The sequence below is a fragment of the Microchirus variegatus genome (assembly GCF_963457635.1).
Source record: "Microchirus variegatus genome assembly, chromosome: 5".
NCBI classification, from domain to species: Eukaryota; Metazoa; Chordata; class Actinopteri; order Pleuronectiformes; family Soleidae; genus Microchirus; species Microchirus variegatus.
In genome coordinates, this window is record NC_139806.1 from 29,280,726 (window position 1) to 29,423,879 (window position 143,154).

At 41.2% G+C, this 143,154-nt stretch overlaps 11 protein-coding genes across 16 annotated transcripts; 6 read left to right on the forward strand and 5 right to left on the reverse strand.

The window, feature by feature from the left end:
• Positions 1-635: 635 nt before the first annotated feature.
• Positions 636-21,587, reverse strand: pof1b (POF1B actin binding protein). Its single transcript, XM_083889676.1, has 13 exons — positions 21,171-21,587; positions 16,979-17,050; positions 7,563-7,828; positions 6,856-6,889; positions 6,671-6,751; positions 6,487-6,579; positions 5,677-5,790; positions 5,045-5,197; positions 4,851-4,970; positions 4,605-4,763; positions 2,819-2,889; positions 2,506-2,632; positions 636-1,460 (listed from the first exon to the last, which is right to left on the reverse strand). Exons 1-12 carry the CDS (start codon positions 21,540-21,542, stop codon positions 2,506-2,508), a joined length of 1,662 nt encoding a protein of 553 aa, XP_083745802.1. The 5' UTR covers positions 21,543-21,587; the 3' UTR covers positions 636-1,460.
• A 1,008-nt stretch (positions 21,588-22,595) lies between these two features.
• On the forward strand, positions 22,596-24,260 carry LOC310926903 (tripartite motif-containing protein 16-like; the record flags this gene model as incomplete). Its single annotated transcript, XM_083889111.1, has 1 exon — positions 22,596-24,260. The coding sequence occupies exon 1, from the start codon at positions 22,599-22,601 to the stop codon at positions 24,258-24,260; it is 1,662 nt and encodes a 553-aa protein (XP_083745237.1). The 5' UTR covers positions 22,596-22,598.
• Positions 24,261-24,885: 625 nt separating this feature from the next.
• Positions 24,886-29,484, forward strand: kiaa1191 (KIAA1191 ortholog). 3 transcript variants are annotated; one of them, XM_083888815.1, is made up of 9 exons: positions 24,886-25,011; positions 26,160-26,277; positions 26,353-26,419; positions 26,539-26,714; positions 26,800-26,914; positions 27,555-27,682; positions 27,775-27,878; positions 27,975-28,168; positions 28,354-29,484. In XM_083888815.1, exons 3-9 carry the CDS (start codon positions 26,395-26,397, stop codon positions 28,563-28,565), a joined length of 954 nt encoding a protein of 317 aa, XP_083744941.1. In that variant the 5' UTR covers positions 24,886-25,011; positions 26,160-26,277; positions 26,353-26,394; the 3' UTR covers positions 28,566-29,484. The 3 variants fall into 3 exon arrangements, with proteins under 3 accessions (XP_083744941.1, XP_083744943.1, XP_083744942.1); XM_083888817.1 differs by having other exon boundaries at positions 27,978-28,168; XM_083888816.1 differs by lacking the exon at positions 24,886-25,011 and adding an exon at positions 25,729-25,833.
• Positions 29,485-31,120: 1,636 nt separating this feature from the next.
• On the reverse strand, positions 31,121-35,050 carry LOC310927382 (rho GTPase-activating protein 24-like; the record flags this gene model as incomplete). The annotated part of the gene is made up of 9 exons (XM_083889677.1): positions 34,995-35,050; positions 34,697-34,810; positions 34,332-34,539; positions 34,099-34,231; positions 33,942-34,015; positions 33,733-33,854; positions 33,383-33,620; positions 32,028-32,915; positions 31,121-31,352 (listed from the first exon to the last, which is right to left on the reverse strand). Exons 1-9 carry the CDS (start codon positions 35,044-35,046, stop codon positions 31,121-31,123), a joined length of 2,061 nt encoding a protein of 686 aa, XP_083745803.1. The 5' UTR covers positions 35,047-35,050.
• A 7,740-nt stretch (positions 35,051-42,790) lies between these two features.
• Positions 42,791-46,774, forward strand: LOC310927201 (dual specificity protein kinase CLK1-like). Of its 2 annotated transcripts, none has more exons than XM_083889494.1 (11): positions 42,791-42,895; positions 43,639-43,736; positions 43,820-43,976; positions 44,079-44,145; positions 44,229-44,342; positions 45,185-45,351; positions 45,431-45,640; positions 45,719-45,801; positions 45,887-45,966; positions 46,061-46,151; positions 46,229-46,774. In XM_083889494.1, the coding sequence occupies exons 1-11, from the start codon at positions 42,856-42,858 to the stop codon at positions 46,391-46,393; spliced, it is 1,272 nt and encodes a 423-aa protein (XP_083745620.1). In that variant the 5' UTR covers positions 42,791-42,855; the 3' UTR covers positions 46,394-46,774. The 2 variants fall into 2 exon arrangements, with proteins under 2 accessions (XP_083745620.1, XP_083745621.1); XM_083889495.1 differs by having other exon boundaries at positions 46,232-46,774.
• Positions 46,775-48,307: 1,533 nt separating this feature from the next.
• gpr119 (G protein-coupled receptor 119) lies at positions 48,308-50,467 on the reverse strand (the record flags this gene model as incomplete). The annotated part of the gene is made up of 2 exons (XM_083889678.1): positions 50,011-50,467; positions 48,308-48,990 (listed from the first exon to the last, which is right to left on the reverse strand). Exons 1-2 carry the CDS (start codon positions 50,456-50,458, stop codon positions 48,308-48,310), a joined length of 1,131 nt encoding a protein of 376 aa, XP_083745804.1. The 5' UTR covers positions 50,459-50,467.
• Positions 50,468-52,412: 1,945 nt separating this feature from the next.
• slc25a14 (solute carrier family 25 member 14) lies at positions 52,413-59,542 on the forward strand. Its single transcript, XM_083889214.1, has 8 exons — positions 52,413-53,280; positions 54,434-54,572; positions 54,660-54,754; positions 55,379-55,464; positions 56,006-56,101; positions 56,204-56,328; positions 56,427-56,640; positions 57,392-59,542. The coding sequence occupies exons 1-8, from the start codon at positions 53,097-53,099 to the stop codon at positions 57,431-57,433; spliced, it is 981 nt and encodes a 326-aa protein (XP_083745340.1). The 5' UTR covers positions 52,413-53,096; the 3' UTR covers positions 57,434-59,542.
• A 5,382-nt stretch (positions 59,543-64,924) lies between these two features.
• btg4 (B-cell translocation gene 4) lies at positions 64,925-67,229 on the forward strand (the record flags this gene model as incomplete). Its single annotated transcript, XM_083890420.1, has 4 exons — positions 64,925-65,100; positions 65,740-65,877; positions 65,944-66,220; positions 67,020-67,229. Exons 1-4 carry the CDS (start codon positions 64,928-64,930, stop codon positions 67,227-67,229), a joined length of 798 nt encoding a protein of 265 aa, XP_083746546.1. The 5' UTR covers positions 64,925-64,927.
• A 2,269-nt stretch (positions 67,230-69,498) lies between these two features.
• On the forward strand, positions 69,499-74,880 carry LOC310926984 (heterogeneous nuclear ribonucleoprotein A/B-like). 3 transcript variants are annotated; one of them, XM_083889216.1, is made up of 9 exons: positions 69,499-69,607; positions 70,920-71,110; positions 71,516-71,684; positions 71,771-71,926; positions 72,054-72,185; positions 72,288-72,402; positions 72,590-72,748; positions 73,390-73,516; positions 74,562-74,880. In XM_083889216.1, the coding sequence occupies exons 2-8, from the start codon at positions 70,944-70,946 to the stop codon at positions 73,467-73,469; spliced, it is 978 nt and encodes a 325-aa protein (XP_083745342.1). In that variant the 5' UTR covers positions 69,499-69,607; positions 70,920-70,943; the 3' UTR covers positions 73,470-73,516; positions 74,562-74,880. The 3 variants fall into 3 exon arrangements, with proteins under 3 accessions (XP_083745342.1, XP_083745341.1, XP_083745343.1); XM_083889215.1 differs by lacking the exon at positions 74,562-74,880 and having other exon boundaries at positions 73,390-74,030; XM_083889217.1 differs by lacking the exons at positions 69,499-69,607; positions 74,562-74,880 and adding an exon at positions 69,809-69,866 and having other exon boundaries at positions 73,390-74,030.
• A 2,113-nt stretch (positions 74,881-76,993) lies between these two features.
• LOC310926690 (uncharacterized protein) lies at positions 76,994-79,233 on the reverse strand. The gene is made up of 2 exons (XM_083888876.1): positions 79,178-79,233; positions 76,994-77,640 (listed from the first exon to the last, which is right to left on the reverse strand). Exon 2 carries the CDS (start codon positions 77,561-77,563, stop codon positions 77,099-77,101), a length of 465 nt encoding a protein of 154 aa, XP_083745002.1. The 5' UTR covers positions 77,564-77,640; positions 79,178-79,233; the 3' UTR covers positions 76,994-77,098.
• A 3,520-nt stretch (positions 79,234-82,753) lies between these two features.
• On the reverse strand, positions 82,754-84,313 carry LOC310927066 (E3 ubiquitin/ISG15 ligase TRIM25-like; the record flags this gene model as incomplete). Its single annotated transcript, XM_083889307.1, has 1 exon — positions 82,754-84,313. One exon carries the CDS (start codon positions 84,311-84,313, stop codon positions 82,754-82,756), a length of 1,560 nt encoding a protein of 519 aa, XP_083745433.1.
• Positions 84,314-143,154: the final 58,841 nt, after the last annotated feature.

Consider the following 143,154-nt stretch of genomic DNA (forward strand, 5'->3'; position numbering starts at 1 on the left):
CAGATTAGCGGGATTAGGAGATAAACGATAAACACCACAGCAGAGACTAACTATGTGTCACTTCCGTATAAATTGAAGCTGCATCAGAAAACGATAAATGCATCACACAGCGGTAACGTCACAAAATGCATTAATCTGCAATATCTGCAATAATGCATTAAGCATTAATCTCATATTTAATCTGGTGAACTGGACGTTTAGATTCTGCTTCGAGAAAACACAAGGTATATTCGCGTTGTATTAGCATGAAACTACAAAATAACTTTTCCCGAACAATTAAAACTCCGACCTGCAGCGACGTTGCGAAAGATTAAAACTCGTACCCAGTGCAGACGGAGCCAAATCTTAAAGAAGACTCACTATACAGCTGAAGGAATATTGTGCTTTAACTTCCACCATTAATAATCCAACATTAATCCAGTTCCGTAACTCCAAACACCCGCCTCTAATCCCCCCCCCACCTGAAAGAATATACCAGATCCCACTGTCGTACACAAACGACGTCGGATTGACACGTTAAAAAACAAAAAAAGAGTTTTGCAGCTAACAACAAAAGCAAAAAAAAAAAAAACTACCCGATCAAAATAGAAAATTATTTTCAGACGCTGCTAAAATATATAATTATACGTACTGTATGTAAATATTTACATGCGAAGGGATAACTCCATCGTTCCTCCGGGCTAAAGGAGGAGATCATTTCAGGGGATGAGCATGAGGATTTCATTATTCACTCGTTCATATATATATATATAAAAAAACTTTCTGTGCCTTTTTCTTAATATATTAAAATTAGCAAATATAAAAAGGTTCTACTCCAGTGACGAAGCTTCTCTGTGACGCATCAGCAGCGAGCAAGCGTTTGCAGAAGTGACGAGAGTTTACTCGAAGCTGCTGTCGATCTCGGCAGACATTTACCGGAGCCGTTGAATGCATCTCGTGTATTCTCAGTGTTCGATGAGCAACAACCATTAAACCCCTGTTTGCTGTGTTTCAGTGTATGTGTGAAGCATCGTTTCCAAGAGGTGTTTAGTAAACGTATCCACGTAAATCTTAACTAAAGATTCTGCAAATTTATCTGTGGGTCCCGACCCAGTCTATGGGAACCACTGGTTTTAAACTATAATTTGACTTTCTCAAGTTCCTTAGACACTTAAAACTTTTAGTTTAGAAAAAATCAGTGTGAAAAGGTTTGGTCTTATATGATTAATATCATTATTATTATTATTATTTTCATACTTTCCCCCCTTTTTTATATGAAAAAGCCCAAACAACAGCAAAAAATAAACAGTCACCCCTAAACAAGGCCAATTCGGTCAAAGCAAAAAAAATCGGAAACAAACCACCACCGTCTCTGGAAGGATAAGGAAGGAGGGAGGGAGGAAGGGGCAACAAGCATGCACAGGATTGTGGGAATGTGAGGAGGGAGGCGACGTCCGCGTCTTCTCGTCATCCAGTCGTTCCTGTCGGAGAGAAGCAGCATTGTAAGGATTTTGTGTTCAAACATGGAGTTTACACCCAAAAAACCCACGATGAAAGACGTCCTACGAGACGTTTAGACGTTGCACGTCTGGTTGAAGATGATTCTGGAGAAGCCTCCTGGATGAGAGGTGAAACATCTCCGACCAAACTCAAGCAAGTTCCTGTTGCCTAGCGCGACAGTGAAGGTTCTCAGTCGTCCTCATGAGTTTCGCTGGAGATGCCATAAAACTTGACTTCCTTGAGTTTATCCTGAAGATTCAGATGCATCTTCTTACCTGAAGATGTTTCAACATCTCCAGATTTACTCAAGAAAGTCCAGTTGCCTACAAGGTGTTCCTGAAGATAACTGAGAACCTTCACCGAAATTTTCCTCTCTGACCTTTTCAGGAGTTCCCTGTAGGCATCTGGATTTGTTTGAGTTTGGTTGAAGATGTTTCACCTCTCTTCTTCAGTTCCGGAGAAGCCTCCTGGATAAGAAGTGAAACATCTCCGAATTTACTCAAGAAAGTCCAGGTGCCTACAGGGAATTCCTGAAGATCATCTCCATCTGGACTTGCTTGAGCTTGGTTACCGATGTTGCAACTCTCTTCTTCAGTTCTGGAGAAGCCTCCTGGATTTGAGGTAAAACATCTCCTCCGACTCAAGCAAGTCCTGAAGATGACTGAGAACCTTCACTGGGATTTCCTCTCTGATCTTTTCAGGAGTTCCCTGTAGGCAACTGGACTTTCTTGAGTTTGGTTGAAGATGTTTCACCACCTGGATTTGAGGTGAACCATCTCCGAATTTACTCTAGAAAGTCCAGGTACCTACAGGGAATTCCTGAAGATCATCTCCATCTCTGACCTCTTAAGGAGTTCCCTGTAGGCATCTGGACTTGCTTGAGTTTGGTTGACGATGTTTCACGTCTCCTCCTCACTTCTGGAGAAGCCTCCTGGATGAGACTTGAAAAACATCTTCAACCAAACTCAAGAAAGTCCAGGGAAGATCATCCTCATCTCTGCGTCTCCTTCGCTCCTGTTGTCTTACCTATATTTTGCCATAGGTGGTTCCAGTTCTCTCGATGACGATGGTCTTGTCCTCCTCGCGGGGTGAGTTGACCTGGTACTGGTAGTCGTCACTGAGCAGACCCAGGATCGGGTACTGGTTCCTGTACCTACACACACACACACACAAACATTTGTATCACTCAAAGTTTTATCGTTGTAGTTTTGTCATTAGCAGAGCTTCTGATAACTGGAAAACAATTTAACACACAGATATTTGAATACATTTGCTGTGCAACAGCACCCCCTGCTGCCACAAGAGGGTGCTACTCTGACACTCAGCTGTGGTGTTTTACCTCTTGGTGATGATGGTCTTGGTGGAGCTGCTGCCGCTGTCGTTCCTTTCCTGCATCAGCTTCCTGATCTCCTGTTAGAGGGGTCAAAGGTCAGCAGAGTTTCCATACATTAAGGCTTGTATTTCATCGCACTTAAACCCAAAGGGGGAATTTTGTTTAAATACAACAACACAAAGTAAAAGCAATACATTTTGAACAATTTCATTGTCATTTGTAGTTTATTCTTTTAGGACGAGGCCATTTTGAGCTATTTCTTTACAATATTCTAGCCCAAAAGTATTGGGACGCCTGACAATGAAGTTTTCAAATACATACACAGGACTTTAATATGGACTTTTTTGCTTTTTAGCGGCTTCAACACAAAACAACAAAATAAACCAGTACAAATTGGCACTTTTTCCCCCGCTAATTTTGCGATTGGAAAATCGCCAAAAAAGCTGCCAAAATACCAAAATGGCTGACTTCCTGTTGAGTTTAGGCCATGGTTACGGTTGACTTTTTTTGTTCGCCTCGGTCTAAAACATCTTCCCACCGAGTTTTGGGAAATTCGTGCAACTCAGTTTGTATCCATGTGAACCGTGTTCTCTGTGTGTGTGTGTGTGTGTGTGTGTGTGTGTGTGTGTGTGTGTGTGTGTGTGTGTGTGTGTGTGTGTGTGTGTGTGTGTGTGTGTGTGTGTGTGTGTGTGTGTGTGTGTGACAACCTGCACCTGCAGTGACAAAAACATTCCTGAGGCTAAATTGGCTGACGACACACACACACAAACTCGGAATGCTGTCGGACCTGAAGAGTGACACACACACACAAACACACACACAAACACACACTCTTTGTGCATATGGAATTTAATTTATTCAAAAAGCCACCTGATCCTGGGAGTTGTTTTTAGGAAGTTTGCCATGTTGCTTAACTTCATAACGAAGCCTTTCTATAAACATTAATGGCATTTTTATTAGTAGTATTATTATTGTTATTTCTACTTTATGGTGTTATTGTTTTTCCATCGTAATCCTGCATAATCTGAGGGACATTTGATGCTGGATCATCAGTGCCTTCAAATATTTGCCTGACCACAAATTCATCCAGCCATTAATTACACGTGAATTTTGAGCTTTTCATTGAGGCTACAGTCAGTCCTCCTGTCACATCCATGTCAAAGACATCATCAGTGTGGCAGCATTTTTCAAAAATAGATAACGGTAAAAAAGTGGAACGCAAACTTTGCAAGCAACAGTTTGCTTTTCACGGCTCTACAAACATGACATATCATTTAAAAACGCTAAGCTATGGTTGCTCCGTCCGTTTTGAGTATGAATATATCAGAATTATTAGCATATCTCAATGTTTTAGTCTAATAATCGTTGATTGTGTCTCAGCCGTGAAGCTGCGCTCCTATGTTCAGTTCTGATATTACTAGTTGACATAGTACATTATTTTCGGATACCGCGGGTTATGGTATTGTGCAGATGAACGTAATGCAAAACTCCAATTGTGGCTGTGGGTCTTTTCAAATTAAAATAGCTGCACTCGCAAAGATTTTTAGTTGAAATTTTCTGGGCTTTAGTCGACCAAGAGTTTCTTTGGTTGATTACAGCTCTACTCTGATCCTTTCAGCGTTTGATGGTTGGGTTCAAAGATTTCACCTCGAGCCAAGAAAAGAACACGGTGACAAATTCCGTATCGTGACATTTTTAACATTCCGAGCGCCTCCAGAACAAAAAAAACATCAAAGTGTCTTTGTCGCAACATCAGCGCTGTTGTTAGCGAGTCGTGGGGTTGTTGCTTTACCTCCTCCTGTTTGGTGATGGTCGTCTGCCGCTTCTCCAACATGGCGAGCAGCTCTGAGATCTTCAGCTGGAGACTCTTCTCCGACGAGGAGGAGGAGGAGGACGACGTCGTCGACGACCTCTCCGTCCTCACCTCCGTCTGGATTCGCGTGATCTGCGTCTGCGCGGACGAGGAAAAAATGGTGGACGTGTATCGATCAGAAGAATTTTTTTTAAAAAATTGGTGTTTTTTCTTCTCGATTCTCACCCTCAGCCTCTGGAGCTCCTGGTCTTTCTCTTCTCGGAGGGATTTGAGCTGATCGTTGTACTGACGCGACAGCTCCTCCGTCTTCAGGTGCAGCGTGGTGCTGTTGCCTTGACCTGCAAGCTGGATTAAGAGAGAGGAAAAATCATCATCATCATCATCATCATCATCTCCTCCTTCATCGTCCGTTCTTCTACCTTCTGACGGAGAATCTCGTTCTCCTTCTCCAGCGCTCGCATTCTCCCCTCCTGCTCTTTGATCTTGAAGTCTCGGTTGGAGTCCGTGCTGCGGCTGCTCATCAGTTTGCTCTCGAGGGAACGCTGCGTGGAGCTGGTTTCCTTCAGAGACACCTGCACACACACACACACACAGATTATCAGAAACTTTGACGTGTTCAAAAAGTTCCCTTTTGGTTTGGTGTTCGGTTTGCTGAGATTAAAGTCAGATTTTCTGAAGAATTTTGTTCTTCAGTCTCAGAAGTTCTGACGTTTTTCTCCAAGTCAGAGTCAGAATTCTGATTTTAAAATCCCAGAATTCTCAGTTTAAAGTCTGGAATTTCCTAAATCTGAGTCAGAATTCTCACCATTAAATCCCAGACTCAGAATTCTCATTTTAAAGTCTGGACTTTCTCTTAATCTCTGAGTCAGAATTCTTCACTTTGGGAGGCCTTTTCAATACTGAAATACAGTTTCAGGTCGACCTAAACGCTGTTTCCTTGTGGACGGCCCCAAACTGAGTCACAGTTAGAATCAAAAGTCGTTCTTCAAACAAAGAGAACAAAGAAATCCTAAAGAAAGAAGACATTTCTGCTCTGTGGTGTCTCCTGTACCTGCAGCTGCCTGTTGTTGTCTCTCACGGCCTCCAGGAGGCTGTCGTACTGCCGGGCCTGGTCGGCCTTGAAAGCCAGATCTCTCTCCAGAGACTCCTTCTCACCCTCCAGACGCTGTGACAACACACACACACACACACACACACACACACAGTGAGAGAGTTTTCTTAAAGCCTTTGTGCAGAGACTCTTTATCACCTCGTCCCTGTGCCTGCACATTGTCTCACCTCACATCAACCTGGAGTATAATCTGAATGTTTTCTGAGTTGAAGCCGACGACACGTGACGATTTATCCACGATGATTTAAAACAAGTTCCTTAAATGTGAATAATTTGTTTAGTTTCTTTTCTCCATGCGACAAATAAATTTGTGAAACTCTATCATTTGGGTTTGGTGTCAGAATGCTGAGATTAAGTCAGACTTTTCTTAAGGATTTTGCCTTCAATCTCAGAAGTTCTGATGCTTTTCTCAGGATTTCAAGATTAGAGTCAGAATTCTGATTTAAAATCCCAGAATTCTCAGTTAAAATCTGGACTTTCTCTTGAGTCCGGTTTTCCAGTTTAAAGTTATCGCTTTCTTTTAATCCCTGAGCCGGAATTCTCAGTTTAAAGTCAGGACTTTCCCTTAATCCCTGAGTCCAAATTCTCACCTTAAAATCTGGTGGTGTTATTATAATTTTACTAAAGAACGTTTAGTTCTTTTAAGATTTTCAGGACATAAGTGTAAAGAGTTTGGTGAATCTGGTCTGTGATTGGACGCTAGTTTTTAAATGTTGTAGATATCACAAACAGAAGGTGTTAATCACTTACCCTCAGGTCCTCAGACATGTGCAGCAGCTCCTCCCTCAGGCTGCTGAAGGTGGACAGAAGCAGACGCATGCTCCTGTCTGCGATCAGACGAGTCTGAAACCAAAACATGTCATGTTAGCGTTAGCATTGCTGTTGTTGTTGTTGTTGTTGTTGTTGTTGAGTGTTTCTGACGTCACTGACTCACCTGCAGCAGGTATCGTATCTGTTGTTTGGTCAGTTCTGTGGTTCCTTTGGGAATCAAAGCCTCCACTTCCTCTTTCTCCATCTGAAGACACACACACACACACCACACACACACACACACACATGAATGGACAGACGGACGTAGCGTCACACATCACACGAAGATGACGATGGTTTGATTCCCACCTTGAATTCACTGCTTTGATCCAGCTGGTGTTTCCTGAAACACAGAGAGGAAGGACAAACAATGAAGACAGGAATGTGTGTGTGCGTGCGTGCGTGCGTGCGTGCGTGCGTGCGTGCGTGCGTGCGTGCGTGCGTGCGTGTGTGTGTGTTTGACTTGTATTCACGTCTCTGTGGGGAATTTGGAATTATAATTAGATTTTGGAACTTTAAGTAGCTTTTGAAAATATAAGTCGATTTTGGATTTATGAGTAGATTTTGGAACTATAAGAAAACTTTGAAACTATAAGTAGGTTTTGGAATCATATGTAGAATTCTAAGTCTTTTTAAGTGATCTCCAGTTGGACGTTGTTGGCTTTGATTCTCATGTCAGACGTCACGCTGATGACTCTTCATTGACGACACTCTCTGACCAATCAGTGGCCGTCAGTCTGTTGGTGTCACACTTCAGTATCAGCTCGGCTGAACCTCATCAGAGCAGGAACTAAAGAAAACCCCAGGTACTGTCACTGATGGAGAGGCTTCATAATCCTTACACACTGGCTCTATAAAGGGATAATGCATGGTGCACCAGATAAACCTGATTCTAAAGTTAAAATGCTGCATTCCAGTCAGCGCTGGGATCAGTCACAGATTTACAGTGTGTCATCGCGATTTAGTGTCGACGTTTTAAAACAGCGGCGCGTCAATCGTCTGCCAAAGACACTCACGGTCCGCGGATCTTGGTCACGTGCTCGGAGATGCAGGAGTGGATGTCGCAGTTCTTCCTGTAGACGTCGGCCAGCAGCTCGCCAAAGTAGCGCGTGTCCATCTTGGCCGGCTGAGGCGTCTCCCTCAGCTCGGACCTCAACTCTGTCCTCGTGATCCTGTCGATCGACGGCTTGTGCTGGATGACGTTGACGATCTCCACCTCCTCCACCTCCACTGCATCCTCGTCGTCCTCCTCCTCCTCCTCTTCTTCTTCCTCCTCTTCCTCCTGGTGCAGAAACAAAGGATGACGAGAGAGAGAGAGATATTGTTGTTACACATCAGGCCAGGATTAGGATAAAATAAGGGACCTGTGATGACTTTTCCTGGTTTTAAAGGTATTTGGTACAAGGGGAAGTAGATTTTGGAATTATGAATAGATTTTGGAACTATCAGTAGATTTTGGATCTTTAAGTAGATGTTGGAACTATATATTAGTGGCTATAAGAGGAGACTGGTGGTGTGTGGTTACACAGTGAGGGTAAACTGACTTAGCGTGAGTTTTGTTGAGTGACAGCCAGGTATCACTCAGTTTATTTACGACTGGAAACGCTCTTTTAGTTACGACGCCGCCACACTGGAAGCTCGAGATTGTCATCGCATGTCGTCCCCATGCGAAACACGTGATCCGAGCCCGACACGCCCCCCACCACCATCACCTGTTATCTGCATGTAGCAACACAGTCGAGTCAAACAATCATTACACCACACACACACACACACACACACACACACACACAAAACAAAAACCCTCAAACTGTTGCGTAACCTGTTACCTCAGGTCACAGCGAGCAGATCTGAGCTCACGCAGCATAAAAAAACACCTTCACTCTCTGCAAACACTCGTCTGTCAAACTCTCCACGCCAACGCCATCTGTCATGTCTTTGTAATCCCACTTCCCTCGTGCTTGTTTTAGCTCCGTGTGACTCACTTTGCCTCAAAGCTGCTTGTGTTTTTAACAAAAAAAAATCACTTTACAAATAATCCAATGGCAAGTTTCTGTTCCTGAAGTCCATGACGTCATTTGTCATTTATCATTTGTCATGTACGGCAGTGAGTTTCTTTTTTTTCTATGACAAGCTAATCTTTAACCGTGTCCTGATTTATTGCAGGGTGCAGCCTTCTAGCTATGCCTGCTAATTCATTCTGATTTCTGATCGTTTTAGCTTAAATGTGAAGATTTTCCTGGTTTAAGAAGACTTTGGAATTCTAAGTAGATTTTGAAAATATTAGTAGATCTTGGAAGTATAAGTACATTTTGGAACTTTAAGTAGATTCTGGAACTTTAAGTAGATTCTGGAACTATAGGAAGATATTGGAACATAAGTAGATTTTGGAATTATAAGTAGATTTTGGAATTATAAGTAGATTTTGGAATTATAAGTAGATTTTGAAACTATAACTAGATTTTGGAACTTTAAGTAGATTTTGGAACTTTAAGTATATTCTGGAACTTTAAGTAGATTTTGGAACTTTAAGTAGATTTTGGAACTATAGGAAGATATTGGAACATAAGTAGATTTTGGAACTTTAAGTAGATTCTGGAAGTATAAGTAGATTTTGGAACTTTAAGTAGATTTTAGAACTATAAGTAGATTTTTGAACTTTAAGTAGATTTTGGAACTAAAAGTAGATTTTTGAACTATAAGTAGATTTTTGAACTTTAAGTAGGTTTTGGAACTATAAGCTAAAAACGGTAACAAGTTTCTTCGTAGTTTGATTTCTGCTCTAAAAAAAACAAACATGTTTTTGCCCATATATTGAGACAATTTTCTCTCCATCTGGTAGAATATAAAAGGTAACAAACAATACAGAAAGAAGAGGTTTCTTTGTTATTTTCAATCAAAAATAATCCAAAAATATATCAAGTTTCTGGGAATAAAAATGCATGAAAATAAGAGAATACGGAAAAAAATAACTCAATGATGCAACATCATGGACGCAGGCTGCTGTTAAACAACACAAAAAAAGGAATTTCTAATCAAACGGCTGATAAATAAATAATAACCGGGGCCAGTCAGTGCCCTTTGGAGTAATCTGGCTTCCTGCATGAATTTTTCCTTAAATGTTATCTGTGCTTCATCGTAGTTGACCCGGAAATAAGAAATACATTGAGCTTGAGCTGATAACACACACATAATTGTAGTAACAATAAATGTGTTTGAGTCAAAGAATGAGTCACATTTTCATGACAAATTCAGGCAGAAAATCAGGAAATCCGTAGTTTTCGCCACCAAAAAAAAAGAGAGTATAAGACACAGAGACGAGTCAATAATGCTAAACGAGCCTTATCGTGATCACATGGAGAGGTGGGTGTGTCTCAGGGCTGTGGCTGCTACGAGAACATGCCTGTCATTCCAGTGGAGAGAGGGAACCTGAACGCCCACATGGAGAGAGAATACACACCGCAGCAGTGTTGTGCATGGAACAAAGTACAAATACTGTGTTCTTTGGTGTATTTCCGTGGCGTGTTTTGGGGTAAAACTTTAAGCACAAAAAGATAGTGAAGGGGAAAGTTCTGTGTTGGAAAAAGAGCCAAAACTGCGTCTGTTTGGATCGTGATCGCGTGTGGTCGTCTGCAGAGTCTCTGGACGATTCTCCGATCGCCACTTTAATAGGAAGCCAAGCTGCGGACGGATGCTAAATTCCCGGCTGCAGCGTCGTTGCGCTCGTATCACTGTGTAGAATGTGTGGGAGGAACACGGCAGCAGCCTCATGATGATGAGGAGGAGGAGGTCAGTGGGTGAAGAGTTAGGGATCTGCCTTTGCAGTGTGTTGTTCGTGAAGAGAAAATTGGTCAAAATGGCTCACCTATAATTGGTCTACTGATACCAAGGTCTTTATTTTTGGTTTCCACAAACTTGCCCATGGTAATCACAAAGACGCTAGCGGATCAGTTGGTGAAAATGATTATTGGAATAGATCTCGTCCACTAAGTCAGCAGTACGATCTCGGGTTAGCCGTTGTGATGCCCTAAAATACACCGGTTGCGTCCGCCTGCGTATCCGCAACGCTTCTATTTCTGACCAGCAGAATTCGGCACGAGTGGGAGAGGAAGTAGGAAAATAAAACATCGCACATCACTTAATTACATCGCAGAACGAATCCCTGCAAGCCCGGCATGCTCCTGTTTCGTCATTCGGTAGAAACACCGCTCTGCTTCGGGGGGGTTAGCAATACCAGCCGCCAGCGACGCTCAACAGCTTAGCAACATGTCCACATTTGAAAATGAGAGCCTTACAGTAAAGTGCAGTAACGTTCACCTTGTAAAAACAGAAGCTCAAAGAACCCTAACCCACAAAACATCCTGTTCAAAACACCAACAGCCAAATCAGCCAAAGGCCTTAGTGCAAACCTGACGCTAACTAACAATAACATGTGGTCACGAGTGGACACGTCCAAGTGCGTCAGCTCACACCTGGTCCTAGAATGCGTCTCGAGCGACTACTTGTGAACCGATGGCAGTTCCTCGCAACATTGCCGACGATGTGCCGGCGTTGTGATGATTAACCACTGTGACAGACGAGAGAGAAAATCTGCCAGATATTGTGGCCACCTATGGTAAACATTAGGATAAACTATATTTTGTTACTTCAGAAGGTGATTCTTGATTCTTGAGGTTAATGCAGAAGTCTTAACTCTGCATGCTAACCCCGTTGTTTACATGACCGCCAATCAGAGCCGATAGGAATTGGCATCTTTTGTTGTTGTTTTTTCGATGTGAAAGCTGATTCTTTCCTTCCCACTGCAGACAGAGGTTTACTGCTCTGCACAATGTGTCTCGCAGTAACCTAATACATCATCACATTGCCTCATCATTATGCCAGGCCCCGGTTTATTGTGTTGTGGTATTTGTTGCCTCTTGCTGACATAAACACCGACCTCGTCAGGAACAGCAGACCAAATGTTGGTTCTAATGACACATAATCTAATTCCTGAGACTAAGATTCCAAAGGAGAATACCTGCAAATATCTGTGTGTGTATGTGAGGTGATTTAGGTCAGTGAGCCAGGCTCGGGCTTTCAGGACTCGCGTTACACAAGAGGTTGCTTTTGAAGAGCGAGGCGAGTCGTCTTACCACACAGGCTCTCGGTGTGACCTCACAGTGCCAGACATCTAACCCTAACCCTATTTTCATCAACAAAGAAAATTGGGGCCAAATAAAAGAATCTGCGTCCGTTAACGGCCACCCGGATTTCTAAAAATCAACATAGAATAACTGTGGACCAGAGTTTGATTCAACTGCTTCATCAAACTCCTGTCAATCCAGGAGCCAGAACTACATAAACATCCCTTTCAAACTCAAATGGCCTGAAAATCACATCTGTCGGTTGCTCCATCAGTTTCCCTCATGGCAAACAACAATGTAAACAACACAGTAAACAAGCCCTGCCATCCAGAGCCACCACACAAGCGACGCCCTCCTTCCCCCTTCCCCCGTCCCTGTAATTAACTGTGAATACTTCACATTCCCTGCAGTGGTGAGAGAAGCCTCAGTGGAAGCAGATAACGCAGACGCTGCAGTTTTGAGAAAAACTCGACGAGGTTCGTCCGCGCGGGAGGAAAACATGTCCGTCAACAGCCGCGGCGACGCTTGAACCTTCGACCTGCTCCAGAAACGTCTTTCACTCGACGCGTCTGTCGGTGACTTTGACCTCGGCTGAACCGTCTGAGTGATAACACGGCGTGAAAGCACGCGGTGGCTTCTCCAGGAACGTTTGACGCACACAGAATCTGGTTTAGCGCCACAGTCGTGGTTAAAATACAAGGAATGTGCTTTGGGGCTTTTGGTGCAGAACAAATGCAGGCCTCCGCTAAGGTCCAAGATCATCGTAGCAGCCGAGTCTGCGGTGGTTTACGCGACGATGGGAAGAAAACGGAAACAATTATTGCGTTATCACATTAGACCCTCTGATATCTGTCTTTGTCTTTCGGCCACTCCCCCTCTCGGGGTTCTAGGATGATCCAAATGATTATCGATGACCAATGGGGGTTGGGTACCTTGCTCAGGGGTACACCCAGCCCGGCAAACCCTTCAGTCACAAGCCAAGTTGTCTTTCCACTTGGTCGTGGGCCGCCCCAGTCCCACGGATATTGTGCCATAATCAAATTTTGCAAAGTACAGTTTTCATGAAAATTGGAATTGGAGTTGACCTCCAGTCCAGAGAAGTCAGGAAAAAAAATATAGGTGTGAACAAAACGATTTGAAACATTGAATTTTTACGGTAATGTTAGCGCTTAAAACATTTTGACTTTTCGTAATTTTCTTTGGTAATCTAACGTCAACGGCAGAGAGAACGACATTTCAACATTTGCTCTGCGTAGGCCTGGCCTACGTACTAAACACAACTTTCAAATTCTCAAACTTTCATGGATTTCAAGGACCGTGGGGAACCCCTATGTATGGTTTCTTCAGGCGTCCACGAAGTAAAGACCAAACCTTCAAACCTTCAGACAAGATGTTACTGGACAACATTACCGCTAGCAATTATGACTTGACGTTTGCGCTGCGTAGGCCTAGTCTACGTACGTCAAGCAGTGCAGGGCATGAAACAGTAGGTGGCGTCTTAACAAACAATGGAGACATTTACCGAAAACATCAACTAAACTTTCAAAATCTCAAACTTTCAAGGATTTCAAGAACCAATGGGGGAGGGGGGGGGGGGACCCTGTGAACGGTTTCTGACGACGTAAAGAGGTTGCGGACACGGCACAAAGCTGACACGCTACCTTGCCCGTTTTCCGCTAGAATGGAGGTGATTTTTCTGCTCACTCTGCACATGAGTTTCTCTTTTCGACGGAGAAGCAGAAAGACGAGAGCGTGACGCGTCTGTGCAGACACACCCATCGTCAACAGTCAGGAACATGAGTGTGAAGGAACTCGGTATCAGCCTGTGTGTGTGTGTGCAGCTACGCCCTGCTTTAGTGTTACAACACTCTTTTTTTTAACTGTCACAGCGCTGACAGAGCCACTCTGGGTGTGTCCTGCCTACTTCCCACAGGCCTTTGCAGTGGGCGTGTGCATTCCTTTAGATCCTAACCTGCAGCTTCATGTATATGGCTGTTGTCAAAACAGGGGAGGATCTCACTTTCAAAGCTTTGATGCCGTTTGTCTTGGCACGAAATCCCTGATGTATTACCAGTGAAATCACAGTTCACCCTAAAGAGACAAACTCGGAAAAACTATTAGCTGGAGTCATTAATGGCCCCCATTTACACCAACAATAGCAGGAACTTAAAAGAATTCCCGCTAATCTGCGTGGTTGAGTTTTCACCAACATTAGCAGGAACTTTTACTACAAGGAACTCTAAAGAATTCCCGGTAATCTGTGTGGTTGAGTTTTCCCTGGCATCACAAGTAACGTGGTGACATCAAATATTAAGACAAAGTTGCAGCTCTTACATGGGCAACATAAGGCCCGGGGGCCAGATCTGGCCCTGCAAACCAGTTTTATCCGGCCCGTGACATTAGCATATTTGCACAGTTGTGATGACGGAATCATAGCAAAGATGAGGAAACCGCGGAATGTGAGGGTTTGTTTCACAAAATGTAACTTTCTGAACGCATCTTAAAACCCATGTTTACTCTTTGGCATGACGACTGCCCGGGAAAAGTGTGACATCATGTTTACGTGACTCCCGATTGTTAAAATGAGTCTCTAAAGTAACGCTAAACTTTAAAAACAGAGGCACAGGTACGCTAGTTATTTGTTAGCGCTGCTCTTTTCCTTTGATAAATGGAGCGCTCCAACTCGACTGTAGGCGCACTAACGGCGCTAAAAGGAGCTAATGCAGCTAACTTATTATTATTATTTCCGGTCAGTCGTCATGGAAACGTGTCATGCGTTAACACGCGTTAATGTGCGTTAACACGCGTTAATGTGCGTTAACTTGCGTTAACCTTTTGCACAGTACTAGTATTTTTATTGTTTTATTGTTTGCTCTTAGGTCTATTAGATCACACGTTTGTATGTTTTATAAAAACCAATACGCCTGCTTATGTGTCTGTTTCAGTGTCAATCCCCAAAAACCTGTAATCTGTAGTGTCATTGCTTAGATTAGAAGGTGATTTGGGGATAAATTGGTGCAAATGGAGCAGATAAAAATCACTGAACTGCTGATTCTTCTTCTTCTTCTGCTCCAACTCGCTTGGCGTGTGCACACATCACACAGGAAGTCTGGTGACTTATCTTTTGATTGTTTATCGTGTATTAAAGCATGGATTAAAACCCTTGTTGTTACGCTGACACAGCGACCGCGCCTGTCTAGACAAGCGGAATAAAAAAAGAGGAGTTTGTCCATCTATTCCTAGAGTGATTTATCATCATCATGTATTTTTTTTAAAGCATGAGGAGCTGCTCTGATCTGCTGTAAACGTGGCATTCCTGACATTTTCTTCTCTTCTTCTCACAAAATGAAAAACAGAAACGGGTGAAACCAAACCTCCGCTGCAGTCGAAGCTGAAGTCGAAGTGTTGTGACCCGTCTGGAGGAATCAGCTTTCACTTTCCCCGCAGGTGAAAAAACTGGGTGACGCTTTCCCCTGCCTCGTAAACGTCGCCTCATTCTCACCTTGAAGTAGGGTTGTATCGATTCACGTAACCACGCCCCCAATGCGATAATCACACACCTTGGTTGACATCAAATTTCAAGGAATTTCCAGGACAACATTTCCTCAAATGAAAGTGTGCCGACACAGCTTAAGATGGGAGTGTCCACAACACCGCTGGTGATTATGACTCTGCGTTTGTCCTGCGTAGGCCTAGTCTACGCACATTAGGGCAAAGAAATCGCAATCTCGACTCACAACTACACGTGATCTCATTTCTAAATGACAGCTGATTCTCCTGCGCTTGCGCTCTGATGAGTTCACTCATTTACGTACGATGCAAATCGCCAAAATGGACAGCAAAATTCATAATGGCTGACTTCCTGTTGAGCTGAGGCCGTGGTTTACGGTCGACTTTTTTGTTCGTTGTGGTCGATAACGTCTTCCCACCAAGTTTCGTGTAATTCTGTGAAACTCAATTTTGCCTATGTTTTCACCTTAGGGGGTCGCTATAGAGCCCCTGAGCAATGCAATGTCGCATTTTGGCCAGACCTGACCTCCATGGCAAGTTTCGGGAGTTTTTATGCACGTTAATCCCCTCAAAAATGACCAGAAAGACACGGATATAATAATAATCTGAAGGATTAACAATTGGTTCTGTTACGGCCCCTGCCATTCGTAGCTCGGGCCCTAAAAATAACAATTTTGTCCTTTCTTCCAGTTAAACGTCTTCTTTTGCTCGTCTTCCCTCCGCCTCGTTTCCTCTCATTAAATCATGAGGGTTGACTTCAGAGACGTTGGGAGTGGATCGCCTTTGACTTGCTGCGACACGTTTCAGACTCATTTGTGCGTGTGTGTGTGTGTGAGAAGAGTTTGAACAGTTTGGAAGCTTTGACGTTGTGTTTTTCTGCTTGTTTGTTTCAAAATAATAGGCGCAAATCCAGGTCAGGATGGCTTTGTTTGCACCTATTATTTTTATTATTATTTTAGATTTTTCCCCCCCCAAAAAAAGACAACGTAACATACGGTACACTCTTAGAAATAAAAGTGCTATGTAGAACCATATAAAGTTCTTCGGCTTGTCCTCATAGGGTTAGAACCACGAGGAACCCTTTTGGAGGGTTCCACCAAGAACCATTTTAAAACCCTTTATTCAGGAAAGGGGTTTTAAAGGGTTCTCTGGAACAAAATGGTTCTTACTGGAACCATTACTGTTACCAAGAACCCTTGAAAAACCCTTTCTTCAGGAAAGAGTTTTTCAGAAGCAAATGGTTCCAGGTAGAACCTCAGCCCATGTAGAAGGACCCTTTTGGAACCCTTTTTTCTAAGAGTGTACTTGCAGGATGCAGCCTTCGAGCCGTCTGCAAATTCAGGGTTTTCAGAGTGCAGAAGTCTCAGTGAACCACCAGCAAGGGCTGAAACAATCACTCGAATAATCGATTATTAATACGGTTTTAATCATTTTTCGCGATTAAAACCATATTTCTGCTCGTTTTAGCTTCTTAAATGTGAACTGGTTTCTCTTCTGGTTTCTGTTGCTCCAGATAAACAAAGAAATCACGCGATTCCTCGATTAAGCAAGTAAACACGCGACACGTGAATCGATTGTGAGCACGATCGTGAGCTGAAGCTCTAAACGCATGAAATACATCTCAAAGTAGCACCAGAGGAACAACACACTTTGAGAACTGTGTCTCCAGAGTGCCAACACATATTTGCACGTTTGCCAAGACGCCTGTATTCATTAGAATTCAGTGTGTGTGTGTGTGTGTGTTTGTGTGTGTGTGTGCGTGTGCGTGTGCGTGTGCGTGTGTGTGTGTGTGTCCTTGCCTCCTCCAGCTCTGGGCTCTTGATTGGACTGGACGACTGGCTGAACACAGACGAAGACTTCCTGCTGGAGCTCTGAAGACGACAAAACAAGACAAGAAGAAGAAGAAAAGGAGAGAGAAAAAAAAAAGAAGCCAGATCAGATTTAACAGACTATGATGAACTTCAGTCCGTTTCTTCTTCATCACAGAACGATCTGTGTTTCCATCGTGGTACAGCTAACGCTGTTAAACGTTTACTAAATGAATCGTCGACTATTTGAAGCTTTTTTTCACGATCAAAACGAGACTTCGGATTGTTTTAGCGTCTTAAATGTGACTATTTTCTTCATTTCTTTGCTCCAAATAAACCATGAAATCATTTAAAGCGGAATCATTTTTTGGTTCGTGGACAAAGACGTCATAATTTCACCGCTCAACATTTTTTAATGCTTTCCGACCAAACGATTATTCGATTAATTAACAGTCACAGTCGCGCTCCTGCGGCACCTGGAACTTTTGTATTTTTGATCCACTGGATCCAGGCGACTTAATGGATCTGTATGGCTATAACCGTCCTACATAAACGTCTTGTTTCGTGCGCACACCAGCATTAGTCAGTTTCAGTGATTTCATTGTTATCTGGAGCAAAGAAACCAGAAAATATTCACATTTAAGAAGCGGAACGTTTTTGTTTTATTTATTATATCTACTGCTGCTGGCATGAGATATTGTCAACGGCCAAACATCGGCCGGACAACGAAATGCACACCTGGAGGATCCAACCTTCAGGTTATTGGGACACAGCTAATATGTTAGGTTCTCAAACTGCGGTGCGGGTACCTCCTCTGGCGTTGGAAAACGATGGGAAAACGAGCACAAGGAAAAGAAGAAGCCTTCACTGCAGTGTGACCTCTGATCACTGATTCAGCAAAGACGATGATGATGATGATGCAGCAGCCAGGTGGAGGAACGTGTTTGTCTTCAAATGAAGGGCGTGTCAGACTGGGTGTGGAATCAAACACTCCGAGACCATTTATCTCTGACTGACTGAAACGGATGAGGAAGTGAAGCTCACACTTTTCCCCCAGTCAACAACAGACACCTTGTGTGTAAACCATGTAAAAGGGGGCAAAGGCCAAGGTATTCAGGAAGTGGTTATCAGTGCAGGAAAGAATTTGCCGGCGACGTTACAGCAGGTGTGGGACCACACTGGTGCCTTGTAAAGGCAGATAAAACAGGTCGGCTGTGTTCTGAACAACATGAGCGGCCTTTACGAGCTTTACGAGGCAATTCGCTTTTGATCGATCGCGGTAAACGCCAAGCGCTAACGTCTGCACGGTGATAACAATGGTCCTAATCAGCCGATGATGCAGCGAACGTTACGTATCTTCGCGCCTTGAACTTTTGTCCGTCTAATGTAAATATCCGCGAAGCCTCCAGTCAAAGACAGAAAAAGGGTCTTTGCCTAACCCTCACCCTGAATAGTAGATATTCCTGTACACTAATCCCTGTGTCCAATACACATACTATCCCAGATCTGCTGCCTTTTCTAACCAGAAACTCAAGTTTGTATTGCTTTTTCAAAACCGTGTCGATCCACCGCTGCCGCCACGTGTTATTTTGTAAATTCCGTGTATGAAATCCTTCATCCGGAGCTGAAATCACTGGTTTTCTCTATGGTTTCCAGTCAGAAAAAGTCTGTCCGAAAGAGAACGATATAAGCTGAAAACAGTCAATTAGTGTTCTCTTGTCTCCAAGCCAATGTTATCAATGAAAGCTAGCATACATGTCGGTGCACGGTCGGCAACAATTATGTGTTCCAACATGGAAAAAACAACAACTTTGAAACCTGTGCCAGCTGATTAGATCAGCATCAACTTTGATAGCGAAATAATAATTAAAACCCACCACAAACTGGTTTCTTCAACTTTCACACAATAATGAAAATCCATCTCCCAATTGTCTGCTTCAGCTATTAATTGTCTGATGATTATCTTTAATAAACTGTCAACGCGTCATACCGACAGTTGCTGCAAACAACACAACAGATTCACAAAGGATAACGGTTTAATGATCGCACATAATACCAAAACAATACAAAAATGCCAAGTTTCTTCAATCCACAAAAATTTGGTATCAAAAATGTACTTTTAGTGACACGGCAACATCTATCGAGTCTCTGTGTTTAATTTGTAATAAAATGCTGATTAATAAATACTATCATAATATAATAATTGGCCAATATTGATCAAAACATGGCCAATACTGGCGCAATTATTGGGACTACCGCCTGTCACAATCATAAAGAAAGCTCACTTCATGTCTTGCAGACATAATAATGTCAATGTCAACAGCTTCATCGAGGACAAAACCCTGTCAGCGACACAGAGTCCCAGCTGAACCTGATCTGTATTCAAACCTCGCCACGCGGTGACCAATAAAACCAGCTGCTAGGAACCCGCGAGGCAGGTTACAAGCATGTTCACACCGGGACAACCAACCTCCATGTGTTCGAATCGTCATAAAACTGCAGGGAGGATTTACACTTTGACTCGTTTGTCTGCAAATAAATGCACTTCTATCACTTAACTCGGGTGTTTTAAGTCGTATTACGCCACGGTTTCACTTGAGATAACATAGCAATCACATCGGGAAAGTGTTCATGTTGTCGCCGCAGGTAAGGAATTAAACTATCGATCACCAGGCGGAAGTGACTCGTATCCGCGTTTTGTTTTGGTTTGACGCGACAAAGCACATAAAGAAGTCATTCGTTAGGTAGGTGGTTAAGTCCGTGGGTCGGTCAATGGTAGAAAGGTAGCTAAGTAGCTTAGGGAAGTATGTAGAGAGGTAATGACAGATTAGTTAAATAAGTAAGCAGTTTGGTAGGTAAATAAATGGTAGATAGTTTAGTAATTACTGTACCTATAAGGGTAGGAAATTACCTGAGTATGTCGTTGAAAAAGTAGGTAGTTTGGTAAATAAGTAGGTGATATTAGATGGGTAAGTAAATAGACACAGAGTTATGTATGTCAATACATAGGTAGGTATGCAGCTAGGCATGTAGGTGTGTAGCTTGGTAAGAGAGTAGGTAAATAGTGAGGTTGGTGGTTGAGTATGCAGATAGGTTATTAGTTTGGTAGGTAAATGGTAGATCGGTAGGTAAGTGGGTAAACGGACACGCAGGTGGTGAGTTAGTTGATTGGTAGGTAATAAGTTATATAGGTAGGCAATTAAGCCAGTAGGCAGTTAGGTATGTAAATGAATATGTAGGTCGTTTGGTTAAATAGTTAGGAAGGTAGATATGTACGCAGATCGTAGGTAGGGAAATGGTAATAGGCAGGTAAGTAAGTTGATAATAAAGGTAAGGTAAGGTAAAGGTAGGTAAGTAAAAGGGTTAGTCTGCAGGTTAGTGGGCATTATCATAACTAATAACACTGATGGATAGGTAAATAGTAATAGGTAGGTAAGTAAGTTGATAAAGTATTTAGGGGGTGGGTTAGGGTTAGGGTTAGGGTTAGGTAATAAGATGGGTAGGTAAGTAAGTATGTTGATAATAAAGTAGTTAGGTAGGTGGTTAGGGTTAGGGTTGGTAGGTAAACAGTAGGTGAGTACATGTTTAGGGAGATAGTTGGAAAGGTAGGTTGGTAAAAGGTTTAGTGGGTAGGTTAGTAGGGCATTATCATAACTAATAACACTGATGGGTAGGTAAATTATAATAGGTAAGAAAGTATGTTGATAATAAAGTAGTTAGGGGGGTAATTAAGTGGTTAGGATTGGTAGTTGAACGGTAGGTGAGTAAATGTTTAGGGATATAGTTAGAAAGGTAGGTAAGTAAAAGGTTAAGTCTGCAGGTTAGTGGGCATTATCATAACTAATAACACTGATGGGTAGGTAAATAGTAATAGGTAGGTAAGTAAGTTGATAATAAAGTAGTTAGGGAGGTAATTAAGTGGTTAGGTAGGTAATAAGATGGGTAGGCAAGTAAGTAAGTTGATAATAAAGTAGTTAGGTAGGTAATAAGATGGGTAGGCAAGTAAGTAAGTTGATAATAAAGTAGTTAGGTAGGTGGTTATTGTTTGTAGTTAAACGGTAGTTGAGTAAATGTTTAGGGAGATAGTTGGAACAGTAGGTTGGTAAAAGGTTCAGTGGGTAGGTTAGTAGGGCATTATCATAACTAATAACACCGATCAGCAGCAGAGAGTTGGGTCACTCACCTCCGTGGTCGCCTGCTGCTGCTGCAGGTAGAGCAACTCGGAGTCGGACTGGCTGCTGACGCTCAGTCGGGGCATGGACTGCAGGTAAAGCGGGGAGACGCACTGCATCATCGGCTGCATCATTGGCTGCATCATCGGCTGCATCATCTGCTGAGGCATCAGCATGTAGGACTGCTGCTGCTGCACCGACTGCTGCACCGGCTGCTGCATCGGAACCAGGTACCGGACCGTCTCGTACGCGCCGTTCTGAGCGACGGGCATCGGCGACACCGACCTGCTGGAGATGACCGAGCCGGTCACCTGCTCCGGGGCGGCCGCGCTCACCGTCCGGTAGGAGGTGGTGGTGGTGGTCTTCTGTGACCGGAGAGACATGTTGATCAGCGGGACACTGAGCCCGGGACCGAGAGAGGAAACGCGACAAAAAGAAGAAGAAGAAGAAGAAGAAGAAGAAGAAGAAGGCGAGAAAAAGAAATACGGAAGTTTACGGAAGTTTGTAGAAGTTTGAGGCTCGGACCGCCCCGCTTCAACTTCCTCCTCTGCTGGGTAAACTGGAGAGGAAAGTCCGGTTAGAGGAGTCCCAGCACCTGGGAGGTACCAGCGGAGGAGGAGGAGGAAGGTTGGTCTGTAACAAGGGGAGGAGGCACTGAGGGAGGAGGAGGAGCAGGAGACACTGAGCGACTCCCACCGCTGACCAGGGCACCTACTTTTTATCACGTCAGCGCCCCTAAGTGGCCGGGCGGTGCAATTGCAGCAGATCACTCATGTTACACAATTCTGTGCTGCTGCATGGACATGATTCTTCCAAAATTCTTATTTTAAACAAATTAAAATTAATTCTAAAAAAACTAGTTTAAAATAAAAAATAAATAAAAAAACATAAAATACCAGGCCTGTAAGTGGTGCTGCAAGGCTGCTGCAGAAAAATATATTGAGCATGCACATAATAATAATAATATTTATTATTATTATTATCATTATTATTATGTGTATTGTTTTATTTTTATTATTATTGTATTATATTATAATATATACATTATTATTATTATTATTTATATATTATAATATAATATAATAATAAAAATAAAACAATAAACACAATAATAATAATAATAATAATAATAATAGATAATAAAATACTAAATCATAGTAAAAAAAAAATAACGTTCTGATTAACGTTTTTCCTTGTTTCCTTGTCCAGAGAGCTCTTACACATTGCAAAAAACATCCATGAAATAATCAAGAAATAGAAGTGAATGTGATCAGAGGAGTTCATTCAGTTGGGAGAGTCACAAAGAACAGAGTTCACTCCATGTCAGAGTGGGAGTGGTTCAGGCTGCTCCACACTGAACTCACATTTCCTGGTTCCCTCCCCCTCACATCACTTCACAAGAAGTGAAACTCAGACGGTCGTGGTGACAGAGAGGTAAAATGGCACAGGCAGGAGTTCAGCTGCACAGAGAAAGCTTTTCTTGTTCCATCTGTTTGGATCTTCTGAAGGATCCAGTGACTCTGAGCTGTGGACACAGCTTCTGTAAGAACTGTATTAAAGACCACTGGGACTCAGAGGACGTGAAGAGGATCTACAGTTGCCCTCAGTGTAGAAAGATCTTCACACCGAGGCCTGAACTGTTAAAAAGCACCATGTTAGCAGAGTTAGTGGAGGAGCTGAAGAAGACTGGACTCCATGATGCTCCTGCTCATCACTGCTATGCTGGAGCTGAAGATGTGGCCTGTGATTCCTGCACTGGCAGGAAACTGAAAGCTCTCAAGTCCTGTTTGGTTTGTTTGGCCTCTTTCTGTGAGGAACATCTCCAGCCTCATCATCAATCATCTGCGTTTAAGAAACACAAGCTGGTGGAGCCCTCCAAGAACCTCCAGGAGAACATCTGCCCTCTTCACGATGAGGTGAAGAAGATGTTCTGCCGCACTGATCATCAGTGTATCTGTTATCTCTGCTCTGTGGACCAACATAAAGACCACGACACAGTCTCAGCTGCAGCAGAGAGGAAGCAGAAGCAGAGAGAGCTGGATCTGAGTCGAGAAGAAGTCCAGCAGAGAGTCCAGGACATAGACAGAGACGTGAAGGTGCTTCAACAGCAGGAGGAGGCTCTGAATCTCTCTGCTGATAAAGCTGTGAAGGACACTGACAAGATCTTCACTCAGCTGAGCTCTGAGGTGAAGCAGCAGATCAGATCCAAGCAGCAAACTGAAGTGAGTCGAGTCAGAGACGTTGAGGAGAAGCTTCAGCAGGAGAAGACTGAGCTGAAGAAGAGAGAAGCTGAACTGAAGCAGCTCTCACTCACACACGATGACAACCAGTTTCTCCTCAACTACGGCTCACTGTCAGCACTCAGTCCATCTACACACTCGTCCACCATCAACGTCCGTCCTCTGAAATACTTTGAGGACGTGACAGCAGCTGTGGCAAAGCTCAAAGGTCAACTGAAGGACGTCCTGACAGAGACGTGGACAAACATCTCACTGGCTGTGGCTGAAGCAGATGTTTTACTGACAGAACCAGAACCAAAGACCAGAGCTGAGTTCCTCAGATATTCACAGGAAATCAAACTGGATCCAAACACAGCAAACAAGCGTCTGTTTTTATCTGAGGGAAACAGAAAAGTGACATTTATGAAGGAAGATCAGTCTTATCCTCGTCACACAGACAGATTCACTTATTATCGTCAGGTCCTGAGTGAAGAGAGTCTGAGTGGACGTTGTTACTGGGAGGTGGAGTGGACAGGAGGAGAAGGAGTTAAAGTAGCAGTGACGTACAAGAACATCAGCAGATCAGGGGGTTCATATGAAGGTTTATTTGGATTCAATGACAAATCTTGGTCTTTAGTTTGTAAACAAAGCCGTTGTCATTTTCGTCACAACAGAATCACCAGTGAAGTCTCAGGTGTTAGAGTCTCCAGAGTGGGAGTTTACCTGGACCACAGAGCAGGTCTTCTGTCCTTCTACAGAGTCTCTGACACCATGACTCTGATCCACAGAGTCCACATCACGTTTACTCAGCCTCTCTACGCTGGAGTTAGTTTTCGTTCTTCTTCACCTGGAGACACAGCAGAGTTCTGCAAACTCAAATAGACTCAAGATTATTGATGATTGTATTATATCATCGTGTTGCCATCGTTGTATTCCTTATATCTGTGGAGTTTGTTTTAATCCACCAGATTATTATTGTTCTGTTTTTCCATATTGAGATTGAGGTGAAACAAAGTGATTGTTTGCTCTTCTAAATGAAAAATATACATCAACATTTGTTTCAGTCCTGAATATCCTTATTATAATTATTATTATTATTATTATCAAGTTTAACTATAATTAACTAACGTGTAAGTCCAAGAAAATAATGACAACAATTCCAATGAATATTAACCATGTATAGGATTTTTTGGTCTCATTGCTAGGCTTTGTAGTTTGCCTTAAATTTAACTTAGAACTAACTTTCACTAACTTAATTACAATTATGATCATATTATTAACAATAACCGTGTTAAAAGTCGTTTTATAGCTTCCAGGCCACCGTATATTCCTTATATCCGCGGAGTGTGTTTCATTAAAGCAGATTATTTTTCTCTTGTTTGAGACTGAGGTGAAAATAAATTCCATTTATTGTCCATTTTGAACACTTCACTCAAAGCGCCCTGCGCGTCAAACTCAACTCTCGCGAGAACGTCAGCGAGATTTCCACCGCTGGATGAGGAAGCGTCTTTTATGTAGCGGACGCTAATAATGGCAGCTAACCGACGACGCCGTCCTTCTCTCCGCGGCCCAGTCGGTGTCGGAGGTTCCTCCACGGTCGAGCCTTCGTTGTGAAGCCGCCGTTTTCTTCCAGGTGAGGAGATAATAACGCAGGATACTCGTCGACGTTGACAGCGAGCTGCGTGGCCTCTTGTTTGTCCGTTATATCCACCACCAGCCGGGAGGCCACCAAACCCCATTCAGAAATTGCTGATTTAAACGTAGATGGGCTTCTCGACCCACGTATATGCGTGGTAACTCTCATATTTAGACCTTCTGTGATTGTCCACCCACCACCCTACAAATCGGGGTTATTTACATTCTATACTAAAGGCGTTTTTTCGCGAAACAAAACAAAAACACAATAACGAGCGCATGATTCTGTCGTCATCGAAGCGGACATTTAACAACCGGTCCGCGTAAAATGCACGTTCTTCACATATTATTCATTATACATCAACCGTATCATACGACAATGCACGTTTTTAGTGGTTTTACTAACCGTTAAAATATCTTAAATTGCTAGATATGTTAACGGGGTTTTGAATGGTGGTGTGGCCTTCGCAGTGTTGACAGGATAAGTGACATTCTGGGATGCAGGTAGAATAATAATGTAGAACATCAGTCAGTCTTCACGTATAGAAAAAGCCTATGATACACTTTTATTTAATATGAGATATATATATGTGCGTATTTTTATATATATGAGCAGATTGTTACTCGCAGTCCTTGTTATCCCCGTTATGCGGCCTTTTCGACGCAGGGATCGTTGTTCCGCACGGACTGTTTTAGCAGACGCACCGCGCACATCTGGATTTCAGCTGGCGCGATGGCGGAGAGAGTGATACAGCCCGTAAAAAGGCCGAAATTGTCCAAAGTGTGGGTCAATTTCAGGCTTAAACGGGAAGCCAACAAGGTGCAGTGTAACCACAACTCCTGATGCGATTTAACTAGATAGATGTTAAGCTTCGGATTGTTTAAATAGTGAACTTATTCATGGTAAATTGCAAGAGAGTATTATTGCTTGCACGCAAGAACACACACACTCGTCTCTCTCACTCACTCTCCCTTTTTTGTTATTATTAATATTATTTTATCCGATTAATTGAGGAATAATTGAGGAATAATTGGTAGAATACACAATTACATAAATATTTGATACCTGCAGCCCTAATGGAAACACAATCGAAATGGATGCCACTGTGTGCTGGCCCTGATGTTTGACTTCTTCTGTTTCCGTAGTTGCTTCCCGGGCCTTCCTGCTCACCCACAATGCACTGCCAGAGGGTTCTTCTGTGCGTGTCGGCGAGACCGATGTAGCCGCTGCCACCGCTTCCACCTTGAGCGCTTCTACCACAGCGTACGTAGCAGTGAGGTATGAGGAGCCTGTTGTTGTTGTTGTTATATCTATTTATTTATCTTTCATTTTTTCCAGATCCTGTCCCGGTTGTTCTCGTTCAGTTATCGTACGGCAATCATGTCCAGCTCAGGCGATTTACCAGGTGAGGATTTCCACAATACATTGTGAGCATGGCTGGGCTCGGCTCGACTCCACACAAACACACAAACTCGTGGCTCGTAAATCAGTTGTTTTGTGTGTGTTTTATTTTTGCGCCTCCAGCCATCGAGGGTTCAGGGATGGGGGGGATGAAGCTTCCCATCGGGATGACCCGACGAGCCATCAGCTATGACGACAACCTGGAGGCGCCCATGTCCACGCCCCCGCACGACATCAGCATCAACAACCTGTGGAGACGACCCGTCATCCCGGAGAGGAAGTTCACGCACCTGGCTGAGGTGAGGCGCGGCTTAAATGGAGCGTGAGCGCAGTTTTGTCCGAAGCATGGTCGATGAAGATGATCATGGTCGATGTTTCCAACAGGAGGACGAGAGCGGTGCAGTGAGTCAGTCTGCGGTGCAGGACAGCGCCCTCCTGAGGCCACAGGGCGTCGTGAAAACCAAAGCCTCGTCCATCATCATGAATTCACTCATCACCAGTAAGTGACTTTGTTTAGATGTATATATATATGTGTGTGTGTGTTTTGATATATATATATATATGTGTGTGTGTGTGTGTGTGTGTGTGTGTGTGTGTGTGTGTGTGTGTGTGTGTGTGTGTGTGTTTTTATATATATATATATATATATGTATGTGTGTGTGTGTATGTACATCAATTAATATACATACATACTGTATATCCTCTGTCGTGTCTATACGATGTTGTCATATTTATGTGTGTATGTATATATATATATATATATATATATATATATATGCGTATGTGTGTGTGTGTATATATATATGTGTGTATAGATACATGTATGTATATAGATAAATATACATACATACTGCATATCCTCTGTCGTTGTCTATATGTTGTTGTCATTTTCATGTGTGTATGTATATATTTTTACATATATACGTATATTTATACAAATGTGTGTGTATAGATATGTGTGTGTATAGATACATATATGTATATCGATAAATATATCCATACATACTGTATATCCTCTGTCGTTGTCTATACGATGTCATGTGTTTCTATGTGTGTGTATATACGTATGTGTGTGTGTATGTATATGTGTGTATATATATGTATATGTGTTTATATATATGTCGTGCTCTCTCTCTCAGAGCAGACTCAGGACAGTATGTACAAGTTTGAGCAGAGGGCGGGGCTAACTGACACCAGCTACACGCCCCACAAAGGCCTCACCGCCGAGGAGACGAGACATCACCACCGCGTGCCCGAGTCTCTCCAGGTGAAGATGCTTAGAGGTTCAGGAAAGTCGCCGCTCTGTGAAAGTTGAAAAAGGTCAGGAAAACAACTGTTATTTTTGCTGTTGCTCCGTAGAAACTGCAGATCCAGAGCATGGAGACCAGAGAAGAGCGGCCGAGCTCGTCCGCCCAGTCCACTCCGTCCAACACGCCACACAGCTCGCCCAAACCACAACGCAGGTACGCACGCACACACACACACATACACACACACACACCGAGCTCACCGCGCCATCCAGTTTCTCGCCTGAAATCCTGTTTTTTTGTTTTGTTTAGCAGGACCTGGTTCAGCAGCACGGGGTCGGACGTCAGCATGAGCTCCTCCAGCAGCAGCAGCCTGGACATGGGAGGAGCCGACGCTGTGGTGGGCGGAGCCGGAGCAGGCGCGATCGAGAAGTGGAGCGTGTTCAATCCTCGGCCGCTCGTCCACAAGTCGACCTCTGACCTGGGACCGGACTCAGCAAGTGCAGGTGAGAGAGTAGATTTTGGGATTATCAGTAGATTTTGGGATTATAAATAGAATTTTGAATTATCAGTCAATTTTGGGATTATAAGTAAATGTTGGGATTATAAATAGATTTGGGGATTATAAATAGATTTTGGAACTTTAAGTAGAATTTTTTTAGATGATGTCCCTCTTCTCTTCTCCCACCAGGCTTTGCACTGCAGGCGTACCGCGGCGCCCAGAAGCCGACCCCGATGGAGGTGATGAAGTCGCAGGCCGCGCGGCTGAACGACGGCGCCGACGCCCAGAGGATGGCTCCTCCCAGAATGGAGATCCCCACGGTGGAGGGCCGGCGTCAGGGAGCGCGGCCGCACAAGCTCAAACCCAGAGACATGAACGTCCTCACGCCGTCGGGTTTCTGAGCGACGGGACGAGTCGCGTATACTCGTACAGCGCGTCCGCCATTTAACTCGTGCACGTCGGTCTTAAGATACATTTCCCCCTTAACCCCCGACCAAGTCGCTGGGAAATTCAGCGTCGTGATTGGCGACATTATCCGAAGAGAATCCGTTGTCATATATATTTACATATATATGTATGTAATAACTACCGATTATTGTCGTAATCGATTGATCTGTCGATTATTTCCTTTTTCAAACGATGACGTTTTGATGATTTTCTTTGTCACGCGGGCAAACGCTGAAACTTGAACTGAAAATGAACCGTAAACACAGCCCTAATATATGTACATATTTATATTAAAGGCACTGCTTTGTTCCTCTGAAATCAACAGATTTAATACGAATCGGTCCGAGAAGTCGTCAAACGGTGAAGTTTTGAAGTCATTCCCTTATTTCAAATGCACTTTATCCTCTTGTGGTTCCCCACAGAGACGCTCCCCCGTGTTAGCGCTACCCCGTGGCTTGTAAGTATATAATATTAACGTCTTAAAAGTGTCTCTAGAAGCCTCTCGTTTTTTGTTCTTAAAGGTGCATTTCACTGATTCCTCACACGCAGGCTAACGTGAAATCGGGAAAATAATTCTATACGAATTAAAACAAAAGTTCTGTGTATTTATTATTTTTCGTCGACTGAAGCAAAGCACTCTTGAGTTTCTTTTTTGTTTGTTTTAATTGTGAATTCGGAATAGTCTCAGTGGCACTGCCACGTATTTGTCGGCGTATTAACGTGACCAAGTTTAAAGTTAGATGTCGTGTGTTTCTGATCTGTTATGTTTCTCTTACATTCGGTCCTGTAAAAGTGCGTTTTCCTACGCTTCTCTTGGCGCCGACGGACTGAATTTATGTTCGTTGTTCTCGTTTATGTCGTGGATTTTCCGCTGACGCCTCATTTCCATTTAGCTTCCCTTCAAAATAAATGTCAAAATTCTCATCACGAGCGAGCGTACAAGCGTTTCTGGTTATTCTGGTGTGATTTCTGATGTTCTGTGTCCACTGTGTTCTCCTTTTCAGTCAGTCAATGTCAATCATTTTAGACCTTAAAACCTTAAAATTAGACCTTAAAACCTTAAAAATGAGACCTAAAACCTTAAAATAAGACCTTTAAACCTTAAAATAAGACCTTTCAGACCTCAAGACCTTGAAATAATACCTTTAAACTTTAAAATAAGGTCTATAAACCTTAAAATAAGACCTTTCAGACCTTAAGACCTTGAAATTAGACCTTTAAACTTTAAAATAAGATCTATAAACCTTAATATTTGACCTTTAAACCTTAAAATTAGACATTTAAACCTTAAAATAAGACCTTTTAGACCTTAATATAAGATGTTTAAACCTTATAAGACCTTTTAGACCTTAACACAAGACCTTTAAACCTTAAAATAAGATGTTAAAACCTTAATATTTGACCTTAAAACCTTAAAAATAAGACCTTTAAACCTTATAATTAGACCTTAAAACCTTAAAATTAACAGCCTACACATGGGCTCTCAAGAACTTGTCATCTCCTTCAAAGTAAACCTACGAATAAAAGGAGTTCTTGAGATAGTCGATATTCTTGGGTAACGCTCGTAAAGTCGATTTACCAAAACACCGTTTTTCACAGACCAGATTAAGATATAAAAGGATTAAAAACTAAAATGAAGGGATAGCGGGCCATGTTTACTCTTCATACGTTTGGTAGAATTTAGGAGGTTGAACGTGGAACTACACACCGTCCCTTGCATTAACAGTGACGACCACCAGATGGTGCAAAACTCTGCTGAGAACATCATCATGGTGCAGAAACCATCGTTTTATTGAGCTGATCATGGAAAAATGTGGTCATGCAGAGTGAACAGGATTATCGTACAGGTTATTGCATCGAGTCAACATTTGATCATCGTTACACAAGTGGGAAAACGTCAGAAATCTGTGACGTATTTGACATATAAACACTCTTTTTCATCAGAACAAAAATGACGGGGCAAGCTTCCGCGTACACTAGTTTTTAGAGGTTTTTAAATGTGTCATAAAAGCATCCGCATTCATTGTTTTCCATGTGGAATTCAAAAGTTTTCCCACTTAGTTCTATCACCAACACATCTGGAAGACGCTTCCTGACTTTTGTTCTTGATACGTCACAGATATTTAGACGGTAGACCTCAAATGTTTGATTGTTTCGCAGCCCAAAAGTGGATGCTGCAACGCGACAAGGCTTCATAGAAGGCAAAGACCAGCATCACCATTATCTGTCCCGATGTACGGTCAACCCAAGGAAGTGATTGATGGAGTCTGTCTGGGGTGTCTTGGATCGTTAGGAACATCCTCAAAGTCTTAACTTTCCAGGAATCCACCTGAAACTTGTTGTTCAGTCCCTGAAAGAAAGTCTGGATCCATCAGTGTCTCCACCCAACTTGTCCAACCGTTTCCTTTAGTGGTCCACTTTGGATGTTCATCCAGCCATTTTTCGGTTAAGCTTGCTCCAGTCAACCCTCACTAGCTAACTAACCTCCGCTGACTCTTGCTCTCCATCCTCAGAGGCTCCCTCTTGCGCCCTCCCCACCTTTCCGTTTGATCTCCCCATACATCTGGAAGAACATCTCCATCTCCCGCTGCAGCGTGTTGTTGTGGTAGTCCGCGTCGGCCTTGGCTCGCTCCATGTTGCGGATCTTGAGCTCGGCGACGCTTTGGCTGCGCTTCTGCTGCTCCAGGCTGACGCGCAGCACCACCACCTGCCGCTTGAGGACGTCGTTGCAGCGTTCCAACCTGCAGCGGTACGTCATAGAACAATCAAACTCTAATCAAACACTGCATTTCCTTTATTTGTCACATCTGAACAAATAAATGTTGTGTTATCCCACAAAGATATTTGAGCGCCCTCCCTTGGACCACACCGTAATTACCTCAGACAATCTGAAGCCCTTCTGGGCTGTACATTTTGAACTGGACCAGGTTATTGATCCGACTACTATGGTTCTGTTTTACCGTCTTAGTGCAAAGTTTGCACATGTGGCCTCGCGGTAGTGGCATGGCTAGCATTGAAGGTCAGCGGGTTTGACTGAGAACCTCCGCTTCCTCCCACGATCCGAAAACATGCAGATTAGCTCGAGCGTGGCAGTGAACAGCTGATAGCCTGTTATGTCAGTTGGGTTGATATTTGTTAGATGAATTCAAGGTAATGGCTCCGTATAATCCTATCAAGCATCTCATCAAATCTTTGTTGGGTTAGGGTTGAGTACATCCTACACCCTAACACCCTAACCCATGGTTCCCCCATCATTGAGAGCAGATGATGGGGCAACTGGAAACCCTTGAGAAGGTGGACAAGGAAGAGCCAGGCGATTGAAATGTGGCAAAGCCAGGATTACTGCTGGGCAAGAGAGAGTTGCTAATCTGAAAGGACGGGTAATGTTGAAACGAGGATGCTCTCAAACCACTCACCTCTGTATCCTGGCCTGGTACTCGGACTTCTGTTGTGCCATCTGCTGCAGGAGCGAGTGAGCCTCCGCGGACTGTGGCAGAGGTTCCGGGCCATGGAGGTCTGCAGGACCACCGGAGGGGAGGAACACCTCTGAACTTCCCGTACTCAGGGGGCTGTCACAGATTACAGAGACTGGAGAATTAGGATGATGGATGCTGTCATCATCCTCATTACGAGTGCCATTATTTTCCTCTTCTGCTTCCCGACTTGCGGGTAACCTCTCAGGTTTTTGTGGCGACATGGCGGGGACAACTGGCTCCACAACATCAATGCACTCGTCCAGTGGTAGACCCTCACAGGAAGACCACGAAGAAGAGGAGTCTCTGGTCTTCCCGGCTCCCTCTAACTCCGCTTCCTCCTCACAACTTCCAACGTGGCCAACAGAATCATTGTCTTCATCATCTTCTTTATCAACGCCCGACATCCTCTGTCGTAAAGGCTCTCTATCCAGGTTGTCATAAGCAGAAGTGGCGCTGTCTTCCTGAGCAACGCTGCTGCCCCCACTGGCTGATTCTCGCTCTGCACCTTCTTCCTCTGCCGTAGCAGAACTCCAGAAACCAGTGTCTGTCTCTGCCGGCCACACCTTTGTCCAGCCTGTGAGCATCAGTCTGGGCATGGAGCCGTCTTGCAGCTGGAGGCTAGATGAAGAGGCTTGGACATGTGACGAAGACGATCCTTCACCAGCATGCTGATAATCTAGTCCGTCAGAGTGGTTCTGAGTGGTGGACAGATTTAAGGAAGGCACAGGGTAGAAGCAGTTCTCTGGGTGGGACGAGGTGTAGCGGTGGCCGAGGAGTCTCTTCTGGGCCCAGGACAAGTCGGAGTTGGCTGCAGAAGAGTAGGCGCAGCTATCGAAACAAGGAAGAAGGGGTTAGACTTTGAAGATGAGTGACTACGCCGGGATTTTCTCAATCCCAATCCTGGGGACCGACAACCCTGCATGTGTAAGATCTTTCCCCAGCATCTAAAACATGCAGGGCTGTGGGTCCTCAGGCCCCGGGATTGAGATATCCTGGACTACACCACAACAGAATGTGATTTGGGTGAAGGTTAGTATTTAACAGTGAGCATAAATCGATGAGAAAGGAGATGTTTGGTTGTTAGGCAGGTCTGGAACAGATGTATAGAAGGCCAGGATGGAGCAGAGTCAGTGCTAAGGGTTCATCGCTGGTGAAGAGTCGTCTGAGTCTACTCTGAGCCACAGACAACACCTGAGGAAGGCAGAGACGGGAACGGTATGACTAGTATTGAATGATAGAGGAGATGAATGGACAAACTGATGTATAGAGTTATGTTTGGTCATTGCCCCTCAAACCTGTTGGTCTGCCCATCAGAAGCAGAAGGCAGTCCTGGATCTCGGGAGCGCTCTGCAATGAGCGGCATGGACAGCTGGCGAAGGCAGGGCGACGAGTGAAGGTGAGGCTGTCGCAAAGCGCTTGGTGATGCGCGCCAGCCTCCGGGGGGGCGGCGGGAGACGGGTGGAGAGACTTTGGCAAACAGAGACTCGTGACCTCGAATCAACTCCAACATCAGCACGTGGACGAGCGCCGCGCCTAGGACAACGTTTAATGTGTTTAGATCAAGAGATGCATCTCAAGAAGCATGTTATGATCGTGAGTTTAGTGCCACCAATGGGTTTCTACGGTCATCAGGTTATTACTCTACCTCCCATGATGCTTTGCGGGTCCTCTGCTTTTGCTCGGAGGATGTTTGGCCCAAACACAGTGGCCAGGTTTTGGTCGCTCATTTTGTTGCTGCCAGAATAACTGTGCACTTCATTCAGAAACCTGTTCAGACACAACGATGACAATCGCATGCTCTATCTTTAAGAATATTCTTATTTTTAGTAAAAGAAGTTAAAAAAAAAACCTTACCGGCAAATGAAGTTGAGTAGGTTGAAGTTTGCGACTGGCAACTCGTGAAGGAGAATCCTCAACTCCTCCAAACCCTGAGTGAGGATACAAGAGTGGAACTTGTTATGCCGTTTTTCACCACTATTGATGGCAGTGAGCTAAGTTAAAAAGTTTTTACCTGTGCACGGTCACTCCTCAGCCTCCGTCCACACAGCAGGAAGTCCTGGTAGCGGCTGTAAGGCACCAGAGGCTCAGGCAGCTGTCTGAGGTAGAGCTTCAGCAGTGAAGCCACCGTGTGGATATCTGTGCTACTGCAGGGGGGGAAACGCACAGCAAGCTAACGTTTTCCACACAAAACATGTCACCTGAAAACAGTACAGAGGGTTAAAAGGTGAGCGGGGGGGTTTGCACCTGTCGAAGGACGGCCTCTCGCCTGAATCGAAAGCCTCCTGCAGCTCCTTCACCAGACTGGCCTGTCCCGGCTGACGAAACAAGCCCACTTCGTGCAGGCCACGCTCCCGGATGAAGCTCACGCACTGCTCCACCACCAGAGGGACCAAGCGCGTCCCATAACGCCGCTCATACAGCACCGTCTCCTCCAGGCTCTGGCCAAACACCCCTGTAAATTAGGAGGGTTTCAATGAGACCAAGGTCCACATCTTTCCCTGCGATGGATGAATCAATGGTTTCTTGCCACCAGAGTTGTTTTCCATGCATCTGCTGATCATAGAAGGTCATCATCCCCCAAATGCAGTCATTTTTGGACATGCATTTACCTGTAAAAGGAATCCAGACTCCCTTGTTGAGGCTCTTCAACCACTCGTCGCCCTGACCGGCACTGTTGGACAGGAAGAAATACGAGCCCGGACTGGCCAACACGTCTCTGTTTCCTGCAACACACAAACGTCAAGTTGTGTGCATCCACAGGTACAGACAACACGCATACAACTTCCCCTCTTTACTTAGACCCTGAGTCAGCATTTTGTGGGATGTAAGTCAAGGGCAACGCAGTAGTACAAGAGGGATTAACCAGTAATTTACTGATGGTTTCTGTGCGGAGTGCGCGTGACTCACCTTTGTGGCCTGTGCTGTCATTTTTCCAGGACTTGAAACAGCTGAGTCCCATGCTGCAGCGCTCCCTTACAGGTTGCTACGGTACTGGTCGTAGATGCTAACCTGCTTTGTTTTTTGCAAGTTACTGAAGGTTTAGAACAAAATCACTTTTCATGGTTGAGGAAGTCCAAGCCCCCGTCATCGCAAGTGGAAGATGGAACCTTTACTCCCCTGGATAAGATGGTCAATGAAGAACAGTTGTGTCCCCTGGGAAGGTTTAACCTGAAATCCCTGTTATTTTCTGGGAAAGAAGCCAGTAAAAAGAGAGGTTGTAGGCACAAGGTCGTTAAAAGGAGGGGAGTGGCGATTGTGGTTCGAGGAGAGGCTCCAGGTGTATTGTGGGGTGAATTAAACACCATGCAAAAGTAGGTATCAAACGGAAGGTTTCAGGAATTCCTGAAAGACAATTTAATCGTAAAACTGAGATACGTGGAGTTCCAGAAGCGTTATTGTCCGTTGTCATATCTTGGGTGTCCAAAAACACGAAAGTGGTCTGGAAAATCGACAGAATTGTATAAAAAGTCTCATGACTGAAATACTGGTTTCTTTGGCCTTTTTGAAATGAAAGGATTATTAAAAGGAGGCCCCCAGCCTTGACGGAATATCATTCCCTTTACTGAGTTCCTGCAAGGCAAAGTTTGGAAGAAGTCGGTGAAGAAGAGTAAAAACATCACAACGTCCTTTGTCCTTTTGACGCCTCACTGAGGCTGTGGGACAGAGCTTCTCCACTTTGCAAAAGCACAGTGAGCGGATCGTCCGATTGTGCTTGCTCTCGTTTCGCAACCGTCTGACATTCGGGATCAAGCCGCCCCGAAGAGACATTTCCCCCGTCCTGTTTCTTTCCTCCCGCCGGCCGGCGAGTCCAACCAGTCCATCGCGTCCTTCGCCGTCTCCTCCTCTATGTCCTTGGCCTCGCGAGCTCCTTAACGGGACGCCGCCGATCCACCTCCAGATCGCCGTCTGCACTCGCGAGCGTCGGCATCGTTGTCGTTCTCCGTCTGATTCCTTTTCTTTCTATTCGTCTCTCACACTGTCCATCTCTTTGTCCACATCTGTTCCCACTCTCTCTCTCTCTTCGTTTCCCAGCAGTATGTGGGCCCCCTTGTCACTGCCCCCCCCCCATTTACCTCATCAATAACCATGCTATCAGTGTGTGTGTGTGTGTGTGTCAGCTGTGCATTAGGAAAATTGGTTCTCTGCGACGCAGCACTGTTTTACCAAAGTAATCACAGCTGATGGTGAGAGAGAGAGGGAGGAGATGATCTGTGCCAAATACACACACACACACACACATATTCTTGTACTTGCTGCATACTGAGGACCGGGTTGCTGACAAAGTGAGAACCAGCATTTTCACTTTATAAATCAACACAATTACCATAAAATTACCATAAAATGTCTGCAGGTGGAGCCCCAGAGCAAAAAGTGTGGGAAACACCAGGGCTGGAAAACCGGTTTTTGAACCAGAGTTAGGACCTCTGTATAGCATGTTTACAACCTAAGGAAGTGATTTCAATGAAAACAAAGTGAGGACCGGCCAAAATGTCCTCACTTCATAAAAATGACCTCACTTTGTTGGTTAAAAACCCTCACTGGTCCTCAGTATACCGCAAGTACAAGAACACACACACACACGCCATGATTCAAGTGGACATAAAAGTGTGCGAGGCCGTTCAGTCAAGTCAACTTTTGAACTCAATTAATGTATGAACCTCTCTCCGCTTATAAAGCCATGTTATCTATACCCAGCGATCGTACATTAGCTTCAGGCTAAAAACCGCATAAATCAGCGGTCTCAAACCTGCGGCCCATGGGCCACATACGGCCCTCCAGTTGATTTCCTGTGGCCCACCACTTAACCCTCTCATGACCGTCAAGACAAAGGGATTTTTTTCAATTTTTATGGCTGTAGAATCGTCTTCTGCCCTTATTTCCATATCTGGCGGTGATTTATTCAACCGTTTCGGGATTACGGTACTGAGAAGCTGTGATTGGACGGTGGTTTCCGTTGAAAGTCCTGAGGTTCTACCGTAATGATACGTCCCCAGAAGTCTCTGGTTCTCCCGTTCCTTGGCATTGTCCATGACAGGAAATCCCATGTGCGAAAGCGTGGCTACTTCCTGTTACTGCTGTTGTTTATCAGTGACAGATGTGGTCGCCCCACCACCCGCTAAAGTTCTACTCTGTGTACTTTTGTACGTTTTGTTGCCGCGAAGTGTTTCGACAGGAAGTTCACGCCCACTGGGCAAACACTCGCTAACGTAAGCGTAACCGTCTTTAGTGGGGATGTGGGGGCGGACCTTTTCAACAACGACGACTTGAACAAAACCTTTGCAGATTCTCCGGCGGCCGTTTAACTCGCGATCAACTTGCGTTATTTACGATTGTGCCTTTGTGCGCACACGTCTAATGTTTTGTCGGGACACACTTGATTAACGCGGACGACAAATCACGAGGGGTGGAGGGAATCGACGGAACAATCAGATCGAGTTATCTGCCGGTTGTTTGACGGGAGTTCTGCGCGACAAACTCACGACCAGATTTTAGTGTGGTACAGTAAGTCCGACTGTTTGTGGCTGATTGACTGAACTCTAATCACAGCTGAGAGCTTTCACATCCGTCAATACCACTGGCACCAGTTACGCTTCATTACAAAGTGCTGTGTGTGTGTGTGTGTTTGTGTGTTGGTGTGTGTCCGCTCTCCGCTAAATTAAAGCTGTCCGCTCCGCGCTCCGCTCTGACTTCATGTCTTTGATAAATCACACGCATGGGAATGTTGATAACTAGCAGCAGTCAGCGTTCGTCTGTCTCTGTGGAGAAAAACCTGACCTCACCACGAGAGAAGGGCCAACGACGGCGCCTCCCAGTGGTCACTTACAGGAACTGCAATCTTGCGTTTGGTCCACACGATGACGCGCAGTATATCGATAAAAAATGAGGAATTAAATCATCATATAACCACACGTCAAAAAATGTCTATGTGACGTCAATGTACAGTCAAGTTAAAGGTCGCTTCCTGTTTCAGATGGCCAACTTCCTGTTGGGTTGAGTTCATAGCTCACAATTCACCAAAATTCAGATGGTTGCCGTGGCCACGCCCTTTCGAATCTCTGAGACCTTTGTTTACGAAACGTGCAAATCGCCAAGATGGATGCCAAATTCCAAAATGGCCGACTTGAGCCCATGGTCCCGCTAGTCTTTGGCTGTGACATGTTCCCGCCAAGTTTCATGAAATTCAGTGCAACTCAATTTTGACTTGCTTTTCACCTTAGGGGGCGCTATCAAAAATGACCGCAATTCAGCGGCGAACGGTCAAAAAACGATTCCCGATGTTTGTCGGCTCTTTTGAATCTGCGAGGCCTTTGGGCTAACATTTCGTCTCTGATGTGTCTCGTACAAATTGACGCATTTTTCTAGTCGGTACAATTAATTGAGTTGAGGCCGTTTCCATCAAGATACGTGAAATTTGGGCACATTTTGTATATTTACCACGAAACAGGAAGTGCCCTGTATCTTGCCCATGCGTGGACCGATCTGCTTGAGAGTTCACACATGAGACAAGACACCCGAACCGAGAACATCAGCACATTAAAACTGTGTAGTGGGTGTAGCGCTACCTACTGCGATATGTGGAATTACAAATCCCACTTTCACCAAAGTTTTTTGTTTTTGTTGATTTTGGTTGCGGAAAAAATAGGAACAATACTCCCAGGAAAGTAAAAGTAAACGGCTGGCGGGGAGGATTTGTCCCGTTGCAGAATTGGAACGATACGCTGGTTGTTAAACGTGACACTTCGTCGTCAAAGCCTTCAGTAAAAATAACGTCCTCGTGCCAAACCTGCCGCCGCCTCACGTGTGTCATTGAAGGAGTTAAAGACGTCATGTCCATGTTCATCTGATCTATGGCTGTAAATCCTCATATTTAATTGTGTTTTTGGATCCATTTTAAACTGAGACTGAATGTAAACACCGGCATGATGAGAGTAGATTTACAGAACATACTGTCAGAGTCAGGCGTTATCTGCTGCAGCTGCTGCTGCCAGGTCGACGTGACCTTTAACCTTTCCGCAGGTGGAAGATAATATTGTCTACAGCCGTGTCCTCTGCTCGCGTAGCTTCATGTGTCAAAAAAGAAAACATGTCCCAGCAACTCACTCTCCCACACCAAACCCCATAGGGAAAATCAGTGATTTTAGCTCGCGGGGGACACAGGAGCTGCTGGTCTACTGCTGCCTCGTGTGGTCACTTTGTGTCACTGAGGTCAATCTGAATGGAGGATTTCAAAAGCCGAATTGACAAAATAAGACATTTGAAGTTAGTGATGGAGGCAGCAGGGGATCAACAACTCGCTGACTACGACACGGGAATGTCCCCGTCTTGGTTTTCTGGGGGACATCATGTTTTATAGCAGCAGCAGCAGCAGGAGGAAGAGGCTGCCAGTGTTTGCCTTCCCCTGGTGGAAGGGAGGGAGGAAAGGGGGCGGGACGTCGTCGTTTAAACCCAGCAGCAGGAGCCTCAAAGTTCCAGAAAAGCATCAGAGCAGAGCAGCAGAGGACATCGCAACGACAAGGTAAGCACAAGAACTGGATTTATGTGACGATATTTGCTGTTATTTACTGTCTATGTGTCTTAAAAATACTGTAAACACTTCAAAAAGTGCCTGAAAAGTTCAAAATATTATCAAATTTTTGACACAAACTCTATTTGTACATGATCCAATCGTACATAAAAACATAATTTAGGTTTTTAAGATTCAACACAAGAAAAACACACAAAAAATTCATTGAATAGAAAGGATGACAATAAAATTATTGTAAAATAATCATGTGAAATCAAATTGAAAATCTTCTATTTTGACATATTTCACGAGTATTCAATTTACATTGAATATTTCTTTTTTTTGCACATTATGACCAGAACAAATCCCTTCTGTTGCGTAAACTTTACCCGGTAATAAATTGCAATCTTCTGAATCGGATAAAGTAAACTGAGTAAGTAAAATTAAAAATAACTTTTACGACCCTGAAAAGTCTTCCCCTAAACTTAAAGTAAGTATCCAGTATCATCGGCGTACAGGTTTACATATACAATCATTTATTTCTTTATACCGACTGGTGTTGCTAACAATTTTCTTCCGACGTCTTTGCTGTAAACGCGTCAAAAAATATCGTTTCGGTGATATATCGTCGTCTGTCTTATACAATAATCTATGCAGCGATGTTTTAAGTAACAAAATAAGGCGCTGATAAGAATTGTTGTATCGCGATTATTATGGGTATCGTGTATCGTGAGGTAACCTATGATTCGCACCCCCTAGTGGTGACCTCTGGATTTGAGTGCGATACAATGTTTTTATGAATGAATGAATGAGTGAATCCCAGCTTCATTTCCGTGCACGCCGCGGTGCATGAGCGCGATTCCAGTCTGACTGACGATCGGTTTACAGACTAATGCTAGATTTCAGATGAAGTGCTAAACCACAAGTGAGAGGCCGGCGATAATCCCCCCGTCACTTAGAGCCATCACTCATGTATTTCAGCCATCCGGATCGAATGAAACCGTATTAACCAGCTGTCAAAGGGTGAAATTATTAGCCGGGGTTTAAAGACAGGCGGGTTCAAGTTTATCGTCACATTTAGCCTCTTTTCCTTGAGGAGAAACCAATAAATATTCAGTAAAATGTTGATATGTGTAGATTTTCACTTCACCTCACAGTTTAAATAGATTTTTCCAACAGGAAACTGAAGTTTATAAACCGCTCACTCACCGTCACCAACACCCAATTGAGAAAATCGGTGATTTTAGCTCACAGGGACACAGGAGCTGCTGGTCTACTGCTGCCTCGTGTGGTCACTTTGTGTCACTGAGGTCAATATAAATGAGTAATTTCAAAACTGAACTTAGTGACGGAGGCAGAAGTGGATCAACAACTCCTGTGTGCTGTGATGTTAAATCGTTGATTTTCTATGGAGTTTGGTGCAGGGAGAGTGAGACTCGAAAAGACGGCAAAAACGATATCGATATCACTCGCTCGCGCTCACCCTGTTAGTACCTCGTTGTGCTCTTGATATGCAGAGAGAAACATCTTGACGCCGCTGGCACAGACCTGCGATCAGTGAGTGTTAGAGGATCTTAAGTGTGTGACAATCTTCAGTGACGATTTACGCTCAGCTGAGATACGCGTCTATTCCTGGACCTGCTCTGGAACGACGAGCACTCGCTCGTTCACACGCTCGGCTAAAAAAAGAACGAGTGTAAATACTTTAAATTTAGAAAGAAAAGAACCTGAGTGTTCTCTCCTTCCACGGTTCTCAAACTGTGGTGCGTGTACCATCAGTGGTCAATTAGAAATACTGTTCTACTGCAATACTGAGGAGTTCTGACTTTGAATTTTTCAATCACAAAATCTACTCATAGTTCCAAATCTACTTATATCCCAAAATCTACTTATATTTCCAAAATCTATGTAAAGCTCAAAAATATACTTTTAATTCCAAATTCTACTTATAATCCCAAAATCTACTTAAAGTTCAAAAATATACTTATAATTCCAAATTCTACTAATAATCCCTTAATCTATTTAAAGTTCCAAAATCTATTTATAATTCCAAAATATATGTAAAGTTAAAAAATATACTTATAATTCCAAATTCTATGTAAAGCTCAAAAATATACTTATAATTCCAAATTCCACTTATAATCCCAAAATCTACTTAAAGTTCCAAAATATACTTAAAGTTCCAAAATATACTTAAAGTTCCAAAATCTATGTAAAGCTCAAAAATAATTTAACTTATAATCCCAAAATCTCCTTAAAGTTCCAAAATATACTTATAATTCCAAAGTCTATGTAAATTTCAAATATATACTTATAATTCAAAATTTTACTGATAATCCCTTAATCTACGTAAAGTTCCAAAATCTATGTAAAGTTCAAAAATATACTTATAATTCCAAATTCTACTGATAATCCCTTAATCTACTTAAAATTCCAAAATCTACTTAAAGTTTCAAAATCTTAGTGTTTGTCTCTATAATCCTGGGTTATTTATAATCTGACATGTTCCCCTTCACCTCTACACCTCAGTTAAGTCTCAGTAAAGGATTATAATGACAGATTATCATTTAAAGTATGAACTTGTAAAGTCAGGAGTCGTCGTTCTCGTTTCAGCGGACGTGGAGCGACAGGAAGGTGATGAAAAGATAGAAAAATAACACGTGACACAGGACGGGCATGTCCACTATTTGTGGACGGGGGGGGGGGGGCAGAGACGGAGTGTCGAGCTGAGAGGACATGAAGACATGGCATGAAGACAAGGAGGTGTGGTGGCTGCCGTCCAGGGAATGCGTCCTTGCGCCTGTGAGCACAAACTGTGAAGTCGTGGACGAGCTGTCGTCGACGTCTTGGTGACGAGTGGAGAAAATCTCATTGGGCTCCGACGACCACCACAAAAAACAACAACAAAACCCCCTTGATAATCTCAACTCTGTCTTCTCCGCAGCACATTCCTTCACGGTCTACCCTCCCTGCAGTTATTTTCAGCTAATCCTATAGATTACCGGCCAGCTGACGCCCCAAAAATATGTCGGAATCTTAATTTATCCGAGTCATGGAAATACCCGTGACTATGAGTCGGCAACAAAAACATGATTTAATCTCACAAAGATGTAAATAATGCACAAAACTGAGTAAAATGTGTTGAATTTCTTAATTGGAATTGGAAAAGTACATGTACATACATATGTATGTATGTGTATATATGTATATATATGTACATCTACATATATTTCTGTCTTTGTTTCAGAAGAAGAAGACAGTTGCATGATGGGAATCGACGATAACGACCGTGGTTCCCGGAGAGGTAACGCAGTTTTTTTTTGTATTATTATTTTTAATGTTGAATTGATTTCGACGTGATGGTTTCATGTTCTTCACTCATTCTCGTGAACATAACATCTAAAAAACGCCATGAAGGATGAGAAACCTTTATTTAGTCTCAAAGATGAGCTGATTGGAGTTGTTCTCTCGTTGTAGAAATACTATTCTTCTGCAATACTGAGGAGTTCTGACTTTGAATTTTTGAATTCCGAAATCTACCTAAGGTTTCAAAATCTACTTAAAGTTTCAAAATCTACTTAAGCTTCCAAAATATACTTATAGTTCCAAATCAAAGATTCAAAATCGACTTGTAGTTCCAAAATCTACTTAGAATTCCAAAATGTATTTAGAGTTCCAAAATCTACATTTTGTTCCAAATTGATTTATAATTCCAAAATCTACTTATAGTTCCAAAATATACTTATCGTTCCAAAATATACTTATAATTACAAAATCTACTTAGAATTCTAAAATGTATTTATAGTTCCAAAATCTACATTTTGTTCCAAATTTACTTATAATTACAAAATCTACTGATAATTCCAAAAATCTATTTCAAGTTCCAAAATCTACTTAAATTTCCAAAATCTAATTATAATACGTAAAGTTAAAAAATCTACTTAAAATCTAATGTTAATACGTAAAGTTCCAAAATCTACTTAAAGTTCCAAAATCTACTTATAATACTTACAGACTGAATTGTCTGTTTCTGTCTCTCTCCGGCAGACGCCGACGACTCCAAACCTGACGTCTTCTGCACTGAAGACAGGACGGGAAGCTTCAATCTGAGCGAACCCTGCACCTCCTCAGAAACAGAAACCTCAGTACGACGCTCTTCTTCTTCTTCTTCTTCTTCTACTCACACTGTCGTGTTATCGTTCTGTCTAAACGTCTTGCCCTCTGTCAGGAGAACTCGCTCCGCCTTGAGTCGGCACCTCTTGGCAGCGACAGCGTCGTGGGTGTTGACGATGATGGAGGAGGGAGGAGCGACGAGGCAGCGGGCTGCGAGGACGACGAAGAGGGACACCTGGTCTACCACGCCGGCCTCGTGATGAAACACAGATGTACTCAACAGCTTTACCTTGATCTTTCTTACTTACTTACTTAAGTCCGGGTTCAGGCGCAGCTGCCGCTGCCTGACTGCGATGTTTGTCTCTTGTTTCCAGACGAGGTGGTTTCTTCACTGGGAGCCGGAGCTTTTGCGAAAGTGGTGAAGTGCATCGACAGAGAAACGTGAGTGAGTCGCTGTGTGAACAAGAGAGGGCGCACTTTTGTGTTGTTATAACCTTTTCTGAATGTGTGTGTGTGTGTGACAGAGGCGAGCGCGTCGCCGTGAAGATCGTGAGGAACATCGATTGTTTCCGTGAAGCGGCGAGGACCGAGATCGCAGTGTTGGAGGAGATCAACGCCCTGGATGACGACAACAGATTGTAAGTTTGGCTGTGGATGAGGAGTGTAACGCTGTGACCATGCATCACCAGTAGGAGGCGCCAAAGCACCTTGATAGTGCTTAAAGGCATCTGGTATACACTACTTCCGTGCACTTTTGGCACGCATGGCATGTGGCGGACTGGTTATAGTCGTCAGGGTCCTGTAGTATCCCACTTCACCATTGGGTGGCGGTACAAGTCTGGACGCAGGTAATGTACCAAAGAAGAAGAAGGGAACGATGCTGCAGCTTTAGCGGACACGTCTGGTTCGAGCGGCTCACAACTGAAAGGACCAGGTCGGGCAGGGGAGTCGGGGTGTTAGCCGGTTTGAGGGTCGCCCGGCTCTAGGCCCGGATGACGATCCTTGGCGACTACTTCTTTGGTCAAAATGATTTTTCTGCTTGCTTACACTCCACCTACTGGTTCCGAAGTTCAATTCGCGCATCGTGCTTTCAACGTGCACTCAACGTTCTCTTTGCCCACGGTTCCAAAATCGTTGGGTATCCCAGGGCCTTTAGGAGTCGACAATAGTCGGAATTCAGCGTACAGCAAATTTTTCTGTCCCGCCGGGCACACCTTTGTGAGTTTATTTTGGATTAGAACTGCTTACATACTGTGATACTTTCGCATGAGGAAACGCCTGTAGTTGTTGGTTTCACTCCGGTAAATCCTGGCCTGGCCTCAGTACGAGCTAGCAAGTCGTCAAGTTAGCTACTTGTCTTAATTAGTTTGGAAACAGCCAAAGTTTGCCAAGTCTGTAGCCTGTCAAGCGACAGCCGGATGTTTTATTCCGTTTCATTTACAGTTTGTGGTTCTCTTCCTGTCTCTTCCCCACCGGGCAGCGCTTGCGTGCGGATGCTGGACCGCTTCGACCACAAGGGTCACGTCTGCATCGTTTTCGAGCTGCTCGGCCTCACCACCTTCGAGATCCTGCGGCGGAACCGCTTCAGGCCGTACGCCGTGGAGCAGATCCGTCACATGGCCTTCCAGATCTTCAGAGCCGTCTGCTGTGAGTCACGCGACAACAACCCTGACCTCAGTCTAGCTTGATTTTAGTCGGGCTAACTTGACTATATTTCGTCTTACAGTCCTGCATCGTAACAAGCTAACACACACAGACTTAAAGCCAGAAAACATCCTGTTTGTGAGCACCGACCATGACTGCGGCGACATCGACCAAAAGGTACTGAGGAATCCGGATGTGAAGGTGGTGGATTTTGGCACGGCCACGTTTGACCACGAACATCACGAGTCTGTGGTGTCCACGCGACACTACCGAGCTCCGGAGGTCATACTGGGTACGGACGCACACACACACACACACACACACACACACACACACACGTTTTCATGTGTAACCGTGTGTTTATGCTCAGATCTCGGGTGGAACCAGTCATGCGACGTTTGGAGTCTGGGCTGCGTTCTCATGGAGTTTTACTTGGGACGCACGCTCTTCCCGGTAGGTGTTAGCACACGCACACGCACATACAGCAAGTGAGAAAGTGGGAAACAGATAGAGATGGATCTACTTCCTGTCCTTTCAGACCCACAACAGTAAAGAACATCTGGCCATGATGGAGAAAGTCCTCGGACCGATTCCATCGCACCTGCTGAAACAGACCAGGTAACCACACACAAATCAGCCTTTGGCTCCTCCCACCGCAGCACCCTGAACAAATGGATTCAGTCATGTAAGAATGTTTCTGTGTTGTGTTTAGAAAGCAGCATTACGTGCGCAACGAGCGCCTGAACTGGGACGAGAGGAGCGCGTCCGACGACTACATCGGCAAACACTGCACACCCCTGACGGTACGCTAGCAGACGCGACGCACACGCGCGCTGATGATGACAGCAGATTAACGGTTATGAATGTCCCCGTCTCTCAGCAGTGCATGGAGAGGAAGAGCGAGGAGGAGCGGCAGCTGTTGGACCTGGTCGCCTGCATGCTGGAGTACGACGTGTGCCGCCGCATCACCCTGGAGGAGGCGCTGTGGCACCCGTTCTTCATCGCCGTGCGAGCGCACAAGCAGAAGTTGCCGCATTTTCCTTGAACGAGGCCGATGGCCGCGTGTGTCCCCTCCGTCCTCAAACTTCAAATGCTGTGTTTCCATGATGGTTCGGACCGGTTTGGAACGGTAAAGTCCTGGGTCAGGCTTTCGTTTTTGACGTAGAACAGTGCGGGTTGCGGGCTGGGCCCGATGGCGGAGTAGTGTGACGTCGCACTGGGAACAACGAACGACGACGAGGAACGAAGACGCAGAAAGCAACACAAAGTTTTCTCTATGGAGTTTGGTGTAAAGGTCAGGGAACGTACGACGACGATATCGCAGACTTCTTCGGGAACCCACTTTCTTTTGTTGACACAGCTGGATCTACTTGTGTATATTTCGCATCTACCTCAAATCTTTGACGTGTATTATCGTGAATTGATAATTAATAAAAAAAAGTTGCATTTCGGGGGAATCCTCATTCTCGTTTGCAACCCCAGTTACAGATAATTTGATTATTACATTTGGCCATTATTTTTTTTTTACTAACTTTGCTTTCGTACACTGAAGCATAAATGACAAATGTGCTTATACTTTCAGTGTAAATTGGATGTAAAACACTCAAAGTAGGGGCCAGTGAGCATCTCAAGGGCAATGGGATCTTAAAAAACAAAACAAAAACGCAATATTCCATCATAATATCACAATAAAGATGATACATGATATTTAACTGAATTCCAAAGATCTGGAGTGATGTAAACTTTGTAATTAAAACGCCAAACAAGCTTGTGATTTAATGTTGAATGTGTTACAGTTAATAACAAAGAATAACATAAAAACGACAGAGCTGAGCTTTAATGTTACAAATCCACAGCCCTTTCTTAAAAAAAAACAAAAAAAAAACTTGAAAGACAAGAAAGTAAAAGATAAATTTCTGTATGAAAAGCACTAACCTCACATAACACACGAGAAAACAACCAAAGGTGGACGACCCCTTGCTCCCGCTCCGCTAATTGCGCTTAATCTCTCATGCTAAAGTAAATGTTAGCCGTTTAATTCCACCTGTACACGTCTTTGTTGATATAGACCGCTGACACGTGAAAGTGGCCGACATTTATCAAGATTCAAGCAGCCGAGGAAGTTTCCATGAGTGAATAAATGACGCGGCTGTAAAATATTACACGGGCAGATAAGGCGCGCCTCAGATAAGCGGCGGGCTCGCCTGCGTCCTGAAAAACATCAGCTCAGTTGCTGCTCAGTCACACGGACGCAATAAAGCAGGAGGAGGCAGAGTGAATCTGAGGGACGAATCACGCACGGGTCATGATATAATGTTGTTGGGGAAAAAGGTTGTTGGTTTTATTTTTGAAAAAGATGCATCAGCCGAGCCTCTGTGGACAGCAGAATCTGTATGACTCCATGCTAGGACTCAAGCTAGCTGGTCTAAAGCTACAACAAATGTACTCTGGTACGGTCTTGGTCCCTCTGCGTTTGCTAATTACGCAGAAAGTCTTTTTACCCAATCACAGACTTTTTTTTTTTTTAGACAGAAATAGTTTTCACGCGGCGTTTCAGTCCAGGTTTAAAAACGCTAAACAGCACAGAGTCTGCACTATATTCTTAGCCAGCGCTGATATCGTTAACTCGGCTATCCTTGAGCTGCTTTATTTGACCGCTGATTTCGGAGCCGCCCATCTGTCTGGGTCTGTTCTGTCCAGCAGAAGTACTGTTCCCATCCACAAGTGGGCAAGCAGCAAGTCATTACCCTAACTCAGAATTGAACACGGGGCCTTTGGTTATTCTGTCTTTGCTTTGCTGATATGAAAATGTAGGTCTAGGAATAGGATGATGGATGATGCTTCAGAACTCCCACCTCAATGTCTCCTCCCACTATCTGTGCGAATCAAGTTTGACGTAAAGATGGACAAAATCAGAAAGAAACAGCAGGAGAAAGGACAGCATGTGAAACTCTTTCTTTCATGATCTGGTCGTAGCAGACGCTGCCACAGTCTGAGTGTCGTGGCTGCAGGTAATTGGCTGCAACAATGCCGGGATAATGGCGTCTCCGCCACCAGCAGCGTCCTGATCCTGCGGTGGAGTCCGAGGGTCATACCGTCCTGAAACACCCGGCGGTATGGCCGCCGCCGACCTGTCTGAGCAGCAGCTAAACATGGCCGCTAACTGCAGCCGCACCTCCCTTTGCCAAAAGGCGTACACTAGGGGGTTGATGAGGGAGTTGGATAGTCCGAGCAGCCAGAGATAATTCTCCAACACGTGGGTGAGTTGGCAGCTTTTGCACAGCAGGTGCACGATGCACGTGAGAAAGAAGGGGCACCAGAGCACCAAGAAGCAGCCCACAAGCACCGCCACCATCTTCAGGGCCTTGACGTGACTCCAGTAACCACAGCGGAGCTGATGCTGCTGATCGCGTTGTTGGTCGCCACGGTGCGCCGCCGTCCTGGAACCCGCTTGCCGCGCCTGCCGGATTTGCCGCTGGTGGCCGCGGGCGATCTTCAGGATGTCCAAGTAGATGTAGACGAAAACGGAGAGCACGGGGAAGAAGCACACGCTGAACAAGACGATGACGCCCTCGCCGTGGATGACGGAGAAGAAGGCGCAGAAGCCGTCGTAGCCCTCGGACTGCAGCTGCCACACCATCACTATCAAGCAAGAGGACATTGGTTACCCTTCGAGGATTCAGTTTCAGACACTCTGATTTTAAAGGAAACAAGTGATTATTATGTGGTTGCTCTCACAAAAACACAACAACAGCAAGACATTTGTAAGGACAGGGGTCCACAACAATGGGACCATACCTATGTTCCCCGGGTCCTATGTTCCCCGATTTGTATATGACCGGTGAACATAGGACCCTTTCTCTAACCCTAACCCTAACCCTAACCTTTTTCAAAAAAAGGGTCCCATGTTCCCCTGTCACATACAAAGTGGGGAACATAGGACATTTTTTGGGAAAAACGGGGAACATAGGACCCGGGGAACATAGGTACAACCCCGCCACTCCAGTTGTAGCTAGCAAGTTAGCCAGTAGTGTTAGATATCATCAAGAACTGCACTGACGAGTTGGAAGACCTATTTGAAAACAGCTCCCTGTGGCCTCAGGTCACCTGACGCTATGTTCAATTTATGTCAGAACTCGGAAGTCAGAAGTCGGTAAAAGTCGCAGCGTTTGTTTATGGTTTTGGTTATTGTTGTGGGGGTCGTACCTATGTTCCCCGGGGGACCCTTTTTTTGAAAAAGGGTAGGGTTAGGGTTAGGGTTAGAGATGTTTCCCGGTCACATACAAATCGGGGAACATAGGACCCGGGGGGCATGCCCGAAATAAACGATTCATTCATTCATTCATAGGTACGGTCCCGGAGTGGCTGAAGCTGATGTGAAGTCTCCTGGTCTACAGGTTTGGCAAAGCTGGACTATAGCCTACTGAGTCCTAATCCTTCTTCATCGAGAGTTTGCGCCGTATTTGCTTGCCATTGATCATCTATGGGATTTTTAGTGATGGCTGTTGATAGAGATTAGCCAGAACATGCTAGGTGTGGTGAAAAACACCCAAATGTAGATGTCCATCAACAGTAGCACCATTTTTCTTGAAACCCTAACCCTAACCTTAACATCCGATAAGTGAAGCCAAAATCAATCATTTGTAAATGTTGAAGTCTCACCTGGCATGAATCCCACCGTGAAGGCGCTAATCCACAGCGTCAGTAGGGACCCAACCGCCGTCCCCTTCCCGGAGAGCAGCGAGTACCGCAGCGGCATCTTGATGGCGGCGTATCGGTCCAGTGAGATCAGGAACATGGACATGATGGACGCCGTGCACGGTGACATCACAAACGCCATCCGCACCAAACAGCGGGTCTTCCCGTGCGCAGGGGGCGTGGCATTTGTGGGCGGCTGGTGGCGCTGGCTCTGAGGGACGCCGTCGCTGTTGAAGTCCTCTGTCGCCAGGCCAGTGATGGCCACGCCCACCAGGGCGTCGGCCAGCGCCAGGTTGAGGACGAAGCACCAGCTCTGGCTGCTCTTCTTCAGGAGCAGCTTGAGTAGAGCGGCCGCCACCAGCAGGTTCGTGGAGACGATGAGGCACGCGGCGACGCTCAGGATCACGCCCATCACCCGAGGCCTCACGTCGTCTTGGGCCGCCGAGTCGTCGCCGTCCATGCAGTCGGGAGTCATCCTCGCCGAGGACTCGCCGCTCACTTGTCCAGTCACGAATGACATGGTTTTTTTAATCAAAAAAACAGAAGAACTTTTCACTTTGAGATTCACGACACGTTTTGGAAGTTGCGTTGAAAAGACGATACTCGCTTAAAAGTCGGTGTTTTATCCATGACAGCCACCGACTATCGTAAATCATTGATTTTAAAAACAAAGTTGGTTGACTGAACAAAAAACACGTGATGTTAATTCAGACGCTCGTTACTTTCAGAGGTTTTTGTTGTTGTTTGTTCCTGCTCTTCGTCTCATCGCGGTGTCCAGTTAAATCCCAGCTTTACAAATGCAGGAGGAAATAAATTCTCAGCATTATCAGCAGCTCTCGTTCATCCCCTCCCTCCCCTATCTCTCTCTCTCTCTCTCTCTCTCTCTCTCTCTCTCTGTCACACACACACACAGGTTTGCACAGCTGTTCTTCTGAGGACACTGCGTTGACCTCCATCCAGTCAAGCCCTGAACTTAACCAGTTCCTCAGAAATGAGGTCCTGCCTCGTTAGGAACCAGGTTCAGATCTCCATGAGGACTACTGGTCCCGACACATAGAACAAAACACCCACACACACACAGTCTGGTTTCCATCACTTCAGAGGACATTAAACATGCACAGTTTGAGGTCATAGTCCGACTAAGACAAGCAATCGGACAACTTGCCGAGTAGGCATGCGGAGGAGAACATCTATTTATTGGCAGCGTGATTCTGACCTCTGCCTTGGTAGGTGGCGCTGTAGGACGCTACCGCAGTTTATACGTCGCCTACTTCTGGAAATGTTGGCGCCAAGTCCGACTCCAGTCCGACTAAGCGTGTACATGCAGGAGTAATCGGATTATGAATCCCGTTACTCTGGTATGTTAGTCCGACTAAGACTAGCTCTATTTTAAAACTAACGTTTCAAACGAATGTTTTTACATGCCATTAAGAAAACTGAATTATTGTATTAGTCTGACTAAAATCAGACTTTTAACATGCATGTAAACGCACATAATCGAGGCTGATGTGTCCTATTCCTAATGAACTCTACCAAACCGAACCATTCCACTCAGTGTTAACTTAGCTAGAAGATACAAATTATATTCCTTTTCACGTAAAAGCTATTCCATTTTCTGCAGTGAGGAACTTGCAGCTCCAGATGCTGTTTGTGTGCCGCGCAGACGTGAGTGGGCTGAGTTAAACTCTAACTCGGCTGCCGGGCTGACGTTCCTGCTCAGACGACATCTGCCATTTTCCACCAGCATACACACACACACACACACACATACATCTGGCTAATGACGCTCTCTCACTACACACACACACTCGGAAAACATCATCTGGCGTCACAACAGCTTCTCAAACTCATGTAGTATCTGATGCCACCTTTGGAGGGCGCTGACTTTTAGTCATAATGTGTAAATGTGAGAAAGCTGGTAGACGTTCACCAACGTCACCTCTGGAATCGGATGAGCTGTAATCTGAAAAGTATAAATTTATTAATTTACTGAAGTCATTTAAAGGCAGAAACAAAGTTTTTAGTGAGACAAATACTGTGATTGGTTTTTAACTAACTGCTTTTTCAGTCAAAACACATTTCATCCGTTAAAAAGAAAATGTTGTAAGCTTATTTTCGAAGCCGCCTTTGTTTCTTGTGATTTTTTGATACTCCTTCTTGCTAAATATTTAACAAATTAAATTGATTATTTTCCAATTGTTTTATTCTCATTTTACATGTTATGTAGATGTAAATATTCATATATTTCTGCATCGATAGAAAAAAACATGAGATGATACCGGAATATTACTATTTCCTGCGTGCAACAAAGAATTTTATTCTGAAGGTCTCTCGGCGGAAATCCTGTTCGTGTTACGTGTGGCGCTCTTGACGTCACGTTAGCTGACATGGCAAGCTAACAACGGAGGCGAAAGAAGTTCACCGCTCGTACTTTTTAAAAGTCGAGCCGCGAACATCCTTGCGGTCATGCCGACCGGAGTGAAGTAGCAGCTCGCGACAACGACGCCGACAACCACGGACACGCCGCGTCTGCGCTGAATGTAACGGTAACTAAACCAACTGCTAACCGGTCACCGCCCGCTCTGGCGCGGGTACTTGTTACTCAACTCAAGTGTTAGCCTTGTAGCCGCTAGCCTAGCACGGTCGATCTACCCCATTTGCGTACTGTTTTTTTTGTCATGAAAATGATTTAACTTGACATCGCTTGTATGTTTAATGGCACCTGATGACGAGTAGAGTTATTTGAAGTGTATTTATTCTGTCACTTGTTTATTTATTAGTCTCTTTACGTCTTCGTGACGCTGTGTTGCTGTCACTGTCACTCACGCTCTGTGCCGCCCCGCCTCCTCCCAACACCTCAGCCTATCCAGTCGTTGAACACGTTTGATTGACAGCACCCGCAGCCAATAGCAGGCCAGCAGCGGCTCCGCTGGCTCTCTCTCTGCGGCACAGCGGGCGTCTCTTTCCGGCGCAGAGTGCTGGGGATGCTGCTGTTGCTGAGGGAGCATCAGCGCCACTGAACTGTAGCATCACCATCACTCAGAGCTCAGATGTTTGACAACATGTTGTGTAGAGTGCGCTTGCATCACTGGGTTGACCTGTGTGTGGGCGGACTGCTCTTGTTTCTAGCGGGGCTGCAGCAGGTGGAAGCCGCAGCCGCCGCCGCGGACATGACCACCCTCAACTGGAAGCCCTTCATCTACGGAGGCATGGCCTCGATTGTCGCAGAATTCGGTACGTGATGCACCACGGCAACGCAGACGCGGATCGTCGCGTGGGTTTATACCGCATGACATGGTTTTATGGGCTGATATAATATGAATATAAAAAAAAGACGGATGATTCGTCTGTTTGGGCGGCCGTGATTTGCGTTTTCACTCTGCCGCACCAAAGTCCATAGAGAAAATCAGCGATTTTAGCATCACAGCACGCAGCAGCTGTTGGTCCACTGCTGCCTCCGTCACTGAGTTCGAATGTGTTATTTTGTGACTTCGGTGTTTGAACGGCTTCGTTCAGATTCACCTCAGTGACACACAGTGACCACACGAGGCAGCAGTGGACCAGCAGCAGACCAGCAGCTCCTGTGTCCAGGTGAGCTAAAAATGCTAAATTTTTCTATGGACTTTGGTGTGGGAGATTTTTTATTTTTTTATTTATTTCCCCATGCATTGATCTAAAGTCAAGTTTCAGATCTATATAGCGTTAAAGATGATGCTATTGAAATATTAAAGGTCCAGTGCATAAAAATTATGTGGAATAGTTTTCGTCTGTCAGAAATTGACAAAACTTTGATTTAAAATGTATATATATATACACACACACATATATATATGTGTGTATATGTATGTATATAAATCAATGTTTTGTCAATTTCTGCCATATATGTTTATATATATATATATATATATATATATATATATGTGTGTGTGTGTGTGTGTGTGTGTATATATATGTGTGTGTATATATATATATATACATATATGGCAGAAATTGACAAAACATTGATTTATATACATACATATACACACATATATATATATGTGTGTGTGTGTGTATATATATATATTTTAGTGTACAAAGTAGGGATGCATGGATTTTGCATAATATAATGCATGTAATGCATTGCATGTATAATGTATAATTTATTAATTTAGTCCGTTCTGTCATGATATGAACATAGTATTTTTCCGACTCGTGTCGTAGCAGATGTAGATATGCATTTACTTTATTTAGGGCACCAGCATACAAGTCAAGGAAGTAGCAGTCGATTTAGCCCACTGTTGAAGTCATGCAAAATCAACTTTTTTAAGCTCCAGACCAAATGTTTTGGCCATTATCCAGATGTCATGTGTGACATGATGATTATTATTATTATTTAATCCCACAGGGACATTTCCCATCGACTTGACGAAGACCCGGCTCCAGGTGCAGGGTCAGTCCCAGTACACCGAGGTGCGCTACAAAGGCATGTTCCACGCCCTCTTCCGGATCGGCAAAGAGGAGGGAATCCGGGCGCTGTATTCAGGGTATGGAACCACCTTAGACGAACCATCTGGGCAGCATGTTTTATAACTACTTTTGACAACAAAATACTAATGTGTAAATCCTGTCAGGATTTCCCCCGCTCTGCTGAGGCAAGCTTCGTACGGCACGATCAAGATCGGAACCTACAACTCTCTGAAGAGGCTGTTTGTCAGTCATCCTGAAGGTTCTCTCTCTCTTTCTCTCTTATAAACTCATCACATTGTAATGGTCTAAATTTAGCGCATCAGCCTGCAGCGGAGGAGACTCGGGGCGTTTGATTTACAGGCTTCAGTTACTTGGCGTCATCCACAGTCACCTGAAACCTTGACGACGACATGCACAGGCAGTCGGTCGATTCGTTAAGATCCATATTTTTCATGATTTAACACCTTTACGTCTTCATTCGCTGGCTTCAAACCCGTGAAGGGCATGAACTGCGAGAGATCAGGGCTGCAGCAGTGAATTGATGACAAACAGATGACTTAATTGAGCGTCCTCTTCTGTCTCATTGGGTTTTGGACGGCTGGTGTTGTCTGTGCTTCTGTTTACAGTGCAGATACAGAGTTGCAGCAACAGCAATTTGCATGAATTTGACGTCACACGCTGTGTGTTTTGACCCGCGTGGAAGCAGAGTGACTCATTTGCAAAGCTTAATAAGAGGCAAAAGAGCTTCAGGAAAGGAAGGAAAGAGAGTCTGCTTACATTCTCACACACAGCTACACTACAGAATCATTCAGTTTTAATGATTTCTTTCATTCTTGACATTTTACCACCATTTTTCTTCTTGTTTCTTCTTCTCCTGCGACAGACGAGACCATGATCATCAACGTCTTCTGCGGTGTCGTGTCCGGAGTCCTGTCCTCCTCGCTGGCCAACCCCACTGACGTCCTCAAGGTGATGAAAACAAATATAATATTGCCACCAGGGGGCGACTTCACTGGTTGCAAAAAGAACAGAAGGAAAAGAGCTTCGACTTGATTTATAATGTCAGTAAACATTTTCCTGAAGAGTTAAAGGTCTTAATCACTCGTTTCAGCTTTTCTTCAATAGAACCTTGAGTTTGAATTGAATAAACACGGCTGGAGCTGCAACTAACGATGATTTTCGTAATCGATTATTCCATTAAATGTCAGGAAAAAAAAAAAAACGTTGATCAGTGTTTGTCAAACCTGGAAATGACGATGTTCTCGAATGTCTTGTTTTGTCCACAAACCAAAATGATTAAATTTTAATGATTTCTTTGTTATGTAGAGAAAATATTTACATTTTAAGAAGCTATGAAAAAAGCTTTGAACTGATTACTCGATTATCAAAATAGTTGATGATTCATTTAGTAATCGAGTAATAATCGATTAATCACCGTAAGACCATTTTTCAAATACAGATTCAGGGGTTGAAGTGTTATTTTATGAGTGTTTCTCCATGTGTGTTTCAGATCAGAATGCAGGCCCAGGGCAGTTTGCTCCAAGGCAGCATGATGTCCAACTTCTACAACATCTACCAGACAGAAGGCACCAGAGGGCTGTGGAGAGTGAGTTGCTAAAAAAAAAAGACCTGGTCATCTGGCGACACCTTGTGGTGTCAAGTTTCCTGCTCACTTGTTTTCAACCTCCTCCTCCATCCTCCTCTTTAGGGTGTCATTCCCACAGCACAGCGAGCCGCCATCGTGGTCGGGGTTGAACTCCCCGTCTACGACATCACCAAGAAGCACCTGCTTAGCTCGGGCGCCATGGGCGACACCATCTTGACTCATTTCATGTATGTTTTTTTTTTTTTTTTTTTGATTGATTGTGTTGTCAGTGGTGGTGACACCTTTTCAACTTTTCAATCTTTTCATCTGGTTTTTGATGTCGCAGTTCCAGTTTCACGTGCGGCCTGGCGGGGGCGCTGGCCTCCAACCCCGTCGACGTGGTGCGGACGCGGATGATGAACCAGCGCGTTCTGTCCGGAGGTCCCATGTACAAAGGAACGCTGGACGGCGTGATGCAGACGTGGAGGAACGAGGGCTTCTTCGCCCTCTACAAGGGCTTCTGGCCAAACTGGCTGCGACTGGGGCCCTGGAACATCATCGTATCCTTCAGAAACGACCGTCACAACAGAAAAGCTTTCATTTATTAACCCAATTCTTAGAATTTGAGTTATGTTCTATCTTTAAACCACAGTTTAACAACTAGGAAAGTCCATAAACGCGTTCAGGGATGTTCCCTTGTCTCAGATGTCAAGTTTCATGCAGATGGGACAATGTTAGGCTTTACTTCCTGTTTCAGGCTTTCGACTTCCTGTTGGGAGGTCATCTTTGACAGACGTGTTCAGGACGGGTCCCTGGTCTCGCGTATCGTGTTACGCGCAGATCGGTCAACGTTCGACAAAGTTAGTGGGCACTTCCTGTTTAAAATGGCCGACTTCCTGTTGCGGCAATGGCATGGTGACAAAAAACTGAATAATTTCCACATACACATACATGGGAAACCCAGCCCACTTTATAACCTCACAGTGTTTGGCATACCTTAACGTAGAGACCTCAAACTTCATATGTGAGACCAGAGACCTGTCCCGAACATGTCTGCAAAAGATGACCTCCCGACAGGAAGTGGAAGGCCCAAAACAGGAAGTTAAATGTAACTTACATAGCCATATGGTTACTCGAAACACTTGGAAAAGTCATAGCACACGATTTCCGATCAAACCACACGTTTTGATATGAGTATTTTATAAAATAATAACGCATTACCTAAACATTAATACATCAAAATATGTTTGTTTTCCAAATTTGAAATGACCTCAGAAGTTGTTTTTTTCCCTCAACGCTCCCCTCCCTCAGTTCTTCATCACCTTCGAGCAGCTGAAGAAACTCCCGTTTTAAAGCTTGAGCAGGACTGCGGCTCGACTGTGTCAGGGACGAGTGGAGCGGCGCCACCTGGAGTCTCCACACCAGTATTTTCATTCGCGAGAATCCACACAGCACAGTGTCAGTCGTTTTGCCCAAACCTTACACTTCATTTCTGCTTTTCTAAGGTTTTATTTATTGTCACCGGTCCCTCCCACATCCATCCCCACCCCCAGGCAGCTAAATGTTTGCTTCTTGCTGAGGACTCTGAGAGTTTGACAGACTTGGGGAAAAGTGATTATCTCCCGGGACAGAAGTCACGTCTGTGGATTCGGGTGAGTGGAGCCTACGGTTAGAGAAGATAGTGATTTGTTCTTATTCAAATCTGCATTTTAAAAAAGAACAAAAAAAACGTGGGAAATGTATTTGTTTTAGGCGCGACTGCAGAAAACTGAACCCCAAGTTTTCTGCATCTGCAGAAATCTGCAAGTAATATACTGAAATGTGACATCAACAGACGGGACATGAGAATCAAAGCGAACGATGCCAAACTGTAGATTGGTTAAAAAAGACGGTTAAAAATCACTGAAAACATGAAGTGTTAAATCTCCAATGTTTAGCAAAGAACGACAAGTCGACCTGAGAAGTGCTAGAAGAACCGTATTATGGAAAAGTGGTGGAGATAGAGGTCGGATTGGCGCTATTGCAGCAGCAGAACCAAAGCCTCCTTTTTTCCCCCGTCTTACTCATATTTATCTATTATTTATTGAACTTTTTAATCAGTAATAGTCGCAGGCGAACCCAAAACACAGCCTCTTTCAATTTTATCCTATTTATTTTTGCGTTTTTTGTATGTGATCAGAGTACATGACTGCATAAAAAAGCATTGCGTGCTCTACTTTGCATGATTTATTTATTTCTGTCCATTTCATTTACTTTTTTGTTTTTGCACAAAAACAAACAAACGTGTTACCAGCAAAATCATAATTCAAGTTTCGTCCCCCGTGTTTTAAGACGCGAGTAAAACGTCTTCAAATGTCTGTTACATTTGTTTATGTGAAAACATCAGGCCAGAACAGCAGGGGGCAGCGTTTCAACTAAAGTCCTGTTGTTTTACTCAGAGTGGACATTTCTGCTCTCGGAAAGACGTCGGTAAAGTTTTAGTTTCCCACGTAGCGCTGCCTCCTCTACAGATTGTCAATAAATCAATTTTATAAACCGCTGCTTTGCGACTTCCTGAGTCATAGATTTATTTATATTGATGTTAAAATGAGTAAATTTGTTTGTCGGAGCTTATAAAAAGACTCTCTTCTACTTTAAATTGATTATACACTTCCACAAAGGTATTTATGTTTATATTTCGCCAATAAAACGATCCTCAATGTTGCACCGGGGACCTTTTTTTAACGTCCTAAGTTACGTTACGAGTTCACACTGAATCCACTTAAGATTCTGATGCTGCTTTTTTTGTGTTTATTTGTTTGTTTTGTTCTCGACTCCCTTCGCTTTTCTTTCCGCGATCAAACCTAGCTTCCTACAGTGGGAATTTAACCGACTGAAGACTGAAGTCAAACCACGATAAAATTAAATGAAACTTCAAAAAAATAAAGTGACATTGCTGTGAATAAGCCCCCGTTATAAATAGCGGATAAGCTTCCTGAAGGTTTAACAGCATTGTATTGGGTTCTTTGTGCTGTGATTTGTGTTTATCAGAGAGACTGGTTGATGGAAATTAAGATATTCTCACGTGTGTGTGTGTGTTGCTATTATATAAGTGGTGATTATTTGGTGCTTTTCTACTGTTTTACCTCAGAATTAGTTGAAACTTTCACTTTTCTTATTTTTTGTGTCCCCGCTGATACGGAGGCTTCAGTTCAGCCAAAGTTTGATTTTTCTTGATTTAAAAAAATACTTTCTAAGGTGGATTACTGAAGGATTGGATGTTTTTTTCTTGTTATCTCCTCCATGAATGATTTGCATTTTGGTGTCTGCTCCAGCTTTACCACGACTGTCAATCACCTGTAACTTGTATTTCTAAGGTTGGAGGTTTTTGGTCACTTTTGTTTTCTCTGACAGAATGAAGTTTATAAAAAAAAAAAACAACGTAATGTTCCCTTAAATTAAAAAAAGAAAAAAATGCTGTGATTCTTTCTGCATCCTGTATTTCTTTTCTGGGCTTCGATCGGAGTTGTGTTGACTTTTAATTCCAGAAGATGGCAGTAGTGCAGCATTGTGAAGTAAGAATGTTCTGCCTGTTCAGATTTATGCTTTTAGAATATTTTCTGTACGTGTTCTGCAAGTACGCCGCGTTCCCAAATGCATTGTCTGCAGGAAATGCAAAAACCAGGGTTGCTGGTTCCAGTCTGGGCTCTATGTCAACTGGAATTACTAGTGACACACATATCTCAAAACCATGAAGATGAGTGAGTGATATTCACGACAAAATAACAAAAATAGAAACTGAATGAAATTTTATTTAGGTTCTGCGACCTGGTCTGGCTTTCAGCCGCATCATGGGGATGATGTGTGGTCAACAAATTATCATTTTAGTATCATGATAAAGCATTATGTATAATTTTAAGTCCTTTTTACTGCCATTTTCTTTTACAATTTGTGTCTTACCTGCCTCTGAGCTGTGGGCAACTTATCGTGGAATCTCGTCCGACTTTGATCGGCACGTCGCCGCGGATTGAAGGTAGCACCGCGGGATCTTCCGCACTGCAAAAGAAGTGGAGACGAAGAACCGAGTAAAAAGAAAAATTTAAATTCCAACTCTGATCGACGCCATAAAATAACAGCAAAACGGAAGACGCCTAATGTCATCAATTAAAGAACTTATTGGCTAATTAACGAGCAAATAAACACTGATAGTTAACAAGGCATCTTGCTAGCTAGCTAGCTAATAGAACTGAAGCTGATATATATACTTTTATATTTATGTATTCATGCACGCAAGGGAAAATAATTGTGGGGATGCCGACTGACATTCAACAAGACAACTAGCCAGCTAGCTACCTCACTAACAGAAACTGGGGAACAGTATTTATGAATGACTATTAGGAATACATCATACCTGATGTTAACTGCCTTTCACCAACAAGCTAACCAACTAACTAACATCAAGATTAAATAGTTGTGGAAGATTGAATTAATAGGATTGCAACATTGCTGTCAGTCAACAAGACCCAGCTAACTAACAAATAGCTGAAAGGATAATTGAATTTATAGGAATGCAACATTAGAGATGCCAACTGATATTTAATGCAAGTCAACTAACTAGCTAGCCAGCGAACAACAAAAAAAGGAGAAATATTTATGGACAAGTCCACGACATTAAGAATGCTAGCTGTCATTAAACAACTAATCTTACTAACAGAAGGGGATGTTAAGTAGTCATGGATGGTTGAATTCATTGGTATGCAATGATCAGCTAACAAGCTCGCTAACTCAATCTCAGTCAGCAGAAGGGAAGGATACACAGTCATGGATGATGACGACTTTTATCTATGACAGAAAGGACATTTGTTCCTTCAGTCGTTGGATTTTTAAACCAGCTAATTTGAAGATTGTATGCGGCGTGATGAAGGACTTTAAGTTCTCAGTGTTTTACTGTTGCTGACACTGAGGTACGTATGTACATGCATCCGTTTGTTTTATTTATTGTATTTATTTCATGGTGTTAATTGGTGAACGGAGTACCGTCGTTGGCAAGCCAAATTTCCTCCTGGGAAGCAATAAAGACTTTGGTTCCAGCAAGTTTGGATGTTTATTCGCCAGTATTTCTTTGGACCCTGAAATGCTTTTGGGAAAGTGGGCCCAAATCTTTTTGGGTTGAAGATTTGCCAAGAGGTTAGTCATATTTCTCATATTCCTTGACGTGTCTTGGTTGTCACCTTTTCTTGTGTCTTGACGAGGCCTTTCCACGTTGCATCGAAAAGCCACTGGACATTTTCACCAACATTCGGCATGCATGGATCCGTGTAGTTCTCGCTCACTTCTTTGCTTCACTGCGGGTCGAACAAGACTAGAGCTCTTGCCCGGAAGACCAGTACAACTCCAACACCAAGAATGGTATTGTTCTTCCAAGCAGTCTTGGAATGGCTACGGAAGATTGAGAAGTTACCCATCAGTAGAAGCAGCCAAGATTGAAGAGGGATTGTAATGACTTTGAAACATATCTGCTCACAGTTGAAATGAACATGGTGACGGTGTGTCTCTTCTTAATCTGCGCCGTCAGGTGCCTCTTCAAAGCAACGATGAAAATACTGTTACCATGCTGTAATTCCTTCAGAAGCACAGTTGCTGGGTCGAATATTTGAGAAAGCTCACTGAACAGAGCCTTGTAAACATTTTTCCCCTCCTTCATGCTCACAGTGATGTCCCTGAACTTCATCTGTTGCAGGACCTTATGCGACAAGTTGAGGACAATCCTGTTGAAATCCACCTGACACATTGATGCTTGGGCCTTCTTCATGGTGTGCATTAGGAGCCCGGCAACCACCCAGAGAACCAGCGTGTACTTTCTAACCTCATGTTCTGACATACTTGCAGACTCAAAACTACTCGAGTCGCAAGAATGAGTTGCGCCTTCACATCGATGTGGGGGTCGCAAAGGATGCTGAACATCTGTGTCTGGTTGTAGCTGATCCTCAGCAGGAGGAGGTTGCGCACTGCACTGAAAATCTGCTTCAGGGTATGGCTGAATCTCTTCAAAGTCTTCCATGTCATCACCGCATTCTACGTCTTCAACCTCGTCGTGAGCCAGTTCCAAATCTGCAACGTCATTGTCGTCCTCTTCAAAACCTTCATTTACATTGCCATCCTCCTCAAAATCCACAACGTCCTCATCGTCGTACTCTTCGAAATTTTCACCATCATCGTCGCCTTCTCTGAAACCTTCACCGCCCTGTTCGAAATCTTCCATGTCATTGTAACCCTCTTCATCGTCCTCGTCGAAATCTTCAATGTCATTTTCGCCCTCTTCGAAATCCTCACCGTCGTCGTCCTCTTCAAAATCGTCAATGTCATTGTAGCTGTCTTCGAAGTCTTCGCCGTCATCGTAACTGTCTTCAAAATCTTCAACGTCATTTTCGTCCTCTTCGAAATCCTCGACGTCGTCATCCTCTTCAAAGTCCTCGACGTCATCCTCATCGAAATCCTCGACATCGTCCTCTTCGAAATCCTCGACATCGTCCTCTTCGAAATCCTCAGCGTCATCCTCCTCGAAATCCTCGACGTCGTCCTCATTTTCATCGCCGTACTCTTCGTCGTCGTCGACATCGTCAACAATATCATCGCCTCTGTCACCGTTATCGCCGCCTTCTTCTAAATCTGCGCCGTCGTCTTCTTCAAAATCCTCAACTTCGTTGCCCTCGTCGATGTCATCGTCACCCGCTCCGAAGTCGCCGGCGCTGTTGCCCCCCACGTCTAAATCTTCACTGTCGTCGACGAAATTGTCAAGATCGTCGTCGCCCTCTTCAGTGTCCTCTTCAAAATCTTCCATGATGGCGTTGCGATTTAGGTTTACAACGTATATTTCACCCCTGGTCTCTGAGCAGCTGTCCATGTCTACGTAATCGTTGTTCTGGGAATAAATGCTCTCTGACAGGATTGCCATCAGTGCTGCTTCTGAAGTGCTATAAATGACCTCGATGCGACCCTTCCATATGACCCGGTACGGTGTTTTTCTTTTTCGGTAGTCCTGTAGTGGGGCAGTGCTGCTGGCTTCCACTGGTTGCGGCGCACACCGGCAGATAGTACATATGCATTCTGTTATTTTGCTCGCGAGCGCAATCATCGCAGTAAGATTTTCATATATAATGCAGTCACACTCGTACGATCTGCCGACCAAATGCCTCGTGTTGGAGTTCATTTGTTTGGCTATGTTGTAGTTCACTCTCGCCGCGATCTCTTTGGCAACCAACTGGTTCAACTGGTTGAAGCTCTCGCACTCGAACAATTCACTCTTTAACAACTGAAAGAAACACCACAAAAGGATGCGCTTCACGCTAAACAGGACGTAGCTCTCGTCGATGCCAAAGAAACACTGCTCGCCCTCGACGACAAAGTATATCCGCGGCAGTTTGACGACCCACTCTGCGACGACGGGATGCAGACATTCGGAGATGTACCTGGTGATGTGGCGGATGATGGTTGTGAACAAACACATCAGCATGTGTTTGTCGAACACCGCCCTCGTCGAGTGATTGCGGATCGATCTGTAGATGAACGGGGGGAACACGGCCATGGGATAGGGTGGCGGGAATTTCACTTGAGCCATCAATTTGAGCTCCGATGGGTCCATTTTCAGTTGTTTCTGGGTTGGTTTTCAGTGTCCAATCGAAAGGGATCTCGTTCTGGAGCCTCCGGAACCCTAGACGGATCCTAGAAGGACCTAAAGGCAGACCTTTGTCATCTGGATCAAAGTCAGGGGGTCATGATGTCATTGTGACATCATTTGTTTGTTCTTTAGAACCGGATTAGCTCAAATGCTATTTTTACATGCAACACAAAACATAACTTAAATCCAAAAATATGCACACCCTAAAAACTGCAATTTAACAAATGGATTTTTACGATTTAACATCAAACGTCTGGTTGTATGGGATGAATTTGGATGTTGTTGAACTCATTTTTAATATATCACATCCTTACCACAGCCTTAGGTCACTAATTGCTGAAACTTTTTTGCTTGATGATTTTATTTTTGTGTAGTTTTCACGTGAAGTGTCAAATCCTTTTCAAACCTGCTCATAAAGAGAAATTCATCAATTGTCAGTATTTTTGGCCATTTGTGATCCAACACCACCACCACCTGCTGGATCGCCAGGGAAATTACATCAATGCCAAACAGAGGGTAGGTGAAAATATGAGTTTAATGGGTTTCAGTCATGACCCTTTGTCTATGTCTATGTCTATGTCTATATAGGGCCGGCCTAAGCCTTTATGGGGCCCTTAACTGATCTTTCCACCATCTTGTGTCATGTACACCAAACCAATGTTTTTTAATATTGTTTAATTTTAACATTAAAGGGCAGTAAACATCACAAAAGTGGCCAAGTATAAAATAAAAGTGTTTTTTCTTTCCAAAAATGGTTCTTTAAAATAAAAAATATTCTAATGTGGACCTCGTTGTTTTTCCTTTAATCCGGACACTGAGGTGCATGATCGTGTGCGTAAGGGTCATCAAGTCAACCGGCCTCAGGTGTGTGAGCTCGTCACAGCTGAACCATGTGTTGTGATTAAACCTCACGAGCAGGAAGTGAGTGCTCCTCTAGTGTCTGATGTGTGTGACGTTGTGAGGCTGCAGAAGCATCACAAATCAAAGCGGAGTTCTCTCTAGAGCTCCAGCAGCAAATATGTTTGCTTGAGTTTGTCTCCGTTCCGTTTTATCCTTGGACTTTTGCTCTTCTTTATCAAGTAGGATCACCCTACGCGTGTTTTATTGCCTTTTTTAACGGTTCAGGATCCTTGAGTCTGGTTGGGTTTGTCAAATTTAGTCACTTGGGTTAGTTTTGCACGTGTGTGGCCATGAAGGAAGAAATCGCCGCCGCCGTGTTCTTTGTTGCTCGGCTGGTGAAACGATACGGTTGCCTAGATAAGCACGGCAGGGAGCGATTCGCAGCCTCCCTCACGTCTGTCCTGTTTGAGAGCTACAAGAACCACTGGCACCCGGGCGCACCCACCAAAGGACAGGCCTACAGGTCAGTCAACGCGAGATCTTTGTCCCCCGTATGTCCTTGACCTACGCAAATGGACAGCTAGTACAACAAATGCTAGCTAGAGTTGCTATAGTCAAAAGACATGAATAAGAACTGTTACTCTTGGTAGTTTCCCAGAAAGTAGTAAACTCATGCCGAAAAATCATAATTCCAAGATGGCTGCTGAATTGTTGTACTATTCAGTCTGTGGACATGCTTTTGTCTGTTAACCACTAAGATCTTATACTTCTGAAGTCAGACTTTAATTTCTCATGTTTTAGGTTTTAAGACAAAACATGTCTTCATGTGTGCTTGAATGAAGTGACAAAAGTACTAAAAAGGATTGATCTGATGCATCGCACCATTGAATCTTCAGACAAAATATCCAATTTCAGAGTTTGACGGTCAACGGCAGGTGCTTTTAAAGCACATGATGGTTTATCATCGAGAATCTGCGGTCTTGTTAATGCTGCTTTAGGTCTTTTGCACGTTCCTTGTCGAGATTCAGAATCCAAGTGGCTGTCGCTCGTATTTTTACAAGTCCAGACACCTTATAGAACGGACTCCAACTGACTAATTATCAGGGAACAAAACATGGGTGCACCCCTCTGAAAAAGGGTCCTTTGTTTTTTTTTTTTCCAGGTGCTTGCGTATGAACCGTGTGCAGGTGAAGGACCCAGTGCTGCAGCAGGCCTGCGAGCGCGGCGCCGTGCGGTACGAGGATCTAGGCCTTCCTCAGGAGGTGACGGTGTGGGTTGACCCCGGAGAGGTGTCCTGCAGGTGAGACCTTCATTCATGCAACTTTTTTTAATACAAGGTCACTTGCATCAAATGTGAAATCCACAGGTACGGCGAACGCAGCACTCCCTTCTGCATCTCCGTGGTGGACGGTTGCCGGCGAGACGGCGAGTTTTCCCGCCGCGTCCACGACGCAGTTGAGCGAGCGAGCCTCGACGTCCTCTCGGGAAGCTCCTCGGACGAGGAGGGAGGTGGAGACAACAGCATGAGCAGCAGCTGCAGCGGCGGTAGCAGTTTGTCAGCCCTCTGTCCTGCTGCAGTCGCCGCCACCAACCCTGAACCCAAGACCATCCCAACTGTAAGCAACCCCAACAGCGTCTACAGGGTAGGTCCTTTGATGCCTTCAAGTTCTGCCATGTTGTTTTGAAGAGAGAAGGAAGGGGTGAACTCAACTGAGAATTTACTTTTAGAGCTCTGGTAGATAACGTAACGGGGAAGAGCTTTTCAACGGATCCCCGCAGATCCAGAGAGGTGGTGATGAATCGCTGCCATGAAGAAGGCGGCGCAATGGGAGCGACCACAAGCTACAGATTTCGTGGTTAACCGACTAGATTTACCAAGAGTTCGTCTGCACAGCACGTTAAAAACCATTGCACTACCCGTTTACTTCTTCGGTGGTTGGCTGTGGGCGACTGGACTTGAGTTGGGATGTTTCAGACGCTCACACCTCGTCTCGGGTGAAAATGGAAGGGGTGAACGGTTATGACCTGGATGACTGAGAACCTTCACCGGCAGCATTTATGCTAACTCAACACTTGCCCTTCCAGTGACAACAATGCTACCGCTTGCTGGTTTAGACTCCACATTTTTAAATGCTAACTTTACCTTCTTAAAGTCCAACCTTCCTCTTAACGGCAACTGACAGAAAGTCAAGGAGCTGGCTTGTATTTTAATAGATGTAGCAAGTAACGCTTGGTGTGTGGTCACAATTGTCCTCATAACACCTGCGACCACGCAGCTATTGGATGTCGCACCATAGCCACTCCCTAAAACCTACCAATCTTGATGGTCTATTTGACCTTGAATGGGAATTTACAAAGGGGGGACCCTGAAACTAGCTATTTGGACGACTCATTGGGTTTTTTTTCACACCACTGATCTAACTCTTATCTACTCTTCCTTAGTTCAGCGAGTTTTCTCCCGGCGCTCCTCAGAGCTGGCTCCGGGAGAAGCGGAAGGCCTTTTCTGGGGATGTGTTCCCCCCTCCTCACCCTCCTCCGGCCACGGGGCCGACGTTCTGCGGCCAGAAAGGCTTCAAGTCCTACAGGGCCTCGTTCACCTTCTCCGGGCCGCGCGTCGACAAGTACCACTGGGTCAGCAAGTCCCGGTCCTAGAGCCGAGCGCCACAGAACCAGGACTGGGTTTCTGCTGCTGCTCAGGATGGACTCAAAGCACCATGAGAGGGGGAAAAAAAACAAAAAAACAAAGGTGTGAGGACAGTTTAAATGCTTATTATTCATACATGATTTAAAGTAATAATGGTTTAAAGTAATGCTGTTTAAGCAGGTTTTTAAACGTTGATGTTGTCCATGTGTTTTAACCAAACCCCTACCCCCACCCTTCTAAATGTGTTTTTAAAATTAAAGTAAGTGTGAATAAAGTAACATTGAAAACTGTCATTGAAAAGAAATAAAAGTGTCTGTGTCAGCTCTGCTGGTTATTCTAAAGACTTTAGCTCATTTCATGGTTTAACGGACGATGGAGAATATTTTTTAAGCCAGATTTTGAGACCATTTTAAAAACTCACCCATTGTTTGAACTATGTATTAAAAAGAATATTACAGATATAACACTGTCTTTTCTTTAATTTTATGAATACTGCATTCGCTGTCAGTCCACTCTCTCTGACTGTTTAAAGGTGAACAGAAGCAGGGGTTGATCCACAGTATGTTAAGTTCCTGAAAGTCGAGGTTTTTCTTACTTTTAGAACGATTTTACTTTTGACAAACCATAGCACATTACTGTAAATTCACAGCTGAAATGGTAGAAACACAAAGTACTGGATCCTTGTCTTGGTTGCGTCGCTTTCAGATGGAGTTGATGGTTTTTAAGTCCTGAGAAAGACAAGGGGATGCGGTCAAGACGCAGGACTATTTCCAGGAGGAGGTTCCTGATGCGTCTGGCATCTCGCACAAACTTTTCATGACCTAACGGGGTCTTCAGAATATAAACACCTCTGTTGGTTTGCGATACGTCTTGCCGGACTCATTCAACAAGCAGTCGTATCGTTGCTGGGAATCCACAAATTTGTCCCCCCAAATTTGTCTTCTCTATATCCCGTTCTGTTCAAGCCAGCCTCAAATTGGGAGGCCTCCACGATTGTCAGATGGGTCAGATCAGGACCGAAATGGGGCCAATTAACGGATTCAACCCAACTCTGAAGGTCAACATAGTCAACCAGTGTGTAATCTTACACACTGGTTCTTTAAATCTTCCCAGACGAGAGATTCCAGTCACTGAGCAGCTCTTCTGCAGCAGTGGTGGTGGTGGTTGTACTGGTAGTGTCGACAGTGATTGCGTTGTACGAGATCAATCACATAACAACACTGCCTGCACAGCAACCCCGATCGCTTGCTGCCGCCAGGAATCTCCAGAACCGCAGTAGACGTTGAAACGCAAGCCTGACCCCGGGGCTTTACTGTTCCAAACCAGATCAGACTCTAATGTGCACACAGATCAAAGGCCGGTGAAGGGACTCGTGGCCTTTGATCCGTGGGCGATTTGGCTTTGTGCAGATCACAGGCGACAAATTTGATTTGTCGCATTTCCTCTGATATCGCTTGCATCTTCTGTCCAAACGGCACTGACGCCTGGTGGTCAGGGACGACGTAGGTGTTTACCCCCACTGAAAACATGGCTGCCGGTGGGGAAAACACTGAAAAACAGTAGTCTACGATATCTTGAACATGTTCACTGCTCTGTCTTGCCATTATTTATCACTAAACATAAAGTTTGTTTCAATTTACGAATCATCTCTTGTTTACTACCTTTTTAAATCCTTCACTTGGCTAACCCTAAAACCGTGTCCTCCGAGTGGAACAGTTTGGTTTGGTACATTCCGGTACAAGTTTGTTTTGGCGTTTTCATTCGGAATAGTCGATGGAAAAATGGGGGACAGAGGCGAGAAAGGACAGGATGGAGGTGAGGTAGAGACGGAGGACAGGGACATATAACAGCTGTGTGTTTAGACGAGACAGTTCTAACTGGATTACGTTGTCCAATAATGACATAAATCATTAAGAATATCAATAAAATGTGGCATAGTTAAACTAGGACAGTGTTTATTAGGGCAGCCCTTTGTCAAATTAAAACACTTTAACTTGGCCATGTCCGTTATTAGTTCAGCTACACTTTACACAAATAAATCAACAGAAAAGGACAATTTTTTTTTTACATTTTCATATTGGCGTAAAAGGACAGACTATTCGACGCCATGTAACGTTAAACACGGTCCCATTGATGAGCGGAGAGGGGGGACAGGAAGCAGGAAGGACATATGGCTGCTTTGTTTTCGCTCCTCTCCGTCAGCCAATGACGCGGCGCCGTCTTTCCACGAACGAGCCCTCGCGTCCAATCACAGAGCTCCTTATTACCGCGGGTCCCGACGCTTGGTCACATCCGGTCGTATATATTCTGCCACGAGTTAGCGGCGAATTCGGAGAGTGTCTATTTCGAACAGCGAGAGTCGGCGTCTCCGGTGTTTTCGCACAAAGTAAGCTTCACGTTTTTATTCTCGTTCTTGTTTGTTTGTGAGATGTAGGAGCGGCGACGAAGCGCGGCACAAAATGGCGGCCCCTCCTCTTTTTCCTCCGTCCGCGCAGCGCCTTCTTCTATCCTCGCGCTGTTTTCTCTTGTTAGCACTGGAACTAGCTAGCTGACCCGTAGTCGCAGCGGCGCTAATGTAGCCCAAAAACGCCGTTATTACGCTGCGTTTTAAAGACTCCGCCGGTGAATATAGCACAGTCGAAGCGGTTTGTTGCTGTTTATGTGTCAAATTGTGTTTACGTTGACGTTTTAACGGTTGTGTAATTCACGAGTGTTTGTCCAGCGATTAGCCGGGGCCTGCACTGCGTCCTGAGCGGTAACGGAGTAAAGCGCGCTCCGCTTGAACGGTCAACGTGATGGAGATTGTTTGACGCCGCTGCTCATTTTCACCGTTAGGGAACACAATACAACAACAAAAACTGGTATTTTAATTACAACTCTTGTAGATAATCGACTTAAAACCACGAATATAGTTAAAAGTCGGTCTTAAGTACAGAAAATGAATGTGCAGGTAGGGTTTCATTAACAATAGGGGCACATTGTGCGGATCCACGTAAATGGGACAATTGTTTGTGTTAGTCTTTGCAATCGTCGTTAAATAAATATATTTTTTGGTGCAAAAACTGAGTAATAAGAAAATAAAAAACACCCTAAACCGTGTTAGTTTCTTCTGATGTTCAATATTGCATAATTAATTGTTGTTTTTGTGTTAGCATGGACCTGTTTTGCTAACATTTTATCTGCTAGCATAAGAGATCGATACATTGAAAGTTATAAGGCTGCAACTGATGATGATTTTTTCTAACCCTAATCGCGCCATATATTCGTGATTTAACATTTTTCAGTGCTTTAATGATACATTTGTCATTTGGCCATTTAATGAATAGGGGATTTTGTAAATCAAACCAATTTCATTTTTCTGAACACAAACAAGGTATAAATCTTATTATCTCAGTTGATACAAAACGTTTTGACCAAAGTTACCTTTTTTACTTTACAATTAATCAAAAAAAAATCTCTAGGTGCCAAAATGAACCTTTGCTGTGAAAGAGCAGCAGTTGCTGATTAGTTAGTTATTGATTAACTGTTATTACAACAAAATATTGATATCCACCCAATAGACGGCCTTTTTCATGTCTTAAATGTCTCTCTGCTGCTCTGTTCGTACTGTACTTAAAAAAAGTATGTGACACTTGACACTAAATGCCTTGTAGCCCCTTGTTCCCGTTTGTTTTTGACATTGTCTTTCTTCCCGCCAGTTTCTGAAAGAACCCACCGTCACAATGTCAGACACTGAGAATCCACTCATGGAGACGTGCGAGCAGAACGGCAACGAGGGAGAGGAGTTCCAGTACTCGAGCGAGCAGCAGCTGATGGACGGAGACGAGGGACAGGACAACGGCACCGACGGAGGCAAGATCGATGCCAGCAAAGGAGAGGAGGACGCTGGGTGAGTGGTCGTTCCCCTTGTTGCACCAGAATCAACAGGCGTGCATGCAACAAAACACATTTTAGCCGATAAAGATCCAGCAGCGAACACTTTTCAACTAATATAATATTTGTGTGGTCCACAAACTGTCAGGAAAAATTTCTCAACTTATTTTTTACCTGTCGTGATAATATAACTGTGATACTGTTATATTAATGCATCTATCCAAGTGCAGACGGAAGGCAACGTCTGTTTTTAACAATCCAAACATTCAGTAACTTTGTGAATAACAATTATTTTTGTCACGGTAATCGTGACCATTTTCTGCTTTCTTTGTAAAAAATGAAATCCTTGAATATTTCCAGGGTTTGGTAGGACTCGATTAGTCAAGGAAGTAATTGTGAGTTTTCATGCCGCTGTTTGCAGTAAAATGTTCGTGGGCGGCCTCAGCTGGGACACGAGTAAAAAGGACCTGAAGGATTACTTCAGTAAGTTTGGCGAGGTGTCGGACTGCACCATCAAGATGGACTCCCAGTCCGGCCGATCACGAGGCTTCGGCTTTGTTCTTTTTAAAGACTCCTCCAGCGTGGACAAGGTGAGAAAAGACTTGTGTTGTGACTGAAATGCTGTGTGCCAAAAACATGGAGGCGAGTTCTCCATGTTCTTGCTCATTGTTTGCAGGTGCTGGAGCATGGGGAACACAAACTGGACGGTCGCAAGATCGACCCCAAGAGGGCGATGGCGATGAAGAAGGAGCCAGTCAAGATCTTTGTTGGCGGTCTGAACCCAGAGGCGACGGAGGACGCCATCAGGGAATATTTCGGCGCCTTTGGCGAGGTCAGTTTTTGAAGAGACATTTCTCCGCCATTATCCCGCTGTAAACTCTCTTCAATCTAAAATTCTCAAACGGTAGAGACGTGAAACATTGACATGGTTTCCTCCAACTTCCTCTCTCGCCCCACAGATTGAAACCATCGAGCTTCCCGTCGACCCCAAGTTGAAGAAGAGGAGAGGTTTCATCTTCATCACCTTCAAAGAAGAAGGCAGCGTCCGCAAGTGTCTGGAGAAGAAATACCACACCATCCAGGGCGGCAGGGTACATACATCGCCGTCTTCAATCATGACTTGCTGAAGTATGAATCCAGATGAAGAGTTTCTCCTTCTGCCTCCTCACTCTCTGCGTCTGTTTCCTCCTCAGTGTGAGCTGAAGATCGCCCAGCCCAAGGAGGTGTATCAGCAGCAGCAGTACGGAGGAGTCCGTGGAGGTGGTTACGGAGGAGGAGGAGGACGTGGAGGGGGCAGAGGCCGTGGAGGTGAGCGTGTGAACACTTATCTAACCTTAAGGTGGGTTAAAGTCGCTCTGTTAATTCAGCGAGGGGTCAACTTGCACTTAGGTGATGATAGAAAAAGCTAGATTTAGTGTTCAGATGGTAGATTTAGGAGAGAAAATAATCCACCGACTATTGCAGCAGCCTGAGTGTTTCTGTTCTCGTCTCCCAGGTCCGAACCAGGGCTGGAACCAGAGCTGGAACCAGGGCTACGGCGGGAACTACTGGAACCAAGGCTACGGTAACCAGGGCTACGGCGGCTACGGCAGTGGATACGGCAACTACGACTACTCTTCTGGTTACTATGGATACGGTCCTGGATATGATTACAGTAAGTTTCTATGACACGACTAACTCCTCAAAATAAATGAGGAAATGCATGATATTTATTAGGTGTAATGTACGGAAAGCCGGGCAGGCCACAACTCGCAACAAAGATGGAGTCGGGATTTTAGTGATCGCTGCAAATTAAATTAGACAAAAAGGCCTCAGAGTGTGTTACATTTGTAGACCAGGGGTCTCGGTATTAAATTTAAAAATCAGAGTGTAAACCAACCAACCGTGAACGGTATCTTTTTATATACGTTATTTTTTAATCTTATTTATATATTTTTGTCTTATTGAAAGATTTACTTTGAATCAAAACAGGGTTTTTTGTTGTTGTGAACTCGCATCAAAACAAACCCCCAACGTCATCCTAAATATGATTAAGTGCAACATTATAATGCATTATAAAGATATAATAAGTTAGTTCCCCCCGCCCCCCTGACCAGCCTAGAACTTCACCAGGACATTTTGAGTTGAGGTCCCAAAAAAGGAATAGAAAGCAGTTCTATTAAAACTAATGATCCCAAACTAAAAGGAAGATTGAGAATGAAATCAAGGATCTGAATATTATTTTCGTACATTATTTCCTGTCGTAAAAGTTGTGAAACTACAATTTCCCCACTTTTTTCCCCCCCCCTTGTTTAGGCGCCGCAGACCAGGGCAGTGCCAACTACGGTAAAACCCCGCGACGGGGGGCTCACCAGCCTGGCTACAAGCCATACTGATGACGACGACGCTGATGACGATGCCGACGACGACATGGTATTGCAAGGTAGACACGCCGCGGCTATAACTACCGTCCGTTCATGCGTTTGCCAGAAAATCCCAAGTTTTAGATTTCTTCACGTGAACCTGAAGAGTTACCACGTCTCGTCTTAGTTTATGGAAAAACACTTGTATTTATTATCCCTCTTATTTCTCTTGAATCAACATTGGGGCTGCAACGATTATTTGATTGATAATTGTTTTTTGCTTTTTTAAAAAATAAATAAATAGAACAAGCTTTCTGATTATTTTTTTTTTGGGTGAGGGTTTCGAGAACATCGTAGTTCCGGGTTTACGGAGATTGAAAAGAGTCATCAGTTGCAGCCCTGTTCAACTTTCTTTCCCCCCCGTGTTTGTTTTTGTGTTCCTGAATTTGCTCGGCTGTGAGAATATTCAGTTTTGCATCCCCCTGGAAAAGTTATTGAGCCCTTTGTTTCACTCTGTCCAATGTTATGTTTGTAGTTGAGGTCCAGCGCTTGTACTCTATTGTAATACACAGCAAACTTTGGAAACATTTTATGTGCTCAAAAATTGAAAATAAAGTGATATTGTGTATATTTGTGGGTAGTTTGGAGCCTTCTTGTAGACAGAACCTGCAGTGGTCCATAACAGTAGTTCCTATGGTTCATATTGACATCATTTAAACGTCTTAAAGAATGCGTTATTAGACAGAAACTCTTAGTTTGTCGACGCTCGCTGTCCTGCACCAAAGTCCATACAGAAAATGTGGATTTTTTTTCGCTCACAGTGAGGAGTTGGTTTCTTTCTCCCTCATTTAATATATTTGCATTACATGGGTAAGTCACAAAGAAGGGTTTCAAACACTGAAGTCCCAAAAGAAGACGTTTTAACTTGGCGTTTTAAGGCAGCGCTGGATCGGCAGCTGCTTTGTGCTGTGAAGTAAAACCGCTGATTTTCATGATGGGGTTTGGATTGGAGTTTGAGAAAATAAAAGCGTTCGTCTCTGAAGTTAAAAGAAAACAATTTTTCCTGTGTGTGAAGCGTTTTGATGATGGTAGACCATGTGACCGAGCCTCTGTTTCACTTCCCAGGACTTCAACCATCCAGTGAGACCAACTGCTGAACGGACACACTGGGCCTAACTCCGCCTCTTTTATGACAGAAGACCATTTGTACAGAAAACATCTGAAATGTAACTTTTCCATGTTTTTTTTTTTTATCCTATAATTTTAGGTTTTACTTTTACCCTTTGGTGTTTTTTTTTGTTTTGTTTTGTTTTTTTCCTCCCCCGTCTTTTCCACATTTCCAACCATGGAAGTGTAATTTTTACTGTACTTTTTGGTACCTGTTTTGATTCTAATGTATTGTAAGGGTTGTATTTTACATGTTTGCTGGCTTTACAGGTTGAAATATCATGGCACTGTAAAAGCTTTTTTGACAAAATAAAAGCAGTTTTCAGTATTTTTTTTTTTTGCTTCTTTACCCCCAGTTCTTTTTTGTTTTTGTTTTATTTCTTTTGTTTGTCTCCTGATGCGTCCATCTTTTCTGGTGGATAATTAACAGGATGTTGACTAGGTTTAGAATTAAACTAAAAATATCTACATACGTTTTGACTTGGATTTTTTTGTTTTTGTCGTTTTGTACAAACCGGATCAGAAATACCATAATATTTATGCTGCTTGTTAAAAAACAAACGAGCTCGGCTTAATGTTAAGCTAAGTCTGTGGAGATTTTAGTGATAAATAATGAAGGAAGGAAACCTTTAGATGTCTTTTTTTAAGGGTTCTGTGTTCTTGAAAGTTAGAACTTGGACAAAAAGTATAACACTATCGTTTTATGTCAATGATTAATTTGGCGTTACAACAACGAGGTCACGAATAATACGCCTTTCTTAAAATACAGTTGATAATACGGACTTATAGTCAAGAAACCACCTTTTAAAACGTAAGAAAAATCTTTTAATCTTTAAAAAATATCGAATGAACGTGGCGCCTTTCACTTCCGGGGTCGCTGCTTCTTGTGCTCAAAGTCACAGCGCCACTGCAAGTCGTGCTGTGGTTAGAGAGAGTATTACACCCCGTGCCTAATTTTTTTTGATACATATCTATCAATGGTTAAAAGCATATACTTAAAGTAACTTAAATAAACATTGATTACATTCAAATTACGAATAAACAATATGCTTTCAGAACATTTTACGTGTATAAAATCAGAGGAATTTAACCAGAATACAACAAGCTCACTCCAGAGATGTAATTGTTTTTGTTGTCGTGGACGATGATTAGTCAGAAGTTACTCTCGGTTATTTTATACATTCTTAATTTAAATTTTATCAAAAGTGTAGCTCTTATGTTTATTTACTCGTACGTCTATGTTTCTAATCATTAAAAATAATATATATATACATATATATATTAAAGAAATGAGGCTTGGGTGTAATACTCTCTCTGACCACAACACGATTTGCATCGGCTGGAGTGGCGCTGTGACTTTTGATCTCACTCTTCTTCTCCAAGAAGCAGCGACCCCGGAAGTGAAACGCATCACGTTCGTTCGACACATTTAAACCGTAAGAAAGTTTTCTCCAGTTCTAAAATGTGTTTTCTTAACATATCAAGTCCCTATTTTCATCTGTGTTTGAAGAAAACATGTTTTATTCGCGACGTTGAGGTAAAGTACTCCACCACCCCACAATCCTGTTGTAACGTAACACACGTTCCCTGCCCCGTCTAACATTTCGATAACATTCAAGAATAAACTATCACATTTTCCTTTTCATACTTTATAAAGTGACAGTCAATCTCAAACTTATAATAGTCCACGTCAAACCAGAGGAATTTAAAAAATGGGCGCTCACAGCAGATATTTAATAATACTAATATTGTAATACTCTCTCTGACCACAACACGGCTTGCATTGGCTGGAGTGGCGCTGTGACTTTGACGTCGCCCTTCAAATGTCCACAAGAAGCAGAGATCCCGGAAGTGAAAACGACGTGTTTTATTCGCGATTGTTGTAAAGTACGACACTACCTCTTTTTACGTGTATAAAATAACCGACAGTAAACGTCACACCAGAGGAATTTAACCATAATACACAAAAAAGGAGCTCACAACAGAGATTTAGTGTATTTTTTGTTATGTTTATTTATTTATTTAACACCTGGAAGTTAGGAAATGGTGGTTGTAATCTGCATTTTCACCACTAGATGCCCCTGAATCACTGTCTAAATCGACACCTTTTATGGATTTTGTGTCATTGTGTGTTGGCTTTTTGTGTACATATATGTGTTGGCTTTTTGTGTACATATATGTGTATATATACATATATATGTGTGTATATATATATATATATATATATTTGTGTGTGTGTGTATATATATATATATATATATGTATATACATTTTATACATATATATATATTAATTTTATACATATATGTATGTGTATATATATATATATACACACATATATTTATAAATATACACACATATATATGTATATATACATACATATTGTTGCACATCAACAGAAATGCTTTTATTTTGAAATTACTGCGCAATTTTTCGCAAAAGTTGAAACATTTCTCCTCGCAATTTTGCCGTCGGCATATGTGCGTCAAGTTGCTCTAAACCTCGGCGATGGCGGGCAGCACCGGGGCCCTGAACCTCGTCGACGGCCTGCACTTGACGCGACATCCCGACGTCCAGATGCGCACCACGACGTCCCTCTGTCTCTCTGTCTGTCCCCGACCCATGAAGGGCCCCCCCTCGGCCATGTCTTTGTCTTCACCCGTGTTTGCCTTCTTTTCCAGGCCGGGCTCTCTGTTCTCCATGAGACGGACCCGCCTGCAGCGCAGATCCTTCAGGAACACCTCGCCGTGTTGAGGCCCCTGGCTCCCGTGGGTTTGGGTTCTCGCTGCCATCGCCGTCTTCCCCTCCTCCTCCACGCGTCCTCCCCCGCGGAGCAGCCGAGCTGCGGTGAGGAAAGAGTCTGTGTGGCTGTGCGCCGGCTTCTCCTGGACCTCTGGGAGCCACTTCCTCCACAGACCCGGGGCCACGGTTCCTGGACCTCCACAGCGCCTGACTTCCATGTCCACAGCACACAGTCTCCACCTCTGTGACTGACGGGTAAGTGCGAGTCAGCAAATCTCAATTCAGCTCCAAACATCTGCAAATTAGACGGGAGTAAAGAGATAAAAAGGGAATGAGGTCAGATATTCTGTCCTGTTGCAATGAACTGAACTGATGAGGTCACAGAAGGTCAGAGGTCACAGAGGTCATCGAAAAGAGGTCAAAACTATGTCTTGGTTTTTTAAATTGTGGAATCGGATATCATTTTGGTAAACTGACAACCTCAGAGTAGATTAAGCTCCCTCTATAATCTCCGGTGCATGCTTTAATCTCACTATTCTCACTAATTCAGAGTCTTAATTTACGAGAATAAAGCCATACATTTACGAGATTAAAGTCTTAATTTACAAGAATAAAGTCATACATTTACAAGGTTTAAGTCTTAATGTACTAGAATAAAGTCTTAAATTTATGAGGTTAAAGTCTTAATTTAGTAGAATAAAGTCTTAATTTATAAAAATAGTCATCCATTTACAAGAATTAAGTCATACATTTACGAGATTAAAGTCTTAATTTAGAGAAAAAAGTCTTAATTTAGTAGATTAAAGTTGTACATTTATGAGATTAAAGTCTTAATTTAGGAGAATAAAGTCTAAATTTACAAAATTAAATTGTAAATTTACGAGAATAAAGTTGTGAATTTACAAGATTAATCTCTTAATTTACAAGAATAAAGTCTTAATTTATCAGATTAAAGTCTTAATTTACCAGAATAAAGTCTTAATTTATCAGATTAAAGTCTTAAATTACGAGAATAAAGTCTTAATTTCCAAGAATAGTCAAACATTTACAAGAATAAAGTCATACATTTACGAGATTAAAGTCTTAATTTAGAGATTAAAGTCTTAAATTACGAGCATAAAGTCTTAATTTATCAGATTCAAGTCTTAATTTATTATGTTATTGTTACGTGATTGAAAAGTGGTCCAAACTATGTTTTATTTTTTTATTAATTAAATGTGGAATTAGATATAATTTTGGTAAACTGACAACCTCAGAGCAGATTAAGCCCCCTCTGTGATCTCTGTGGACCTCCAGGTGAGGAACCATGAGATGAGATCAGACGAGATGAGGATTATTTCTTATTTCTCTTGCGTCAACAGTAAATCAGGCTGTCAACCTGATTGATGTCAAATGACCGAGAGGGAAATGTTAATAATCTGGCTCAATGTCTGTCACAAAATGTACAAAAACTGTTTTTAATACGTCAAACAATTGAGATAAAAGAGAATAAAAAGGAACATGAATATTCACGGCGACCTGGTGTTTGTCATTTATACAGAACATTATTGTATAGAAGCAACATTCTGATTGATCTGATAAACCAAATGTCTAAATCTATTGAATCAACACAATCTTTGAATATAATAGCAATGTTTCTGCTGCCAAATGTAGCCACACACACACACACACACACACACACACACACACACACACACACACACACACACACACACACACACACACACACACACACACACACACACACACACACACACACACACACACACATACATATATATGTACAAATATTCCAGAAAGTCATGCAAAAAGCCCAGATTTGAAGTTTCTACCAGATTTCAGTGATTCTCCTCTTCCTCCTCCCATAGACGACTGACGGCTCTCTGTGACCTCGTTTCTCTTTGACCTCTTATTCATACCCACACTCACAGCCCCCTCCTCCTCCTCTTCCTCCTCCTCCTCCTCCTCCTCCTCCTCCTCCTCCTCGTCACCACCACAGCCTCCATTTACAGTACCTCTGCTAAAAAGTGGGACAAAGTTCAGTCCAGTTAAATACGTGGACCAAAGCTTTCATGGAAACTGGCCATGACCAATTTAACACACACACACACACACACACACACACACACACACACACACACACACACACACACACACACACACACACACACACACACACACACACACGCACGCAAGCACACTCATGCACACACACACAGTCTCTCACTCACAAACACACACTCTCACACAGTCTCTCATGCACACACACACACAGTCTCACACACACACACATGCACGCACGCACACAAACATGCACACACTCACGGTCTCACTCACGGTCTCTCTCACACACATGCGCACACACACGCACGCACACACACAGTCTCTCACACACACATACACACACAGTCTCTTACACACACAAGCACGCGCACACAGTCTCTCACACACATATACATACGCAGTCTCTCATACACATGCACGCACACACACACAAACATGCACATGCACATGCACACACACTCACACGGTCTCTCTCACACACATGCACGCACACACACACACTCATACGGTCTCTCTCACACGCACGCACACACACACAGTCTCTCACACACATGCACACTCATGCACACACAAACTCATCCACACACATGCACGCACGCACACAGTCTCTCACACACACTCACGCACACACACACACACAGTCTCTCTAACACACACACACAGTCTCTCTGACACACTCACACACAGTCTCTCTCACATGCACTCACGCACACATGCAAACTCATGCGCGCACACGCACACACAGTCTCCACTCTCTCTCTTTCTCACACACATGCACACATACACTCTCACTCACACGCACACACATTTCTTTCTCACACGTGGAAAGCAGCTGTTCTGTGTTAATCCACAGCAGCATTAGCAGCAGCAGACTGTTGTAAACCACTCACTCTTCCACACCAAAGTCCATAGAGAAAACCAGTGATTTTAACATCACAGCACACAGGAGCTGTCGATCCTCTGCTGCCTCCATCACTGGGTTCAAAGGTGTCATTTGGGGTCTTCAGTGTTTGATTGAGTGCAGAGACACAAACGTCTGTCTGACAGTGAGATACAGCAGCAAAGGTGAATATGAAGATATCATAGACTGAAGTCTATGATATCTCTGTTATGATGTGGGTCTGTTCACTGACCCACATCATAACATGTTGATGATGTGGGTCAGTGAACAGAGACGTGAACTCGTACCCTGGTGCCTCTGGATCACATGGTGTCCTCAGTCTGTTTGCTGTGAGTTCAGTGGGTTTATCTTCTGTAACATGAGTGGACACACCAGTGGACACTGCTTCAGACCGGCCTGAATTCACACACACTTAATCCAATTGACCCCCCACCACCACCACCGTGAACTGTGTAGACCAGGCCGCTGCCGCCTGGTGGGCCCTAACGGTACTGCAGGTGGGTCATAAGAGGTCATTTTTTTTATTTTCAGTTTTGTGATTAAGGTTCAAAATTAAAAAGGTATTAGTCTTAATTTATGAGAATAAAGTCGTAAATTTACGAGAATAACCTGACTTTAACCTTGTAAATGTACGATTTTATTCTCGGAAATGTAAGACTTTATTCTTGTAAATGTACAACTTTATTCTGGTATTTTTCGACTCTATTCTCGGAAATTATAACTTTATTCTTGTAAATTAATGACATTAATCTCGTAATTTACGACTTTATTCTCAGAAATTATGACTTTATTCTTGTAAATTCATGCCTTAATCCCGTAAATTCATGACTTCAATCTCGTAAATTCATGACTTTAATCTCGTAAATTCATGAATTTATTCTTTAAAATTAAGACTTTATTCTTGTAAGTTAAGACTTTAATCTTGTAAATCTATGAATTTATTCTTGGAAATTAAGACTTTATTCTTGTAAATTCACGACTTTAATCTTGGAATTTAAGACTTTATTCTTGTAAATTAAGACTTTAATCTCTTAAAGGGACACTGTGTAGTATTTATGGGTTTATATAACACAAAATCCACTTTTTTATACATATTATGTGCTCCTGCATTGTCTAGTCGCTGTATAATAGTTCATTTTCGTAGTGTTTCAAAAAGTCATGTAAAATAACATGGTCGCGGGCCGTGGTCGCATAGCCACTGTTAGCAGCGAGACGCCATGTTTCTACCGGAGCCTGTAAGGACAAACGCGAGAGAACAAAACAAGCGTCTCTTTACTTGGAGCAGAAGTCCCGCCTCCTCTCTCTCGCTTCGTCTGCTACGGCCGCGGTAGCTCGCCCTCTCCCTCACCTCACGAACCTCATCTGCTGACACGGAGAAAGAAGACGAGGACGACATTTGACCTGCTGAGGATACCGTATCGCTCAGGGAAGGGAGGGGGTGAGCAGAGCAGCAGGTCTTTGTTGTAAATTTCAGCCTCTCCTCTAGATGGCACTATAAACTACTTACTTCACCTTTAAATCTATGAATTTATTCTTGGAAATTAAGACTTTATTCTCATAAATTAAGACTTTAATCTCATAAATGACAACTTTATTCTCCTAGATTAAGACTTTAATCTTGTAAGTTAATGAGAATAGTGAGATTAAAGCACACATTTTGTCTGAAACCTCTGAAGTCAGAAATCTAATATTCTCAAACTTCAAAATAGGCCGTTTTATTTGTGAAAGAAGTCAGAATTATGTCATTTGTCAAAAGCGATGACTGTTATATGTCAGAATTGTGAGGCGTGACACCGGCATGAACTCACTTTAGCCCTGAATGTTCCAAAAGTCATGTGATCACGTGATCATGTGACCGCTCTGAGCTGAACTCTCTGGTCTAAGTTCACCACAGAGACAGAAGTGAGGTCGCTCTCCTCAGTTTGTGCTGACTCATGGAAGTCAATGATCCGGGTCAAAGGTCATGCGAAATGTTACATTAAACAGAGCTTTTTCTAAAGATCACTCCAGGTGGCGCTCAACCTCCTGCTCTGTAGTCCTCTGACCTCCTCTTCCATTTATTCTCCTCCTTCTCCTCCTCCAATGTAATATAATGTAATATAATGTGTATCATGACTTCTTACAGTGTCACACTCACAGCACTATATATCACAATATTACACATAGTCATTAATAATAATCAAAATCATAATCATATTATTATTATTCAAGGACAGAAACGAACTTTAATATGTAATTGTTTTTTTTTATTTAGGAGAAAAAAGAGCATACAAACACTTTGTTTCACCTCAATCTCAAACAAAGAAAAACAGAAAAATAAGAATAATCTGATGGATTAAAACAAACTGTTTGATTGACAGGCGATCAGAGCAACGAGAGCAGAGAAGTTAAATATTTAAACACACTCACTGTTTAACTTGCTGATCCTGAAAAGAACTTGAGTCTATTTGAGTTTACAGAACTCTGCTGTGTCTCCATGAAAATAATAAAAAAAACAGACTCCGGCGTAGAGAGGCTGAGTAAACGTGGTGTGGACTCTGTGGATCAGAGTCATGGTGTCAGAGACTCTGTAGAAGGACAGAAGACCTGCTCTGTGGTCCAGGTAAACTCCCACTCTGGGGACTCGAACACCTGAGATTTCACTGGTGATTCTGTTGTGACGAAAATAACAACTGTTTTGTTTACAATCTAAAGCCCAAGATTTGTCATTGAATCCAAATAAACCTTCATATGAACCCTCTGATCTGCTGATGTTCTTGTACGTCACTGCTACTTTAACTCCTTCTCCTCCTGTCCACTCCACCTCCCAGTAACAACGTCCACTCAGACTCTCTTCACTCAGGACCTGACGATAATAAGTGAATCTGTCTGTGTGATGAGGATAAGACTGATCTTCATTCATAAATGTCACTTTTCTGTTTCCCTCAGATAAAAACAGACGCTTGTTTGCTGTGTTTGGATCCAGTTTGATTTCCTGTGAATATCTGAGGAACTCAGCTCTGGTCTTTGGTTCTGGTTCTGTCAGTAAAACATCTGCTTCAGCCACAGCCGGTGAGATGTTTGTCCACGTCTCTGTCAGGACGTCCTTCAGTTGACTTCTGAGCTTTGACACAGCTGCTGTCACGTCCTCAAAGTGTCTCAGAGGACGGACGTTGATGGTGGACGAGTGTGTAGATGGACTGAGTGCTGACAGTGAGCCGTAGTTGAGGAGAAACTGGTTGTCATCATGTGTGAGTGAGAGCTGCTTCAGTTCAGCTTCTCTCTTCTTCAGCTCAGTCTTCTCCTGCTGAAGCTTCTCCTCAGCGTCTCTGACTCGACTCACTTCAGTTTGCTGCTTGGATCTGATCTGCTGCTTCACCTCAGAGCTCAGCTGAGTGAAGATCTTGTCAGTGTCCTTCACAGCTTTATCAGCAGAGAGATTCAGAGCCTCCTCCTGCTGTTGAAGCACCTTCACGTCTCTGTCTATGTCCTGGACTCTCTGCTGGACTTCTTCTCGACTCAGATCCAGCTCTCTCTGCTTCTGCTTCCTCTCTGCTGCAGCTGAGATGTTGTCCTGGAGGTTCTTGGAGGGCTCCACCAGCTTGTGTTTCTTAAATGCAGATGATTGATGATGAGGCTGGAGATGTTCCTCACAGTAAGAGGCCAAACAATCCAAACAGGACTTGAGAGCTTTCTGTTTCCTGCCAGTGCAGGAATCACAGGCCACATCTTCAGCTCCAGCATAGCAGTGATGAGCAGGAGCATCATGGAGTCCAGTCTTCTTCAGCTCCTCCACAAATTCTGCTAACATGACGTTTTTTAACAGTTCAGGCCTCCACGTGAAGATCTCTCTACACTGAGGGCAGCTGTAGATCCTCTTCACGTCCTCTGAGTCCCAGTGGTCTTTAATACAGTTCTTACAGAAGCTGTGTCCACAGCTCAGAGTCACTGGATCCTTCAGAAGATCCAAACAAATGGAACAAGAGAAGCTTTCTCTGTGCAGCTGAACTCCTTCCTGTGCCATTTTACCTCTCTGTCACCACGACCGTCTGAACTTCTTGTCCTCAGATGTGGAACCAGTTTGAGCTTTTAACTCAACAACCTGTGACAGAGCAGTGAGTCGAGCCTGTCAGATCCTGCTCTTCACCACCTGTCGGCTCCTCCTCCTCCTCCCATCGTCAAACTGCACGTCATAAGATTTAGGACTTATTAAGACTTTATGTGACAAATAACCTGGAGAGGGTTACTGTGCTGTTTCCAGTTTGAGTGGTGAAATCCTCAAGTAGGTGGTGTTGCAGTGTCGCCTGGGAAGTGATCAGAGCAGTGATGCAATGCTGTCAGGTATTTCCAGTCGTTCCTGTCACTGCTTTGTGTGACAGCGAGGGGAAAACTCTGTTATATCATGAACATTCTCTGGTTATAACATGAAAACTCTGTGGTTATAACATGAAAACTCGATTATATCGTGAAAACTCTTCTCTCTGGTCATAACGTGAAAACGCTATTATATCATGACAATTTTCTGGTTATATCGTGAAAACTGTGGTTATAACGTGATAACTAACTGAACTGACACCTTCTTACAACATCTGCAGGAAGTCGGCTCTCTGATACCTCCAGTAGACAAATAGGTGTGAAAACACCGCCTTGAATGGCAGACTCTTTGTCTGTTGGATGAATGCAAAATGCCATTTATGCTATGTTGTACTATAACGAGTGAACATTTTGTTCCGCTAAGGTCAGACGTCTTCTTATATTTGTGCAGTGCACCGCGGCCCTGCCTTCACCTTCAGTTTAGCCTGCACCGCTTGCGAAGAGGCAGAGTTGTTCGGATGAAGAGTTTGTCCAGGTTGCTCAATCGGGTGCCTCAGGTATTTTAAAGGACTCAGTGAAGACTTTTTTGTGGTATGTCGTCCAACATTGGTTAAATGTCATAGTATAGTATGTTGTCCAACATTTGACAAAACGTCTTACTATACTATGTCGTCAAAATTTGTTAACAAAAAATAGAAGAAAAAAAAGGTCCAAAATTTGACAAAAATGTCATACTATACTATGTCGTCGAAAATTGTACAATTTTCTTGAAAATAACAATTTTGGTCCAAAATTTGACAAAACATCATACTATGTTGTGTAAAATTGTAAAATTTCTTTGAAAAAAAGATTTGGTCCAAAATTTGACAAAAATGTTGTTAGCGTCCAAATTGTCACCTAAACATTTTCCCCAAAATTTGACAAAACCATCATACTATACTATGTCGTCAAAAATTGTGAAAAAAAAGAAAAACATTTAAAAAAGGTCCAAAATTTGACAAAAACGTCATACTATACTATGTCGTCAAAAAATTTACAATTATTTAGAAAAAGATTTTTGGTCCAAAATTTGACAAAACGTCATACTATACTATGTCGTCAAAATTTGTTAACAAAAAAATAGAAGGAAAAAAAAGGTCAAAAATTTGACAAAAATGTCATACCATACTATGTCGTCGAAAAGTGTACAATTTTCTTGAAAAAAACAATTTTGGTCCAAAATTTGACAAAACATCATACTATGTTGTGTAAAATTGTAAAATTTCTTTGAAAAAAAGATTTGGTCTAAAATTTGACAAAAATGTTGTTAGCGTCCAAATTGTCACCTAAACATTTTCCCCAAAATTTGACAAAACCATCATACTATACTATGTCGTCAAAAATTGTGAAAAAAAAGAAAAACATTTAAAAAAGGTCCAAAATTTGACAAAAACGTCATACTATACTATGTCGTCAAAAAATTTACAATTATTTAGAAAAAGATTTTTGGTCCAAAATTTGACAAAACGTCATACTATACTATGTCGTCAAAATTTGTTAACAAAAAAATAGAAGGAAAAAAAAGGTCAAAAATTTGACAAAAATGTCATACCATACTATGTCGTCGAAAAGTGTACAATTTTCTTGAAAAAAACAATTTTGGTCCAAAATTTGACAAAACATCATACTATGTTGTGTAAAATTGTAAAATTTCTTTGAAAAAAAGATTTGGTCTAAAATTTGACAAAAATGTTGTTAGCGTCCAAATTGTCACCTAAACATTTTCCCCAAAATTTGACAAAACCATCATACTATACTATGTCGTCAAAAATTTTGAAAAAAAAGAAAAGCATTTAAAAAAGGTCCAAAATTTGACAAAAACGTCATACTATACTATGTCGTCAAAAAATTTACAATTATTTAGAAAAAGATTTTTGGTCCAAAATTTGACAAAACGTCATACTATACTATGTCGTCAAAATTTGTTAACAAAAAAATAGAAGGAAAAAAAAGGTCAAAAATTTGACAAAAATGTCATACCATACTATGTCGTCGAAAAGTGTACAATTTTCTTGAAAAAAACAATTTTGGTCCAAAATTTGACAAAACATCATACTATGTTGTGTAAAATTGTAAAATTTCTTTGAAAAAAAGATTTGGTCTAAAATTTGACAAAAATGTTGTTAGCGTCCAAATTGTCACCTAAACATTTTCCCCAAAATTTGACAAAACCATCATACTATACTATGTCATCAAAAATTGTGAAAAGAAAGAAAAACATTTAAAAAAGGTCCAAAATTTGACAAAAACGTCATACTATACTATGTCGTCAAAAAATTTACAATTATTTAGAAAAAGATTTTTGGTCCAAAATTTGACAAAACGTCATACTATACTATGTCGTCAAAATTTGTTAACAAAAAAATAGAAGGAAAAAAAAGGTCAAAAATTTGACAAAAATGTCATACCATACTATGTCGTCGAAAAGTGTACAATTTTCTTGAAAAAAACAATTTTGGTCCAAAATTTGACAAAACATCATACTATGTTGTGTAAAATTGTAAAATTTCTTTGAAAAAAAGATTTGGTCTAAAATTTGACAAAAATGTTGTTAGCGTCCAAATTGTCACCTAAACATTTTCCCCAAAATTTGACAAAACCATCATACTATACTATGTCGTCAAAAATTGTGAAAAAAAAGAAAAACATTTAAAAAAGGTCCAAAATTTGACAAAAACGTCATACTATACTATGTCGTCAAAAAATTTACAATTATTTAGAAAAAGATTTTTGGTCCAAAATTTGACAAAACGTCATACTATACTATGTCGTCAAAATTTGTTAACAAAAAAATAGAAGGAAAAAAAAGGTCAAAAATTTGACAAAAATGTCATACCATACTATGTCGTCGAAAAGTGTACAATTTTCTTGAAAAAAACAATTTTGGTCCAAAATTTGACAAAACATCATACTATGTTGTGTAAAATTGTAAAATTTCTTTGAAAAAAAGATTTGGTCTAAAATTTGACAAAAATGTTGTTAGCGTCCAAATTGTCACCTAAACATTTTCCCCAAAATTTGACAAAACCATCATACTATACTATGTCGTCAAAAATTGTGAAAAAAAAGAAAAACATTTAAAAAAGGTCCAAAATTTGACAAAAACGTCATACTATACTATGTCGTCAAAAAATTTACAATTATTTAGAAAAAGATTTTTGGTCCAAAATTTGACAAAACGTCATACTATACTATGTCGTCAAAATTTGTTAACAAAAAAATAGAAGGAAAAAAAAGGTCAAAAATTTGACAAAAATGTCATACCATACTATGTCGTCGAAAAGTGTACAATTTTCTTGAAAAAAACAATTTTGGTCCAAAATTTGACAAAACATCATACTATGTTGTGTAAAATTGTAAAATTTCTTTGAAAAAAAGATTTGGTCTAAAATTTGACAAAAATGTTGTTAGCGTCCAAATTGTCACCTAAACATTTTCCCCAAAATTTGACAAAACCATCATACTATACTATGTCGTCAAAAATTTTGAAAAAAAAGAAAAGCATTTAAAAAAGGTCCAAAATTTGACAAAAACGTCATACTATACTATGTCGTCAAAAAATTTACAATTATTTAGAAAAAGATTTTTGGTCCAAAATTTGACAAAACGTCATACTATACTATGTCGTCAAAATTTGTTAACAAAAAAATAGAAGGAAAAAAAAGGTCAAAAATTTGACAAAAATGTCATACCATACTATGTCGTCGAAAAGTGTACAATTTTCTTGAAAAAAACAATTTTGGTCCAAAATTTGACAAAACATCATACTATGTTGTGTAAAATTGTAAAATTTCTTTGAAAAAAAGATTTGGTCTAAAATTTGACAAAAATGTTGTTAGCGTCCAAATTGTCACCTAAACATTTTCCCCAAAATTTGACAAAACCATCATACTATACTATGTCATCAAAAATTGTGAAAAGAAAGAAAAACATTTAAAAAAGGTCCAAAATTTGACAAAAACGTCATACTATACTATGTCGTCAAAAAATTTACAATTATTTAGAAAAAGATTTTTGGTCCAAAATTTGACAAAACGTCATACTATACTATGTCGTCAAAATTTGTTAACAAAAAAATAGAAGGAAAAAAAAGGTCAAAAATTTGACAAAAATGTCATACCATACTATGTCGTCGAAAAGTGTACAATTTTCTTGAAAAAAACAATTTTGGTCCAAAATTTGACAAAACATCATACTATGTTGTGTAAAATTGTAAAATTTCTTTGAAAAAAAGATTTGGTCTAAAATTTGACAAAAATGTTGTTAGCGTCCAAATTGTCACCTAAACATTTTCCCCAAAATTTGACAAAACCATCATACTATACTATGTCGTCAAAAATTGTGAAAAAAAAGAAAAACATTTAAAAAAGGTCCAAAATTTGACAAAAACGTCATACTATACTATGTCGTCAAAAAATTTACAATTATTTAGAAAAAGATTTTTGGTCCAAAATTTGACAAAACGTCATACTATACTATGTCGTCAAAATTTGTTAACAAAAAAATAGAAGGAAAAAAAAGGTCAAAAATTTGACAAAAATGTCATACCATACTATGTCGTCGAAAAGTGTACAATTTTCTTGAAAAAAACAATTTTGGTCCAAAATTTGACAAAACATCATACTATGTTGTGTAAAATTGTAAAATTTCTTTGAAAAAAAGATTTGGTCTAAAATTTGACAAAAATGTTGTTAGCGTCCAAATTGTCACCTAAACATTTTCCCCAAAATTTGACAAAACCATCATACTATACTATGTCGTCAAAAATTGTGAAAAAAAAGAAAAACATTTAAAAAAGGTCCAAAATTTGACAAAAACGTCATACTATACTATGTCGTCAAAAAATTTACAATTATTTAGAAAAAGATTTTTGGTCCAAAATTTGACAAAACGTCATACTATACTATGTCGTCAAAATTTGTTAACAAAAAAATAGAAGGAAAAAAAAGGTCAAAAATTTGACAAAAATGTCATACCATACTATGTCATCGAAAAGTGTACAATTTTCTTGAAAAAAACAATTTTGGTCCAAAATTTGACAAAACATCATACTATGTTGTGTAAAATTGTAAAATTTCTTTGAAAAAAAGATTTGGTCTAAAATTTGACAAAAATGTTGTTAGCGTCCAAATTGTCACCTAAACATTTTCCCCAAAATTTGACAAAACCATCATACTATACTATGTCGTCAAAAATTGTGAAAAAAAAGAAAAACATTTAAAAAAGGTCGAAAATTTGACAAAAACGTCATACTATACTATGTCGTCAAAAAATTTACAATTATTTAGAAAAAGATTTTTGGTCCAAAATTTGACAAAACGTCATACTATACTATGTCGTCAAAATTTGTTAACAAAAAAATAGAAGGAAAAAAAAGGTCAAAAATTTGACAAAAATGTCATACCATACTATGTCGTCGAAAAGTGTACAATTTTCTTGAAAAAAACAATTTTGGTCCAAAATTTGACAAAACATCATACTATGTTGTGTAAAATTGTAAAATTTCTTTGAAAAAAAGATTTGGTCTAAAATTTGACAAAAATGTTGTTAGCGTCCAAATTGTCACCTAAACATTTTCCCCAAAATTTGACAAAACCATCATACTATACTATGTCGTCAAAAATTGTGAAAAAAAAGAAAAGCATTTAAAAAAGGTCCAAAATTTGACAAAAACGTCATACTATACTATGTCGTCAAAAAATTTACAATTATTTAGAAAAAGATTTTTGGTCCAAAATTTGACAAAACGTCATACTATACTATGTCGTCAAAATTTGTTAACAAAAAAATAGAAGGAAAAAAAAGGTCAAAAATTTGACAAAAATGTCATACCATACTATGTCGTCGAAAAGTGTACAATTTTCTTGAAAAAACAATTTTGGTCCAAAATTTGACAAAACATCATACTATGTTGTGTAAAATTGTAAAATTTCTTTGAAAAAAAGATTTGGTCTAAAATTTGACAAAAATGTTGTTAGCATCCAAATTGTCACCTAAACATTTTCCCCAAAATTTGACAAAACCATCATACTATACTATGTCGTCAAAAATTGTGAAAAAAAAGAAAAACATTTAAAAAAGGTCCAAAATTTGACAAAAACGTCATACTATACTATGTCGTCAAAAAATTTACAATTATTTAGAAAAAGATTTTTGGTCCAAAATTTGACAAAACGTCATACTATACTATGTCGTCAAAATTTGTTAACAAAAAAATAGAAGGAAAAAAAAGGTCAAAAATTTGACAAAAATGTCATACCATACTATGTCGTCGAAAAGTGTACAATTTTCTTGAAAAAAACAATTTTGGTCCAAAATTTGACAAAACATCATACTATGTTGTGTAAAATTGTAAAATTTCTTTGAAAAAAAGATTTGGTCTAAAATTTGACAAAAATTTTGTTAGCGTCCAAATTGTCACCTAAACATTTTCCCCAAAATTTGACAAAACCATCATACTATACTATGTCGTCAAAAATTGTGAAAAAAAAGAAAAACATTTAAAAAAGGTCCAAAATTTGACAAAAACGTCATACTATACTATGTCGTCAAAAAATTTACAATTATTTAGAAAAAGATTTTTGGTCCAAAATTCTACAAAACGTCATACTATATTGTCGTCCAAAATTTGTCACTTTTGTTTAATTTTGTAAAAACACTTAAAACAAAAATAATAATTTTTTTTCTTTATTTCATCAGAAAACATGCAAACAAAGGTTTTTATTTACGTCAATCAAAGACCAACAGACATGGACCTGGGACAGACGGACACTAATGCATTTTATTAAAAAAAAAACAACTTTCAACATAACTACAGACTTGTTTAAAAAAACAACAACAAAGAACTGTTTTTGTCTCGTCAGACCTCACATCTCTGTCACCATGAATCCACGGGAGCAGCATTCACAGATGATTGGCTCAGGACCTGGGAGGATAAGTATACGGACTCTATTACAGTTGTTGTTTATCTCATCTTAAAAAACAAAAAGTACAACGCAGCTATCCGTGGAACTCCAATGCTTCACCTCTGTTTGTTGGAACGTCCAGGGCTTTGAGGTCCTTTGTGTTTGGGACCAAGAGCAGAGACACAGACGTTCTCAAAGACGTCCAAATCTGTGATGACGCCATCGTTCTGCAAGAAACGTGGAGGAGACGAGAGGAGATCAGGGAAATGATTGTACCTTCAACCAAACTGAAAGGAGTCGCTCAAGGCAGAGATTATCTGCTCTAAAACTTTTCACACACACTCTATCCAAACAGTCAAAATAGGCCAAGCCAACATTTGGCTAAAGGATAAAAGAAAACATATTCTTATGCGTAAGACACACTACCGTTCAAAAGTTCGGGCTCACTCAGGAAAAGCACTTTTTTCAATGAATATAACATTAAATGAATCATAAATACACTCTATACATTGTTAATGTGGTAAACGACTGGTTTTTAATGGAATATGTACATAGTTGTAAAGAGGCCCATTAACAGTGATCTAATGGTACATTGTGTTTGCTAATGGTGTTTGAAGACTATTGGATGATTAGAACACCCTTGAAAACCCTTGTGCAAATGATGTTAGCACAGCTGAAAACAGTTTTATTTTGAATAAAAGTCATTATTTCTAATCTTGTCAATGTCTTGACTATATTTCCTCTTCATTTTGCAACTCTTTTGATGAATAAAAGTCTCACTTTTAATGGAAAACACAACAAAAATGGTACAGGTGAGTCCAAACTTTTGAACAGTAGTGTAATTAATTCAACGATAAATACGTTCCTCAATCAAACATTTCTATATAACAAAGAAGGAATTCATCTATAAACCTAATCTTTAAACATCTGGCTATCCAAGGTCAACAAATCAGCAAAAAAACCTACCAATAACAAGTGGTTAGGGTTAGTTTAAAAAGAGAAGCACGTGAGGTCACGTGGAGAGGAGGCCACGCCCCCCAGTAGCCAGGTGTCACAGGTGATGTAAATGAGCAGGTGATTAGGCCAACCACTCACACCTGTGTGTGTGTGTGTGTGTGTGTGTGTGTGTGTGTGTGTGTGTGTGTGTGTGTGTGTGTGTGTGTGTGTGTGTGTGTATATAAGCCAACTCCTTCACCTGCTTCATTCTCAGCTGAGCCTCAGTGAATCATCACCTGAGCAGCTGATCCTGAACTGAAGGTGAAGTAAAAACACTGAGTTGATCCTTTTGTCTTTAATCCTGTTCACATTTTAACGCATTGTTTCTTTCTAACGTGTTTTTGTTTTTTCTCCTTTTTTACAGACTCTGTGACTGAAATACTGCTCATCCACCCGGCGTGATGTCTGCTCGGTGAGAGCCAGGAACCAAACCCCGTTCAGATTTCTGCTGTTTTTGTGAACTAACGCTTTAATAAGTGACTTTCTTTCCAAAAACCTTGTATCCAGGACTTGTTCCGGCTCCGTTTGGTCAAGCGGAACAATTCGGCTCATCAACATTTGTGAAAGAATCCCACCTTTTAAGAACATTTTAACTTTTATTACGTTCATCTCCTAACAACAGGTTCGGTTAGCGTGACAAACCAGTCCAAACTCCAGCGGTAACACCGAGACTCACGAAGGAGGTTTGTAGAAAACGACTTTAGATAGAAAACTAGTGGAATCACTTTAGTGTACGTGTGTTTTTGTCTTTAACTTACATAATTATTCTTCACCAGGTGAAGGAAAGGCGTCATGACACACAGCGGCTGAATCCAGCCTCTTCACTTCCGGTTTCTTTTTATTCCGCTTCCGCCCGGAGTCAGTGTCACTTCCTGTTCAGAGTCACTTGGACAAGGAGCAGACTGCACACAGGTGAGAGTGGACACAGCACAGACTTTGCTTTTGTTGATTTAATGTTTATATTCTAATACTTTGTCTTTGTTAAACATCTTCTCTTTGCTCTGTTTCAGAATCCTGGTTTAAATGAAGACTGTGATGCACAAGGTCCATCATTCAGCTGTAGCTCCAGGTAACAACAGCATTGTCTGCATGTTTCCTTTGTGCTAATCACATGTTAGCTGTCATAATGGAGTGTTCTCTAACCTTTATCTTTGTTTTTAACTCTCTCTCAGGTTTCAGAAGCTCCATCCTGAGTCACAGCAGCAGACTTTCATCAGGTGACTATTTCCCATGTGCTCACAGCAATGGAAGCTAATGTGGCTATTAGCATCTTTAACTTACTCCTTGCACCATTTTGTTTTTACATCATGGCACAAGTGTTAATCCACTGCTGCCTTGATAGTGACTTAACTCTTTAGGATTCCCTTAACAGAGTTAATTCACTGTTTAATAATGTTAATTTTAAAGCTACATTTCCTCTCTATTCATGTTTTTCCTCTTTCTCTCCTTCAGGTGCCAAAGAATGATCCCAGCCAAATGGACATGATGCAGAAGGGAACAAAACGCAGTGATTTATTTTTAAATTTCACATTCTCTTGCAATATATTTTCATCTAAAACTTGTATTTCCTCCATCAGTGGAAGCTTGGACAACAATCTGACAGAAGCAGGTAAATCACCATGCTGTAACTCATCTGTTTGACCACAAGATGGCGCCAAAGGACAGATCCTTTATTGACCTAATGTGTTTAACTCTTTTTCTTGTCTTTACTTCAGACTCTGAGGATGTTTGAAGGAGTCATGCAGGAAGTGAACCCCCTCAGGTACGCTTCATGGAAACTGTTTGTAATTGTGTTGAATAAACATTTGCTCAAAGGCATTTAAACAAAGTTACTTGTTGGTGTTTGATTTGAGGTCAAGCATTTTGCTTTTATTCAATCTGGACTTGAGTTTTCACTCACTACCATAGTCCTTCCTGTTAGCCACAATCCAAAAAGCTGCTATTTGGAAGACTCTAAGCTTTCAACATTTGTGCTAATGCTATAGATTACATTTGGAGTAACTGAATAAAAGTTGTGTTTAAATTACTTGTGTATCAAGCTTTAGTGTTGCATGTCTAACTTTAACTTCTTTCAAAACTGTCCTAAACTAAGAATGACAGTCCTTGTGTCCTTGTTAGCTACAATCTATAAACACTATAGCTTTGAACACTTGTGCTAATGCTGTAGGCTAACATCTTCAGATGTAATTTTTTTTAATTTTCTGCATTGTTGGGTTTAAATTGCCTCAATGTGAATCGAGCTTTCGTCGTGTAAGAGTGATTGTGTCTTCCCTCACGTATTCTGCTCAGGTACGCTTCATGGAAACTGTTTGCAGTTGTGTTGAATAAACATTTGCTCAAAGGCATTTAAACAAAGTTACTTGTTGGTGTTTGATTTGATGTCAAGCATTCTGCTTTTATTCAATCTGGACTTGATTTTTCACTCACTACCATAGTCCTTCCTGTAAGCCATGGTCCAAAAAGGCTATCAAACTCATTCTTGCAACAAGCTGCTAATTTGGAAGACGCTAAGCTTTGAATACTTGTGCTAATGCTACAGGCTAACATCTGAAGATGTCATTTTAAACATCTTCCATTGTCCCCTTGCTAAATTGCATCAATGTCATCTTCACTTCACTACTATAGTCCTTGTTACACACAATCAAAAAGACTATTAGCTTTGAGTCATTCATGCAACAAGCTGATCATTTGGAAGACGGCTTTAGAAATTGTCCTCATGTCAGAGAGACTTATGTTGTGTCTGTCTTCTTCTGCAGGATGCTGTTGAGATGATGCTCCACTCGGCTGAAGAACCAGAAGCTCCTTGAAGAGACAACTGTGCACCATCATGTGAGTCTGTTGTTGCAGCATGTTACCACTTCTGTGGTGTTTGTTGTTCTTTGTCTTCCAGAATGAAGATGGACTCATGCAAGAATTGTTTCCTCCAAAAGAACTTCAGTTGTCTGTTTTTATTTGCTGCCATTTGGAAGAAGAGTGTTCAAGAATCCCTTGAGCGCTCATTGTCCAGAGAGAAACATGTGTTTAGATAGTGCAATGCAGGGATTGTTGTGTTTCAAAATAAAAACTTGAACTATACCTTGTTTCAAATTGTTTTTCAAACAACTTTCTTTATTCATGAGGAAATTTATATAAAGACAAACTATATATTATAAGTAAAACATTTACAAAAGTACATTCAATGAACACTGGAGCTAAGAACAAAGTACAACAACCAGAGGAGCTGCTGAATGAATTAAAGTTAGACACAGCAAAGTCAAAACGCTATAAGTTCAACATTTACAAGTACATTCAAAGTGACACTAACAAAGTCAATGACTGAGTTAAAAAAAAAAAAAAAGTACAGACTCAATATAACAAAACAGAGCTAGTGTCAGTCAACAGAACACAGATTATCAGCTGAGACGACAAAGTTTAATCTCAAACTAACAGTTGTAAACTTTCAGTGACTGTCAGTGATCGTAGTAACGCACAACTTCAGTGATAAGTGTCACTACGATCACTGACGTCTCTGAAAGTTTACAACTGTTAGTTTGAGAATTAAACTTTGTCGTCTCAGCTGATAATCTGTGTTCACCTGCTGACAGACACAAGTTCACTAAACCAAATCAATATATCTAAGAAAATAGAAATGGACTTTTGGCACAAAATATTACCAACAGGAATGTTTGTCATTACTTTTTAGCTTTATTTAGAAAAACAAATGACACTACAACAGTAAAAATGTGCATTAGTTTATGGAGATGTAGTGAAGCGAGGAAGAACAGAGTTTCTTCTCCACTGTTTGACTACATGTCCACGCTCATGGAGCAGACTAAACACACTGTGGTCAATACTCATCGTCGCGCTGGAAGAAGCAGCCGACATCATGGAGAAGATAATGGACGTCAACCAGTTTCTGCAGAAGAGAAGACAGGACATGGATTAACTCGTGGTTTTTCACAAGTCAAGTACAAAAGGTCATAACAGGCTCAACATGAGTTTGTCTACATCTACTGTGTCATAGTTTAGAGGCACATTGAAAATAATGAATCAGTTTATTTAGATTTAACATAAGCCTTCACTTTTTCATTTAACAGCCTCTTAAGGCCCATTTTATATTTTCTATAGTATTTTATTGTTTTATTCATTCAGCACTTGTTGTTTTTAAATTGAACTGGATTAGATTAGATTAAACAGACACAGTTTTTCCTGTTCTACACAGGAAAAACTGATCCTAACCCAGGATTATCCAAGTTTGACATGTATTTTATGAATACTGGGTTAAATCTATTATAAAAGGCAACATGATTTGCAAAAGACGAGATTATGTTCAATTGTTGCAAAATTATATTAAAAAAAAACGTTAAGAAAACATAGTAAAATTGATATTTTAGACATTTTCATATTCGTATATTTTGACAACTTGTAAAAAGTGACATTTCAGTTATTTAAAACATAAAGGAGGTACTTTATAGAAAGATTAGTTCAATAATTTGATTTGCCAGATTAAGCAGGAGAATTCAAAGTTAGATCATTTTGTTTTTAATGTTAATAAAAACAGGAATTTAATGTTTCTTTGAGGAGATTGTGAGAGTAATATCTTTAATGGCGTTAACATTTTAACACTAAATAATTATATCGACATGTCACTGATAAAAGAGCAAATACATTTTTTTTCTTTCAAACTATATTTAAAAAGTGGACAATTCTAACTGTTAAATTAGACAAATCATGAGAAGACACTGGTCTGTTCTTCTTAAAATGGACTAAAATGTTCATCACGTTATATTGAAGCTGAAATTCAACTTTAATTACATTTGAATGGAGTTCTTTTATCAGTGTTATCACAATAATACGTCTCTTTTTTAATATTAATATACACTCTGTTGTAGAAACAAAATGGACAAACCGTTTTCTCCTCGTGTCAGAGGAGGAGAAGAAGCAGAGGACCGGGTTTTCATGGCGGCTGACCGCGGACCGGGTCTTCAGTGTCTTCATGGCGGCTGACCGCGGACCGCGGACCGGGTCTTCAGTGTCTTCATGGCGGCTCGTCTTCTTCTCCGGCAGAACATTCTGGAACTCTTCGCTTTGGCTCGACACGGCCGACAGTTCCCCGACATCTCTGCACTCTCAGACGTCTTGTAGCACGGTCTTCTTTCTATACCTGGCCGCCGCCACACCTGACCTGCTAATCAAATGTTTGCTCCGTTTCCCATGATGCACCGCTTCCCGTTTGGCGATTGAATTGGTCACGTGTGTCCGGTTTTCTTCTTCTTCTTGCATAAACAGCTTTTCGGTGCATTAGCGCCGCCTTGTGAATAGGAGTGTGGGTCTGAATTCTACAACACAAGATTCTATGAAATAACTTTTCAAAAAATAACAAAATACGTCGAAAACGTTGTTCTCCAGAATTTCTCTGCAATATGTCTGTAACATTCAGATTTATCTTCACTTCTGCTAGTTGTTCTAAGTGTTTGTGGTTCCTGATTGTACTGAGGACACTGTTCTAGAACATGTTCTATGGTTTCTGGATGAGCACACTCACACTTACCATCAGCATGTTTCCTCATTAGAACTCCAACCAACATTCTTTTGTATGTTATACATATTTCTGCCTGTATCTTAATATTGCCATTTGCTTTTAATGTCTGCTTTACTAAAGCAGACATTAAAAGCAAATGGCAATATTTATGGGACAATGAAGATACAGGCAGAAATATGTTTACGTTAATCAACGTAATACAGGCAGAAATATGTTTACGTTAATCAACTTAAAATATTATTTTACGTTGATATTAACGCTGTCTTGCTTTGTTGCCTGTTTAGCATATTTATCTGCAATTTCATTCCCCATGACTCGTACATGGGCTGGGGCCTTACCCAACACAAAGCTAGCTCTTGATTTTATCAATCTATTCAAAACCTGCACTACATCATCAACAATATCTTGTCTAGATTCAGAGTTTTTAATAGTTAATAATGCTGATCTAGAATCAGAACATTGACACCCATAATAAGGCCAACCATACACTCTTAGAAATAAGGGTTCAGAGAAAAACAAACACTCATCGATCACCAAAGTCGTTGACGATTGAATGGTTGCAGCATCTACTCAAAATATCCAATAACGACTCTATACGACGCTGCCAAAAAAAAAAAAGCCAAATAAGTTGCCACGTTACACTTTTCAGTTCGAAACACAAGAAAGGGTTTAAAATCATTGTTCAGACACAAACAAACAGTGACTTCATCATCATCATTATCATCAGCTGCACATTTGATGTCTTATGAGAGTTAGTGCCATCTGGTGGTGAAACAGTAGATTATTTTCTTCCAGTCATTTTTCTAAAAGTCAGAGGCGATTCTAGAGTCTGTAGGGGCCCTAAGCAAAGATTCCCAGGGGGCCCTTCCTTCCAACCAGTGTTCATCACCATTATGTTATAAATAATCTGACACCAACGAAAAATGTATGAGTTCAAAATAATAAAAAAAATTCAGAAATGAATGAAATAACATGGAAAAACCTTGTAATTAAAAAGTATGTGAAAATATAAATGTAAAGAACAATAAAAAACTGTAAATAGCTTTTTAAAAAAAACCTATATAAACTTAGTAAAACAATACATTACAGTGTAAAGAACCCACATTATAAAACAATATAAATATATAGAACAATAAAATACTGTAAATAACTGAAAAAAAACATATGTAAACTGAGTAAAAAAGATATTCATTACACTGTAAATAATCCTCTTCATTTTCCAACAGCTGCACAGCTGATGTCTTATGAGAGCTAGTGCCATCTAGTGGTGAAACAGCAGATTACTTTCCTCCAGTCATTTTTCTAAAAGTATGTTGTTTTTTCTCTGGAATAATTTGTAGAAACATGGTGGGGTTTTTTAAAATCGAGGTCTGTTCTAAGTTTAAAAAGACCCAATTTTTTTCAATTTTATTTTAAAGTGATGTTCGAGTAATACAATTTTAAAAATTGCAGTAATAAACTGCAATTTTAGCAGCAAAGGAGTGAAATGATGGTGTAACAGTAGATAACTGTCCCCACATAGGGGTCATAATTATAGGTGGGGACAGATCACAGCAGTTAATTTCAATTATAATATTTAAAAATAGATGGACAGCAAAAAAATACAAAATTAACTTTAAACTAAGTTTAATTCTAATATTTTTAGAAAGTAAAAGTTTACATTTGTTATATTGTGTCCACTATAATGTTCTGACAACAAACACATGTGTTTAGAGGCATTATGTTGTTCAGTGGCCGCATGAAATTCTAAACTGAAATTGAAGCCGACCAATAAACTACGTGACGAGAAAACTCTATTATTACGTGAAAACTCTATTATATCGTGAAAACTCTGTGGTTATATTGTGAAAACTATATTATTACTTGAAAACTCTATTATTATGTGAAAACGCTATTATTACGTGAAAACTCTGGTTATAACATGAAAATTCGGATTATATCATGCAGCACTGAAGGTTTGAAAATGGGGTCCTGGGGAATGTAGTTGACCTTTGAGTTGCCTGATTTTATTGCTTTTTATAAATATCTGACGGTGGTGAGGAATCTTGAGCAACCACAAAATAATTGTAAACATTGTTCAAAACTCACGGTTTGTGGTTTAAATACATATTACAATGTACTCTAAATGATTATCTCCTATCTGAGGATAACTGATTTTGCAGGCAGTGGGCCAGCATATAATCATTAAAAAATTAATAGAAAATTAAAAATAAAGCTGTAAAAGAACCTTAGGTATGTGTAAGGACTCCCTCATTATGACCTTGATTTTTTTTTAATTCATGAAAATGTTATTTATTTCCAGCAGAATTAGTGCGTTTCTTAGTGGGACATGTTTTTGCCAAAGTTTCAAGAATCAGTGATATATATAACACATGACGCGTTTCCATGACGACTGACTGGAAAAAGAGGCGAGTGACGTCATGTTTACGTGCCGCGACACCGGAGTCAAGGCACCATTTACCAACTTAGCGCCGTTACCTGCATTAGCTCGTTTAGCGCCGTGGAACTGGAGCGGTCTGTTTATTAAGCAAAAAGAGCAGCGCTAACAAATAAGTAGCGTGTACTACGCAGTACACAGGTACGCTAGTTATTTGTTAGTAATGATGTGTGCCTCTGTTTTTAAACTCTAGCCTCACTTTAGCGACTCATTTTAACAATCCGTAAACATGATGTCATGCCGCGTCTTTTGCGGTCAATCGTCACGGAAACGCGTTGTGCGTTAACACCGTTAATGTTGTCGGTGACTCCAGATTGTTAAAATTAGTTGCTAAAGTAGTGCTAAACTTTAAAAACAGAGGCACACATACGCAGTACACAGGTACGCTGGTTATTTGTAGCACTGCTCTTTTCTCCAGTTCCACTGTAGTTGGCCAACCGGCGCTAAATTAGCTAATGCAGCTAATGGTGCCTCGACTCTGGTGTCGCGGCACGTAAACCTGACGTCGTGCGCGTCTTTTTGCGGTCAGTCGTCATGGAAACGCGCCGTGCGTTAATGTCGTCGTCTGTTTAATAAACAGACCGCTCCAGTTCGACTGTAGGCAAGCTAACGGCAACGGCGCTAAACCAGCTAATGTAGCTAACGGCGCTAACTGGTAAACGGTGCCTGGACTCTGGTGTCGCAGCAGTCATCATGGAAACGCGTCATGCACGCCCAGCACTAATATGTGCGTATGTATATATGTGTGTATATATATATGTATATATATATATATATATACATATATAAATACACTTTGTCGTCCACAGGGCAACCTCTGCACGGACTGCGTCTACGCCTTGTTCTGCCCAATCTGCACCTGGTGTCAGATGTTCAGAGAGATGAAGATCAGGAACATCCCGGTCATTCTGGTCGGCGCCAAATGCCGAACCTGAAAACTTCAACCATTTATTGAGAAAGAGCTTTTAAAAACCTGGCAGCACTGAGACACTTTCCTTCTACACATTTGATGATCATTTATCGTCAAGTAAAAACACTACGGATGCATTTGTCGGTGATTTGTCATTCGCCATTTGTTTGGTCTGTTTGGCGTTTGTGGGCGGAGCCTCTTGGGCTCACTGTACGTTGCAAAGCGGGGGTTGTTTTTCTCCTTTAATAGGATTATAACGACAGTTATGGTTCGCAAGAATTGATGTCTGCGACTTTTATGGGGTGTGAGTGAAAGGGGCGGAGCCAGGCGGCTCATAAAAGGCTCCATAGGAATGTTAATTGGCCGAGGGCCACGGCTGCACTCTTTGTTCCCGCCCGCTCACACTGAGGCTTCTGTTGGGCCCAGTTAAAAGAAGCCTGATTTAAAATCTGTGACTTTAACCACACACACACACGCGCACGCACGCACACACACACACACACGCACACACACACACACACAATATGTCTTTTCCATTCCTGATGAAAACGAAGCCTTTGGTTGGCTCATTTCCTCCATGTTGGTTCATCAGGTGGTCGCCGCTCAGCCCTGAGCACTGTCACCTTAATTTAGGGTCTATATATATGTATATAAATATATATATATATGTACATCTCATAATTATTTACTAAATTTATAATAATCTCAGAATTTTAAAAATATTAAATCATAATTTAGACATGGAAAAGTCATAATTTTGAGATAGTAATTCATCATTTTGAGATTATGAGCTTGTAAATCATATTGAACGAGTAAGTCATAATCTTGAGATTATGATCTAGTAAATCATAATATTGTGCAAGTAAGTAATAATCTTGAGATAGTAAATTCTAATATTGAGCGAGTAAGTCATAATCTTGAGATTATTATCTAGTAAATCATAATCTTGAGCAAGTAAGTGATAATATTGAGCTAGTAGATCATAATCTTGAGCTAGTAAATCATAATATTGAGCGAGTAAGTCATAATCTTGAGATTATTATCTAGTAAATCATAATCTTGAGCAAGTAAGTGATAATATTGAGCTAGTAGATCATAATCATGAGATAGTAAATCAAAATTTTGAGATTATGTGCTAGTAAATCATAATCTTGAGATTAAGAGATAGTAAATCATAATCTTGAGATTATAAACTAGTAAATCATAATCTTGAGCTAGTAAATCATAATCTTGAGTAAGTCATCATTTTGAGATTATGAGCTAGTAAATCATAATTTTGAGATTATAAACTAGTAAATCATAATCTTGAGCTCGTGAATCCTAATCTTGCGCTAGTAAATCATAATTTTGAGCTAGTAAGTCATAATTTTGAGATAGTCATAATGATGAGATTATGAGCTAGTAAATCATAATTTTGAGATTATGAGCTAGTAAATCATAATTTTGAGCTAGTAAGTCATAATTTTGAGATAGTCATAATGATGAGATTATGAGCTAGTAAATCATAATTTTGAGATTATGAGCTAGTAAATCATAATCTTGAGCTCGTGAATCCTAATCTTGCGCTAGTAAATCATAATTTTGAGCTAGTAAGTCATAATTTTGAGATTATGAGCTCGTAATTCATAATCTTGAGAAAAACATCTCGTATGAGATGATGAGATCATTAGACTGAACTGTTATTATATATATTTGATAGGTGCAAAGCTGTTAAAGCTGTTTTCTGTTATGAAACAAACAAAGGTCGTCAGATGGATTTGAACTTGATGGAGCGACTTCATCCGTCCACTTTGACATGACCGTGTCTATCTGCTGGAGTATCTCCATGATTTCCTGGGGAAGTGTTCCTTTTAAAAAGACAAGGTTGGAGTTTGCCTGGAGGGGTGTGTGTGTGTGTATGTGTGTGTGTGTGTGGGGAAGGGGGGGGGGGGGGGGGGGGGTCACGGCTGATAACGGCCTCCTCAGGTTGAGATGAGGTGGGAGGCGTCGTCCGACACGCGTGCTATCAGACGACGGAGGGCAAACAAACACCTCCTGACCTCCTGAAAACAACGACAGCAGGGAGCGGCTGATAGGACCAGTGTGTGTGTGTGTGTGTGTGTGTGTGTGTGTGTGTGTGTGTGTGTGTGTGTGTGCGTGCAGGGGAGGGGAGGGAGAGATCAGGGGGCAAACGGCCATCGAGGCCAACAGCCATCGAACCCCTCCACGATCTCAGTGTCCATTAAAAATCAGAAGGCAGCGTCGTCAAAGACGTGCAAACCTGACAGAAATAAATAAATAAAAAAATAAACAGAGAGGTGAAGCATTTTTGTGCTTCGCAGAGCTCTGAATCCACCTCTAGGGGGAGCCACACATTCAGACCTGAGCATTGTCACATTCATCTATTCTCATAATTATGAGATTTTGAGCTATAGTAATCATATTCTTGAGCTATTAAGTCATAATAACGAGATTTTGAGCTATTAAATCACAATCATCAGCTATTAAGTCATAATCTTGAACTAGTAAATCATAATCTTGAGCTCTTGAATCGTAATTTTTAAAATGTCACTCATCATTGAGGCTGAGATTTGAATAATAATAATAATATTAGCTCAAACATTTATATATTTACGTGCCCTGTCACTGATGTTTTATCAAATGCTCACTGTTTTGGGTCATCTGTAAATTGTATTAAGAGAAGCTCGCTTACATTAGCTATTGTTCGCTCATAGCTTTCGCCCCTTGTTAACAAAGTCAAAGTCAGGCTATTGTGAAGGCACCTTTGTGTTTTCCTGTCATAACTGTGCCACGATATTGGCCAAACGGCTAAATTGAGTTATTTTACTATCAATTATGCCTGTCTACAGTAAAAAGTTGGATTTTAAAGTAATCCACTAGCACCCCCCGACCAGAAGGTTACTATAAATTCAAACAATCGTATTAATATACTGCATTTGATTTTTTACTGTGCAATTTGTGAAACTGTATTTATTCTGTAGAAATACAGTGTAGCTGGTCGGCCTGCTACACTGTATTTTAATGTAAATTGCAAAATCACACAGCAATATGCTTTATTTTATGTTTACAGTAATAGGATGTAAAATAATTTCACAGTATGACGACTGTTAAATAACAGTAAAGTGCTGGCGACTCTGCTGCCAGCTCTTTACTGTTATTTTACAGGAAAATTATTTACAGTGTAGTAAATCATAATTATGAGATTATGAGCTAGTACATCATAATCTTGAGCTAGTAAATCATCATTTTGAGCTCGTAAGTCATAATTCTGAGATTATGAGCCAGTAAATCATAATATTGATCTAGTAAATCATAATTATGAGATTATGAGCTAGTAAATCAAGTAAATTATGAGAAAAATATCTCAATAATAATACATTTTTCGAAAGTACGTAAGTATTTTGACCAAACATCTCATATGAGATCATGAGATCATGAGACTGAACTGCTATTACATATATTTGAGTGGTGGAAACCTCCATCGTATTTTTCTGTGTGACACGAACAGACAGATGAGACAGATGAGACAGATGAGACAGATGAGACAGATGAGACAGATTAGACAGATGAGACAGCAGCAGCAGCACAGAGTTCACTGAAGAGGAGGAGGGTCAACAAATTCTTTGATTGCTGAACCTTGTCATTCAGATACGAGGGAGGGACTGGAACGCTCGGCAGACTCACAACACTACACTGACAACACGACACTCACAACACTCACCACACTACACTACCCTGAGTAGATGATATTGAAAACTATCAAAAACAGAGATGGCTAATTTTTTTTAAAGCAGGAAACTGAAGTTTGTAAACCACTCACTCACCCACACCAAAGCCCATGGAGGAAATCAGTGATTTTAACATCACAGCACACAGGAGTTCACAGGAGTTGTTGATCCACTGCTGCCTCCATCACTAAGTTCACACGTGTTATTTTGAGAATTCGGCATTTGAAAACCTTCATGTACATTGACCTCAGTGACACAAAGTGACCACACGAGGCAGCAGTAGACCAGCAGCTCCTGTGTCCCTGTGAGCTAAAATCACTGATTTTCTCTGTGGGGTTTGGTGTGGGAGAGTGAGTGGTTTACAAACGTAATTTTCCTGTTGGAAAAGTCTTTCTGGCCATGTAATCAGTGAGTTCTCAGCACAGGGGGCGCTCATGGCACAGTTGAATGTGCCGGTACGTCATACAACCACAATTAAATGTCTCCTTAAATGAGTTAATTCATTAAGATACATTAAACTTTTACGTTATGCCGATGACGGTTTGATGTTTGTGAAATATCGGATGGTGTTGCCAGTATTTGATGTAAGGCATCACAGTGCAGATACATGTGGGCTCACTATTTGGCAAGTGGAATTTCCTTTTAATGCTTGTTAAAAAGTGTTAATAATCTATTTTTGTTTTAAACTTATTTTAATCAATGGAAATTTGTTATCTAATATTTTTTTGTGATTTTTCGTATTAACTTTTTAAAAAAAATTATTAAAAACTGAAAGAAATATGAACGTAGTGGCCCTTTATGTTGAGTCTCTCTGCGTTCATGAGCAGCTTTCCTCCACATGGGGGCAGTAGTGAGGGCCAGACTGCACTGAAGTGGATGTGCACTGTTGTTAGCTGTGATATACGGCTGCTGCAAACATCCCCTAAGTGCATCTCAAGGTTCATTGAAAGGGTGAATAAGATCTATAACTCTTGTGTGGATGTCGTCTCGTTCTCTCCCACTGATGCAACTTCACACACATTTTTTATTTAAAGCAGGAAAAAAAGTTACTTTCTGTATTCTTTACTATTTTGTTATTATGATTTCAACTAAAGAAACCACTTAAGCAAATAAAATACAGGTATTATTAGATAAAAACAACTTGCAATGACCTTAAAAGCAGGAGCCGCCGTGTACAGATTAAACCACATCTGGAGCCAATGATCACGCAACAGAAAAGTAGGTTTTCTATTGATGGCATCAACTGTCGTCTCTTCCAGGAGCAGTATTTTAAGTGACTGATTCCCACACTTTTGGAACCACTGCTTCACACAATCCTTCAGTTTCAGACACTTTTGTAGCTTTGTTTGTGGAAAAGAACACGATTAAAAGAAAGAAAATGTAATGCGATTGAATGAATGTATCGTCAGCATAGAGATTAAACTTTGCATGTGAGACATTACTGTCGTCAGTTTTGGTATACAGAATAAAGACAAGGGGTCCCAGGATGGACTGCGTGAGTCACCGCCATTTATACGTCATATATTTACTCATAGAGCTGCTGTAAAAAGCTGAACAGAAGATTTAAAACGTGGTTTAATCTCAGAAAAACTGATGATCTCCTGGGATTTTAACCACACAAGCATCTTTAGGGTGAAGAGTGAACAAACAACCTTGTTTTTATATCTGGGTGAGGACACATCAGAGACATATCACATCATTCCCTCATCCCTCATACCTAATAACCTAATCAACAACTAAGTGCCGCACTTTAACCCTTACCCTTAACTCTAAAACCACGTCTTAACCCTGAAAAAGCCATATTTAGGAGTGTGAGAATGTGAGGACCAGCCAAAATATCCTCACTTCTTTGGGTATATAAGTTCTTTTGGTGCATATACATATGGGCTCACTATTTGGCAAGTATTGTTTCCTTTTAATGCTTTTTGAAAGTGTTAATAATCTATTTTTTTTAACTTTATCAACTCATGACAGGCATTTTATTGTGAGAGCCACTCTTTTTTTTTTTTAACTTATTTTAATCAATGGAAAATTGTGTTCCAATAATTTAATAGTGAGGGCTCACTATTTGGCAAGTGTTATTTACCTTTAATGTTTTTCTCTTTTTTTAAAGTGTTAATAACCAATTTTTTTTACATTTATATTATTTTAATCAATGGACAATTGCGTTCCAATAATTTTATAGTGAGGGCTCACTATTTGGCAAGTGTTATTTCCTTTAATGTTTTTTTTAAAGTGTTAATATCCTTTTTTATATATATATATATATACATATTATTTTAATCAATGGAAAATTTCCAATAATTAATTTTTTTTATTAACTGTTTTTTTTTTTTTTTTTTTTTTAAATGGAGTAAATGTAGTGGAGTAAAAGTACAAGTCGCTAGAAATATAAATAACAAAGTCAAAGTACAGGTGAATACTACGTGTACGTGAATTTTGTTGCAGTACAACACTAAGTCATATTAATGTATAGAGGCTGACACACACACACACACACACAAACACACACACACACACATTACAAAGTGTTGTGTTTTTCCTCTTAATTTGAAATGAGTCATTTCCTGTGGGGTGGAGACGCCGCCGTCCCAGTGTCACAATTAGAGAACTCACAGTTGCCACCAGTAACGGCCCCCGAAAAACCAGCCGACCCCACCCCCACCTTCACCTCGACCCTCACCCCCCCCCCCCACCCACCACCTCACCCCAACCTTTTTCCAAAAAAAGCCCTAGACTCTTTGTCACCGTGGTGATTGGTAGACTAAACAGCGTGCAATATTCACCAGATCCACAACCCAAACTGGATCATTACAAACATTACAAACGATACCCCCCCCCCCCCCCCGGCCTCTCACACTCACTATTTTAAGTGCATGCAGTCACATGGTCCAGCAATTACACACACACACACACACACACACACACACACACACGCACACACACACACACACACACACACACACACACACACACACACACACACACACACACAGACCTATATATTCTTAACATTCTTGGGCCGGTAAACAAACGGGTCGGACAGATGCATCACTCCAGGCAGACAGAAAAGATTCTGAGGGCTGGGAATGTTTACACGCCGAGGCCTCAACCGAGCGTCGGGCTGAGACAGACGAAGACGCGGGGAGACAAACGGTCGAGAAGGACAACTGTCCGTCGTCCGACTGAGGACTGTCCTCCCCGTTTTAGCCGAGTTGACTTGTAGCGTCGCGATGATACAAACGCACGGGCGCAGGTGACCGGTGACAAGTGAATTCATCAAAACATGGCCCAGAGATGCAAAAATGTGCACAAAAAAGACGCACAACGTGTGCAAACTAAGACACGCTCTAAATATCATGTAAGTAAGTCATAAAGAGCCACAAATGTTGTAAAACACACAAAAGAGATGATGAAAATACACAAAATATTATTATTTTGTGTGTAAAGACAAGCAACATGTGTGTAAAGACATGAAAAATGTGTGCAAAGAGATGTAAAATAAGTGTAAAGAGGTGTAAAATGTAAATCATGTAAATAAGTCACGAAGAGCCACAAATGTTGTAAAACACACAAAAGAGAGGATGAAAATACACGAAATGGTCGAAATGGAAAAGAGACATTGAATCTGGATCACGCTAGGCTATAGCTAAACCTGCGAGATTATCACAAAAAGATGTGAAGAGATTCAGATGCAAAAACGTGCAAAAAAATGTGACTCAACTGCAAGAACGAGATGCAAAATATCCGCATAGAAGTCGTTTGCAAAATGATGTAAAAGAGTCACAAAAAGTCGACGAAACTTGTATAAACATGTTCAAAAAAGTGAAACAAGCAGAGAATCCAGAGTAGAGTTTCCTCTGTCTTTCTGTCGTGACAACGGAGACGTTGCGGTGGACGAAGCATGCGCAAAAACGTTCAAAAGGGGGGAAAAAACGAGTCAATACATTTCGAATTAAGGGCCCCCGAGGGCTTGGGGGCCCTTGAAGCCAAAGCCTCTGCACTACTATCTCAAAAGATATTTAAAGGGCAAGAGGGTCCTGTCCTCTTCCTGTCCACACCTGTGGTCACGAGCTGTGGTTGGTGACTGAAAGAACAGATACAAGAGGACTGAAATGGTTCTGAAGCTCGGTCATCCAGGAGAAGGGCCGCGACTACACCGCATCGAGACGAGCCAGATGAGGTGGCCTCGGGCACCTGGTTCGGACGCCTCCTGGATGATTCCCGGGGGTGAGGCGTTCCGGGCACTGGGAGGAGGAGGAGGAGGAGGTCCAGGACTCGCTGGAGAGACTCGGCCTCTCTGTTAGCAACATAACTCGAAAAGTTGCGACAGATTTGGCCGAAATTTTCAGGAAATGTCCACAACGGGACCAGGAACACGCGATTAAAATTTGGACGTGATCCGTAGACGCTAACACTGGTTACAACACTCGCTGTCTGACCATAGCGTTATCGCTGGTTTCTGTATCTATTGATATTTTTCATCATGAATACGTTTATATTGCAAACTTTTTGCCGCTCCATCGCAAAAACAAACACTTTTATTTTAAAATTACATGATGCATCGTGGTAAATTATTACCATATTATTATTTTGTGTGTAAATATGTGAGTAAAGAGATGTAAAAAGTTTGTAAAGACATGGAAAATGTGTGCAAAGAGATGTAAAATAAGTGTAAAGACATGTAACATGCGTGTAAAGATATGTAAAATGTGTGTATAGAGATGTAAAATGTGTGCAAAGAGATGTAAAATGTGTGCAAAGACGTAAAATGTGTGTAAAAAGATGTAAAATGTTTGTATAGAGATGTAAAATGTGTGTAAAGACATGTAAAATATGTGCAAAGAGATGTAAAATGTGTGCAAAGAGATGTAAAATAAGTGTAAAGACTTAAAATGTGTGTAAAGAGATGTAAAATGTGTGAAGACACGCAAAATCGGCCTCTCGTTCGGCCTGGGAACGCCTCAGTTAAGCTGGACGAAGTAGCCAAGCGGCAAGGGAATTCTGGGCTTCTCTGCTCAAGCTGCTACCCTCTGGCCACCCGACCTCAGATAAGCGGTAGAAAATGGGTGTACAGTCGTTGTTTGCTGTCGTCAGATCGAGGGCTTGACCGCTCCAAACTGGACCAAACCGTCAAAGCAGCCGTACCATCATGGCGACGTGGCGCTAGTTGGCTAATGTGCTAGGTCGTCAGGATTCAGTGTGGCGTCCCGTTTTTGTGCTTGGAACCGAAATTCTGTTATCGCGCAATCCTTGGTCCCTGCTGTCGATGTGTGCGTCACAGTCGTCCTCACTGGCTCCGGATCCGTCCCGGCTCCACATGCGGACAAGAGCTCCAGAGATTATTGTTGGGGGACGATGGGGCAGACATTTTGGAGTCCCCGCGCACCCCGTCGCCACCCCCCAACCCCCCCCCCCCCCCCCCACCCCAAACCCGCCCAGATACGAATGAGCTGACCACATTCTAGCGAGACTCCACATCAGTCAAAGAGATATACGCCACTTCCTCCACACACACACACACACAGTCGGTCCCCCGTCTCCATCAGTCAAGTCCTGTGGCCGATGAACTTCCATCGTCTCCACCGTTGATAACAAGCCTCTTAAGCTTTGGCGGCTAATCAAGCTCAAAGGAGAGAGAGGGAGATAGAGGAGGAGAACAAGAGTCTGTGGATATGGAGATGTCTCTCTCTCTCCCTCCCTCCCCTCTTCATTTTCAATTTTCCCTTATCTCCCCCCCCCTCCCCTCCCTCCACAGGGGGAGGCCTAATAGCTTGTGAGCAGTGGTGGGGGTCAGGGTTGTGGGGGTTTTGGACTCTCCAGAGTTTCTCCACATACCACTGTTGTTCACTTCAACTGCAGAGGAGAAAAGAGAAATGTCTTGATAAATCATCCGGGGGGTCACGCTGCTTCCATGTTTCCCCCCCGAGTTACGGAGATAGCAGAGAGAGAGAGAGAGAGAGAGAGAAGGATGTAAGAAAAAAAAAAGAAGAAGAAAGAAAAATGGGGAGAAAAAAAAGAAAGAAAAATCAGTTTGTTTCAAACGTCTGCGTTTGAGTTTGTTTGATGAAGAAGAGGGAACTGAAATAAACAGAAACAAGTGGCTGCTGCTGCTGCTGTTACTGCTGCTGCTGCTTAATGTGACTTCCTGGTAAAATCTAAAATAAAAGACGACACTGAATCAGAGGACTCACACTCTGTCAACTTATAATGACTTATTTCTGTATATACCTTTTGATTAACAGACATTTTGCATGTTGTTTATATTGCAAACTATTTACAGCTCCATCGCAAAAAAAAAAACAATTACGTGACGCATCATGGTAAATATTATTATTTTGTCTGTAAATGTGGTGTAAAGATAAGTAAAATGAGTGTAAAGAAGTAAAGTGTGTAAAGAGATGTAAAATGTATGTAAAGAGATGTAAAATGTGTGCAAAGAGATGTAAAATAAGTGTAAAGACATGAAAAGTGTGCAAAGAGATGTAAAATGTGCGTAAAGACAAGTAAAAAGTGTGTAATAAATGAAACGTGTGCAAAGATGTCAAATGTGTGTAAAGAGATGTAAAATTTGTATAAAAAACAATCACAAAGAGCCACAAAATAAATGCAAAAACATGCAAAATATTGGCAACAAGATATGAAAAAGATACAAAATATCTACAAACTCATGTAAAGCAGTCACAAAAAGTCACAAAAAATGTTATTATTTTGATGTTTTTTTCACTTGTTTGGGCCCAGCTGACCAAACTCAACACATGATCCTAAAATACATACCTTTCAAGTCAGTTAATAACTGTGTAGTTCTTTAAATGAAGGATATTTGCCATGTGACGATATCTAAAATTTGCTCCAGTCCACTAACGAGTCCTGAAACAGGAATTTGTGACGCGTGTTTCTCAACTCGATGATGAATAACGTTTGGTCTTTCTTGTAGTTTGGTTTGGCCGCTCGCTCACTTCATCTCCCTCTTTGTTTCCCAACGTTGTTTCACTCCTTTATTTCTCTAATCTCAGCCTCTCATAAACACGGCAGCACGGTATCAGCGCAGACGTCTCATCCGCGGGTGCTGATGCATCGTGGGAGCATTTTCGCTGGTCGTGTTTCGAGTGTCTCCGCGCAGCTGTGTTTACGCTCAGTCTGTCATTTCTTTCACTCTTGGAAACACTTTATATCTTATTTGTTGAATTTCTCCTCATTAATAAACAAAAGTTGTCTGGAGACAAAAGTCGGGGTCAGATGTGACTCACGTCTATGTCTTCAAAATACCATAAATCATACATTTAAAGTCATTTTTTACAACCACACTGGCAACTGGAACTAAAATTAAAAAAGATTTAACGGATGAAAATGGGTAAAATTCGGACTGGGTCAGCAAAACCACTGAAATGTGACAGTGCCTCGAGTGGCCACTTGCAAAATGTGTGCAAAGAGGTGTAAAATGTCTGTGTAAAGAGGTGTTAGTGTGCAAAGAAACATAAAATGTGTGGTAAAGATATGTGAAATGTGCGTAAACACATGTAAAATATGTGTAAAAACGTAAAATGTGTGTAAAGATATAAAATGTGTGTAAAGACACACAAAATATATGTGAAGACATGTAAAATGTGTGTAAAGAGATGTAAAAGGTGTGTAAAGAGGTGTAAAATGTGTGTAAAGAGATGTAAAAGGTGTGTAAAGAGGTGTAAAGAGGTGTGTAAAGAGGTGTAAAGAGGTGTAAAATGTGTGTAAAGAGATGCAAAATGTGTGTAAAGAGATGTAAAAGGTGTGTAAAGAGGTGTAAAGAGGTGTAACGTGTGTAAAGAGATGCAAAATGTGTGTAAAGAGATGTAAAAGGTGTGTAAAGAGGTGTAAAGAGGTGTAAAATGTGTGTAAAGAGATGCAAAATGTGTGTAAAGAGGTGTAAAATATGTGTAAAGAGATGCAAAATGTGTGTAAAGAGATGCAAAATGTGTGTAAAGAGATGTAAAATATATGTAAAGATGTAAAATGTGTGTAAAGAGATGCAAAATGTGTGTAAAGAGATGTAAAATATATGTAAAGAGATGCAAAATGTGTGTAAAGAGATGTAAAATATATGTAAAGACATGTAAAAGGTGTGTAAAGAGATGTAAAATATGTGTTAAGAGATGTCAAATGTGTACAAAGTTCAACGTTAAAGGGAGGTTGACAGGAGTTTCTCTGTGGCTGCTTTTCTCGATTTGGTTAGTTTTTAACCAAAGAAATCACTTTAAAAATGTTTCATTATTGGTTCAAATATTAGTTTGTCTTATTTGCACAGACTTGACAGACGTGTCATTCCTGAGGCTGCAGGAGCTGCAGGTGCTGCTGCAGGAAGCAGATGAAGGATTTGTTTTGTAAATCCACCTGGAGTCACCTGACCTACAGGGACTCACGTAAGCTCCGTGGACTTTCTCCCCTCCTCTGTCCCTCTGTCCCTCATCCGTCTTCCTCCTCTTCCTCCATCCACCTCTCTCTCTCTCTCTCTCTCTCTCTCTCTCTCTCTCTCTCTCTCTCTCTCTCTCTCTCTCTCTCTCAAATCATTCCCACGAGTCTCTTACCTCATCTCCTCTCCTCCTTGAGCCCCTGTCCTCCCCCTGTCCTCCCCCCGCCGTCCTCTTGTCATCTTTCCGTCTCACATCACCTCATCCAACCCTTGTCCCATTCAGCGTCTCCACCAGCTCTGCTCGTCTTCACTCAGACTGTTTTTTATTTTACAGAAAGCAGGAAAACGGCGTCTCCTTTAAAGCTGCAGTGCATGTTTTGTTGTTGTTGTCAACTATGTCTAAACTAATGTTACTGGAGAGATAGATGCTCATTAGCGATCTGAAATCGACTGATATTTGCTATAGTTAGCCAGATAAAGATAGCTAGACGCTCTTGAATTAGTTCAAATGACCAATACACAAAGATTCTGATGTGTGATTGAATTATAATGACTTAGATCAAGACTGAACAATATTTTGATCATAATAATAATCATTATTATTATTATTGAATTAAACATTTTAGTTTTGTCAAATTCTGGACAACATAGGACTTTTTCGTCAAATTTTGCACGACATAAACATTTTTTTTTGTCAATTTTGGACAACATACAACTTTTTTTGACAAATTTTAGACAACAAACAATTTTTTGTCAATTTTTGGACGACACAACTTTTTTGTCAAATTTTGGACGACTACTTTTTTGTCAAAATTTAGACATACTACTTTTTTGTTAATTTTTGGAAGACATACAACTTTTTTGTCTAATTTTGGAAGACATACAACTTTTTTGTCTAATTTTGGAGAACAAAACTTTTTTGTAAAATTCAGGACAATACGACTTTTTTGTCAAATATTAGATGACATGAAACTTTTTTTGTCAAATTTTGGAAGACATACAACTTTTTTGTCTAATTTTGGAAGACATACAACTTTTTTGTCAAATTTTGGAGAACAAAACTTTTTTGTAAAATTTTGGACGATACAACTTTTTGGTCAAATTTTGGACGACAACTTTTTTGTAAAATTTTCGACGACAACTTTTATGTCAAATTTTGGACAACAAAACTTTCTTGTCAAATTTTGGACAAACAACTTTTCTTTTGACAAATTTAGGACGACATACAACTTTTTTGTCAAATTGTGGACAACAAAACTTTTTTGTCAAATTTTGGACAAAATACTAAAGTACAACTTTTTGGTCAAATTTTGGACGACATACAACTTTTTGGTCCAAATTTAGAGGACATACAACTTTTCTTTTGACAAATTTAGGACGACATTCAACTTTTTGGTCCAATCATAATAATAATCATTATTATTATTATTGAATTAAACATTTTAGTTTTGTCAAATTCTGGACAACATAGGACTTTTTCGTCAAATTTTGCACGACATAAACATTTTTTTTTGTCAATTTTGGACAACATACAACTTTTTTTGACAAATTTTAGACAACAAACAATTTTTTGTCAATTTTTGGACGACACAACTTTTTTGTCAAATTTTGGACGACTACTTTTTTGTCAAAATTTAGACATACTACTTTTTTGTTAATTTTTGGAAGACATACACTTTTTTGTCTAATTTTGGAAGACATACAACTTTTTTGTCTAATTTTGGAGAACAAAACTTTTTTGTAAAATTTTGGACGATACAACTTTTTGGTCAAATTTTGGACGACAACTTTTTTGTAAAATTTTCGACGACAACTTTTATGTCAAATTTTGGACAACAAAACTTTCTTGTCAAATTTTGGACAAACAACTTTTCTTTTGACAAATTTAGGACGACATACAACTTTTTTGTCAAATTCTGGAGAACAAAACTTTTTGGTCAAATTTTGGACGACACGACTTTTTTGTCAAATTGTGGACAACAAAACTTTTTTGTCAAATTTTGGACAAAATACTAAAGTACAACTTTTTGGTCAAATTTTGGACGACATACAACTTTTCTTTTGACAAATTTAGGACGACATTCAACTTTTTGGTCCAATTTTAGAAGACATACAACTTTTTTTTGGACACATTTTGGACGACATACAACTTTTTTGTCAAATTTTGGACGACATACTAACCTATGAGAGAGAGAGGGTGTGAAGAATCTCCACCATAAAAAGGTGAAGGTTCAGGCCGCGTGCAGAAATGTTCGTTTATTTACTCTTCGTCGCGCAGCATAAACCATCATAAGTCAGTGCGCGGGTGAGCGCTGTATCTGCGTCCAGCTCGTTTTACAGTAAAGGATCACTGGCTCATTAAAAAGAGGAACTGGATCAAAACAATGTGCTGCGATGAGAAATGTGGACGCCTCGCAGAAGACACCGTGAAGACGCACTTCCGTGACAGAATGATTCTTTGTGTCCCATCACTCTTTCTTGTAAATGTCAGCAGGCGCAGAGGCAGCGTTAAATCCTCCAGAGGTCGAAACCCCGCGGTGAGAGACGTCTCTCTTCCCGAAGCTGCACCTTGTGCTGGAAAAAGTAAATGTTTAAGCGAGCTGCGATAAACACACCTAAATCATTGTCGCCGAGAGCGTGTGTGCACCTTGCTGCGCGGGGGGGGGGGGGGGGGGGGGGGGCAGGAGGGGGGGATTCTGGGAAATAAACGTTGTCCTTTGGCTGCATCTCCGAGAGAGCAGAGGACACACAAAGACAAAGATGGAAATTTCCGTGAGAAACATTATCTCGCTAATGAAAACATAAACATAAACAACGGATCAGGCCTTTAATGTTCAACACGTCCTCTGTGTGTCCGTCTCTCGCTGTCGTCCTCAAAACCAAAACAAATCATTAACGTAATCTCGCTGCAAGGCCGCGCGGTTAAACGCCGCCGCAGTTACAGCTATAGGAGACGCAGATGTTCTGTGTCGGCGCTGCTGGAGGTCAAAGGTCACGGAACACGGGACACGTTTTTAAATGTACACGTGATTCAGGAAAGTTTAAAAGTATCACATTTTTCTATTGCATGAAGTTAGATAGATATGTGATAGATAGATATCGTAGATAGATATATATAGATAGATATTGTACATCGATAGACAGATATCGTAAATAGATAGATAAATAGATATCATAGATAGATACATTGATAGATAGATATCATAGATAAATATCATAGATAGATATTGTTGATAGATAGATAGATAGATAGATAGATAGATAGATAGATAGATAGATAGATAGATAGATAGATAGATAGATAGATAGATAGATATCGTCGATAGATAGATAGATAGATAGATAGATAGATAGATAGATAGATAGATAGATAGATAGATAGATAGATAGATAGATAGATAGATAGATAGATGTCTCTAGCTGTTAATTCACGTCTTTCTTTCTTTTCTCCACACGTTCCTCCTCAGTCCCTGTCCATTATTTGCCATTCCTTCCTCAGTTGCTTCTTTAAATCAGGAGATTTGATTTTTCACACAAACAATAACAGTACGGTCTCCTCGGCGACCCCCTTCAAGGTGTTATTTATTTAACGTGGGCCGTCCTACTGTACGGCACAAGTGAGCGACCCCTTCCATCACCCACCTCCTCCTCCTCCTCCTCCTCCTCCTCCTCCTCAGTATCTCTCAGCTCCCAGGAAGCTGCCGGGGCTCGGCTGGAGCCAGAGTTCTGCCCCATCCATCATCCTTATCAGGGAGAGTCTGGCTGCACTGAGGAGAGGAGAGGATGAAGATCAGCTTTGGACTTAAAAGACAGAGTCTTTATTTTTATTAGATGAAATAACAAGGAGGGGCGGGGGTGTGGTGGTGGTGGTGGTGGTGGGGGGGATAAAAGCGAAAACTCGATCTCCTGTTAAAACCGTGAAAGTGTAAATGTATAAGTATATGTTATTAAACGTGTAAAATCCCGTCATGATTTTAGGTTGAACACCTTTACATCTGGGAACAACATGAAAACAAGGAATTTCATGGTCAACTGTCTGTAAATCATGGACTCAGACTAGATTTACCTGGAATTACATTTGTTACTCTTGTAAATGTTTGGTGAATGTTGTTTATGAACCCGTAAAAAAGCAAAACGTATTCAAAATGTTTTGCAGATTCAAAAGGGGCGTGGCCATGGCACCACAGAACCAGGAAGTGCCCTGTAACTTTGCCTTATGTCGACCGATCGGCTCGAAACTTCGTACGTGACACAAGGGACGGACCCTGAACACATCTACAGATATAAATGTGACTGAAAAGGAAGTCGGCCATTTTGATTTTGCCGTTGTTTTGCCACAAAACAGGAAGTGGCCCTGTAACGTTGCCGTACGTTGACCGATCTGCTCGAAACTTCGTACGTGACACAAGAGAAGGACTGTGAACACGTCTACAGATATTAACTTGACCGAAAAGGAAGTCGGCCATTTTTAATTTCACCGTTGTTTTGCCACAAAACAGGAAGTGGCCCTATAGCTTTGCCGTACGTTGACCGTTTTACGCAAAACTTCACATATGATATAATAGACGGACCCTGAACATGTATGGACAATAAATGCTTTCTATTCTATTTTATTCTATTCTATTCTATGTGGATGAGCAGAGGTGGAGGTGAAGAAGTGCTGGTTGCTCATCAAAGCCTCAGCTGCAGTCAGTAACTCCATCACATCATCTTTTACAGCCCGGTTTGAAATAAACAAACAGAAACAGGAATGTCCACACACACACACATACACACACACACACACACACACACTGCTGATAAAGAGTTTATGGTTGAGAACAGACGCTGCCGTTACTGTCTGAATAAAAGTGTCAGTGTTCCTCGGCGTGTCCGAGGAAACGCTGCACAGTCTCAGAGGGAAATTTTTTTTGTCTCAGAGACTGAAGACGAGGACATTCTTCATTGAGGTCCTGTTCGTGGACATTAAAAACAAACCTTTTTTCTATCAGTTATTTCAAATGTCTATTTTTGTACCTCGTTGATCATATCCACACAGGAATGGAACACAAATGTAAAAGAGAAAAGTTCTCTATAAACGAGGCATCATCTCAGGAAATGATATATATATACAGTATATATATATATATATATATATATATATATTTCAAAATAATAGTACAGTGTAATTCAGTATAATAGGAAAATCTAAGTTTTGTTTTTTATAATTTAGAATAAATTGAAATACAGGATATACCTGTTTTTTTTGTTTTTTTTACAATTTTATGTAAAAGATGATATTTATATATACATATACATATTAAAATTAAACCTGCCTTGATAACAGTATTTTACCAATATTTAAAAAATGGTATATACAGTACATTTATTTATATCAGTACATCAGAAATTGATTTCACAAAAAAATAGTTGGTATATAATAAGAATTTAGTTTGAGAGGCATTTGGTTTTGTCATTATTTCATGTGGATTCTTTTTAGGTTTATCTCATTTTGTTATTTAGAAAAATAATATACATATAAATACTTGGTGCTTAGGCTGTAGTATGAAAACAGTATGATAATTTACATTTGAAGTAAAAATCTAAACAATATCATAATTTTTTTAAAGTGTACATTTTTGGTAAAACCTCAATTGAACCAAAATCAACCCATCAGTTTCACTTAATATATATATATATATATATATATGTGTGTGTATAGAGAAAACAATAGCCGAGTTAATGCCTTAAATTGCTCACAATTTAGATTTACAACAGCTTTAACATCAGGAATAAGTGAAAAAAGCAGACATGAATCCTTCAGCCTGGGGTCGAAGGACTAAAGTGAGCCTGTGCCTTATTTTTTAACCCAATGAATCAACGATCATCTGTGCCTTTTGTGCCTTTTTGTGATGGTGCACAGAGATAGCATCTCCTCCTCATCCTCCAGCAGCAGCAGCATCATCACTGCCAGAGGGAAACATGCGCTCATTCATCTTGATGATCAGAAAAAACAGCAGCCGTCCATCTCGGCTGCAGATGAATGAGCGTCTCCGAGGCTACAAACGTAATAAAAGTGGCTCCCTAATGGAGGATAGTTGTATTAGTGCCGCGCTTATAAAAGCCATGAGGTTATTGTCAGACAGGCAGGGAAACACAGCATCAGTGATAACATTAAAGCAAAAGCTTCCTTTGTGTGGCGGGGCGGTCTGCTCTGCGCTACGCTAACTGCTTTTGGCGTGAGCCAGACGAGCGGCGGCTTTGAAGCGGCGGGCGAAAGCGTCGTGGACGCGAGTGAGGCTAGAGCAGAGTGTCAGGCACGTTTTAAAGCCTTCTTACGTCGCTGTTTTTACATTAAAACCATCCCAAAGGGAAGCCGACGCGGAAGTGTCTGAAACCTGTATTCTCTAGAATGACCATCAGGGGGGGGCGACGCGACTGCTCTAAGCTCGACACGACTTACGTCATTTTGCCATTTCTGGAGTCGTCGTAGCAACGGCTGCGCGAAACTGCCGTGTCTTGGAACTTCTTGATTTTAGAATTATAAGTAGAATTTGGATTAATAAGTAGAATTTTGAACTATAAGTACATTTTGGAATTCTAAGCAGAATTTGGAATTATAAGTAGATTTTGGGACTTTAAAGGTACAATATGTAGTATTTATGGGTTTATATAACCCAAAATCCACTTTTTTATACATATTATGTGCTCCTGCATTGTCTAGTCGCTGTATAATAGTTTTTGTTTCATTTTCGTAGTGTTTCAAAAAGTCATGTTAAATAACATGACCGCGGACCGCGGTTGCATAGCCACTGTTAGCAGCAAGACGCCATGTTTCTACCGGAGCCTGTAAGGACAAACGCGAGAGAACAAAACAAGCGTCGCTTTACTTGTAGCAGAAGTCCCGCCTCCTCTCTCTCCGCTTCGTCTGCTACGGCCGCGGTAGCTCGCCCTCTCCCTCACCTGACAAACCTCATCTGCTGACACGGAGAAAGACGACGAGGACGACATTTGACCAGCTGAGGATACCGTAGCGCTCAGGGAAGGGAGGGGGTGAGCAGAGCAGCAGGTCTTTGTTGTAAATTTCAGCCTCTCCACTAGATGGCACTATAAACTACTTATTTCCCCTTTAAGCAGATTTTGGAACTTTTAGTAGATTTTGGAACTATAACTAGAATTTGGAATAATAAGTACATTTTGGAACTTTAAGCAGATTTTGACACTTTTAGTAAATTTTGGAATTATAAATAGAATTCAAATAGAATGAATTATAAGTAGATTTTGGAACTTTCAGTAGATTTTGGAACTATAGGCATATTTTGGAACAATAAGCAGATTTTGGAATTATAATGGTACTGATTTCAAAAATGTGGGTCATAATCTCATGGTTCTATTGTTCGAGACAGTTTTAAGGTTCAATGTGGAGCCACAGATTGATCCAATCGTCCACTTATTGATACGACGAGATCCAAACGATTCCAAATGTAAAAGTTTGTTCCTGAAACATCTTTAAAGGTATTTTTCTCCTACTGGAGGTCACACTTCTCTTTTCCACACTGACACTATGCAGGCGCCTCGAATCCCTCTTAGCACAAACTGATCAAACATAAAAGCAGACACAAGACTCTCTCCGTGATGGATTTTTCTGATTTTCTGCCACAGAATAGTTTGGCGAGTTGCAAAAGCAATCTGACACAAACTGGATTTTATTTCACTCTTATTGGAGTCGTCGTGTCAGAGGAGCGACGGCGAGCGAACGCGTGACTGAAACCAGCACCTGAACGCACCGCAGTCGTCGTGGTCACCACTTTTAAGTACTTTTTACTGATTAAAAAAAACGTCTTTCAGGACATTTCTGCTTCTGGGAAACGAGCCATGTGACCTCGCTTTATCTCCCAGCGTTTCCTGTCTCTCTCTCTCGGTGGTGTCATCTCAGTCCAAACAAGAACACATGCCAGAATAAAATAAAAAAAAACATCCTTCCTTTTTCCTGAACCAATTAATCACGAAAATCACGTCAGGACATCTGATCAGAAACACTTTGATGTTAAAAGACAATCTCGAGTTTTTAAATCAAAACAAGATGACGAGGAAACGAAAGTGCAGTCAGAGACGCGACAGCATCTCACAGCTGGATTAAATCTGATTCAAGTGTCATCGTGTAATCCGACGACAGGTTTAATGGACGGATTATTCCTGCTACAAAGGCAACATTTGGGCCTGTTTTCTGACGCAAAATAGAATAAAATTTGAATAAGTTGATTTAAAGTTGTAGTTAAAGTGTGTTGGTTGTATAATGAAGGGCATCCGGCATAAAAAATGACCCCGAAAAAGGGAGAAGCTAAAGAAAAATAATAAAAATTCAAAAATACAGACACAGAAACGTCCCAGACAGACTCGGTATGTACGGTACGATTATTTTTGTCGGATGTCGACGGCGAAAACTCCGCGAGGGAACGAGTTCCAGACAGACAGCAACTTCCGGCCCGTTGAGCTGTCGCTACGAATCACAGTAGCCAATCGGCAGGCGGCTTCCTAAGGCCCCGCCCACAAGCAAAAAATGAACAAATCAGGGAGTGCAAAGAACAAGTGTAATAAAACGTGATATTTTTTTAATGATTAATTTGATATTTTATTTGCGTTTTTCGTCTTCTTATGTTGTTGACTCAAAGTCAGAATTCATTTTACATCACATTTTTTAGTCGCGATATAAAGTAGCCGATAATTGTCACAAAGTAGAGAGTTTTTCTGTGAATTTGTTCAAATTCAATCTGATTTTTAAACATTGTGAGCATTTTTTTAAATATATTGTGAAAACTGGAAATCTGCTGGAAAAAAGGCACATTATAGCCTCTGGATCAGGGTTATCAGGGCGGCTGGTGTATAGGGACGATTTGGGAGACGCCCTCCCAAATAGGAGGAGAAAGATAATTTTTTTACTCAGCAATTCCAAAGATCCTTAGTAATAATATTCTAATTATATATATATAATTGTGCTTGTTTAATCGGTCCCAGCACTAACTGATAAGTACACATAGTTTGACCAGTGCCACGGAGTTCACGCTTTCATACGTGTTAGCTGTTTATGGCTCGTAGCAGCGGACAGCAGTCATTTGAAGCTACGTTCGTTAGCTTGTTTGCTAACATTGTTGATGTTTGTATCGCTCAGGGTTTAACTGCAGGTTAAACTTCACGGAAATCAGACAATCGGACTGTTTTGTATAAGAGAGTATTCTAAGATGCATTTATCAACACATGTAAAGATCAAATTCTGCACTTTCCTTTACACTTAATGAATCATTTGACTGCACTATCTTGTCACATGTTTGTTGTATGTATCTGGTTAAAGTTGTGAAAGCTCTTGATCTTTGGTCAGTTAATAAATTCTTGACTTAATATTCTGCCCCTGTCTTTATGTGGTTGCTGGACACATCTTGTGTCCTGTTTAGCTATTTTACATCATACATTAGATTCATGTAAATAATATTTGTTTATCAAGTTGCCATCTAGTGGACACAAGGAGGACTGTTAATCACCTAACAAATTGATACCGTCTTGCTTTATGCACCTATTGAATGGGTCACCTTATCAGAAAAAATTTAAATTTTCTTCAGGAGCCGCCACTGCTCTGGATATACATTTTAACATTAAGCAGCTTAAATTCTGTGTTGTCTAAAGGTTAAAGGCGTTAATTTAAATTTTAAGTCTCTTTTTGGGAATAACAACGCGGTAATTGTGGGACAATTCTCATTTCCAAGCTTCTACCCGACAATTATATGGTTTTATCTAGTCTTAACGTCACTGTGTTACCATTAGAAAAAGACAAAGAATCATGACCCGACCGTCCTCATGTTGTTATTACCATGATTTGAGCTCCTGCTTCAGGCCCTGAGAGTTTACACGGACATAATTGGAAGCGTCTGGCGTTGCGTGTCAGCCCACGGCCTTCAGTGCTTCTGTCTTCACGTACAGAAGGATTCCAAACCTGTACACACACACTCACTCACACACTCACACACACGCACGCACACACACACACACACACTTAAAGTCGAGTCACAGTATATCATGACCCCGACGTCACAGGTTTGCTTTTACACTGATGTATTGGCTGCGAGAGACCGTGGGAGAAGGGAGTGGACGCACAAGTCTACACAGAAGGCCTCGTCACACACACACACACACAACACACACACACAAAATCCACCACAGTATAAATATATATAAAGAGTATAAAGACATTTTAGTTGTTTGTAATAACGACAACTTTGCTAACCGTCATTTTAAGGTGCGTTACAAGTCTGGATTTACAATTTTTTTTTCAATTACAATAACAATAAAGTTAGCTTTATTCCACTTTGGCACATTCATTTTCCAAAAACTAGCCAATTAAAAGAACTTTGAGAATATTTGGTCGATTTCTAGTCGTCTTAGTCGTCGTTTTTTTTCAGTGCACAGTTATTGTCGTTTATGTTACGACAGATTTAGCACTTCATGTTGTCAAAACAAGTTTACGCAATGTTGACGAGAATCCGACATGACACTATCCCTCTGCGACATTCCAGCAACAAAATTGCGCTAGCAAAGCAAGACGACAAAAACACGAACCCTAACCCCCTGCCAATTTCCCGAAAATGCTATAGACCAAGACGAAGAAAAAAGTCCACAATAACCATGGCCTCAACTCAACAGGAAGTCGGCCATTTTGGAATCTTGGTGTCCATTTTGCCGATTTTGCACCACACGTAAATGAACAAACTTGTTGGCGCGCGTTTGCCATTTTGACATAAATAAAACAACACATCAATCTGTACTAGACACATCAAAGGTGAAACGTTGTTGAAAGGTTTTGCGGATTCAAAACGGCGCGGCCACGGCAAACCCTCTGCGTTTTAGCCGATTTTCGACCATTAGCCACGAAACAGGAAGCACCCTATGACTTTGAAATAAGTTGAGTTCCACCAAATTGGCGTTGAAGACCAAGACGAACAAAAAAGTTTGTGTAACCATGGCCTCAACTCAACAGGAAGTCGGCAATTTTGGCGATTGGCGGGGTAAATACTGTAATTTAATCAGAGTTCACAAAAAAAATCACATTTCATTTTGTCTCCCAGTAAAATTAATAAATAATAACAGTGCCAATTTGCACGAGACACATCATATGTGAAAAATTATCGAAAGGTTTTGCGGATTCAAAACGGCGTTTTTGGCATTTTCCTACCATTCGCCGCGAAACAGGAAGTGACCTACGACTTCCCCAAACTTTGAGTTCCACCGAATTTCCCGAAACTTGGTGGGAAGATGTTTTACGCCAAAACGGACAAAAAAGTTGACCGTAACCATGGCCTCAACTCTACAGGAAGTCGGCCATTTTGGAATGTTGGTGTTCATTTTGGCAATTTGCGGGTTAAATACTGTAATTTACGAGTTCACGAAAAAGCACATTTTATTTTGTCTCCTCATAAAATAACAACAAAATATTGAATATATGATACAAATATTGAGCAGAATCATTTTCGTCAAACAGTTTTTGTTTTGAGTTATATTTAGCATCCGTGTGTTTAGCGCGGATTTGTCCAGATTCGGCCACTAACACCTCCACCTACACCTGCACCGTAAACGCATTCCAGCCTCGTTTCTTTATACTCACCAAAAAAAAAAAAGGCAAACATCAGAGGAGACGGCACCAGCGTGAGATCGCTGACGGGGGCGGCAGCGCCAAACAACATGTGACACGAGCGGAATGGACCATAAATCGGCGTTCCGGGGCTCAGAGCGAGCAACAATGAGCGGCTGCAGCGAGCGTCCAGATGTGGAGCGGCGCTGCTGAGGAGGGAGACAGATTTATGGCCTCGTCTTTAATGAGGTAACATCCTTTTCACTCATAAGACTTTTAAGAACTTTTTTTCTTCTTCTACCACATGCAAGAAAAAGCAATTTCTCGGGAGACGAGGACTTTTTTTTTGCCTTACATCACCGAAGGGAAGTTTGCTGAAGGGAGTTTCAGGAGTGCGAGGGGAGGATGAAAACACAGATAATATGTTAACAGCAACGTAAACCGTGTTACGGGATTTACAACGTCTTATTGTCTTACTGTACGCCGATGATTTGTGCGTTCAGACTTTGAAGTCGGTGGGAACCGTGATAAATAACGGGAAAACCTGCTCTGACGAGGTTCAGCTGAGCTGTGATTGGTCAGAGAGTTTCGTCACCGAAGAGTCACGAGCGCGACGTCAGGACGTGAGAATCAAAGACAACGATGTCCAACTGTAGATTAAAGATATAAAGACTTAGGGTGAATTCCAATTCCTTGCTTAACCCTCAATCTCAAAAATGCGCTCCCTCTAGTGCAAGTGCTGTCCCGATTCTCAGAAAAATTAAGTTGAGGGTCAAGTTTAAGGACTGTATCGCCCTCAATATTGAGATTTTCCGGGACCACCCTTGCGAGCAAGGGCTCTGCAGAATGCATAAGAAAGATGGCGTCGAAAGCAGTGAAGCGAGTGAATTTTGAGATTAAAGTCAGAATTCCAGGATTTTAAGTCAAGCTTTTGAGATTTTAAATTAGAATTTTGAAATCAAACTCAGATTTCTGAGATATTAAGTCAGGCCTCAGATTAAAGTCAGAATTCTGGGATTCTAAGTAAGGCTTTTGAGATTTTAAGTTGGGATTTTGAAATTAGTCAGAATTCCAAGATTTTTAGTAAGGCTTTTGAGATTAAAAAATAAATAATAATAATAATAATAATAATACAATGAATGCAGATCTCAGAATTAAGAAAACGTCTCATAATTCTGAGATTAAAGTACGAATTCTGACTTTTTCTTTAATCTTAGAATTCATTCAGGTTTTATTTTTATTTTTGACTTTCTTTACATGCGACCCGAACACTCTTCCATCCTAATGCTATGAAGTCATGACTTCAGATAACCAGCTCATGTCCAGCCCGATCCTCCTAGGCCCCTGAATTAGTGAGTGGTCGACCCCGTTTCATAAAAAAAAGAGGGAAAATAACACTTTTAATGGCAGGATTTAATAATAACTAGCATTTGATCTGGTTCCTCTGCCAGTAAAGTCCAGATGTTTCGTTCAAAAACAACAACCCCCCCCGTCCTCAGTATCACCTCTTATCAAAGCTTGGACTATAAAAAGGCTGTGATTAGGGCCCTGCAGCAGCAGCAGACTGCGTCACATAAAACTCTGGCTCGTTCTTTTTTTGCAGAGACGGTGGGCGGCCATTTATGAGCTGCTAACATGAACGAAACAAGGTTTTTAAAATTAAAAAAAAAAAACGCAGGAAAGGTAACAGAGGATTTGTGTAGAGGTGGAAGGAAACACTGGCACGGATTGTGCCGTGGCCCCTGAACGGCATCGTCGTCGTCACCCTCTAACTCCTCAGCCTCTCCACTTTCACTCAGCGTCCGCTTGAGAAGCCACCAATTCATGAATGGGTGGAAAAAAAAACCCCACAGGAGTTCCGGGTCAATATCGCGGCTCCCAGAGCGACAAGAGTTGAAATTGAATTTCCGTGCATTTCCGGCCGCAGGTCGGCCCCGAGGCGCTATTATCTTAATTTGGGGTTTATTAATCGGGCGCTCGGAGCGGGGGCTGACGACAAGGTTTCCACCTTGTCCCAGCTGCGCGGAGCTGCCAGCTGATTTAGGACGGCTCCCCGCCTCGGTATGTAAACCATTTGCAGCAGGAATGCATAAGCAAGCTGTAAAAATAGGATTTGGCCTGAGACGTACAAGACAGATCACACCGTAAAACAACGCAGCCTGGTGGGTGGGGGGGGGGTGGGGTTGAAGACGAGGGAAGCCCCCGCAGGTTCAGTTTGGGCCTTTTTTTGACGACAGGTTGTAGATTTGAGGAGTTAGGGAGGTGTGCGTGTTTGAAAACCAAGAATGGATTACGGGCTCCTGAACACAGTAATCCTCCCCACAAATAAACCATATATAACATTAAACTCTCACGAGGGGGGGGGGGGGGGGGGGGGGGGCTGACGTGGTGGGGAGGCAAGGTTAGCAAAGAAGGTTAGCAAAGACGGATGCCCAGTTCACGTTTTTATGGATATTCTGGTTCATATGGTGGGGCCGCATGGTCGTTGTAGTGGTTTGAGCTCTTACCTTTGCAGCAACAAGACCCAGGTTCGTATGCGTTGATTTTCTCCGGGTTTTCCGGCTTCCTCCCACTGTCCAAAGACATGCAGATTTGGGGATTAGGTCAAATCAGACACTCTAAATTAAATTTAGGAGTGAGAGTTTGTGTCCTCAGATTTAAGTCAGACTTAATGAAACTTAATTCAGACTTCTGACATTCAAAGTTGGAATTTTTGTGATTAAAGTCAGAATTCTGAGATTTTAAGTCAGGTGTTTGACATTATAAATTGGAATTTTGGAATTAAAGTCAGAATTCTGAGAATTTAAATCAGGCTTCTGAGATTTCAAGTCATAATTTTGAGATTAAAGTCAGAATTCCGAGATTTAAGCTTTTGAGATTTAAAAAAAACAAAAAAAAAAACCAGCATGAATTCAAATCTCAGAATTGAGGAAAAACTCTCAGATTCTGAAATTAAAGTCAGAATTCAGAATTTTTTTCTCTCAATTCTGGGATTATTGGGATTATCACATAAAATGGGTTCTTTGGTGGTCAATGTTTCAGTCCACTCACGTCCACTGTCTGTCTTCAGTCCATCAGAGGGAGGATTACGTCTACGTCGGTTCTGGTTCTGGAAAAGAAGAAGAAAGAGAGTGATTTCAAACGTAGATATTTATCTCAAACAGAGGCAGGAGCAGACGCGGAGCTCGGATCACTGTTTCGTCTGCACACGGACGATGTTTAAGAAACAATGACTTAACCTTAATCCTAACGCAAACAACGGCAGGCGCAAACACCGCAGCGTTGTTGACATTTAAGGAGTCTCGAGCGGTTGTTAACGGATTAGGACGTCAAAGCACAATCTGAAACACAAACGTGAAGAGAACACTGCACGATATTTATGCTTTAAATCAGTATTTCACGTCTAATATTTACTCTTTACTCTGAACAATACTATTATAATTTATAATTATTAAACTATTAGGTGTATATATATAAACACACAATATATATATTACATTAAATCAAACCTTGGAAAATCCAATATATCATACTGTATATATATATATACAGTGTGTATATATAGACACAGTATATAAATATATGTATGTATATATATATATATATATATATAATCAATCAAATCCAATATACACATTATATATATACACACAGTATATACAACATGATGTATGTATATATATGTATATATATATATACATATATATACATATATATGTATATATAAGTATATATAAGCCTTTTAGGCCTGAACCTATAAGCTTTGACCATATTTCCACTTCAATTTTTACAAATTTATTTTAAAATTCTGTTCTTTATTATATTTTTTTGCACGTTTGTTTGCTTTTAATTTGATTTTTTTTATTGTTTTTTTAAACGGAGCCTTTTTCAGCCAAATGATCTTGTTATTCCTTCTTTTTTAACTCCTTATATGTAAAAGAAAAACCAAAAACCCTATTTTCAATGTTCTGATTCTGACCCATGAGTCAGTTTGTGGTCGTGTACGACGTGGATCACGTTAGAAATGAAAATGATTAAAAACACAATCACAATAAATCAGCCCAAGTGATCGTAACGGAGAACCGTCCTCCCAACAAGTGTCTACTTACGCTCACGAGTGTCTGACGCGAGGATTTATTTTGATTAGAGAAGCCTCCAGACACAAACAGTTACACTTTAAAAAAAAAGAGAAATTAGACAAACTGACACGGGGCAAAGTTTAGTTTATATTTTTAAAGTGAAACCAGGCGTGTGCACGTTTCAGGTTCAAACACGTCAGGACTGGAGCGTTTATCATGGGACTCTGACTCACTCTCACTCTTCATGCATTGTTTTCAATCTAAATAGAGGGTTCTAATCCCTGCCAGGTTCAAAGGCTGGGGTTCCCTTGTTCCCCTAAATGCTTAATATTTCATATGTTTATTTCAGGCTGAAAAGATCGACTTTAAAGTGGAAAAATATATTAATATATCTTTTTTTATTTATTTTGGAGTTGTTTAAACATAATGGCCTTTAAAGGGTTAAAATGTATGATATTATTAATATTTGATATGTTTATTTCAGGCTGAAGTAGTTTTAAAAAGACTGACTCATTTAAAGTGGAAAAACTATATGAATATTTTGTATTTTTACAGCAGTTTTTGGGAAGGTGACCATTTCTGCCGCGAGGAACAAATTCGGAAGTTTTCTTTTTTTTGTTTGTTTTTTTAAATAAATAAATCTGACACAAAAATAATGCGTAAAAATCAATTTTTCTGCCAATCATTGACCCATTTCAGGGCATAATAACAATTTTTAGCAAATTCTACTTGTATTTTATGGAAATGATTGTAGTGTTTAACATAATTTCAAAAATACTATTAATGTTTGATCATCATTTCAAGATTGGACAGTTTATATTTAATAGCATCATGGTGTGTTGCTCTACTGTATATTACAGTGTTTCCCAAACTTTCTATGTATGGGGAGCAACTCATATGTATGGGGATCCACTTAAATAATTATAAATTAATTATAAATAATTAACTATAGAAAACAATAAACTTTTATTACCCAAATTACACATTTAAGCACATCATTTTATGCATATACAGATACATAAATGCATAAATCTAAACTAAAATTTGGGGGAAATTGTTGGGGAAAATTGTGAAAAATTGTTTTAAAAAATTAGGAATTTCACCGTTTCTAAAATTCAGGACACCCAAAGTGGACGATGTCCCTCTCCTTGTCTGTCCTGAGTCAACACTAAGTTTGTGGTGGAAAAGAAGTGACTCAGTGCACCGTACATGCCGCGTCATCGAAGCCACCGAACAACCGCAAACAAAGCGAGTCGCGCCGCGAGTGTTTGTAGTCGCGTTGACGATGACGTTGAGGTCAGATTTCAAATTTGTTCTCCTCTTTGTAGAATTAAAAGAAAATCAGTTTCCATTTTTTAATAAAAATATCACATTTATATATATACATATATATATAAAAAGTCACTTTTGATTAAAAAATTTGATTTGCTATTGTGGTGCATTCTTATTCGGTTCAAAGTCACAATTTCCATGTAGGAACATGACCCCCCCCCCCCCACCCCCCCAACCTTCTGACTCAGGATTACGTGGCTTTTGTAACAAATTTGACCATCAAATCCTATGAAAACAGTCTTTAAAAAACCGATTGCATCATGTGTTTGAACGTGATTTACAGGAATTGTGAGCCAGGTTTCAAATTCTCTTCCAGCCAAGGTTTTTTTTAACCACTCAATAAATCAGATAATGCTGTCAACAGCCATAAAAGGATCAATTTCTACTGTTTTAAGGGTTGAAGTTTTATATAAATCAGCCTCTGAATGATATGTAAACATAAAATAAGCCTCTGGGGGAATAAAACGAGAAGGTTCGGTGAATGTAATTTCTGGCTTTGGCCAAAAAGGACGATGATAACCACAAAGCACAAAAAGCATCCGAGCAGCTTTGGAAAAGATGTTTTTTCCGTGGGTTTCTCAAACTGTGGTTTTCTGCTGCAGTGTCACAAATGCGAATGTCCTCAAAAAAACATGAAAATCCACAACGTTCTCCATAAAAAACAAACACAATTGTCCTTGTAATGCTTTAAAAAATTCACCACAAATCAACAAAATTTCACCTGCCCAGAGATAACGGATGGAAGTTAGCCTGAAGCTAAATCTGGTCCACGTGTCTTTGTAGCGCCGTAAAACTTTGAGACAAATCTGTCGTGAAATGTCGTCAGCCAACTTCGTAAAAAACAGTCCTGTGTCGCAAATGTCTCCCAAATGTAAAGGTTTGCAGAAAATTCTCTGCTGTTTCATCTTGAAGTTCACCTGCCCGATGAAATACGGATGGTAGTTAGCATCAAAAGCTAAATCTGGTGTCCTCATAAAACCGTAAAACAAATCTGTTTGGCCTTAAACTGGGGTCCTCAAAAGAAACAGAAACAAATTCACCTCAGGTCTTCTGACATCTGGTCCCACATTTGACCTGAGACGACGGATGAACGTTAGCCAGATGCTAAATCTGGTAGGCGTGTGCTCCTAGCGCCGTAAAACTTTGCAACAAATCTGTTTGTAGTCAGCTGGTATGCCAACTTCGCAAATGTCTTGCTTTCGATGAAAAATATGTAAAATTGTCAAGGTTTCCAGAAAATGATCTGCCGTTTCATCTTGAAGTTCACCTGCCTGACGAAATACGGATGTAAGTTAGCTTCAGAAGCTAAATCTGGTCCGGTGTCCTCATAACACCGTGAAAACAAATCTGTTTGGCTTTAAACTGTGGTCCTCAAAAGAAACAAAAACAAAATTCACAACAGGTCTTCTGACATCTGGCAATGGATGGAAGTTAGCTAAAGAATAAGCTAAATCTGGCAACGGATGGGAGTTAGCTAAAGAATAAGCTAAATCTGGCAACGGATGGAAGTTAGCTAAAGAAGAAGCTAAATCTGGGAACGGATGGAAGTTAGCTAAAGAAGAAGCTAAATCTGGCAACGGATTTAAGTTAGCTAAAGAATAAGCTAAATCTGGCAAGGGATGGAAGTTAGCGAAAGAAGAAGCTAAATCTGGCAAGCGATGGAAGTTAGCAAAAGAAGAAGCTAAATCTGGCAACGAATGGACGTTAGCTAAAGAAGAAGAAGCTAAATCTGGCAACGGATGGAAGTTAGCGAAAGAAGAAGAAGCTACATCTGGCAACGAATGGACGTTAGCTAAAGAAGAAGAAGCTAAATCTGGCAACGGGTGGAAGTTAGTTAAAGAAGAAGCTAAATCTGGCAACGGATGGAAGTTAGCTAAAGAAGAAGCTAAATCTGGCAACGAATGGACGTTAGCTAAAGAAGAAGAAGCTAAATCTGGCAACGGATGGAAGTTAGCTAAAGAAGAAGAAGCTAAATCTGGCAACGAATGGACGTTAGCTAAAGAAGAAGAAGCTAAATCTGGCAACGGGTGGAAGTTAGCTAAAGAAGAAGAAGCTAAATCTGGCAACGGATGGAAGTTAGCTAAAGAAGAAGAAGCTAAATCTGGCAACGGATGGAAGTTAGCTAAAGAAGAAGAAGCTACATCTGGCAACGAATGGACGTTAGCTAAAGAAGAAGAAGCTAAATCTGGCAACGGATGGAAGTTAGCTAAAGAAGAAGCTAAATCTAAATCTATGATCTTTAAGGCACATAATTTCAAAAGAGTAAACAATTTAACCGAACATGGCGATAAAAAGCATAAAAAGTGATGGTGGAAAATACCCTTCAGCTTGCCAACATACTGTCCTAATGATTTATTCTTGAAGCACCACAAGGGGGAGCCCTTTCAGGACCATGACTTTCAAGATTTAAGGAGGTTTTCGAGACATTTTAAGAGTTTAAAGCACATTTTTAATGTTCCAAAAGTGGTTGTTAGAAGTGATTTTTTGCGTTAAAGTGATTTTATTTGTCTTCAAAACGGCAGCATGGAGAAAACTCTCACTCACCTGCGAGTCTTAGACAAAAGAGAGGTTAAAAAAAGGAAGGAAAAAAAAGCTCCTCTTTTGTAATGAGCTACTCCCCGACTTCCCAGCATCGTTCGTAATTCCGCCCTCCGTTATTTAGACTGAGAAAAACCGCCGCAGTAATTCGTTCACCTCGGGCTTGCGGCGCAAAAGGCGCTTCTCATGCAAATGAGGTAAAATGTGTACACCCCAAATTACAGCTTGTCATCCTGCATCAGCGCCGCAGCCACGCGGACGAAGCGCAGGAGGTGGACCGGTCCAGACGGGGGCATCGCAGAGCGGGGCGGAGGATGGGGAGGCGGGGGGGTTCAGAGAAGAGAAGCCCTGAAACGAGGCGAGGATGATTTCTTACTCTCGGAGGCTGTGATCGGATTAAAGTACAAATGTGTTTTGCGGCGGATAAATCAGAAGCGCTGTTATCGCCAAACCCCACCCCCCCCCCCCCTCACAGAGCGACCGTTAGCACCGCGAGCTCGGGTTGGTACTTCATCACACGGCTGCTCCTGCTTTATTTTGTTGTGTATTGATGTGAACACGCTGCCTAATGCCTGGCAGAGGTCATGTGTTACAACGGCCTGCCATAAAAACAAAAAAGCCCAGGGGGCAAAGGAAGAGAAGAAAGACGGGGGGAGGAGGAGGAGGAGGAGGAGGAGGAGGAGGAGGAGGCCGGCAACAGAGGAGGCGTCTGTTTTTCCTCAGGAGCGAAAACCGCAGAGAGAAGACGACATGGAAAAGCCGGGAAATGGGAAAATGGTTGCAGGGAGCTTCGGGGATCACGCCTCACTCTCCAAAAACCCTACTCTGGGTTTGACTGGACGCAGCTCGGCTAACGCTAAACCATCCGCTTTTTTTAAACTCAAGGTTAAATCCGACGCGGTCGTGACATCACTGATAAAAGTGTAAAATCCACATTTCTTTGTGTCTGTGTGATCAATCACAGCAGGAGCCGCCTTTGACCCCGGAAATGCACAAACTAGAAGTAGCCTGTAGCTACACGTTCAGCTATGCTAAAGCCTCGTCTATTTGCTTTATGCTAACGTTTATTTTTTTTCCCTGGTTGCCCTGTACTAAAAAGTTAGTAGTTTAAAGTAAACGGTCATGGCCACCATTTTGGACCCATTTTTAAAGGTTACCTTCTTGGATAACAATTATATTTTGGGATCATACCGTATCAAAAATCAAAACAGCTGCTGCTGTTCCCTTCACTATGCAGCTCCAATTAAGAAACATACCTATCCAGGGACAATTCTAAGATATTTAAACTTCATAATCATATTTTGGGATCGTACCATATCAAAAATGCTTGCTGCTGCTGTTCCCTTCACCATGCAGCTCCAATCAAGAAAGATGCATAGTTGCTTTAAGGTTTTTCACCTTAAAGAGGTAGACTTTTGGTGTCTAAATGCACAAATTCTGCGAAACAGTTCCCCTGGACGTCTTAAAGCTTCAAAACCTGCTCTAGTTTCACGACAGGTATCCTTGATCCAAAGACGGCAAAGGTTCAAAGGATTTTTTTTTAACCTGATTTTAAGGTTATATTGGCATCTAAGGACGATTCCAAGATATTCAAATTATATTCACAATCATATTTTGGGATCATACCATATGAAAAACGTATGCTCTACCAAACGCTGCTGCTGTTCCCTTCACCATGCGGCTCCAATTAAGAAATATACCTATCTAAGTATGGTTCCAAGATATTTAAACTTCACTCAATTATATTTTGGGATCGTACGATATAAAAAATGCATGCTGCTGCTGTTCCCTTCACCACGCGGCTACAATTAAGAAACATACCTGGTTGCTTTTAAGTTTTCCACCTTAAAAAGGCGGACTTCAGGTGTGGAAACGCACAAATACGGTGTGACAGATCCTGTTGCGTCTTAAAGCTTCAAAACTTGCTCTAGTTTCACGACAGGAATCCTTGATCTAAAGACGGCAAAGGTGACAATGAATATATGTTTTTAGACGTGTAGAAGTGAAAATCAACCATTTGAAAGCAACATCTTCATGGTCTCTCACCTGGTGGCGTGACCTCGAGTGCTGCTGCTGGTTGGGGGGTGGTGAGGGGAACCAGGAGGTCCACTGGCACCAGCCAGGCTTAGCCCAGATTGACCTCAAGTCTCTCATCTCTCTTTTCCCACAGGAGGACTGACCTGAAGAGCCACAAAGTGCTCGTGGTCAGATTTATGTTCCCCGGGCCCTCAGAGCTGCAGCACTCGTTTTAACTGGTTTATCCTTCACTTCAGAGGCCTTCAATGCAGGCGAAGTCGAAGGAATGATACAGATATGTGACTACGAAACATGACATCAGCGTTTATTTTTAATGTTTTGACGCGACACAGCTGCAAAACCTCGCTGATAATGCAGCGTCGGAACCTGTGACGGCGCCCGAAAAGGTGTGAACCAAAACAAATATCAGGGGAAAGTCCGCTCGCCCTCGCCCCGCGATGGCATCTCACGCTGATACCGCTTAAAGGTCGCCGCGTGAGCTAACAACGAGATACGGCGGCGATAAGCATCCAATCTGAGTCGCGGGGCATTCCACACACTGATCTGACGCTATCATGAGGCCTGATGTCAGCTGGGCCACAGAGCTGCCAGCAACTATTTTAGGGCCTTTACAGATAGGAAAGAGTTGGAGGCTGGTGTTGTTCCAAAAAGTCAACTGATTTGAGTCCGTGGGAGCGCACACACATACACACACACACACATACACACACCCCCGTTACCTGTTGAGAGTAAAAGTTGCTAGAAATTCATTTAAAAAAAGGCTGAAATGCTCAGTCATCGCAGGAAGAAGACCAAGAGGATCGGTCACTTCATCAGAAGAGTGAGCAGAAGCTCATGACGTCATCAAAGTGTTTTTTTGTTTGTTTGTGCATTTAATACATTAACGCTAGGTTAGAGCAGAAATTAGCATGTTCCACTAATGACAATCAGAGCCGCAGCTTTGCAGTGTCATTTAACTGCTAATTTAAAACATTCATTCTCATGAAAAAAGTGGAAATTATGGGCATGAGAGGAAGAGGAGGTAGCAGCTACGCTAACTGCTAAGCTAGGACAGACAGTAAATCTTGTTTCCAGTGGCAAAATTTAGTAGAGCAAACACGACTCACCAAAAAACAGGAAACAGGAAGTGATGTCAGGTCCTCTGCCAATCTCTTAAAGAGCCAGCGCACTTTTTTTGAAGGTGGTTCCTTGTTTGTCTGTGGTAAAAGAGAGGATATAAGGATATACAAGAAAAACACAAGCGATAACGCAAGCTAACACACGGTAAACGCGCTTTCATGTGTTCTGTAGCTATAAATCGTGTCACATGAAAACTTACACTTTTATTTTGAAATTCAGTGAAATATCTATCATCGCCTATATTCTCATTGAAATATGATATAATTCATAATTTCCCAAAATAGTTGGATTTATTTTCCCCCCTCATGACTGCCCCCTACTGGCCAGACTAACTGCACCTCCCTCCAGGTAAAAAAAAAAGAAAAAAAAGAAGGAGGATAATGCCTGACGTCCACATCTGTGGGCCATTCAGGGCTTTTAATGAGCAGGAGAGCAGAGTATGAATGGACAAGCAGCGACTTTAACTAGCTGCCTCTGCCATTAAAGGCCTGAGGGGCAATTATGTTAGCAAACACAATGACCTCAGTACCACGACACACAGCAGCCGCCGCCTCCACACTGACACACTTTCATTAAAAATCAGACAGAGATAAGAGACGTCCAACGTTTAAAAATTAGTAAAAATCAATGGGCCTGGATTTTAATATTTAAAACACAAAAACATTGAATTTAAGTCTTAAGAACATGTTAAACAGACTTTTCCAACAGGAAAGTGAAGTTTCTAAACCACTCACTCAAAATCATACATTTGAAGTAAGTGATGGAGGCAACAGTGGATCAACAAGTGAGTTTATAAACTTCAGTTTCCTGTTATTTGGGCATTTTCCACTTGATAAAATCTATGTCAGTTTAATTCTACGATATCTCAAGAAAACATCCACGTCTTTATTTCATTGTTAGACAGACTTTTTCAACAGGGAACTGACGTTTGTAAACCACTCACTCTCCCACACCAAAGCCCATAGAGAAAATCAGTGATTTTAGCTCACGGGCACACAGGAGCTGCTGGTCTACTGCTGCCTCGTGTGGTCACTTTGTGTCCTTTTAATTAATCTGAAAGAAGGATTTCAAAATCAAACCCCGAATTTAACTAAATAAGACATTGGATGGATCGACAACTCCTGTGTGCTGTGACGTTAAAATCACTGATTTTCCCTGTGGGGTTTCCCATACAATTTTGTACATACACTTTAGTATTAATATTAAATACAATAGTTATTTAATATATCATTATAAAAACGTGGACTTACATACTTCTACAAATGTAATCATTTGATTTATTTATTTATTACATAAATTACATTACATTTATTACATAAATAAATATAAATAAAATTCATAGAGCATTATTCAAAGAACCAAATTGCAAAGTGCGTCGCAGGCTTTAACTGACATTAGATAGATAAGATAAGCACATACTCTCTCATACAAAATCCCATTGAGAAAATCACAGATTTTAGCTTATGGGGACACAGGAGCTGCTGGTTTACTGCTGCCTCGTGTGGTCACTTTGTGTCATTGAGATTAATCCGAACAAAGGATTTTAAATGCTGAATTTTACAAAATAACACATTTGAATTTACTAAGGGAGACAGCAGTGGATCAACAACTCCTGTGAACTCCGGTGTGCTGTGACATTAAAATCGTTGATTTTCTCTATGGGGTTTGGTGCAGGGAGAGTGAGTGGTTTATCAAAACGACACAAACTTATATTATTCTACAATTTTGTATGATATTAGAACCAGATAAGACAAGATATAAGATCAGATATGAGCTGCAGCGGCTGCTGTGGCCTCTCCGGCGATAAATTCTGTTTCCAGATCTGAGCAGTACGTGGCAACGCGGCCTGTGTTTGGTATTAAAAGTGTTAAAAATGCTTTTAGAGAAGTGGAGTGAAGTGTTTCTCAGGGTCAAAAGCTTGGTGCCCGTGTTTTGACTGTCAGCCTCTCTAAAGCCTCTGGGGCGAGCGTCTGACGCTGAGCAGCCGCCCTCTGTTAAATCTGCTGCTGTGAAATCATTAGAGGCCGAACCTGCCGGTGGTCCTGTGTGTGTGTGTGTGTGTGTGTGTGTGTGTGTGTGTGTGTGTGTGTGTGTGTGTGTGTGTGTGTGTGTGTGTGTGTGTGTGTGTGTGTGTGTGTGTGTGTGTGTGTGTGTGTGTGTGTGTGTATAAGTGGGAGGTATGGTCCATGCTTAAGTATAAAGTAAAGGGTCAACATGGATAAGTAAGAAAAGCGTATGTATTTGTTCTGATGATTTCTACAATAAACCATCTATTGTTTTTCTTTTTCTTTTTTTCAAAATTCATATTTACATTTTCAGGATTCTTTAGCACAAACAAAACAATGATTTTAATTTTAAATGCACTCATAAAAATTATAATCAGGTCAAAAATAACACTTGACATTTGATTCTTTGGATTTCTACACTGTAAAATATGTTATGTTAATTTTACGGCTATTAAAAATCTATTTTACCTTCTTTTTAAAAAGCTAAGTCAAAAATGTATTTATTTTGAATGGATTTTGAATTAAAACAACAAAAAAAGTTGAATTTGTCTATTGTAGGCCACTGTAATACAGTGTGATATAAAATGGCCGCCCCCATTTGCAGAAAAATGTTTTATTTTATCCTTAATTTCTTCAAAAGGGTAATATTTTCACCCACATTTTATCTTTTTAATTAAGCAAATTTTTGTTAAACTTACAAATAACAGTGTACTTTTTTTTACGTTTAAGGCACAAAACAAAGAATCAACAATTGTTGAATATTTGACAATTATTTTAAATTTAATGATAAAACTGAAAACGAAGTAATAATAATAAATATTATTATGTATTATGAAATATAGATTAAATAAAAGAAATGTAGGACAAAGAAACAAAAACACAGCTATTAGTTTAAAAAGTAATTATTTAAGTTCATTTAAACGAATGTTATCAAGTCATATCAACACAAATTCACCAATTCTGTCTAAAAAATGTTATTTTAAGTTGACAAAAATATCATTTAGTGACACGAAGAGTTCATTTAAACTAAAGTTTGGAGGTTATACGAACAATAATAATAATAATAATTATTATTATTTACTCCACTGGACTAGAACTTTACTTTACCGAATATGGCAACACAGACTTTTATTTTGAAATAGTCACAGGAAAGGAAATGTGTTTTAATGCAAACTCGCATTAAAAAAAAAAACAACATTTTTAAAGGTAAAATTAACCGAACATATTTTACAGTGTAATATCCAGAAAATCGAATATAGATTCTTTTGCTGCTTAAAAACTCAAGTATGAATGTTTTATGATTATTATCCTGTCTGAGTGATAAAAGTTGTACTTTTTGCTCAAAAAATCAGATTTTAAACAATCTGACATCCAAATTTTTGTATCGTTATCATGTTTAAATCTCTGAAAAAGGGAGATTTCCTTGTTAGGGAAGAGCAGTTGAGTCAGGATTACATGTATATATATACATACATATATATATAAACAGTGTCTGATTTTTACTGTTAAACCGTGTCCAGATGATTTTGTCAAATAAACAAAATAAAAAGCGCAGAGGGAAAGTGTCGGAGTGGATGTGTTTCCTCGTCACTGTCACCTCGACGCTCTGCATTCCAGCCTCGCTCTTATCTTTATGAGCTGAGCCACGGCCAGAGATCCAGCGACTGGAGCTTTGAGACGCACATGTGAGGAGAGAGGAGAGGGGAGAAGGGAAGACGACGGCCGCTTATCAACGCACAATATAAGACAGAAGACGTGGACGCAGCAGGAGAATCAAAAGGAAAGAAGAAAGAGACACCAGGCCGCAGTAAAAGTCAATGACGTGGTTAAAGAAGTCAATAAACGCTCTGAGCGTCTGTTTCTGACACTTCTTTACATTCAAATAATCCCTAATCTGTACACAGTCAGATCTGCAGGGGTTAAGTATGAATTCAGAACGGTTTTTGGGTTAAAGTAACACGAAGAGAGCAACATGCACACTTAAAATTAAACTATTTTACGACAGTTTTTACGACAAATTTACTCATAAACTGCAACATTTTGATTTAAAAATAGAAGGAAAATGAGCCTTGTTTCTGGGATTTTTTTCCCCATTGGTTTCGCCTAAGAAAGAAAAGAAAAAACTCTTTTGCACTATATACAATTGTTCTCACATTCTCTTACTTTAATCTTTAATTATCAGTAACACTGGTTTGTGAAAATGTACGAATTATATGATAGAAATTCTTAAAAGTCATCTTTTTCTCATTTTCAGGAACTACATTCTGAATGTGACAAAATTTACAAACTAGTTTTACGAATTTTAAAAATAAGAGCAAGGAAATTGGATTTTTTCGCAGTGCAAGCCTGAACGGGGAGGAGCTTCTTCCACGCCTCAGTCTGACCGACGAGGCTTTAGTTAGCCGGTGCATGGCGGCGACGGAGCGCGCCAGACGAGGATATACATGATATACATTCACGATATATACACGCGTATGTGTGCGTATTCTCCTTATGATATACACCCGTCATTGTAGAGCTCGTCATCATCGTAGAGTTCATCATAGAGCTCTTCAGCACTAGAACTAGTGATGATCAAAGAGCTCGTCACATCATAGAACTCGTCATCGTAGAGCTCGTCATTATCTTAAAGCTCGTCATTATTGTAGAGCACGTCACCATCGTAGAGCTTGTCACTAATCATAGAATTTGTCACTATCGTAGAGCTCGTCACCAGCGTAGAGCCTGTCACTAATCGTAGAACTTGTCATTATCGTAGAGCTCGTCATTAATCGTAGAATTCTTCATTATTATAGAACTCGTCACCATCGTAGAACTCGTCACGGTCGTAGAGATCGTCACTATCGTAGAGCTCGTCATTATCTTAGAGCTCGTCATTGTCGTAGAGTCCATCACCAATCGTAGAGCTCGTCATCATAGAGCTTGTCCCCATCATAGAGTTTGTCATCATAGAGCTTGTCATTATCGTAGAGCTCCAGCACATCTTTGTAGAACCAGTGATGATAATAGAGCTCGTCATCATGGTAGAGCTCGTCATTGTAGAACTCGTCATTATTGGAGAGCTCATCATCATCATCATCATCATCATCATCAAGCAGGAGTTGGGGTTCTCTCGGGCAACATCACGATGTAAAGATCCGGGGGGAAGGTTCACGTCACGTTTAGCATCGCCGCGACCACATGTCATCCATATTTCCCAGAACGAGGAGGAGGAGGAGCTACTACTATTCAGTATTAGCGAGGATATACATACATGCGTACATGTACGTATACTTCGTATGATAAACACTCGGGGGGAAGGGGGGGTGGGGGTGGTTGAGTGTGCGAGCTTGCGGCCCCACGGCTTTAAATATTTATTTGTAAAGGTGGAGTGGAGGGCATGCACTCTGAGGAGAGGGGAAGCGCCGCAGCCGATTGAAAAATCGACATTATGACACAAACAATTATGAGGAGAATTCATAACACGGCCAAGATGGCTCCGTATGACCTATTTTGGATGTTTCCCCTGGCAAAGCAGGAGGAGGAGGAGGAGGAGGAGGGAGTGAGAGATGACTGGAGTTTATTGGGGCTGAAAGCAAAATATGAAGAGACTATTACGGCTGCACAGGTCTTTCAGCACCTTCAGCGATAGCAAGTGAGCGGCGAAGACGACAAGAAAAAAAAAAGACCTGGGGAAAGAGATCAAAAAGAGGGAAGGTTTTGGTTAAAGGTCTGAGGGAAACAAGCGTGGAGGAGAAAGTGACAGAGGGAGAAATGGAGTAAGGAGGAGATGGAGGGAGGAGGAGGAGGAGAATGACGCGTATTGTATTTCATCTCTGCGTAGTGGACGTCTTAATCAACAGTGTCAGGTTTTCTTTCTGGAGGCTGCATGGTGTTTTTCACGCTGACAGCGGAGGTAACGTGTGAGCGGCAAATGACGAGGAGGAGGAGGAAGAGGTGTCTTCAGTCTGCCTTTAAAAATACACAGACAAAGTCAATCACCTGCTGTGGCGTCCTGTAAACAAACAAAGCTGCAGTTTGAAGTGGCAGAGACGTTTTTTTTAAATTAAATAAATGTCCAAGAACAAAAGACGAAAACTGAAATTAAATTAAAGGTCCAGAGCGTAAGAATTAGTGACATCTGTTGGTGAGACTGCAGAGTGGAACACACACTGGATGTTTCCAAACATGTCAGTCAACTACAGTGGCTTTCATATAATCATCATAGAGCACGTCATCGTAGAGCATGTCATGGTAGAGCATGTCATCGTAGACCTTGTCTCCGTAGAGCTCGTCATCGTAGAGCCAGCGTACAGTTGTCATTATTGTAGAGCATGTCACCATAGAGCTCGTCATTATTGTAGAGCACGTCATCGTAGAGCCATCATCGTAGAGCACGTCATCGTAGAGCATGTCACCAGTGTAGAGCTCGTCATTATTGTAGAGCACGTTATCGTAGAGCATGTCACCAGTGTAGAGCTTGTCATTATTGTAGAGCATGTCATAATCGTAGAGCTTGGCATTATCCCAGACTTTGTCATCTTAGAGCCCGTCATCACCGTAGAGATCCTCATCGTAGAGCTCGTCATTATTGTAGAGCTCATCATTGTTGTAGAATTTGTCATCAGTGTAGAGCTCGTCATCATAGAGTCTGTCATAATAATAGAGCTCGTCATTATCATAGAATTTGTTGTTGTCATCATAGTAGAGCTTGTCATTATCCAAGAGTTTGTCATTGTAGAGCTCGTCATCATCGTAGAGGTCGTCATAATAGAGCTTGTCATAACAGCAGAGCTCGTCATAGAGCTCTTCAGCATGTCTTTGTACAACTAATAATGATCATAATGTAGATCTTCATTGTAGAGCTGATAATCGCAGAACTCATTGCCGTCATAGAGCTCGTCATCTCAAAAAACTGAAACATTAACAGTTTTATATCTTTC

Excerpts from the sequence above, each read along its gene's own strand:
- slc25a14 (XM_083889214.1), top strand. The coding sequence starts at position 53,097 with ATGTTTGACAACATGTTGTGTAGAGTGCGCTTGCATCACTGGGTTGAC. Across the intron at positions 54,755-55,378 it reads GTTTGTCAGTCATCCTGAAG|ACGAGACCATGATCATCAAC; the intron begins GTTCTCTCTCTC and ends CTCCTGCGACAG. Across the intron at positions 56,329-56,426 it reads ACCATCTTGACTCATTTCAT|TTCCAGTTTCACGTGCGGCC; the intron begins GTATGTTTTTTT and ends TTGATGTCGCAG.
- LOC310926984 (XM_083889216.1), top strand. The coding sequence starts at position 70,944 with ATGTCAGACACTGAGAATCCACTCATGGAGACGTGCGAGCAGAACGGC. Across the intron at positions 72,186-72,287 it reads ACACCATCCAGGGCGGCAGG|TGTGAGCTGAAGATCGCCCA; the intron begins GTACATACATCG and ends TTTCCTCCTCAG. Across the intron at positions 72,749-73,389 it reads CGGTCCTGGATATGATTACA|GCGCCGCAGACCAGGGCAGT; the intron begins GTAAGTTTCTAT and ends CCCCTTGTTTAG.
- kiaa1191 (XM_083888815.1), top strand. The coding sequence starts at position 26,395 with ATGTCCAGCTCAGGCGATTTACCAG. Across the intron at positions 26,915-27,554 it reads CATGAATTCACTCATCACCA|AGCAGACTCAGGACAGTATG; the intron begins GTAAGTGACTTT and ends TCTCTCTCTCAG. Across the intron at positions 27,879-27,974 it reads TCGCCCAAACCACAACGCAG|CAGGACCTGGTTCAGCAGCA; the intron begins GTACGCACGCAC and ends TGTTTTGTTTAG.
- pof1b (XM_083889676.1), bottom strand. The coding sequence starts at position 21,542 with ATGTCTCTCCGGTCACAGAAGACCACCACCACCACCTCCTACCGGACG. Across the intron at positions 7,829-16,978 it reads AGAGCCCAGAGCTGGAGGAG|GAGGAAGAGGAGGAAGAAGA; the intron begins GCAAGGACACAC and ends TTTCTGCACCAG. Across the intron at positions 6,752-6,855 it reads ATCAAAGCAGTGAATTCAAG|ATGGAGAAAGAGGAAGTGGA; the intron begins GTGGGAATCAAA and ends GTGTGTCTTCAG.
- LOC310926690 (XM_083888876.1), bottom strand. The coding sequence starts at position 77,563 with ATGGAAGTCAGGCGCTGTGGAGGTCCAGGAACCGTGGCCCCGGGTCTG.
- LOC310927201 (XM_083889494.1), top strand. The coding sequence starts at position 42,856 with ATGATGGGAATCGACGATAACGACCGTGGTTCCCGGAGAG. Across the intron at positions 42,896-43,638 it reads CGACCGTGGTTCCCGGAGAG|ACGCCGACGACTCCAAACCT; the intron begins GTAACGCAGTTT and ends TCTCTCCGGCAG. Across the intron at positions 45,802-45,886 it reads TGGGACGCACGCTCTTCCCG|ACCCACAACAGTAAAGAACA; the intron begins GTAGGTGTTAGC and ends CTGTCCTTTCAG.